We start from the raw sequence: 125,388 nt of genomic DNA, 5'->3' as shown, positions 1-125,388 counted from the left end.
GAGGGTGAAAAGAGGAGCTGCAGCACAGGCACTATGAGGAACATAAAGAGCTTTTTGAACATTAAAGCATGGAGACATGTCCCAGGAGAGGACTCTTTAAAGTAGAGACTCTACATACTGATATACACCTGAACATCAGCATGAGAGGACTCTTTAAAGTAGAGACACTACATACTGATATACACCTGAACATCAGCAGGAGAGGACTCTTTAAAGTAGAGACACTACATACTGATATACACCTGAACATCAGCAGGAGAGGACTCTTTAAAGTAGAGACACTACATACTGATATACACCTGAACATAAGCAGGAGAGGACTCTTTAAAGTAGAGACTCTACATACTGATATACACCTGAACATCAGCAGGAGAGGACTCTTTAAAGTAGAGACTCTACATACTGATATACACCTGAACATCAGCAGGAGAGGACTCTTTAAAGTAGAGACACTACATACTGATATACACCTGAACATCAGCAGGAGAGGACTCTTTAAAGTAGAGACTCTACATGCTGATATACACCTGAACATCAGCAGGAGAGGACTCTTTAAAGTAGAGACACTACATACTGATATACACCTGAACATCAGCAGGAGAGGACTCTTTAAAGTAGAGACACTACATACTGATATACACCTGAACATCAGCAGGAGAGGACTCTTTAAAGTAGAGACACTACATACTGATATACACCTGAACATCAGCAGGAGAGGACTCTTTAAAGTAGAGACTCTACATACTGATATACACCTGAACATCAGCAGGAGAGGACTCTTTAAAGTAGAGACAGGTGTGTCTTTTTTCCAAAAATTTGACTTCAGAATTACAGGCAGTATGAGAAACATAAGGCCCCTTTAAGTAAAACATTTAGGCTATGATATGCCTCTGAATAAATCACAACAAATCCAGTTAGCCCCAATTTCAGCACCTGTGAGAGTTTCTGCTGATAGTGAGGCGAGTAGTTTTGTGAAATAGGACGTTTGAAGCCATGGGGGGGTCTTTGTGAATCTGGATCAGCACCACACGGGCCGGGGTCAGCCTCACAGTGTGCCAAAGGGCCTCTAAAACCAGGATCAGTGTGTGGGAAAAGCAGCGGGTCCTCTTGTTATTGTGGGCCGCAGAGAGACTTCCAGTGGGTGATGTTGTAAAGGGAAGTTCTGAAATTCACATGTATTAAACACACAAGGGCATGCATTCGATCCTGGGTGTGTCCCCCTCCCCAGTTGTACTCAATGACAGATTGACTCATAGCTTGTGGTGCGGTGAGGCAACTCGCTCAATCGTGGAAACCAATAGCGCTCATTGTCATATTCACGGGTAATTTAGGCTGTAACAGGAAAGAGGACGTTACAAAATCAAGGATGAAAAAAATAATGTGCTGCATTATAACACACAGGTGAACACACAAAGTGGTTCAGCGGCGGTAAATCATTATCTCTAAAGGCTTGAATCTGTTTAGTATTAAAGGAGGAGTCGCACCTTTTCCCACATTAAAGTTAGTTTGTTGAAATGAACCTCGGAGATCTCACCAGGTCTATCTGAGTATTTTAGGTTTGCACTTTTTGTGGTGGGAGGTTACTAAGTAGATGTACTACTTGTATTTACTTGAGTATTTACATGTTATGCTACTTTGTACTTTTACTCCACTACATGTATTTAACACCTTTAGTTGCTAGGCAGATTAGGATTAATGATGGTAAATATAATCTCCCTTAAATCAGACTTTAGTTCCCCTGCAGTAAATCCAGCAGCTACCCTGCAGTATACAAAGCCATTCAAACTAGCTGCACCTTTACCAGCTCTGAGAACACTTTAATGATCAATCATTATAAAACATATCAGAGATATTATTCTGAAATGGACCAATCAGACAATGACTACTTTTACTGTCGCTACTTTAAGTACATTTAGAGGAGAGTACTTTCTACTTTCACTGGAGGAACATTTAGAATACTTTTACTGTGACAGAGTATTCTTACACTCTGGTACTTCTACTTTACTCAAGTACAAGATCTGAGTACTTCTACTTTACTCAAGTACAAGATCTGAGTACTTCTGCTTTACTCAAGTACAAGATCTGAGTACTTCTACTTTACTCAAGTACAAGACCTGAGTACTTCTACTTTACTCAAGAACAAGACCTGAGTACTTCTACATTACTCAAGTACAAGACCTGAGTACTTCTACTTTAACTCAAGTGCAAGATCTGACTACTTCTACTTTAACTCAAGCACAAGATCTGAGTACTTCTACTTTTACTCAAGTACAAGACCTGAGTACTTCTACTTTAACTCAAGTACAAGATCTGAGTACTTCTACTTTACTCAAGTACAAGATCTGAGTACTTCTGCTTTACTCAAGTACAAGATCTGAGTACTTCTACTTTACTCAAGTACAAGACCTGAGTACTTCTACTTTACTCAAGAACAAGACCTGAGTACTTCTACATTACTCAAGTACAAGACCTGAGTACTTCTACTTTAACTCAAGTGCAAGATCTGACTACTTCTACTTTAACTCAAGCACAAGATCTGAGTACTTCTACTTTTACTCAAGTACAAGACCTGAGTACTTCTACTTTAACTCAAGTACAAGATCTGAGTACTTCTACTTTTACTCAAGTACAAGACCTGAGTACTTCTACTTTAACTCAAGCACAAGATCTGAGTACTTCTACTTTAACTCAAGTACAAGATCTGAGTACTTCTATTTTAACTTGAGTACTTCTCCCACCTTCCAAAGTCCCCCTGTTTCTCTGAACAAAGCCTTTCATCGTTTTAATCCTCATTATTGTTTTGTGTGTTTTCCAGAGACGACTATATGATGATGGATGTTACCCAGGATGCTTTGCATATGAGGTGAGTGACCTAATTTGAATTCTTTTGCCCTTTTAAAACAATCATTATCAGGTACATATACACAGGTTTAGAGGCACCGAAGCCACCAACTCTAGTCTCAGATACCAACAGGTTTGAACGTTTGTTTCTGATATCTATTGAGCTTTTCCTTCATATTTACAAGATTCACACGGCTGAATGGACTGGTTTACTGCACTGAACCACTAGGCTCATCAAACTTATTTGAAGTTGAGTTTTAGCGGTTACGTTTAGTAGGAAATGGCTTTAGAAATGTCACCACATTCTATGATCATGAGTGAAGGAAGAGTTGGTTTTGAACTTGATGTTTCCAGAGTCGTATCAAAGGTCGAGAAACCCTCACAGAGTTTGACAACAAGAAAAGTGAAAGAGGAGAAGTGTGTGTGTGTGTGTGTGTGTGTGTGTGTGTGTGTGTGTGTGTGTGTGTGTGTGTGTGTGTGTGTGTGCGTGTGCGCGTGTGTGTGTGTGCATAAGTGAGACATCTTCGACGATTGCCTGTGAAACACAGCTGCTTCCACCAGCGTAATTTTTTCTCTCTCTCACACAGACACACACACACACACACACACACACACACACACACACACACACACACACACACACACACACACACACACACACACACACACCAAGACACACACTTTCACTTTTGTTTTCGGCTAGGCTCATTATCAAAGCTTATCATGTAAAGTACCTCCCTTTGTCTTTGTCTTGTCTTGAAGTTGGTTTTACTTTGTGCTTGGCCCTTTTTTCCAGTGAAGAGAAATCCTTTTATTTATATTCATTTTTAGAAATGATATGTGTACAGGGCATAGACAACAGTAAGAACTATAACACATACAATAACAACCAACAAATCAGAAATAGGAGGACAAAGAAAAGGATGAACATCCATTTCTAAGATTATTGTTGATTTTTATTTATGTACACTTTTACCATTTGCCTGTAATTTGAAACCTTATCGTGCATACTTTTAGACAACAGTTTGGGAAAGACCCTCTCTTGTTTCAGGGGGACAATACCCTGAACCCCGTGCACAAAGCATTGTCCGTATAGAACACATATTGCCTTGTTTTGTGAAAGAACTTGAGCTCTGACCCCAACAGATTTGGGGTGAACAGGAAGTGGAGTAAATGAAGATTTTTGTGGAAAGCCTCCCAAAAAATGCAGGTTGTTGTGTCACGTATGGGTGTAAGGGTCAGGGGGACAGGTGTAAATAAGCTTAATTAGCTCCCATAATGGTCAGGTGTCCATATACTTTTGGCCATATAGTGTATATTACTATTATATCCCAGAGTTGCGTGACTCATAAGACTCATTGTCTTCTGACCAACTTCCGTCTGCTTTTATTGTGAAAGTTCGGTGACTGAAAATCAATGGGTTTCTGTCAAAGTGCGTTGTAGCTGTAGTCTTTTCTTATTCTTCAAAACATTACGAGTAACAAAGAGATAAAGTTAGACTCAATCTGGTGTCCACATACTTGACTCATACTACAATGACTCATTGGCTTCTTACAAACTTCCACCTGCTTTTATTTTGAAAGTTTGGTGACTGTAAAAGCAATGGGTTTCTGTGAAAGTGCTTTGTAGATATTTATTGTGTGTATTCTGCATGATATAACAAGAGAAATGTAACACAGAGATAACATAGGACTCAATCAGGTGTTGACGCGCTTTGGGCCGTGCTACTAGTGTACGTTGCTATTAAATCACAGTCGGCCACAGATTACAAGCTTCAATCTGCTTTTATTTTGAAAGTTTGGTGACTGGGTTTCTGTCAAAGTGCTTTGTAGACTCTGTAGAAATGTAACAAAAACATAACGTAGGACTGAAGCAGGTGTTGACATGCTTTGTGCCACATATGTTACTGTTATTATATATCATTATTATTATTATATATGTCAGAAAGGCCAAAAGTGACCGTCAAATTATTAAATATCGAGGTACTTATTTCATATGAACTGCTAAGCCCTAAAAATGAGCACTGTGCAGAATGTGTCTTTCACCCAACAATCAGAATTGTAGTTTTCGATTTCTTTTATTACTATAAAAGCAATAAAAAGTGATTAAAAAGCATTACATTATTACATTTTAAAAGATTAAGGGTGTAATTAATCACATTTGAGTAGGAACTGACATGAAACAGTTCTGTCACAATGTGTAATGTGAGTCCAACATTTAAGAACAGCAGGTCATGTAAATCATTCAGTATCTGGAGGGAGGTTTGTTCTGCACATTGGCTAATAGGAGGGAGGAGTGTGTGTGTGTGTGTGTGTGTGTGTGTGTGTGTGTGTGTGTGTGTGTGTGTGTGTGTGTGTGTGTGTGTGTGTGTGTGTGTGTGTGTGTGTGTGTGTGTGTGTGTGTGTGTGTGTGTGGGAGGAGACAGGGAGGAGTGTGTGAGTGTGTGTGTGTCTCTTTGTGACGGGGGGAGGGGACAGAGAGAGAGAGGGAGAGGGAGAGAGAGAGAGGATTTGTGGCATGTAGTTTGTCAGCTGTCATTAGGCGCAGATGACACACACGAAGGTAATCTGGCAGAGAAAAGAAGGGAAATACAAAACGAGTGTGTGATTGAGTTCTGTGTGTGTGTGTTGTGAACTGCTGTGTTGACAGTGTGTGTGTGGTGTGAAATACAGAGCGTCCGCCTGGCCGGCATGGGATGGATGGTCGGCCGGCTCTGGGCTGGTTATGGACTGGTTTAACCAAAGCAGAAGTAAGTGACTTTTATTTTGAAAAACTGATTTAGAGGGCCGGTGCTATAAAAATGACAGCTCATACAGAAAGTCTTGGACTGAGTTTATACGTCAATATTTATGCGCCATACTGTTTACTAACAAAACTGATATGAAGCAACCTTAATTACATGATATAAGTGTGTGTTTAAACACCTGTCAGTCAATTTGGAAGTCATACAAGGATCCAACCATCTGAGATAGTGGGTTAATGTTTTGTTTACTTTTAAAAGAACGCCTTTTTTTTTACTATAAACTGTTCAAATGTTTTATGTGTATTTAATTTAAATATCACAATACATACATCTTAATATATTGATAGACATTTTATTAATTTTCTTATATTTATACTTATTTATTGACGTAGTTTGTCCATACATGTTCAAAAGTAAAACTTAAAACTGTAACATACAGTATAAATAAAACAGGGCAAAGCAACAGGCCTTACATTAACATCCTAAGTAGTAAAAATAAGTATTATATAATTAATTATTACCAGTAGGAGTTTGATGCTCACAGTATGCGAAACTGCCTTAGTCAGACTTGGACTTTGAGCTGTCATGTATTATTGTGGTTTTGACTCAATGCCTGTGTGTGTTTGTGTGTGTGGAGTGGTTGGGAGGAGTAGTTATGAGTGACTGGTCACACACACACACACACACATACACACATAGTGCACAGTCAGCAGGCCTGTTGCTGCTCTGTCACCTGAGGTCTAGCAGCCAACTGTTTACTCGGTTCTCTGCGCTTCAATAACAACTGTTGTTAGCACTCATTCAGAAAGCAACAGGTTCTCTACGTGTGCAGCGAACAATCTGAGGGAAATCCAAAGTAAACGGGCAAACTTTTCACAGCTTTACAAAGTCTGAGTTTCACAATGATGCTGTTTGCACTTATCAGAAGTAGGAGAATTATTTTATGTACCGACTTAGTGAGACAGTTGTTCTGTGTTATTCATTGTTTGCCTACAAGAGTATACACACCAAGAATGTGCTTATCCAGCATCTGACAGCATGACCCTCAAATTGTGTATCAGTATCCCTAATAACAGAGAGGATGGAGACTCTATTTTGGATCTCACTGGTATAAGATCTTTACTTTTACCACAGATAACAATGAACAGCAGACCACCTGTGCCAATTCCAGGAGTTAGCTTACTTTAGCCCTTGTTAGCTAGCCATGCTACTGTTAAACACATGTTAACTTAATAATATTTTGATATAACTGTGAAAACAGGAAGTTGAAGCAAACAACTCTCACTAACATAAAGAGTTGACTAACATTAGCCTTTGTTAGCTAGCTCTGCTATTGTTGTTATTGAATATGTAAACTTAAACTGATGATTTAGCTTAGAGTACTCATTGTAAGCTAGCTAATGTTGTAAGCAAAGGAACTTCAACTTAAGTTTAAAAGTGTGTGTGCTTTGGTCAAGGTGACCAAATTCTTTGTCAGTTTCCCTAATAACAGAGAGGATGGACACTCTATTTTGCATCTCACTGGTACAAGATCTTTATTCTTCCCACTGCAGGAACAGGACGTTTGTAAAGTGGTTCAGCTGTGACTGTATTTTAATTTTCACTCTGGCAGATAAGTAGATCAGGGAGTTGAAGGTGGAGTTTGACCCTGAGGCCAGTGGAACAATGTAAAACTCAGCAGTATTTTTGCTTTCGTTTTGTTTTTTAAAATGTTACTCATCATACCAGTAATTTTATCTCCCATTAGTTTAGTCAACATGTCTCATACAAGCTGTACTGGCATCTTAATTGTCGTTGTATAGGATGGGGAACTACAATTTGTAATGTTGCCCTATAAAATGTTGCGTAACGTTGTTTGATCATGGCTTCTGGTGTTGAGAAATCAAATCTAGATGTTCATTTTGAGTCTCAATACCACAGAACATCGTTATCTAACTCTCAACCAAAACTGTTTGTCAAAGTGTCATAACTGAACTGACAAGTTAGCTTAGGCCTACTGTTTTTTAAATCCAGGGGTTAAACCTGTTTACTTCCACTGACACATATTGTCCTCTAGTTTGCGTCACTTGATATGAAACTTAAGGGAAGAGGACTTGGTTGGAAATCACGCTCATGAGTTTGTGTCCATAGTTGGTCGCTGTTGAATGTTGTACGTAGCACATCACTTCAGCTGCGAGCCTGATGAGATAGTGTCCCTGACTATAAACAAAGCCGCCCCACGCCTTTCTATTTCTTTCTCTGGCTCTACAAGCTTAACTGTGACTGCCTGACTGCCACACACAAGCATGCTGCACAATGTGCTTCAGGAGTTTTTGTTTTGTGTTGTATTATAAAATACAGTAGAGTCTCTTGTCAAGTTCCTCAGACTGATGAACACAGTGATTTAGATGCTTGTTATACTGCTAGTTTGACTTGTGTTCATTGTGTATTTGCAACACAAACATACAGTACATTAATGAGTGTGTGTATAACAAAACAATACAATACAACCTACCTTTTTTATATTACTGTTACAGTAGGTACCAATGCACAGCAGACAACATGTAGTAATTCCTGGAGTTAGCTTATTTTAGCCCTTGTTAGCTAGTTATGCTACAGTTGTAAACACATGTTATCTTAATAATAATATTTTGATATAACTGTACAAATATTACAGGAGGTGGAAGCTAACAACTCCAACTAACATAATGAGCTAACTTACATTAGCCCCTGTTAGCTATCTCTGCTATTGTTGTTATCGAACACATGTAAACTTAACCTGATGATTTAGCTTAGAATAGTCATTGTAAGCTAGCTAAAGAAACTTGAACTCAAGTTAAAGAGTGTGTGTGCTTATAACACAATAACACTCATACAACCTAAATATTTAGATATAACTGTAAAAGTATTACAGGAGGTTACAGCAAACCACACTACCTAATGAGCTAGCTTATAAGCCCTTTAGCTAGCTATGCTACTGTTGTTAGCGAACACATGTAAACTTAACCTGATGATTTAGCTTAGAATAGTCATTGTAAGCTAGCTAAAGAAACTTGAACTCAAGTTAAAGAGTGTGTGTGCTTATAACACAATAACACTCATACAACCTAAATATTTAGATATAACTGTAAAAATATTACAGGAGGTGGAAGCAAACCACACTACCTAATGAGCTAGCTTATAAGCCCTTTAGCTAGCTATGCTACTGTTGTTAGCGAACACATGTAAACTTAAACTGATGATTTAAGCAAAGAAACATTAACTCATGATTGAACGATCACATAAAACGTTTCACTTTCGTCTCTGGTTGTTGTGCTGATGCTAACATTTGTTTACTAATGTCATTATCATAGCTAGCTAAGGTTAGCATATTAAGTAGTAACTAATATGAGTTTACTTTTTGAAGCTACATGTTCAGGTTGTATTATTTACCAGGGCATAATTTAAATGTATTATATATCCTCTCAGTACTTTATTAAGTGATGATTAGCATGATAAAACACATTACTTATTGATAAATAAACACACATGATTCTCCCTCTTAACACACGTGATGACACACGTGATAACACACATGATTTTCCACATTGGGTCTCAGGGCCGGAGATTGTCCCGGGCCTGGGGCTCTGCTGCGGGACACTATTGAGTCTGACATGTGCGAATTAGCACACGGGGAAATTGGATTTGGTGTTAGTTTTTCACATGGAAGAGTATCGAGGATGTGTTTCTTTTCATGTGTGTGTGTGTGTACACTAATTGACTTAGCATCTGGGCAGGCGTGTTCAATGTTATTGATTCCGGTCTATAATCGATCGGGCTGTCACATTATAGTCATGAAGCTGCACATGCACACAGAGCCTCCCGCAAACAAGCCATTCATGTGCAGTTTATATAAAGTTTAACATCTGTTTGTCTTTTGATTTAGCCACTAATCTTTGGTGCTGAAGTCATTGTTCTGGTTCCTGATTTTTTGGGGATTTTCTCTTGATCCAGTTATTTTAATTGGTGCTTTCTTGTTCTATTTTATAATTTTGCGAGGCAATTATGTACTTTTTTTGTGTGAGTTTAAACAAAAGTCTAATTAGAGTCATCATCCACACCATCTGGATCATTTCTACAGAATTGAATCAAGAAAACATGTTCTTTATTTCGCTGTAGCTTCAACAAATCAAAACATTTAAAAATAGAGAAAACTAGACATTTCTAAGTTATAAAGTGCTCATGTGACACTAAATCATTACCACTATTACTTTTCCTCCTATTCAAATACCAATTAGTCTTTATTTGTTGAGGCGAGGACGGATGGGGGGTAGCTGGTTTGCCAATAAAGGGAATTGGTTTAAGTAGGTCAATGTGTACAGCTTGAATTTTTACGGCGACTCACTTCACAGCACACAGAAAGGCGTTTGCTTTCCATTCCAGCACGCCGGTGTCAGGAGTCTCTGGAAGCTTTGACAGCAATTCAATAAAAAAAAAAGAAAAGACCAACGGGCTGCCAGGTGGCGAGAGAGACGCCCCGCCTTTGTTGTCATGATGACAGAATTGGGGATTTTAGGCACAAATTGGCCGATCAAATCTCGAACATTACAGTGGCATTAGAAGTGTCTCTAGAGAGAATAACTGCCAACTCATTTTGTCAGCCAAAATATCAGGTATCAGTTTCTCTATTGGGTTTTTAACTTAAGTTGAGGGGATTTTAATGACATCTTATATTGGAAATGTCTCTAGTTGTTGTTTTTGAAGTTACTGCCAAATCATTATTATTAGCTATGTTGGATTTAGACTTTATGAACGTCTCAGAGGAATAACTGCAACTTTGTCTTTGAAGTCTTACCTTATGTGTTGAGTTGAGGAGATTTCAAACATCTTAGAGGTCAGAATATTCTACTGTGACTCATTCTGGGTCCCACAAAAGCAACATGTCCCTTATTCATTGAGTTGTTCAACACCTAACGGCGCTTAACTTAATGTAAAACTGTGTCTGCTATCCAGTAATGACTTCCCCTGTTGACACACTGTGAGCAATACTTACTAGGGATGTTTTTTAGATGCTTAAAATGAATTGTCTGAGGTTTCACTTCTGGGAATGATTGTATAATACTGTAATTTACCTAGAGAGGTCACATTTCTACTGGGAAGAACAGAAAACAACTGCATTTATTTCGGTATAAACATGTCTAAAGCTTTTAATGCACCAAAAGAGATGTGTAGTAACCACACATGACAATACAACACAAAACCAATACATTTTAGCTTGAAAGAAGTGGGAAGAGAGTAACAAAGAAAAAGGCAATATTTAAATGGTGCTTCCACTGATAAATTCTGTATTTTCTGTAAATTAAACTCAAAGTTCAGCTCTTTTTGCAGACAACTGACTGAAGGCAGTAGTAAGTAATGTCTCCTTAGGCTGGACTTTACTGGGTGTTGGATGTTCGAAGTGATTATTGTAGGACACTACCAGGGAAATCCAATGTTATCGCAGCTTTTGTGCCATTGCAGCTCCATTTAAAGGAAGAAAAGCAACCCGAACCCTACCCAAAATGAGCCTCAGGGTGTCAAACACTGACATATTTTCATATATTTGTTTTGTGACGATACACTTTGTTCAAATACACTTTTAAAAGTTGTATTTACCTCAATGTATAATAGATGTTTTGGCTTCTAGAGGTGCAACCAAGAGATACCATGCAGGCTAGATCAACAAATACATGTTGTCCCTAGTAACCTGTAGTAAGCCACAGACCATAAATTCAGCGGCTCAGAGCATTATCAGTGTGGCTCCAAAGCAGAAGAGATGTACATAAAGAGATCTGGTTTGACCTGAACACACCATATGATGCAGGCCCATCAGAGTGGGAGAAGCCAGTGGTCTTAATCCAACTGCAGCAGGGTATTAAATCTACTTTATGTTGGTGTGTGTGTGAGTGTGTGTGTGATGGGAGGGTTTCCTGGCCTTGACAGAAGCTTAGACACCAAAGGGAGGAGGGCCCTAACTGTCAGTCACCGCTCTGAAACCAACCACTGTCATGTTTACATCCTCCAGGTGCTCTACATGATCCTCTTGATGGTTTGGACCACGGTTTGCTATTACAGGTGTTGGATGTTCTGTATTAAAACAGGTGTACGAGCCTATAGCACAACATGGTTTTTCCATTGGTTACGTCATGTTTCATATATCTACAGGCAGCTAATTCAGATTATCCCATGGCTATTAACGAAGGTGGTCATCCTGCATGAAGACAAAAAAGCTCTGGGTTTAGGATTAAAGCAAAACAGCCATATTGTCTCATGGTTTTCCAACTGCTCTCCAGACTTTTGGGCGTGTTAATGCTTAAAATATAGGCTTGTCCACTCTAGACCACGTGAAGCCTTTTCCTTTTCAGATTATTCCCATTGATATTAAGGAAGTTGGACATAGGAAAACTCTTAGCATTGGACTAGACATCACGGCAATATATGGACTCATGTTTTCCCATTCTTCCCCAAGTCATTTTGGCTTGGCAATCATAAAAAAAGGTTGTGGTAGTGACCGGTTTATTATTCCTTATCACACTTTTCCCATTGCCAACTGAGTATGTTTTTTTGTGGTGTGGTTTAGTTGGTTTCTTTATCTGTCAGGAAAACAGAAAAATACTGGTCATTTTTCCATGAAACTACATGAAATGGTGAAGCAATGGCCAAGGAATAACACATTACATTTTGGAGTATATATGAATCACAGGGTGGATACAGGCATTATTTTTTCACTTTGCGAGGTTTGAACTCTCCGAATTCCCCTTAAGTCACGTCCTAATACTTTTTAGATTCCCCTTATTTTGCATTAATTCACACTAAATGCTCCTTTTGTTTATTTGGTCCATCGTTTCCTATTAAAAGTTTGGTAAACCTATGTGAACATAGAGAAAACATGGAGTATTAGCCTTTAGCATAACAGCCATATACAGTGTAGTCTCATGGTTTTCCCAATAGTTTCGGACTTGCTCTATAACATTATTCCCATTAACAATGGAGTTTGTTTTGCCTGAGGATGACTGTAATAACAACCCCTTAGTGTGCAAGTTTTATTCAGTTTTTATTGTATTTTTTAAACATTTCTTTCTTCTTTTTGCAATTATTTTTATTATTTAAATTAACATTTATTTAGTTTTTGTTTATTTATTGAATTTTTTTCTTTTTTAATATTTATTTATTTACAGCTACTTATAATTAATGCTAAACATGTTTCATCACAATCCGTCTCTGTCTCTACACCTGACCACCGTCTGGCTGTAACCTGACACCTGCCTGCTCTCTGTCACCTGTAACATACCAGGAAGTAGATTTCCAGGAATATCCTTTGAAAGCCTCACACGCCTGTAGAGCAGTTTGTAGTTAAATAAACACATCTGCAGCCATGAGGATGAAGTTAAATTAATGTTAGTAGTTGTGGATGTTGCTTGGTTTGAAGGTAGTCCAATTCAAAAAGAAGTAAACAGAATAGGAACACACCTGTGAAAGCCTCACCCTGTCACTAAAACTTTTAAATAAAAGACAGTGACGATGACAAATGAAAACTGCTCTTTCTAAATGACTCTGTTGAACACACCTGTGAAAGCCTCACCCAGTCGCTGTAGTGGTTTTTCAGGAAGCCCCAAACAAAGAGATAGAGGAGCGACGGTTTCTATCGGAGACGGTCCTCTCGGGCAGCTGTGATCGATCCTGAGCCGGCTAATTCTTTAATGGCCGCTGCGACCTTCTGGCCCCGCCTCTCCTCTCGGCTCTAATTGTTTTCAAACGGCTTCACTTGGCTCCTCTGATTGCATTAGGGGCTTCTCTCTCAGCCTGCATTAGTGTTAATTCATCGTGTGTTTGTGAGGGAGGCCACATGTGGATCCACTTCAGACATTGATTGAAATATTAAATGGTGTGTGTGTGTGTGTGTGTGTGTGTGTGTGTGTGTGTGTGTGTGTGTGTGTGTGTGTGTGTGTGTGTGTGTGTGTGTGTGTGCCATCATGTTCTGAGGTCACTTTGATGGGCTCATCTCCCGTCAACATGATGTCACCTCAAATAAATAAATATCTATTCAACCAATAATAAAGTAAACGTACAATCTGCTGTCAACGGTCTATCAAATTTCCGGTGCCTTCCTCAAGGGAACCTGGTCAGGGCCCAGGAGGTGAACTGGGACATCTCCAAGTACCAGTCCACACTCTATATTTTAGGTCTGTTCGGGGAGTTGAACTGGCAACCCTACGATACCCAGTCCAAGTCTACTAGCACTAGTCTATATTGCGATTTTTCCATAGAATTTCCACTAATTGTGTAGCCCTTAATTAAGATCTAGGGAAATGTGTTATTTTGTTATCCCTACTCAATACAAACTCATTGATTGTGCAGCCTGAAAGTGTATTGCATGGTGACAGTAGCTCTGTTTTACTCCTATAATCAGATGGAAACACTACCAACAGCATCTGATTAAATCCCTACAATGATGATGCAGATCCAACTAATTAACCAACATGTTGAGTGATTATTTGGTTGCTAAAAAAGCTCAAATATTATCAAACATGCTGTCTGTTTACATGCAAAAAGCAAAGTAATGTAACACAGTGATCCAAATTGCATTAGCCTCTTTGAAAAATGTCAACAAATATGTTATAAACACTATCTTTGATCTTACATGCAAACCCTAACCCTAAAGAAACCGCATAAAACCTAAAAATGGAAGACATTTTCAATACTTTAACCTCAACACGACAACACAACTCATTCACGTGCTCGACAAAGACAAACAGCTCCTTCAAATCAGTCTGAGGATCAGCGATTGATTTTCACTGGCTGGCTCCAAAGACCAACACTGAGCAGCGACTTCCTCAGTAAACAAAACGAGCACTTAACAAACAGACTGAGTCTCTGACCGGTGGAAGAGCACCATATTCCATCCCCTGATCTCTGCAGGGCCCTGAAGGAGTGGACGTTGGATCGTGAGCATAGTGATCATATAGAGGACTTTCTGTGTGCATCTTCCCACCATGACAAGCCACACCCACTTTGTTTTACTGAGGAATATGTGATGCTCTACACAATCAAACCAGTTGTTGCTGTTGCATGTCATGGCTGTAGTGGTGGTTCATGTATTTTTGTGCAGGTTTAACCCTCCACAAAGAGTGTAAAGACATTGCTATCACCAAACATTGGCTCTTGCTGATCAGAAATGGAATCACTCCTCACTTTTCCATCCTTTTTGACCTAAATGGCAATGTTTCCTTCTTATCCTGCATCCATCTCTCCTCTCCTCTCCTCTTGTAATTAGGCCATATCCTCCTCCTCCTTCAGGCATTATTATTCAGAGCAACAGATGCCTCTCATCCCATTTTCTTCTGCCACCCCCCCATCCACACCCTTTTGTCTCATTTAGCGTAATTTGCCGACTGTACGTTTGCACCATCCTCTGCTCTGCCTTCCTTTTCTCCTTCTATTCCCTTTTCCTCTCCATTATTCTACCCTTTCCTCCCCTCTCTCTTTCATCTCCTTTCTCTCTTCTCTGTCCCTCCCTGTTGTTTCCCTCTCCATTATCCCTCTTTCCTGCCTTCATCTGCTCAGTGTCAGCTGTTGTGTAACAGTCAGGTGACGTGTTGGCCAGTGGAAGGCTTTAAAGGCCTAGCGCCCTGCTAACACTGAGCTTCATTAGTGTGTGATTTGTCACATTCTGCTTCAATCTGTACATGTGTTAGATATAATAAGATAAGATATACTTTATAAATCCACAATTAGGAAATGTTTGCATTGCAGCAGCATGTAAAACCAAGTCTTGCACATAATTAGGCATAAAAAGGTGTAGAAAATAAACAGTTATACATTACAAACATCTGAAAATAGATGATAAAACAGAACTAAAATATGAAAATATAATTTGAGTGAATAAAACACTATTGAAGGGCTAAATTATAGCTCACACTATATAAAAGTAGGATATTATTTGCATTTAGTGTGCAAGAATGGCAAATTAAATACAATTTAAATGTAGAATACAAATAAATCTGCCTTTTTGTCTCCTTTTTTTACTATTTAGTAACAAATTTAGTTGTGAAAATGATATTGCTTTACTCATATCTTCAAAATAAGATTACAAAATCTACTTCTTTTCTGTCTTTTTGCTCCGTTTGATGTATGAGTGTGTGATGGGGTTTGAAAGAGAAAGAATTTTCACATTTAGTTTTAAATACAAAATTAAATGTGTCATTTTTATTAAAGATAAGAAAGTATTTTTTCTTTCCTAAACTTTTATTTAGTGTCACAATTAGTTGAGAAATGCATCAACTTAAAGTCATTTCAGAAGAAAAAGATTACAGAAGTTTAAAATCAGCACAATTTGAGTAAATACTTAAGATATAAGAGTATAAGAGAATAGTATTTGGAGGGAAAAGTTCTGCTTGTGTTGATTTCAGTCTCGTTTGAATACTGAATACTTCTTAATATTTGTATCCAAGAAGAAGAAGAAGAAAAGGGATAAGTCAGTAGCCTAGCAAGCTAAACCCCTACAGCAAAAAGCTGTACCGGGGTCTAGTCTAGCTCGAAGGCAGTGTGGGCGGGATCAACGGTTGTCTGTCAAGTTGCCTCTGCACTCAACGCCACGCAATAGGATGGCGAACAACCAATCAGAGCTATGAAGAAGGATTACGTAGTCCGCGCGACGGGAAGTACATGGTGGAGTGTAGTCACTAGTAAACCGAACTTTGTGAAACATGGAACTGAGTGATTGTTGCCGTTTTTGCAAAAAAAACTTGAGAATATCTGGCGTGCTTTCAAATTCGGTAAATCAAACTTTTACCGTATCCAGTGGGCAAAACTCCGAAAACGTCCCTTTTCTCCAGAAAACACTTCAGTGCCGTTATCTGCTCGTCTCGCAAAGTAAATTGAATATTCAAATGTTCAAGAGTCGCTGCCAAAGCCAAATCGAAAGACGCTAGGAATTCGCTAGGATTAGCCATTGGGATCAGCCAGTTTACCTCTCTCTAAAACTACACACTGAAACGTCGCACCTCTGTCGTCACTAGGTAGCCCGGCCCCCGATCTCGCTCCTCATGATTTGATTGGTCCGAACCACCGTGGCCCGAGCAGCCTTGCTAACTGACGAGGGTTGACTAGACCGCCCCAGCAGCAAATTCAATTTGCGGTCGCTAGGGGCGTCTAGATTTCTAGGCTACCAGTTTACCTCTCTCTAAAACTACACACTGAAACGTCGCACCTCTGTCGTCACTAGGTAGCCCGGCCCCCGATCTCGCTCCTCACGATTTGATTGGTCCGAACCACCGTGGCCCGAGCAGCCTTGCTAACTGACGAGGGTTGACTAGACCGCCCCAGCAGCAAATTCAATTTGCGGTCGCTAGGGGCGTCTAGATTTCTAGGCTAATAAGTCAGTGGAACACCATCATACAAAAATGGCATAAAAATGGTCTTGAAGATAGTGAAATATGACAGATAATGGCAAAAAAACATTGCAAACTCAGGCGTTTCAGGTACTTTCAAGGCTTAAAACAGTTTCTTTTTGTCTTAAATCTAACAACGAGACCTGCACACATGCTGAAAGTGATCAAATAAAACTCCACACAGACAGAGCTGATTGTTGTCTGGCCAACAAGATGAGTCCAGTGTTTGGATGAAGGTCTAACAGCATGACCATATGGGGTAGCTTCTCCCTGCCAATATGTGCCTGAAGTTCTCTACCTATAATGTTCCTCTTTTCATTCGTAAGGAATAGCATCTTATAATATGTCCACAATTTGTCTGTGAACATTATCCCTCCTCTTCTTAATTGGCAGAAATGTTCATGTGATTGCTTACATGAATTAGCTTTAGTGCAGTAATTATTGACCCTCCCCCTGTATTCCCACTGGGCCGCCCCCACATATTGCCTGCAGGCCGGTCACAATGGTGCATTGTTTTCATGAGTCATGGGTTTGATTATGCATCCTTCACACAGGTTGTTTACATCTGCAGCGCATTAATTATAGTCTGTTAATCAAGCGGAGACGAGCGGAGAGAAGCGCTCTCTGCCGTGTCAGGGGTGAGCCTTTTAATTTACTAAATGCTCTGATGCCCGTCGTTCGACATGGAATTAATGCAGCCCATAATGGCATAGGCTTTACTGTTTTGCACATCAAAGAAGAGGCAGATTCAGACACATTATATATTCAAAAACAGACCATTTATATATCTTTGACATCGTGGAAACCAAGCATAAATTACCATTTAAATAACCAAGTATTGTGGAAGTAATTTTGCCTTGTACTGTACTATTACTGTGTAATTATAAATGATTGTGCATGTGGTTTAACATTAATTATTCTACATTTTAATAACTTTACGGGTAGTTTTTTCAACGTGGTTTAGATTAGAAACGTTTTGGCTACACCTTTCATTATAACTAATTTTGCGGGACAATATATTTTTCCTTTAAATAATTGCAATAATTAATATAATGGTCATTTTAAGACCAACATATGTCACTGATAAAATGATTATATAACATTTACATGTATATTAAGGATAGTACATTCTTTAAAAGAGCAATATTACTTTAAATCTTAAAAATATTCAGAAATAATTTGAATAGAAATGTAAAGGAATTATCAGTTTGATAATGGTAGGGGAGTATTTATGTAAAGACACAAACATGTAAACAAACAAACAAACATGCAAACACAGGGAGGAATATGGCTGTCTGCAAAAGTGCTTCGAGGGCCCGGTCCGCATGTACCAAAAGTCAATAACGTAATCACTGTGTCAGTTCTTGTTCTGACTCTGTCTTTCATTCTCTCCTCTTCTGTCTCTAGGTGCTGATATTCGCTGAAGATGAGTAGTGGGGGGGGGAAAACCCCGGAGCCCCCCTTAGGGGGAGAGTCTCTGAAGAGGAAGGACTGCCAGTCAGACCTCGTGGGGCCCAGGTGAGACCTTCACTGAAATGCCACTGAACATCAACACATGGATTATTGCTTATTAGTGCAGGAATGAGTCCTTAACCAGGGAATGAGTTAGCATTTTTTACCACTTTCGGGCATCCATGTCTCGTAGTCAACAGCTTTTCAAACATATTTTTTGTTAAATGTCTAAAATAAAGTCTGTATTTGAGTTCTATCCCGTAAAATACATCAGTGAGACTACTGGACGTCATAACGCTGAACGTTAGCGACCTTTAGCTTAGCGGTGGTGAGGTGAAGACATGTGACCGTGGTGTGGTTCCTTTATAGCCCAACATTAGCCACCTTTAGCTTAGTGGTGGTGACGTGAAGTCGTGTGAGCGTGATCACACATAATACACAAGTAATTTCTTTATCTGTGTCTTGTTAAGAAGTGAAATAATAAAAAGAGACTTCTGTAATTGAAAGTAGAAGGAGAGGGAGAGAGACAGGTTGGAGGAAATGATTCTATGCCCTCGAAGCTCGGTGAAGGAAAAAATGCTGCGGCAGCATTTTTAAGGACGAGACTTTATATAAATACAATCAAAAGTCATTGAATGAGGATAAATGAAGGTTGTAGAGACGTTGTATCGAGGTTATAATGAGGACATGGGGAGGATGTAGCTCTAGATTTTTTTAGGACTTTAACTTTAGGACGTCAGAGTGAGGACAAAATTGAAGCAAGGCGGGAAGTTCCGGAAATATAATAAAGCGTTGTATTCAAAATCAGAACAACGTCCTTTGTCTCACATTATTATGTTCTTGGTCTTTGTGTCCCTGCAGCCCTAAGAGGAGCACCGAGAGGAGGAACCGGGAGCAGGAGAACAAGTACATCGAGGAGTTGGCCGAGCTGATCTTCGCCAACATCAACGACATGGACGACCTCAACGTGAAGCCGGACAAATGTGCCATCCTCAAAGAGACGGTGAAGCAGATCCGGCAGATCAAGGAGCAAGGTGAGGAAACACCTCTTCACACTCCACACTGTAACCTCCTGCTAATGCTAACTAGATTTTTTAAAAGTTGTTTGCCCTACTGAACTGAGACAACAATAGTTAATGGGAACCATTAACCTCCATATTTAGAATAAAAGCATCTACAGAGTGGTGTAGTAATGAGGTCTTTTTGTAGGCCAACCTGCAAGTTAGCATTGCTCCGTACACAAAGCTAACGTTAGGCTATCGAGGAACTACAGCACAGTCACATGACTTCACGTCGCCACCGCTAAGCTAAAGGCGGCTAATGTCATGCTATAAAGGAACTACAGCACGGTCACATGACTTCACATCACCACCGCTAAGCTAAAGGTGGCTAATGTCGGGCTATAAAGGAACTACAGCACGGTCACATGACTTCAGGTCACCACCGCTAAGCTAAAGGCGGCTAATGTTGGGCTATAAAGGAACTACAGCACAGTCACATGACTTCACATCACCACCGCTAAGCTAAAGGTCTGCACATGGATAAAAACACGTAGCACAAAACACAAAAACAATATCAAAGCAACAAGACCAATGAAACAAATGCAGAAACAGAGTCTCATGCTGGGTTAAAAGCCAAGGAATAGAAATGGGTTTTAAGACGAGTTTTAAAACTGGGCAATGAAGGGGCTTGTCTAATGTGCAATGGGAGGTCATTCCACAGATTAGGAGCAGCAGCAGAAAATGCTCTATGAACTACAGTACGTCAAGGTTTTCAAGAAGTTGTTTTTCTTCTCCACTCTCACACTTTGGCATGATGGAAGAAAGTGTCTATTCATGTTCTCACAACCACAGGCCTGGAAATATTGCCCGAGGAGAAAGAGTGTGGTCTCTGTAATGTCTTTATGAAGCTAGATGCTGCAATCACATCAACTGAGCCACAAATTAAATGATATGCGAATAACTTTTTCTAGGGTCTTCACACGTGTTATTTTTGCGTATGCGTGTGAACACAGCTTGATTTTACAGTGTGAAACAAATCATAAAATGCAGCGGAATAAATAAAAAAGAATCCACTTCTCTTATGATTTCATTTTCTACACTTTCCTTTCTTCACATCTCCTCCATTTTTTTCCATTTCCTTTGTTCTTTTATCCTTCCTCAAATCCTTTCCTGCCCACTCCTTTCCTTTCCTTTCCTCCTTCTCTCCTGTTTGACTCCTTTTATTCTCCTCTTACTGTTTTCCTATCCATGTAAGATTCTTCCTTTAGCACATCTGTCCTTTCCGATCCTCTTATCATTCGGTCTGTTTCGTGTCTTCATATCAACATCCATCCTTTCCTCCTTTAACGTCTTTTAATTTTGACCTTCTCTCCCTCCTCCTTTTATTCTCCCACTTTCACCCTCCCACAAACCTTTAAAGTCTCCTTTGTCTCTTTTCCTTTTCATCAATTGTCCTACCTCCAAAATCCTTTCTCCTCTGTCCAGTCCTTTCCTTTCCTTCCTCTCTGCGTCTGCCTCATCTCCTCTTACTTTTTTTATGCATCTTAAATCCTTTCTTGACTACTTGTTTCCTTCCTCTCCTTTTTACTTTTGCCTTCCTCCCTCTTTCCCCTTCCTTATTCTTCAACAACTTCACTCATTAACTTTCTTTCCTTTCCCTCTTTCTTCTTCTATCCTTCCTCTCCTTCCTCCCCTCTCCTCTTTTTGTTCCTGTGGTCAGCTGGTCGGTGTCCATGTGTTTGTGTCTGAAAACAACAGCTGAATAAGCACATACACACACGTACACACACTCATAGTGAATACAAAAGTCACACAGCTGTCCGCTCGCCTTCAGAAACCCGACCATTGTCCTGCAGCCTTAGTGTTTGACAAATGAGGGATTGCATTGTCAAACACACGTCATATTTTAGTAAGTTTGCCTCCATTTCTGCTGACTCAACAGTTGTCTACATGCTTAATGTTGAACAAACAGTAAGCATGTTGTGTGTGTGTGTGTGTGTGAATGTAAGGAGTGTGTGTTGTGTATATAGCATATAGGAGTGTTACACAAGCTTCGAAAGAAAAGGGATCTGATTAAGTAGATTAGGAAATAAAGCACCGTACTCTTTAAGGGATATATAACAGCAATAAAGGTTGTGGTTGTTCTTTTTTTCAACCCAACTTGTTGTGAAATTGATGCAGCTGTGAACATACGGTACAGCGGCCTTAATGTGAGGCCAAAAGAGAGTCCACCAGAGATGGAAGCAGTACTCAGATCGTTAAACACTCAGTTACAGGTAGTACCAGAGTACCAAACCAAAGTTATCCTTTATCTCATATCTTATCAAAATATGCATATTGCTTATAATTAGTAATGCATTGATGTGTTCATCATTTATATTTTGCATTAAGTAAAGGTGGAGCTTTAATTACTTATTATAGTGTTTGGTATCGTCATCCATAATGGTACACATTATATTTTGTATCAGTAATAATTCATATTAAAATACTAAGATATTTAGCGTAAAAAAATAGCAGAAATGATATTATTTTATTGATATTATATTATTTTAAAAATATATATTTATTGATTTTATATTCAATAATATTATTTTATATTATATTAAATTATTTAAAATTAAATGATTTTATAATACTCTGTGTTTTTCTTATAATTAACGTTGTCCTTTTGCAAAGTGGCCCATATCAGAATAAAAACTATATTATTTCATATTATTATATAATTTAAATAATAAAATATATATAATTGTATTTTTCTCGGTAGCTTAATATCGTAAATTCTCACCCAGACATAAAATCCTATTTAAATAATATGTTATGTATTTGATGAACTTTTGTTGTGTTTTTAATATGTAAAGCCACGAGGAAAAAAAGTATTAAACTTATTTAGTGGGGATAATATTGTATTTCCCCCACAAAATCAAAGTCCTTAAGTTAAAAATACCTCAACATTGTACTTCCAATGTGACCTCTTACCTTCTTTGTTTCAATGGCCTCGAAACGGTGTCATATTTATTGATTTAATAAAATAAAAGCGTACTACCTCTTTAATGGGGGCCACTCCAGGCTGCAGTGACGGTTTAAGGGCCGATGACTCTGCACAGCTCGGGTCCCGCTGAAGGAATGTGAGCTATGTGGCCTAATGGGGCCATGGGAGGCTTAACAGTGCAGTGGTGCAGCCTGGGAGGAGAGGGGTCTCTAGTGTGACTCTACAGCTCAAATACTGAAGCGTATAAAGTAGTAAAACACCTTTTTTCTTGTATCCCGATCACGTCGTCTTGTTACTTGTACTGCCCGAGCCTGTGTGGTAGCGATACCTGCTCTGCATCACATTCCAGGTGCTCAACCCGCCTCACAATGATGGAGGTGGAGGGTGTGAGAGGGTGTGTGTTTGCCTGAGGGCGGCATCCTGACTAAAACATCACTGTTGTTGATTTCTGGGAAAAGGAGATACCCGTACGGAGAGAGTTCTCAGAGTTAGTCTATCTGCCTAAATGTGTTTCCCAGAAAACAATCACACTGTGGGGTAAACATACTGTCAGTTATTCCATTAGAGACCAGCCCGTCTTACAATGAAGTGCAACTATCAGTGTTCCTGCGATTCGACACACCTTTCCCTTTCAGAGTGCCAATTCACTTGTTCACTGCTGTTGTAAATATGCACCAGATATAATTATATCCATAAAATATGATCCAGTTTCACCTCAATCTGCCGTAAAGCCTGGCGCTCTCTCGTGGGAAATTCACTCACTTAATTAGAGAAATGGCGAACGGACACAGAGCGGGAATGTAGTGTTGCTTTCACTTTGGACACGCCAATAGAGAGCTGCAAGAAGTCCTGAAACCTGGAAATGAGTCAGCATTTCAGCACTTCCTGTTCCCTCATCTCAAAGTTAGCATTGTTTAAATGAAATAAGGTTAACACAAGCTGAAGAGATTTTAACCATTTGTTCCACCACATAAAATACCCCACTGCTGAAGTTAAAAACAGCGGATGCTCACAAGTGTCTAAATGAGATGACTAAACATCATCACGACCACCATTAGCCGTCTTTAGCTTGGCGGTGGTGAGGTGAGATCATGTGGCCGTGCTGTAGTTCCTTTATAGCCCAACATTAGCGACCTTTAGCTTAGCGGTGGTGACGTGAAGTCATGTGACCGTGCTGTAGTTCCTTTATAGCCCAACATTAGCGACCTTTAGCTTAGCGGTGGTGACGTGAAGTCATGTGACCGTGCTGTAGTTCCTTTATAGCCCAACATTAGCGACCTTTAGCTTAGCGGTGGAGACGTGAAGTCATGTGACCGTGCTGTAGTTCCTTTATAGCCCAACATTAGCCACCTTTAGCTTAGCGGTGGAGACGTGAAGTCATGTGACCTTGCTGTAGTTCTTCACCAAAGATCTATATTTTTTACTTTCTATCTCTTCACACAAAGACACTGATTTCAAAGAAAGTTCACAAACTCCTGAGACCTCTCTCTCTCTCTCTCTCTCTCTCTCTCTCTCTCTCTCTCTCTCTCTGTTATAAACCCATGTTTCTCCTTGTCTCGTACAGAGAAAGCTCCAGTGGCGGATGCTGAGGAGGTGCAGAAGGCTGACGTCTCGTCCACAGGACCGGGGGTCATTGATAAAGATGCTCTCGGGCCCATGATGCTGGAGGTAAGCTCCCCCCCCCCCCCCCCCCCCCTCGGTTATCATGCTATTAGGGGAACAGAGTTTAAAGGTCAAAGCGATAGTGACACAAAACAGTGACACCGGGACATGTTTGTACTCATGTAGAAATCACACCAGTTTGTATTAAATACAAGTGTGTGTGTGTGTGTGTGTGTGTGTGTGTGTGTGTGTGTGTGTGTGTGTGTGTGTGTGTGTGTGTGTGCGCGCAACAATTCTTTTCTTTTTTTTACTTTATCTCATCAACAAAAATCAATAATACTGAAATCTAAACTTAATATGTGGTGTAAAAGATGTTTGGAGTGATCTCATTCAGGAGGTATTACACTGGTCAAAATTAGAAAGCTAGACTAACATATTTCAAAGGTATATAAATGTTGAAATAGGTGGTAATGTCTAAGCAGAGGTAACAGGTTCTTGTCTTTATTATAGAACTATTTGCATATTTTTGGAAGATAAGGTTCTTTTTTAGTGGCTAAGGGAAGCTAACTGAGGTGAGGAGGTGTGCGTTGAAACATCAAGAGCTGTCTGTCCGTCCGTCGTACTCTAAATGGCGTTGCATTGTACAGTGGCGCAGAGAGATAAGAGTTCCACCGGCCAGCAGCAATGCCGTCATCTAGCCTACTCCAGTGTGTGTGTGTGTGTGTGTGGGTGTGTGTGTGCACGTTTGAAAGTGTGTGTGTGTGTGTGTGTGGTGACGTATAACATGGCACCCAATGAGGTTTAAATACCTCTCTGAAAAGCCAGATTAGAAAAGGGAGGGGTGGGGCTTGACCACACACACACACACACACACACACACATACACACACACACTATATATAGCTTGCACCAGTCGCAACATTGGCCGAACATTGGTGTCTGCTCGGAGATAAATATCTCTCTGTCCGCTCCCCACAGAGTGATATGTGATGTGATAAGCAGCCGTACAGTAGCAGCGTGTGCAGACATGCGGCTAAAGGACAAATCACACTCTGTTCATGTAGGTGGAAAACGCTGAGTAGACAGGAATGAAAGAATGGAAAAACACACACACGCACACACACACACACGCACACACACACACACACACACACACACACACACACACACACACACACACACACACACACACACACACACACACACACACACACACACACACACATACAGCTAGATAGGCTCCTGTAGACTTGCTTTAGTGCCTTGGGTTATAATAAGGAGTTGCTGCTGGGTGTTTTTGTTGACAAAATGAAGGTTTGGATTTTTCAATTTTGTTTAACATTTTCACAAAAAATCAACTCATATATATATATTTTTTAATCAGACAATTAAAGACGGAAAGAACATGTATTATTTTCATAATAAGCAGACAATTTAAAACACACTTTTGAGGCTCACACTGATGTAAAACTGTCACATTTGCTCCAAATAAATACCCGTTTATTGCATTTACAGTAGATAAATAATACAAATTTAAAAAATAAATGGGATAAACTGTATATGTTAAGGATAATAATTATATTATCCCCCCCCCTCAGGCTCTGGACGGCTTCTTCTTCGTGGTCAACATGGAGGGCAACATAGTGTTTGTGTCGGAGAACGTCAGCCAGTATCTGCGGTGCCAGCAGGACGAGCTGATGAACACCAGCGTCTACAGGGTGCTGCACGACGGCGACCACGCCGAGTTCGTCAAGAACCTCCTGCCCACCAGCCTGGGTAAGAACCGCAGGACGTCTACTGGTCTGATGGAGGAGCTAATGTGAGGTGTTTGAGGACGACCAAATTGGAGATCCTTCACTTTTTTACTGTCCTTTATTTCTGAAATACAGCTCTGCCTTTAGGGACGGCCAATTGATCCAACAGCTCGTTATTCGGACACCCTAATTGTCCAAAAACTGTCCCGTGTTATCCCAAAAAACAACGGCTATTGTTGTGCACCAACAAACAGAAGCACATGACTAAAAATATAAGAATGACGTCATAAGACAATCCACCTTCTGTTTTTACTATGACAGAGACTCAACACTTCTTTCTGTGCCTCTGATTGGCTAGTTCTTCTTAACTTTGTTCGTTGGCTTGGTTAAGTTTTGGCATGAGGCCTGTGATTGGCTAGGATTGGGATTATCCTATCACAGTAAGGCAATCGGAGTCTGGCAAGTCATGCCATTGTAACTGAGGAATTCCTATGTTGTCTTTGTGCATAATAACTAGAATCTGAAGAGGAAGACTTCATTCAGTTATTCGTCATTTTGTTGTCAAAACTGGACAGTGGGATGAAAGGCATGGCATCCTGAAATAATAATGATGGATGAGGAGTCTTGCTTTTGTAAAACTGCAGTAAAACTAATAGGGAAGAGCAAACCAGTTTAAAAATTCCTGTTTATTAGCTACAGTATGACACATGTGTAGCTCCAGGCTAAAGTAGCTAACGGTGTCCCGTCTGCAGTATTACCTGTTTTTCTAAATGAGCTTCTCTCCTGTCGGAAGCTAGTCACTATTGAGTCTCTGTGGAGTTTCAGCCTGACCTAAGTCACCTCAATACACCTGAATACAGACCGGTACAAAGCAGAGCAAATAATGCTAATATTATGTTCATTTTGTGTTGACACACTTCTGTCTGTACATCTTTATAAGGTCTGGAGAATTGGGATACATGTAGGTTAAAGATCGGTGTGAAAGAACAGAGATAGCTGCAGGAAACTACCAACCACAAATGACTTCCTAAACAATCCTAATATATTTTTGAGAGACCTTATTGACAAAGGTTTGGCTAAATCCTCCTGACAATGTGTGCAGCTTTTGGGTTTAATCCACATTGAAACTCCAAGAGATACGGGTTAGTTTGGTTGAGTAGTTTGGTGTTGCATTGCTGACTTTGAAGTAGAAACTACAATACTCACATTTTGATTTAACGTGCTTTATGTTGACCACCTTGTTGTCTCTCTCTATCCTCCAGTGAATAACCGCAGCAGTGACGCGTCGAACAGGAACAGCCACACGTTTAACTGCCGCATGTTGGTCAACCCTCACGCTGACGGTGAAACTCGGCCGGCGTCCGACCAGCAGGACGCGTCGGTGCAGAAGTACGAGACCATGCAGTGTTTCGCAGTCTCCGAACCCAAGTCGATCAAAGAAGAGGGGGAAGGTACTAGCCTCTGACGTCATGTTATCTTTTGATTGTCTTTCTGTTTTCTTTCCTAATCTGGGTTAGGGTTAGGATGACCTTAGGAGGAACTCTCTCTGGCGGAACTTCTAGAATTTTAGCCTTTGCAGACCATTTACATGCACTACAACATCCCCAAAAAGCACAATACAGCAATTTGTTTCGCTATTTGTTCCTCTTGTCTTCTTAAATCGCCTATCAACTCCTACATGTCCTCTCTCGCCAGCCTTTTCTAATTTTCTACAATTTTACCTCCTTTTTTTAAAAATCTCACCACCCTTGTCTTCACTTTCTCCATCCCCACTTCCCCCCGTCTCTTGAGTCCTGTCCTCCTTTCATCACCACCACACTTTTTTCCCCCATCCATCGAGAGACACTAATTAGTGTGTGTCACTTTGTCTTCTTCCCATCTTATCTTATCTCTCACACACACACACACACACACACACACTGGGGAAACAAATCTGTCTGGCACTCTAATTTGAGATGTCTGACAACCAGATTTTGGGCGTTGGTGGTTGAGATTAGGGAGTAGGCTGGCGTTAAAACTCAGTCTGCGTCTGGTGAGGCTCACTTTATGAGTTTGGTTTCGTTGCTGCAGTACTGCTAAGGTATTCTTCTGGTAGAAAATGTTATTTAGGTAATAAATTGAGTATAAAGCACATTTATGGTCCATCAGAGTAGTGTCATTAATGCTTAAATACTAAATGTAGAGTGGCATTTCCAGTCAAATCTGTTAGGAATAACCTTAAAGCGTCACCTCCCCGCTTTAACTTTCACAAAATGTGTTCACCAATGTTATTCTAAAGGTCCCACTCCTATGTTCCTTCTTCTGTGTACATGTTATATTCCATTACTTGATATGCATGCGTTAGTGTTTGTAAAGGATTATTTTAACAGATGTTATTTTTCAGATTTCCAGTCATGTCTGATCTGTGTGGCGAGAAGAGTCCCCGTCAAAGAGAGACCTGTGATGCCCACGTACGAGAGCTTCACCACGAGACAGGACCTCCAAGGTACAACACTTACTCACACAGAGTTATGTTTGGTTCTTGTAGGAAAGATAAGGTGTTTATGTCAGCGTTCACTCTGAAGGAAAAGTCTTTATACATTTAATGAAATGTGGACTATATCATCTATTGCTCGTACAAAACAATCCAGGTCTCATTTCCAGACTCCAGGGGTACTATTTCAAACACTCCTGCATAACTGAGTCACTCCTGCACAGATACGCTTCTCAACAGTGTGAGTCAGAGAAAGAGAAGTGTTTTGAATAGTAAGGTTTTTAAGAAAATGCACGTGTTAGTTTTCCTTTATTATGATCAATCAGTAATAGTGCATAGTGCCAATTTACAATGTTTGATAAGTAGGTTGTTTGTAAAGTTAATCTAAGGTCAGGAACAAATTCATAAAAGCTGCAGAGGTTTGGGTGAAGCGATGACCCTACAGCTCCATAAAAAACAACACCAGCAAACATCTGTAACATGGCAGTAATGAGTTAACATCAGGTGTTCTCCCTCCCCAGGTAAGATCACGTCTCTGGACACCAGTCTGCTGCGGGCCTCCATGAAGCCGGGCTGGGAGGATCTGGTGCGGCGGTGCATTCAGAGGTTCCACCTGCAGAACGACGGGGAGATGTCCTTCGCTAAGAAACACCAGCAGGAGGGTGAGGAGGAAACTGAGGGAGGCCTTAGCGTGCTTACTGTAATCCTGTTTTCATTTTATTTTATTCTGGTTTGAATGATATAGTTTTGCGAGTCTTGATGAATTTTTCCTCGGTCAATGTCGAGGGTTCGTTGAAGTTTAAATTCTCTGTTTTTTGTGCAACTTTCTTCACTAATTGTGACTTTTGTGTATTTTTAAAAAGCGCTCTATGAATTAAATGCATTATTATTATAATAACTATTAAATTATTTGATTAATAAATTGGCAGCCAATCAAAATCGACCTTATATCTAGTTTTCTGTCTATTTTCTTACAAATTTTTCGGACATAGCACCACATTGTTTGTACAAATATATGTGCTGCAAGATGTCTGGTTAAGTAATTGTCCTGTCAGGTTTCCATAAAGACCGTGGAGCCACTAGTGCTCTAATTTGCTGATGTTTTAATGAGTATCCTATTGGCCTTTTTTATATATCATAAATATAGTCTAGAGTAAATCATTTGAAAACAGATCGTATATACTCAGTCCCTCTCAGTGTCAGGTGTTGATGTTAAAGAGTGTTTCTCTGTCTCCCTGCAGTGTTGCGGATCGGCCATGCTCTCAGCCCTCTGTACAGATTCTCCCTGGCGGACGGCACCATCGTCTCCGCTCACACCAAGAGCAAACTGGTCCGCTCCCAGGCCAACGAGCCGCAGCTCTACATGTCCCTGCACATCCTGCAGAGGTACGGACACTCTTTCAACTCCTCTGCATCCACTGTGGTGTACCTGTACTCCTAAGCATTGTGTTAGTCTTGTAGTTTCAACAAAAAATATGCAACCTCAGGATGTTTCTGAGATTGCATATTTGAAATGTTGCACCAAAGTTTACCCTTGTTTCTGAATCCTGCAACCTTTTTTCTCCCGTCCTTTTTGGTCTAATTCTTTACCATTATGCTTGTACAGTTAAAATGTATACATATGTTTTTATTAATAGCCTCTTTTGACAACAGACTTCGAAATGAATGTCTTATTTCAGTCGAAAAACAAGGTTTAAGTCCCAAAAAAGGGATCCTTAACCTATCAACCTTCTTGATACACTTTTGGTTTTGTAGTCTATCTCACTAGGAGTAGTAGAGAATATAGTAAGAGCATTCCTTCTTCAACAGTAGGGAGTTAGTTTATTTGTAAAGGCTATTCAAATTGCTTTATATAGGCATTAATACAAAATAATAAGCAACAAAGCAAACCAAAGGACAATTAATAAAAGGGGTAACTGATTGGTTGCAGTTAAAAGTGCAATGATAAAGCACAGCTATAGGATCTCAGGATAGGCAGCGTTAAGGAGAACGGTTTTTAACCCTGATTTAGAAGAACCCAGGGAGTAAATCATCCCAAATAAACCCTGAAAAAGGACGTTTAAATAGACAAAGGATCAAACACTTTTACTAAAATGGGTACTATATGTTCTTGGCTTAGTTTAAAATGAATATCAAACTAAACTTCAAAAATGTTCCACAAATATTTTTGTAATTGTGCAAAAATGCAGAGAACTGGATTTTGGGTAGAAGTTAAGTCACTCTTCCAAACAGAGTAGTAACGAGGCTAAATCTGTGACAGTGTGAGAGCTTTAAATGTGAATCGGCTCGAGCCCCAACACTGAACACACAAAGCTCCCATTGTACCGCCGCGATAATTTCCAATGTGAAACTTGTGGAAGTAAAAAAAAAAAAAGGCCAAGTTCTCGCCATTGATCCCCGAAAAGCTCTGGGTAACAGCCCTGGCTTTGTGTCCCAACCACCGTCCAACTTCCACACTGTGACTGGTCATACTGGGGGGTGGATGCTGGAGGGGGGGGGAGGGGGGGAGGTGGTCGTGCCAGTGGTCTTTGTTTTTGATCCACATTTCTCAGCAGGAAACAAAAACACACAAAGACATCCTGCCAACAAAATCTATATTCTTATGATCTACTTTAAATGATTAGGTTTTGCCCCCCCCCCCCCGCTTGAAATGCCTCCATTAGACTCCTTTGTTCCCTTCTGGAACATAGTGACATCACTATGTAACACTCACGCTTCTGTTGGCTCGCACTCCAACACATTGAACGATGTTTTTACATTCTTAAAATTCCTCCGTCTTCTCCTCTTCTGATTCTCGTTTCTTCTTGACTTCCAGAGAGAACATGACTGTGGAGATACCAGGAGGGCAGGGACTCACCAAGCCAATGACCCCCACCAGCGTGAGTGGTCCCTCCCCCTCCCCGGATGCCAGCGTCTCCAGCAACACCCCGGTTCGTGGTTTTGGGGTCGCGTCGGGTCGGGCGTCCACGCCTCAGGGGAGCAGCCCTAAGGTGCTGAAGCTGGGCAGCCCCTCGGCCCAGGGCAGCCCCAGCGTATCCTCCGCCGCCCCGGGCACCATGATGTCCCCCCGCCACCGCCAGAGCCCCGGCATGGTGGCTAGCAGCAGCTGCGGCAGCCCTCACGTGCAACACCCCTCCGGTTCCTTCTCTCCTGCAGCCGGGCTCCACTCGCCGGCGTCGGTGTGCAGCAGCTCGGGGAACGGCCAGGGGTTCAGCTCCCTCGGCGCGCTGCAGGCCCTCAGCCAGGGCCACAGGGTCTCCCAGGGACTCTCCGAGGGGCAGCATGCCGAGTCACCTGACAGGAAGAGCCCTCAGAACAGCAAGAGCTTAGAGGCGGATTTACTGGGAACTTTTGGGGAGCAGCAGGAGCTGTTGTCCCCCCCGAACCAGGAGGAGGAGAAGGACAGCGACAGCTCCGAAGGTAACGGGGGTTCAGGGGAGGGGAATCGCCTGATGAACACAAAGGGCCACACTAAGCTTCTCCAGCTCCTCACCACCAAGCTAGAGCCCCTCGATCCGTGCTCCTCACCCCCTTCAGGCGACGACCAGAAGGACCAGATGGGGGTGCTGGCGGGTAACAACAACCACTCCACCTCGCTGAAGGAGAAACACAAGATCCTCCACCGGCTGCTGCAGAACAGCACCTCGCCCGTGGAGCTGGCCAAGCTGACGGCCGAGGCGACGGGGAAAGACCCCCTGGGGGGGGAATCGGCTTCAGGGGACAGTATGGCCGCCCTGGGTGAACTCAAACAGGAGCCCGGGAGCCCCAAGAAGAAGGACAATGCGTTGCTGCGCTACCTGTTGGACAGGGACGATAACGGCGTCCTGGATAAAGCCATCAAGATAGAGCCGGGCGAGGAGCCGCAGCTGGCCAACGTGAAGACAGAGAAACAGGACGTGGGATTCAACATGGCGGACCAGGTCAGTGATGTGGACTTTATGCAGGGTTAGTGGGGAAATTATTAGCTGATTCGATTACAATTTTAGTACATCTTCATGGAAAAATGCCTTTTGTGTTACTCTGAGTTTAGCATGGTTAGCATTACAATTACTTCTATTATCGGTTCATTTGACAACTACTTTCTTTATTAATCTATGGGTAAATGGGCAGAAACAACCAGCAGCAGTTGGGATTATTATTTTAGTAAATTAAAACGAAAAAATGCCAACTTGTTTGGTAGGGTTTCAATTATTTTGTATTGAATTATTTGTTAATATGAAAATATAAAGTCCCTAAATGAATCGTTTAATTTACAAGATGTATTATTATTATTATTATTTTGACTAAACCCTAAATAAATGTACTTTAAAATAACACGAAAAGCTATAAAAGCAGAAAATTCTACAAAACAAAACGCATTTTATTTTATTAGCTTTTTTTTACTGCTGGTGAAATAACCATGATCCTCACGTTCCAACCGCTCTGTCTTTTATGAGAGACATAATCAATATATCCACTTTAAGAAGCCGACATATGTGTGTGTTTAACAGCTCCTGTAAACACGTTGGAGTGAGAAGGTGTGTGTGTGTGTGTGTGTGTGTGTGTCGTGTTAACTTCCTGCAGGCAGCTGATGGCAGCCTGTCAGGAGTCAGTTAGTCCCTGAAACACAAGAAGCTCTGGCAGCACACACACTGACTCACACACCCTTTTTATGTGTGTGTGTGTGTGTGTGTGTGTGTGTGTGTGTGTGTGTGTGTGTGTGTGTGTGTGTGTGTGTGTGTGTGTGTGTGTGTGTGTGTGTGTGTGTGTGTGTGTGTGTGTGTGTGTGTGTGTGTGTGTGTGTGTGTGTAGCTGTAATAGAGATAGAAAGATGAGGGATGTCTCTGAGCTCTGTTTATGTGGTAAAGCATGCAGACTGTTTATCAGAATCTGAAAACTGTATCCCAGGGGGGAACTTGTTTTTGTGACAGTTGCTCCGATTAAAAAAAATAATACTGATATAAAAAGTGCAATAAAAATATATGAAATAAATAAAGATATTTATATAAAATAAGACATCAAAATAAATGATCATTAGATAAACTAGAATATAAAAATGTTATAGCAAGAATGTGTAATAAAGAGAGAAATATAAATAAAATAAATGAAAATCAAATGTCCAGTGAAAGATCACCTGAAATGGAATCAAATATATTTGATTGAACATAATATAAATGTTTACATTGTACTACAACATCTAACATACTGTATATACACTGATATATTAGCGTTCGTAGCATAAATGAATACTTAATTGCACAGTTTTCAGTCTGTTTTTGAAGTGAGACTCCGCCTGATGTTTGCAAATCTCGCAAAAAAGGGACGTTTTTGGCGCCAACTCCGACCAAAATGTCTACAGAGTAGATCTCCCCTCTTTTGAAAGTGCGGTGTTGCTTATTCGAGGTGCAGGTGCGCAGACAGAGTTGGAGTTAGCTTCAGGAAGAGGCCGAAGGAGGAAAGTCTTACTTCCTTTTTCCTCCGGAGAGCGGAGGCTGCTGCTTTCAGAGACTCTGATCCTGGAGGCTTGGTTTGTAGTTTGTAGAATAAGGTGATGCTTTTTCTGAGCCGGTCCTGATGGCGCCAGATCCTTTCATCTCAGGTTAAAGGAATACTTGGTCCATCAATTACTCACCCCGTGTTACTTTGAGGAAAGTCATGATGAATTAGAGGAAACAGCGGAAGCAAAAACAACAAAACTATATCAAAAAATGTCTCAGTTATGCAGGAATAAGCCCACTGTGTCCAAAACACGTGCATTTCAAACAATACCTCAGTATTTAAAACACGTTGCAGCCCCGAGGTGCAGCAAAACGATTTTATATGGTAAGGGTTTAATTGGAAATGCATGTGTTTTGAAAGTAGGACTATTGAAATGAGACATGGACTATACACACTGCCCAGGTCTGATGTATTTTATGGTCGTTAATCATATAGGATAGTAGTATGGTTGTGCAGCCTTTCTATACTTTAATCCGTTAAGGCTTTTCTCGATTTTGACATATTTTTGTTACACCTTGGAGGCTTGCAAGGAAAAACTAAGTCAAGAATTTAAAGTACCACAGAGCAATTTATAATTTGATCATATTGACGGGTGAAGTATTCCTCTGAGGCTGTTAGATGATGTTAGTCAGAGCAAAACTGGAGAAACAAAAGGTCAAATCAAAGGGCAGAGTAGATGATGAACAGTCAATAAGTGCAAGAAAGCCTGCATGGTTTCTCCTGTATATGCATAAATCAATTATAAAGCACATAAAAAAGTGCTTTATTTGAGTAATTATTAGATATTTTACAGGTTAAGGATAATAATGACACTAGAGGGGCAGTGTGTGCAAAGACCTGTGTGCAGAAGAGCAGTGTGTGTTGTGCATCCTGGTGTGTGTGTTTGTGCAAGACTGTGAACATACATTACACAGTGTGTGTGCATTTTATTTACAGTCTATTTTTGCCTGTGCGTTTCACTGTATGTGTGTGAGAAAGCCAACATCGAGCATACTCATATTCAAGTTGTATTCCTACTCCCTGCATTCAAAGGCATTTTTCAATGCATTTTACATTTAATACACTCTGCTAACCTGGATGCTACCTTAAAGACTAGACTGTAGAATATCTCAATTAACATGTCCTTAATTATCTCCAACTTCTGAAATGTTCTACCATATTTAAATTGTTTACATCCAAACCATTAAAAGAACCGCCAGTATGTTTAGGATTTATACCGACCTCTAGTGGCGGCTTTGGAGAACTACACAAGTATTTGTAATTCCTTTCGTCCCAAATTTCAGTTTTAAAAGCAAATTATAGGTTGTTTTTTTTTGCTTGGAAAGTCAAATGTGATACCTGAGCCTGCATATTAGAATCAAATACTATATTCATCACAAGGGAAATAGTTTTTTTAATGTGACAAAAGCTCCATTTTAGAATAATCTACAATAAAATGTAATATTTAAAAAAAAAAGAAGTTAAAATAGAATTTTCGATCAAATATTAAATAAAATAAAATAAAAATAAATACATTTAAATGTATATGTGCAAGGAAATGTAATATGAAATGTAATACATGTTGAAATAAATGCTAAAGGAGTTAAAAAGTGTTAATACTGTATGAACTCCGTTACCCCTTCTTCGGGCGAGCAGTAAAAACCCAAAGTCAGTGTCTTGATATTTAAAGTATGATCTACGTACATGATTTTATGCCCAGTATGAACAACAGACAGCTTTACCACACACACTGCAACAGACATGGGATGAATAAAAATACTGACTGGATAAACAGAGACGTTAGCTCCATATTTCAAGGTTACCGTCACCTGGATTATACAAGTTTGGGGGCGTGTCCTACCACATCCTCATTTAAAATGATGCCCTTGATATGAATTGTTCTGTGTGTGTGTGTGTGTGTGTGTGTGTGTGTGTGTGTGTGTGTGTGTTGTGTGATAGAGCAGTGACTGTGTGTCTCACTGTACATCACACATGACCTCATTAGTGCCGGCAGTTTATTTTTAGCTCCTCCTCTATTCATCAGCCAAATGGCCGCAGGACACCACTCCTGCCGGTGTGTGTGTGTGTGTGTGTGTGTGTGTGTGTGTGTGTGTGTGTGTGTGTGTGTGTGTGTGTGTGTGTGTGTGTGTGTGTGTGTGTGTGTGTGTGTGTGTGTGTGTGTGTGTGTGTGTGAAGGGTTACACTTCACTGTAATGAGGGGGGTTTCAGTTTCTTTGGAAGTTGTCGTCAAAAGTGAATCTCAGATTTGTTCTTTTCATTCTTTTCTATTTTAAATTGAATTAACTTTGGAAGAATAGAAATGTTTTCCAGTAGATTATTAGAGGCTCAGTAGATCCACTTTTCCAAATAATGATGATTTCTAACCACAGTCAGAGGAAGGTTCTGCATATGGTAAAAATATGCTTATATCTCGATTAATAAACAGATGTTGTTATTAGTTTTCTTTCTCTGCAGATTTCAGTATAAAATCCAGCAAATGAATTGTTGAATGAAGAACAGATAACATGTTTGATCATTTTGAAGCATATTGTATCTTTAAGTTCTTATTTAAATATAATACTTTATTCTATTCTATGTTCTATCATTTATTTTAATTAAACATCGTCTGACCCCGGTCTTCCCCCTGTGGCTGATCCCAGGCCAGTGAGCTGGAGGAGCTGCTGGAGGATCTGCAGAGCGGCAGCAGCAGCAGCAGCAGCAGCAGCTGTACCCAGGTCAGCCTCCGGTCAGGAGAGTCGCCCCCTCTTCCTCCTCCTCCTCCTCCTCCTCCCTGCCTCCTGCTCCCTCTGTGGACAAACAGAGCATCATCAGCGACATCCTGCAGATGACCGAGAGCAGCAGCAGCCCCCCCCACCAGACCAGAGGCTTCCCCCCCACCGGCCCTGCAGGTAGTGATGATGACTTCTGGGTCCTCCAGATGTTTAAACGATGCTACTTTAACCATATGATATTTATATCTCATCTTATGTAGCGCACAGAAATTGGGCTGGTTGTTTCCCGCTCTAGTATTTTCTGTTCCACTTTGTGCTTAATCTTTACTACAATTTATTGAGAAACATTGCAATTTTTACTTGACTTTATTTAAATTAAAGCTTAAGTTACTTTATGAAGTCTTTGTTTATAAAATATATTTTTTAAATATAAATATAACTGGCAAACGGTTTGTACAGGAGTAGGAAATTGAAATGTATTTCAATTGTTTTGTTTATCTTTATCTTTATCTTTATTGTTTTTTGTTATTTCTTTATTTGTATTTATTTTTAGATATTTTTAATTATTTTTCTGAAATAATTAATTTGGATTATTTGTACATTTTTTGTTTTTCCTTATTTGAATGAATTTGTATTATTTTGTTTGTATTTTTTCATTAATATTTCTCCATTATTATTTTTATTATTTAATTTGTTGAAATTATATGTTTTATTTTTATTGTTATTTTTAGATTTGTATTATTAATATTATTAAATTTGTATTTATGAACTTTTCCTTCTTTTGGTACTTTTTAATTTAACACTTTAAATACATTTTGCCGATAATACTTATGTATTATTATTGTTGTTGTTGTTGTTGTTGTTGTTGTTGTTATTGTTATTGTTACAGTGTGCTAATAGCACTTTCACTTCCTCCTACAGTTTGTTAATAACAGATATCATAAATAAAACCCTCTTCCTTCAGCAGCCTTTATCGGAGCCCGGCCGGTTCAGACGGGTCGCTGTGCTGCTCCGGTCCGCAGCTCGTCTCTGGACAGCAGTATGGGCCCAAACACCATCAGGCCCTTTCCTCCCCAGCACAGAAACACCGGCCCCTACTCCTTACTGCAGCAACAGCAACAGCAGCAGCAGCAGCAGCAGCAGCAAGGCATGATGGGAAGTCACGCAGGCATGGCCAACCAGGCTGCGATGGCGAATGCAGGTCAGGATGGAAAATAAATGATCTGTGGGTCTTTAGAAGATCTTCAGGCGGCAGATATTAAATATAACGGCTGTTTCTGCTCCCTCCGTATCAGGCATGCTGAGTAACGGTGCAATGAGGGGCTCCATGCAGCAGGGCTGGGGTCCCCAGGGGCCCATAGGGGGTACTGCGGGCCCGATGATGGGCCACGGGTCGTACAAGGTCGCATGGTGCCCACCCACGGTGCGCTGCCCAGCAGGGGCCCGCCTGGATCCAGGGCCATGGTCAACATGCAGATGATGGGCAGCGGTGAGAATGAAAAACGAGAATTAAAGAAATAAAGTCGCCTGAAAACGTGACGTTATTCTGACTTCTGGGGGCTTTTTCTTCCCTGCAGAGATGGAGATGGCAGCCCCTGCCTACCCTCATCAACAAGCACCGCCCAATCAGACGGCACCGTGGCCAAACCGAATGATAGCCATGGATCACTATGGAAACCAAAGCAGGTATGGCATTTATTTAATAAAACAATAGAAGAGTCAAACAATGAAATGATTTTATGGGCAGCAGCACCTTGGCTTTTAATTCACAGTATCTCCCTTCCGTTGTTTTTCACTTTTTTAATGTTTTATTAATTTGTTTGTTTTTATTTAATATTTTTTAATAATTTTTTTATTTAATTTTAATGTTTTAATTATTGAATTATTTTATTATTTAGTTATCTCCTGCTTTTTTCTTAAATAATAATAACAATATTACATTTTATTTAAGGGTGCCATTCATGACACAAGGACACCGTACCATTTGTTAAATATTATATATAATTAATATATATAAATCCCTTTGAGCTGCGTCCTGTATGTGAAAGTACTAACAACACTTTATATTATTATTATGAATAAATTATTATTTCATTTGACAATATTACCAATTCTCCTTCCAGGCCACCGTACGGCGTCCCCCAGGAGGACGGGATGCGGTGTTGCGGCTCGGGGCCCGAAGGCCAGCCGGATGAGAGGGCCCTGCTGAACCAGCTGTGCTCGGTGCTGAAGGACTACGAGGGTCTGGAGGAGATCGACAAGATGCTGGGGATCCCGACGCTGGCTGGACAGGTGAGCCCCTTCAACCTGATCCCAGAGCCTCAAAAAGGGTTTGAATGTAGTTTATATATAAATGGATATTCCCTATATTCAGCAATGATATATGTATGAGTACAAATGCACAGCTGAATATATTGGATTATTTCAATTTGTAATTATTTATTTTTTAATTAACTTTTATTTTACTTTTATTTTTTATATTTTATTTTAATACGTTATTATTTTAGTTTTAACTTTTATTTTAATTAATTTTTTATAAATATTGTATGTTTTTTATTTTGTTTATAATTGATTCACTTATTGTTATTTGTAATGCCAATTCATACATTTGTATTGATCTTATTTATTGTACAATGTGCAGATTTATTCATGCTTTAATTGCACATTTTATCTTAAACCTTTTTATATAAATATATTAAATATAAAATAAAATGGAGAAGTAAGACAGGAAACCCAATCCCCCCCCAGGGATAGAGACATTAACTATACATTGGAACTATTTAAAAGATTTTAATCATCTAGATTGTTGGTTCAATTAGATTCCCCTCACTCTTACTATCCTGTCTCCCCCCCTGCAGGGTCACATGTCAGAACAGGGCCAGTACCTGGGCTCCTCAGACCACGGGGTCAACATGAAGCCCCTCCATTACTCTCAGCACTACGGGGACCCCCCTGGTTACGGCACCATGAATCCTGATGGCAGTTACCACCCCTCTATGAGCGGACACATGGGGCCCCAGAGGATGCCGCCTGCCGGGTACCCCCCTATGATGAGGATGCCGGGTAGCGTGGGACCCCGTCCGGTAGGGATGAGGCCAGGGGGGCCCAATCCAGGGGGGCCTCAACCCAATAACCTGAGGCTCCAGCTGCAGCACCGCCTGCAGGCCCAGCTGGTGGGTGGCAGCAAACATTTTCCAACCTTTTCCTGATGTTTATTTGCTGAAATGGATACATTGTCTTTGCAGACCGTTTACATGCACTAAAACATATAAGACACACCACAGGAGAGGTATAACCCCCCAAAAGGCAGAATATAATCTCTTAAGTGCGTCATTTCTACAGAAAAACCTTCTCCTTCATGTTGAAAACAATCAAACAGTTTTTCCTGTAACTGTGATGCCAGCAGGGTTCACTGAGTTTACACAGCAGCCGCCAGAAAGGAACACACAGGCTTCAGCTTTCTGATTCATCAACAGCTCCCTGCTGCTCACACACACGCACACGCACACACACACACACACACACACACACACACACACACACACACACACACACACACACACACACACACACACACACACACACACACACACACACACACACACACTCACTCACGCATAACGTTGATTGCACCCTATGTTCCCATAATGTTCCTCTTGTGATTGCAGCTCCTTTCTGCTCTATTATTGTCTGCACGTGTTTCTGGATTATTGCATACATTTTGTTTCTGAGTTTTTTTAGTCAAGGACCCCCATAAATTTCCAAGGGGGTTATCACTCATTTTTGAAACATTACATTTGATCACCAAGGACTCACTTCTCAGTCCATGTTCACAGGTCTAGATCGCCACCTGGTGGAGAGGTAGGGGAACACAGCCTGTCTGTATGGACTAAGAATTGATGGCGATTGTTACTTAATGTCTTCTGTAATTCCCTTTGAGATCAATAAAGTTTTCTCTCTATCCTCCTGTAGAACCGTCAGCCCATGGTGAACCAGATGAGTGGAGTGTCCAACATGAATCTACCTCTAAGATCTAACGTACCAAACCAGGTCAGTGTGTGCTTGTGTGTATTTAAAGCTGTTATTTTTGTATGTAAACACACTTTGTAGCTCTGTTTGAAAGGTGCTGTATAAAAAGTTAGTGCAAAACCTTCTGCGGATTAAGTTAAATCACAAGGTTTTTAGGTTCAATCACACCTTATGCCATACAGTGTATTAGTAGCATTATCCCACAGCGCTGTCCTCTTGCAGGGCCAATGGTGCATTCACATGCTCCTCAGTTTGGTGTGTTCATGAGCATAAATATGTAATGCGGAAACACCGAAAGTTCCTGTCTGTTATTACTCATCATATTTAAAGAACGCATTGATATTTGATTATACATTTTCTGAGTTGGGGTGCCTAATTTGGCAACCGTAAAACATCATTGGTGTATTCACATTTGCTCCAAAATGTTATGGATCTTCCCTGGCTCGTGCCACACCCTTCCACCATAATAAAGGAAAATCAGGCAGGTAGTTTTTCTGTCAACGTGCAGAAAAATGGAGCTTAATACCCCATGAAATTGATCAAATGCAAAATGATGTAGACCTGACAGTTTTATAATTGGCTTAACTTGCTCCTCGGCGTCTTGTTTTGGGCTGTTTCATGTTTTTGAAGTTCCCCCTCCTCTGTGTCTCTCTGCAGGGAACCCTCAACGCCCAGATGCTGGCCCAGCGTCAGCGCGAGTACCTCAGCAACCACCTCCGGCAGCGGCAGCAGCAGCAGCAGCAGCAGCAGCAGCAGCAGCAGCAGCAGCAGCAGCAGCAGCAGCAGCAGCGGGCCATGATGATGCGCACTCAGGGCGTCAACATGCCCAGTGGGGGGGCCGCTCCCACGCCGATGCCCATAGGCGGCACCAACCCCCGGCTCCCTCAGGGAAACCCGCAGCAGTTCCCCTACCAGGCCTCCAGCTACGGTACCGGCCTGCCTTCTCCTCCTCCACCTCCTCCTCCTCATCCCGGCTCCTCCAGTCCCTTCTCCTCCTCCCCTCTCTCCCCCGGCCATCACCTGGCTAGCCAGGGAATGATGGGAAATGTAGGCGGACAGTACAGCGGGGTAATGAGCCCTCCGTCCCAGCACAGTGCCTACCAGTTCAGCAGCTCAGGTATTTCCTCAGAGCGCCGACTCAGCGGTGTGTGTGTTCAGGCGGCGTCACGTCGCTTCTGTCTGTTGTGGTGGAAATCAGATATAACCATCTTTGTTTTAGTCATTCGTCCTCTCTTGGGTCGATTGGTGTGGTTAGAGTTTGCAGGATCGAAATCCTTCCTTGAGCTGGATATGTTCCGTAACATTTTCTGCTTTTACACATTTCTTTGTTTATGGGTTTGACCCGTATCATAAACCATGCAGGGTCTACTCTGCATATCAGGAAGGGAATATTTCTAGTGGTGAAACTTGTTTTAGAGGGTGTTGTGCATGCCCTCTTCATCAAATTTGAATAACAAAAATGTGTAGTAGCTGAAGTCAGGATGGATAGAATCCTGACTTCAGCTACTACACATTTCAATGATATGATATGAGAATAGGAGAGTACCTTTCTAACTACAGATGGAAATCACAAGGTAGTTTGTCGATAACATCTTTGTCTCTTCAGCGTCTGACCCTTCTATCTGCTCCAATCTGCAGGAATGAGTCAGCAGCAGCAGCAGCGTCAGGATCCCGTGTCTGGTTTCCCGTGTGGCGCTGCGACCCCTCAGAGCCCCCTGCTGTCCCCCAGGATGGGGCCGGGGCAAAGTCCCATGATGCAGCAGAACCAGGGCCAGCCCCAAACCCAGCCGCAGGGTCCCAACCAGAGAGTCCCCGGGTACCAGCCCAGCAGCGGGTGGACCCAGTCTGCCAACGTCTCCACCAGCAACAGGTAGCAACATTAGCTCGTTAGCTTTAATGTCAGCAGTATAAAGTGGTTGGTGCAGCAGTAAATGATATATAAACACAACAACAACAACTTTTTGGTGGACATTCTACATATTTGACTGTGTTTGCCTCCTTGCAGTGTGTACCCGCAGCAGTCCCAGTCCCAGTACTCCACACAACCCAACGCAGGAATGTACAGCAACACCAACAACATGAACCTGGGAGTGATGGCAGGCGGCAGCGGGGGGGGAAACATGAACCAGATGTCAGGACAGATGAGCTCCATGAACACAGAGCAGGTGAGGGATTTTTAATTGCAATTTTAAGCAATTGTTCTGGTTTTCTGTCAGACAAAAGAAGTCATTCTCAGTCACCAGGCGTTATGATATCCATGTTTGTTGTTATTTTCCTGCTTCAGGTGGAGGACGGCAGTCTGATCCTGGAGCAGCTGGCCGGGATGGACATGTTGACGCAAGAGAGTGAAGCCAGTTCTGTAAGTTAAAGATTTGCACGCAATAACTTAGTGTCTCCTTTAGTCTGTAAGTCTGTAAACATACTATGAGTTCAGGTCGAATAAAATGTCATAGCTATGGGTAAACATAATGTCCTCCAACTAACAAAAGTGCCTTTTCATTAGATATATATACTTCCTTTTCAGAGTTTGCTTGAATAAATCCACCAATAGAACAAGCTTGGTAAGATTTCTTGAAATAAGATGGGATATTTAGATAAATGGGGAAACTTATTTTGAACTGAATCAGGAGATGTTGTGCTACCAAAATTAGCCAGAGATGCTCAAAAGTGTGTAGTTTTCTGATGTTGATTGGAGATTTTCCAAGAAAAATGAAAAGAAAATGTTGAATCTGAATGAAAAATAAGATGCATTGTCCAAAGACAAGACCTTACATCTCTGAGTTTTTAGCTCTTATGTCAAGTTTAAAGACATATTCTGACTCGATATTAGACAAATTTACTTGGCAATATTTCCAGTTCTTTCAGTGCAATCACACAACAGTATAGGAAATAGAAAAGGACACAATAATAATAATTAAACACCACTTTTAATTTCTAAAAAGCCATCAGAATACAGTCTAAAATCACAAAATAATGAATTGACTCCACTGGTGGTCCTGTTCTCCAACCACTGCGTGCTCATATGTCCTTTTACTACAACAACCTCGAGATTTTCTCTTTGTTTTCATTGATAATTAATGTGATTTTCTGTCTTTTGTAGAATTTCTGCTGACCCCGGCTGTGTTTAAGACAAGGTAACAAAGGAGCAAACGCACAGACGTGACTCTGCTCATGAAGGATTATCGAGGAGTTGAGGACACATGATGTAAATACTGCTCCCTCTGTCACACCGGCCAAATCTGAGGCAAAACAGGAGGAAGACAAAACTGTAAATGAGTGTACACATGTGTGTGTTTGAAACTGGAACAACAGTTTGAGAAGCGAGTGGTTAACGAGCATAAATGAAACCTCTGGATTTGATCTTTCTACGGTTCTAATTGAGACTGAAAAAACATCGAAGGTTTATGAAGAAATATTTTACAGGTATTTATAGTTTTGAAGAAGTTTTAGAGATTATTTGTATTTCATTATAAAAATCAAGGATATGTTTCTTTAAGAAAATCTCAGAATGGTACGTAATGATGTCGATTTTAAATTTTAATATATTTCAACTGCTGTAGTTACAGGGGAGCTGTATCCCTATTTAATGACTGTTTGAATGAAGGTGAATGTGTATAGATAGTGTACATACCTAGATTTTAAATACCCCTTTTCCTCTTATGTGGCATTGCGTAACAGCAGTTTGGAGTTTTAGTCCAATGTACATCTGTCGGGAGCAGAAATGCTTCTTTGGTTTGATGAAACCTCAGTGGGTAGAGCTAAACAAACACAAAACAACAACAAAAGGAGGTCAGTTCATCCGGCATAGTCTAATCAAGTCAAAACCTAAGCTAAATGTTTGACTACCATATACTTATTCTCCATTCTGTTTGGTCCACCTGTGTAACCTTGCCTGGTTATAGCTAGAAATCAGCGAGCTATAATTCTATTTAATTTAGCTAATTCAAATGTTGAAGTTCAGATAAACTAACTAGCGTAGTTAAGCTAGTTTGAGTTTAGCTTACTAGATAGCCCAATTAACCTTGTTTCAGCTAAGCTAGGGTGACCAGACGTCCTCTTTTGCCCGGACATGTCCTCTTTTTACGTCCTGTCCGGAGCGTCCGGGGGGTTTCATAAATTCATGAAAACGTCCGGTTTTCACTGTTGGGACCATTAAGCGTGTACTTAAATTGACTGGCGCTTCCCCCCACCCCCCAACAATCGCAAGTGTCCTCTTTTTCGCCACCTCAAATCTGGTCACCCTAGCTAAGCTAACTAGGCAAGGCAGGTTCAGTAAAAAATAGTGCAGTATAAACACATTATAAAAGGCATTGAAAAACAGTCATTTAAGAGCAAAGATAATGAAATAAACACAACAGGTATAACATAGATGAATAAAAGTCACAGTGCAGTGTTGGATCAGAGCAGCTCAATTAAAAGCAGCGGCAAAAAGAAATGTTTTCAGCCTGGATTTAAAAGTAGAACGAGTAGCAGCGGCTCTGCAGGGTTCTGGGAGTTAGTTCCAGATACTAGATAGCCTTCTTAACACGGCTTCATATAAGCGCACTACATAGCCCAATTAACCTTGTTTAAGCTAACTAGATTAACCTAGCCTACATTAAATGTCAGTCATTTGACGCCCTGGCTTTTAATCAACTCCAACATCTGGTCAAAACCGTAATTTGTCCAAAAACCTGCAAAACATGACATTGCCATCACCTTCATCAGTACTGCTTATTGTTTATTAGCAATAGCTAGCATCCTGACACCCTTAACTCAATGGTGAGAGTCTTAGCATGTTAGCAATGGCAGGGTATTTACATTTAGAGAATAACACCTGAGACCTGTTGAACATTAGATATCTGGAGACACGTTATGTTGACTTTCAGTTCCATTTTCAGACATAAATGGTTCGTGTGCTCGACTTACTGAGGTTTAACCAAAAGGAGTCATTTCTTCCTCTAAAGCAGCTTTGCCTCTAAAAGAAATCTGTGTACTAATGAAACTCCATGCTGCTGTGATTCTTTTCAAAACGGCCTGCAGGAGTTCACAGGATTCATATGAAGCTCTCTGTCATGCTAAAGGATAGTTATAAAGGTTGTACTTTGGGGAATTTTGTGGGTAAAGCTATGATCTTAACATGACAAGACAGTCTCTTACTCAATATACTGTTCATGAATACAAATGAAAACCAGGTCAGAGGGAGGCTAAAGGCAGAATGAGTAAGATTGTGCTTAAAAAAGGATGAACCGTAGCTATCGACAAAATCCTACTTGAGTTTAGGGTCAAAGATAAGGTCTGACATCAGCCATAAACAGATGATTAGTCCTGAGTCCAAACGTTATATTTAATATGGACGGTTAAGTGACCCAGCATTTTTAACATTACTGGACAATTTGGGAACAGGTGCTCTCTATATTCATCAGGTGCTGTCTTATATAAGCTTGTAAATGAACAAAAATGGAGAAGTGGATTTCTTGAATCCCTCTTTCTCTCCTTCACATGGTCCAAAAATCTGTTAATCATATACTGTAACCATAGTATGACTTTTATTTGGAGGTGAAAATGCAAAATGAAACACTGAAGTTAATTTTAAACCTTTCTGATTCTATTTTACATTGATTTCTCCTATATGTCCAGCTTTCAAATTGTAAAAATCCCAAATATATTACGTAAAAAAACCTCTTAAAGAAAATGTAAGCCATGGAAATGTCCTGAATGTGAAACTCTCTGCAAAGGCAATCAAGAGCGAAACTCATGTACAGTACTAACGATATTTGACTGACTGATGCAGTACACATATATATATATATTGAAGATTTTTAGATGAATATTTTATCAATTGCAAAATACTGTATTTCCTGTCAGTACCTTCAGATGATGCCTTAGATCTGTGATCTGTAACTGTAAGCTTTACAGGTGATTAATTCTGTCACATACTGCTGAGTGAGCGTTTCACCACTTCACACTTTAAGTGTAATAAAAAGGCAGCCAGGGTTTTTATATTTCTCCCCTAAAGCGTGTTTCAACTCGTGGAAATTACAATAATTCTGTGTTTGCAGTTTTGTTTTTGGTTGTAGTTAAACTGTACAGTTGCAGCTTGTGTGTGCACAGTGCATCCGGTAGATTCTGCTTCACTAACACGGTTTGTTCTTCTGTTAAAGGGCATTAAGTAATATTTGACTTTTGCTGATCCCTGTTGGTCCCCAGTATACTGTAGGAGTACTTTAAAATTCAAGCTACGGTGGCCTGTTAATGACATATTCAACCGTAAAGCAAAACTGTACTCCTGAGACAATTAGGGACTCATTTATGACATGAAATGCTTTAAAGTATCTATATTTTACACAACAATAAATGTACAATCAATGCGGACAAGGTCTCTATCACAGCTGAGGAGATTTCACATCGAAAGCAGTTTTCGATTTTCCATCTTTTATTTAGCAAAAACTGCAAAATTTTGCCGACGTTTAAGAAGTTTTTACCCAAATAAAGCCGGCAGATGTTGTCCAACTTCAATTATAGGTTAACCTAACAGAATGCATCTGAATGAACATCCATTATATTAAATCAAAGGTATGTAAGAACTAACGGAGAACTCTTAGTTTATTTTTCACATTTTCTTTTAAAGATTTGTTTTTATCAAAGCCTCTACAGTAGATCCTTTTTAATGAGTGTAGAGTCTTTAAAACACTCTTATGGTCTTATTGGTTTTAAGTGGTGCTGTCAAAACGCATTTTAGATTATTGATCTGCTTCCCTGGGTTGGGTACTTTTTGTTTTGACCATCAGATTGCATTAAAGTCTAAACTATATACAATAATTGATCTTCCTTCACTTAAAACAAACGTATATACCCACCATGTTTTAGAGTGCTTGACAGGGAGCCTTTTATAGCTGAAATGTTTTGCTATACTGACAGGAAGTTTTAATAAAACGCGTGCAGATCTCAGAAACTGTTGAAGTAATCATGAAGACGTTATTTTGTGATGTGATGAAGTCAAACACACTTATTGCCCTTTTTAGAATATCTTACAACCACACCTGATGTATGCCACTGTACAAGAGTTGTCTTTGTGATCAGCTGAAAGTGTTTTAGGGTCAAATACAAAATCACAGCGATGTGTGATGAAGATGTTCAGATTTTCCAACACACACACGGATCATCCAGAGTGTGTGTGTGTGTGTGTGTTTGTTTGTGTTTTATTATGCAAAAGTCCAGACGTTCACACCACTTTATGCAAGCTGTCGACTCTAATGTTGCTTTTGCCAATGCTGCTGTTAATTTATGATTCATGCCACTGTAAATAAATTATTTTTATTGAGCGGGACGGCCTCTGTCTTTTTGATTTCATCCACTTTAGAGAGTAAATCATCCCTCAAGTTACACCAGTTTATACAAGTATATTTCATACACAACAAAATATTACATATACATCACTTATACACAGAGGTGTAAAGTGATATAGTATATTTACTCAATTGCTGCACGTAAGTACATTTTTGAGGTACTTCTTACTCCACTACAATTCAGAGGTAAATGGTGTACTTCTACTACATGTATTAACACCTTTAGTTGCTAGGCAGATTAGGATGAATGATGGTAAATATAATCTCCCTTAAATCAGACTTTAGTTCACCTGCAGTAAATCCAGCAGCTACCCTGCAGTATACAAAGCCATTCAAACTAGCTGCACCTTTACCAGCTCTGAGAACACTTTAATGATCAATCATTATAAAACATATCAGAGATATTATTCTGAAATGGACCAATCAAACAATGACTACTTTTACTGTCGCTACTTTAAGTACATTTAGAGGAGAGTACTTTCTACTTTCACTGGAGGAACATTTAGAATACTTTTACTGTGACAGAGTATTCTTACACTCTGGTACTTCTACTTTACTCAAGTACAAGATCTGAGTACTTCTACTTTACTCAAGAACAAGATCTGAGTACTTCTACTTTACTCAAGTACAAGATCTGAGTACTTCTACTTTACTCAAGTACAAGATCTGAGTACTTCTACTTTACTCAAGTACAAGATCTGAGTACTTCTACTTTACTCAAGTACAAGACCTGAGTACTTCTACTTTACTCAAGTACAAGATCTGAGTACTTCTACTTTACTCAAGAACAAGATCTGAGTACTTCTACTTTACTCAAGTACAAGATCTGAGTACTTCTACTTTACTCAAGAACAAGATCTGAGTACTTCTACTTTTACTCACGTACAAGACCTGAGTACTTCTACTTTACTCAAGAACAAGATCTGAGTACTTCTACTTTTACTCACGTACAAGATCTGAGTACTTCTACTTTACTCAAGTACAAGACCTGAGTACTTCTCCCTTTCCGTGTAGGTCTCTCTGTGGAACAGCAGGGGGTGACATCCTTCAAGAATTTCAGATATGACCCTGCAGCATGTGTTGCATGAATTCTTGCATCGGTTCCCTCCTGAATGTTCTTAACATATTAATGTCATGTCACATTTTTCATCCTTAAGGCAATTCAAGCTACAAACAACAACAAAAAACCACAATAAAATGTAGGGACAATGATTGTTGTGGATTATAACCTTAATCAACCTTTTATTCTTGAACCTGTGTATGAATATGCTCCTAAGTGTATGTTTTAACACCTATATGCACATGCACATGCTTGAATACACGACACAGGAAATCAATAATACTTTGAATTGATGTGTGCAACTTCTAGCCGGGCCCAATCTCCCTATGCCCTTAATATTTCCTCTTGAATTGAGCTTTGAATAGCTTAAAAGTTGAGTCTATACCATATTAAACCACAGACATGTGTATTGTATTTGCTTGTATGCATGTATAAGTGCATATTGGAGATATATTACACTAACAATCACGTTACAATTACCATTAAATGACCTCTTCTTTATATTTTGGGACTTACTTCCCTCACATATTGATCCAAATAAGAACAACAGTTTGAATGACACACTCAGATTCATGTGGTACCCCAAAAGTCCCTTATATCAGATGTTAAACTTGTCCTATATGTCTAGAGAACTTACCACATCTACATATACAAGAGCACATGTGAGCCACAACAACAATGAGTCACGCGCAAACTCTTTTACTTTTCCTCTTCTTTGTGCAGAGGAACTTGAAACTGTTCCAGCACCGGACGTCGTCTGTGTGGTCCTCTCTATCCAATCACACAGCAGCAGCATGGTGTGCCAGGACTTACTCTCAGATAACCTTTTAGTCATGAATATACAACTATGAAATATGACCAAAAAGTACTTTAATTTGAAAGATACCATCATTGAATTAGAGCTTGCAGTGTGCATAAGACTGCTCAAGGTCAATGACTTCTTGAAGGTCAGAAAGTATTTTTACTTATAAAGGTAAGAAATAATGTTTAAGACTGATTGCATAAAGATATGTTAGCGTTGGGGTCTTTCATAGATAACAGACATTAGAGAGTGACTGATGAGTGGCCCAATAAACAGTTTAATAACATATGTGATATTTGTTTTTACATTCAGTCTTCGCTGCTACCATTACATATTTATCATTGTAATGGATGTCCTTTGTATGGCATCATTTCTACTTTAATGCTGTCAAATTACTCACTTGTTGTGTTTGACTCACAGAGAATATGTTACAGGAAGCGGATTATTTCCGGACAACACTCTGGGCTGCAATTTGTTGGAATTAGTTTCCGCAGTACGTGATCTTGACGCCCATTGGATAATGTACCTGTCAGTCAAACATTCTCATCTCTCATTGGCTCTCTGGCTTTGGCTCGGAATCCCTGATCGTGAGGACCAAAGAGGGCTAGAAAAAGTGAAGACGTCTCACTGTTGGTATTTACAGACCGTGAGACTATTGAGACTTTTCTAAGTTTTAAAGCATTATATTTTACTTTAAAAAAGCCAAACACATGTTATTCTTTCATATTCTAATTTCAATAATGCTAAGCTAACTTTTCTGTGTTCCCTAACTATTAATGAATTAAATAAATATATTACATCTTTTAATTGTTTTTTTGAAATTCATTTAACTTATAGCTTTTATAGGTTTAAATTTACATTATTTTGTATAGTTTTATTAGCAACATTACCTTTATTAAATAAAATAAATTGATCTTTTAATCTTTAATATCCTTTTGTATTTATTATTATTATATTTATGTTTTTCATTTATTTGTTTATTTGTTTTAATATTTTTATTTTATTTATTCCTTTTGTCTCATGTCTTGTTTATAATAATAATAATAATAATAATAATAATAATAATAGTAATAATAATAATAATAATAATAATAATAATAATAATAATAATAATAATAATAATAATAATAAAGCATGGAGTGGGTCTTCTTACTCATTTCACAATCTTTGGCAGGGGGTGTGTACGTGCAGTTAGAGGGCGGTAACCACTGCGGTCTAACAGCATCTTCACACACACACACACACACACAACATTTCTGTTTCAACTTTCCGCTGCAGGAAAAGGAGAGGGTGTTGAATTGTGCATTTTATTTACTCCTGGAGGAAAGCTCACAGGGACCGGGGACAGGCATGTCTGGCGCGGCTCCGAAGCGGCAGGACACCCGGAAATTCTTCGAGAATTTATCCGGGGCTGGGAAATGCATCGCGGTGCTGACTAGCGGAGGAGATGCCCAAGGTAGTTTCCATTATCGGACAGTTGTACTCATTTCATCACCACACACACTCTACTTAATGTGACCGTCAGAACAATATGTGTTACATTTCCTATGTTCACAAGGTTTTTTTGACAGCGCTGTCATTAAAAACCGTCCATATTCAATGAGAGAATTGATAGAAATACGTTAGCCTTACGACGTGTCCGATAATGAATGTATAGCCGCACACTTGTCCGATAAAGGAAGCGTTACATTATGGTCACTCTTTCCTGTGAAGTCAATGATGGTGCGGTAAAAAAACAAAGTAAAGTCTTAGTGTATAAAATAAATTAAAAAATGCTATGTTTTATAAGCATACATTTATATTTTTCAATGTGCTGCCACTGTATTTCACCTTATTATTTATTAAGAATGAATTTAATCCAAACGGTGCTTATGCAACAGCTGATCTCCCATTTGCACTCCTGTCTCACTTACTGTTCACACGGATGCTTGGATATCTATCACAAAGATAACCTTAAAGTGTTCTATTCTATTTTATTCTATTCTATTAATTACCCTGGACTGCTAACGTGAGTCCAGGTCGGTGTTTTTGGATCATTTGGGAAGCAGCACAAGCAACAAGTGATAGTGAGAGTCAAATAATGTAAAAGACATCTCCCTTTACACTGTGTCTCCACCCTTATCATGCATCCTGCACCATTTCTTTAGGATGGGGTGTGTTTGTCTGCATTAAAGGCACGTTTGTGTTTGTGCATGCATCTGTGACATTGTGCACAGGAAATGAAATTGGATTACTAACCCAAATGAATCATTATGATACAGTAGTATTCCCATAATTTTTTCAGTATACAACGGCAATATTTAGTGACTAAGACCTGCCTGGGAGTCATATTTCCTGTTGCATTACGTATCCCTATAATACAGTATCCTAAAATAAAAATACCAATGATTCAAAGTGAGTTAGAGTAGTAATAGTGGACTTCCCCTCAGAATAAGAGCTGATAAATCATAGTAAATGTGTGGAAACACGTGTCTTGCATCACTGAGGATGGGTCGTGAGAGGACCAGTGTGAAGTTAGACTTACAAAAACATCTACTTCCACGAAGACCTTTCAGAATAATATTCCACATGCACAATTTTGCTGCAGTGCTTTTCATTTGAAGGCGTTTTACGTTGCCTTCCGGTCTGGTTGGGGGATGTGAGTTGTAATGCCTACGTGAGAAACTGCTAGTACACAGTGTTCTGCAATGTGGTTGAGAAGAGACAAGAAATCTAACAAATGCAAATAAGATGAAATGTCATCCCTATAAATAATGTTTCAAATCCTCATTACTGTCTCAGCGTGTTCCTGAAACATCACCAGAACATGCATTTATACTTATAACCAGCTATATGTCCTTATATGGAGAATCTATACTGTCGATACTGTGGTGTGTGTTACCCACAGCTATTGTTAGCTTACAGGCTGTGATGTAAAGTGTGTGTCCTCAGTCAGTCATATGTAGTGTCTGTCACTGCAGTGTATCAGCTGATATTACAGTGTAGTATCACACACTTTCGTCCTGACAGCAGCTGCTTTTATTTGGATCTGTTGGCACCTGAGGATGAAGAGAGGCAGGCATGCGTTATCATGTCCTAATTTTCTTCCATTCATAACTACCGGCTCAGGGTCATAGGATGTCTCTGAACACATGGTTTTAGTTATTGAATTAATGTGATGTGAAAAAAAAAGAATATAGATAGTACTTCCTCCAGATGTTAAATAAAACTTCAGGTACAACATGTAAAAAAGCCATCATGCATTATCAGAAATCAAAGACTCTTTGTTCCTCCCACAGAGGAGAAATGTACATTCTTAAAAAGGACACAATTAATAAAGATAGTAGACCAAATACAGTATACATCTATGGTAAAACACAAGTAGCAGCATGATACAAAAAGGAAGTGGACATGATACAGTATCCGTTACTGTAATACATGTGTGCATTTCCCAGCATTATGAGCATGTTTACACCTAGAATTGACCTGGATTGATAACCAACATATAGTTTTACCAACCAATACATGCATTTGCCAAGTACAACATACAGAATAACCAATTATGAAAAGTACTGATGTCAGGATTTATAGGTATATTCACTTGCTATTAAATCCATCTGATTTAATATGTACTTTTAGAGTATAAGCTGCATTCCCAATCATAGAGGACATTTAAAAGTCAAATAAAACTATGTTGTATGGACAATTAAAGATACACACACACACACACACACACACACACACACACACACACACACACACACACACACACACACACACACACACACACACACACACACACACACACGGTGAGATGTGAAACAGGATGCATTAGTCACCGTTACACATCATCAGTGAATTAACCTCATTATTTTGCGGTTGCCTTTTTTGGTAAACCCATTCTCCAATTAAAACCCCTTTCACATGTTTGCACAGAACCCCTTTGACCAATCAGGGCTCTTCGGGGTCTCTTAGCAACTCTGCACAGCTTGCACACTTTGTTTCTGCTGTGAAGGAAACCTCTCTGTGTGCTTTAATCCTGCATCCTCCTAATTATGTGAGGTCACAGAGAGCAGGTCAAAGTTAAAGAAACAACTCACAGATTAGAAATGCAACGCCATCTGATTTTTAAAAATACCAAAAGATATTTGACTGTTTTTACTCATGACGGAAAATTAGAGACATCTTTTGGAAAAATTCCAGAAAAATGTCAAATATATTTGGGAAACATTTCAGAACTGTTAGATATTTTTAGGAAAAATGACAGAAAATTTGAGATATTTTTTTGGGGAAAACATACTGAAAATTGAAGACGTTTTCAGGACAAAATCTGATATATCCCTCCTGAAATACTTGATTAACGTTAAAGTCATTTTCTCTCACAAAAACACAAAAGCAGGCTGAATATCTTTTGGGTTTTGGCTGGAAATAATGAACAAATTGATCCATTAAACATCATAAATAATGGTGTGAAGCTGTAGTTCATTGTGCCATAGAGATCAGCTGTGTCTGCTCTTATGAAACCTTTTCCCTCATCCTAGCGCTAGGGGGAAATTTCCCAAATCCATGTCTTTAAATAAAGCTGTTCTTTAAATATTTTGTCAGATAATCCTTGGATAATGTTTCAGAGCTCTTAGCAGTTCTCCTGTGATCTTCTCAGTGAAATAAAGTGTACATGCAAGGCTGTCTTTTGCCTCAACAGAGCAAAAATGATCACATTGTCATCCAAGGAGTAGTCACATCCCATGCTCACCCTGCAGATAGTGAATGGGACGGTTGTTTACAGCCTGTGGTGTGGGAGGAAATCTGGCAGAAAACGCTCTGGTGGCAGATTGTGCCGCTGTGCTGCGTGTTGGCTGCACTCATGCAGCCTGAAATTATGAAGCAAAATCTTCCATAACTCCATAAAACCTCATTTCATATCGGAGAAGACTTCCTAATAATCCGAATGGGTTGTTCTGATGTCTTAAGACCCTTTTTGGTAGCAATTTGGTAACTCTAGCTTGACTTTGGAGAACTAATTAGATTTCTGTTGTGTACATTTATGACGTTTCGTAGATTAAACCATTAAAGAAAGTAATCGCGTCGTTACCGATTACAGAAAGGATCACACATTGCAGCGGTAATTCTGTTTTCAGCCTAAAGTCTTTTTAAAGGATCCTAAGTCTTTCACTTGCATGCACGATCAACAATACATCAAACCACGTCTACTTTTTATTTAATCCAGCAGCGTTTCAGCCTCAGTCTGCTGATGGAGACTTAAACAAATCAACATGTTGATCTCCGTCTCTCTGAGATTTACAGCCGGTCTACTTTCTAATTTCACTAAGTGCTCCGACAGACACTTTGAAATGTGGCCCAATATCCTCCTGTCCCCCCTCTCTGATGTCTGCTGCTCTGCCTGCCTCCTGACTCACTCTCTATTAAGCTCTTATGTTGAATAATTACCTCAGACGCGATCCGTTTTGACATTATTCATTTGTCCTTTATCCAAGGTTGAGTTAAAAAAGGAAGCTTTGGTTTCGCTTAGTGGAAAATTCAATTATGCATTACAGATGACAACCTTTTTCTGCTTGGAGATATACATATATACAGTTTTGTGGGGCGGTGGTGGCTAAGTGGTTAGAGACTTGGCCTGGGAACTGGAAGATTCAAGTCACCGAAAGACCAAGTGCTACGGTGGTGTTCCTGAGCAAAGCACCGTTCCCCGGGTGTCGTACATATGGCAGCCCACTGCTCCTAACACAAGGATGGGTCAAATGCAGAATTCTCGTATTCCCCCACGGAGATTAAGAAAAGTACATCTTCTTCTTTTTAATATAAATATAAATATTCATTTCTGATGGTTCTTTAATTATTTCAGATTCATTTTCATGCAAGAATGTTGGGAAAGTATTTTAAAGCTTCTAAACTAAAGAGATGTTCTGCTTTTCTCCGTTTTTTATCAAACTAAGGTGAATATCGTTGGGTTTCAGACTGACCAAACAAGTGATTTAAGTTAAAATCTTGGACTTTGAGGAACTGGGATCAACAGATTAGTTGCCGCTCTGTTGCTCTTTCCTCTTTCCTCTGTTGTTGCAGCTCTTCGAAAGATGATGGGCAACACAATGCACAAACACAATATTGGTATTTGAGTCCTACAAAGGTCTTTAATGCGTGCACGAGAGAGTGAGCACCTAAACGTCCGTTAGGCACAAGCTTTTTTTAGTACAAAATACAATTAGCATCCAACCAGAAAGTGCAAAGAGTAATAAAGCGCATTCCTTTTAAATGAACTGACACAACAGAACAAATATAAGGTGCAGGGTTTAGACATGTATAGATAAATACGGATGTGATAAAAAGTAAATAGAGACATTGTAAATGAGCCACAAGCAGTGCAATGACTCATGAGTGTGAGGCACTGCAACCCAGCACATTCAGAGGGGAGTGTGAGGGTTAGGGTTACAATAGAATTCTTGCAGGGCACACACACATCATATTGGCCAAAGCCTTACATAAAGCAACACACAAAAACCACACCATGCAACTGCTTCTCACCGGTAGAAGTCACAAATAGACCCAAGAGCCATTGGTTTCTTGTCTCCGTCTATTCCTGTAGCGCCATGCCTCCTGATCAATAGAGCACCTGTTGTCGGTTGATGGTGGAAACATCTTAGTTATTCGTGTCTTGTAAAGATGACCTTCTTAACTTGCGTTGGGCTTAATTTGTAGAATACGCATGCATTTAGTTAAGGACAGGCTGTCAGTGCATCTGCTGAGGTGACACGTGCATTACATTCTGAAGTTCTCCATTTGTTTTGTTGTCCTGCAATGCTTTAAATTATTCATGGAGTTGTTTCCATGTGTCTGCTATTTGCACACCATAGCAAACATCCATGTCGACCTCTAACCCTCCCCTCTGTCTCTCAACAGGGATGAACGCGGCGGTGCGGGCCGTCGTCAGGATGGGCATCTATGTGGGAGCAAAGGTCTACTTCATCCACGAGGTGAGGCATGACCCAGATCAGGTTACACACGTGTTCGTCACTGTGAGATACTGACCAGGAATGAGTCCTAAATCCAACATGAGTGAGCGTTTTGGAAGTGCCAAGTTCCTCTTCTTAGGTCAAAAGTTTTTTTTAATGGGTTTTTGGTGAGACGCCTGAAATAGGATCTGTAGTTAACGTTAGCTAAAGAGAGGTTAGGATCTGTGGTTAGCATTAGCTAAAGAGAGGTTAGGATCTGTGGTTAGCACTAGCTAAGGAGAGGTTAGGATCTGTGGTTAGCACTAGCTAAGAGAGGTTAGGATCTGTGGTTAGCACTAGCTAAGGAGAGGTTAGGATCTGTGGTTAGCACTAGCTAAGGAGAGGTTAGGATCTGTGGTTAGCACTAGCTAAGGAGAGGTTAGGATCTGTGGTTAGCACTAGCTAAGGAGAGGTTAGGATCTGTGGTTAGCACTAGCTAAGGAGAGGTTAGGATCTGTGGTTAGCACTAGCTAGTGAGAGAGGTTAGGATCTGTGGTTAGCACTAGCTAGTGAGAGAGGTTAGGATCTGTGGTTAGCACTAGCTAAAGAGAGGTTAGGATCTGTGGTTAGCATTAGCTAAAGAGAGGTTAGGATCTGTGGTTAGCATTAGCTTAAGAGAGGTTAGGATCTGTGGTTAGCACTAGTTAGCTCAAGGTTTTCTTACAAATACATCCCTGTTTCATTCTTATCTTGGAGTTGTTTGATATTGAGTGTCTGACAATACGTGCAGTGTCAATTGCGCTGACGCCACAGGTGGCAGATTGAGATGACACTCACTCATAATTGGCTTACCAGGGGCAGCATTCATCCTCCACTGGCTGCACTCGTCCTCATCAGCCTCGGATGACCGCAGGGCTGAGAGTAATGACAGCTGAGAGACATGATGGCTTTATTTTGGGTCGGACGCCGGCTGCTAATTTGGATCATTGTTCACAACATCAACATTGACTTAAAAATAAAAGTTCCCATGTCGGCACCGAGGGTGACAAGTGGTGCAGGTGTGATTTTTGGATGCCACTTCCCAGAGATGTAAACAGTGTGTGTTATCTGGTGGGGGGGAATTGGGTCTCTTAAGCTCGGGTTTGATTCCTGTAAAGGAAACTCACTTTAGGGTGGAGGTAGCTGAGCCTCTAGGATCATTTTTGGGAACATAAGGGTGTCCGGTTCAAGTCCCTGATGCCAGTTCCCCTCCTGGATCCTGCTCAGGAAATGAATCCCCAGGCTCTGTGTAGTAGCTTATTGCTATTGCCTGCCTTCTTCTGAACGTTGAATTTGTGTCTTTTTCTTTGGATGTTGCTCTTATTTCAGCGGCTTCATTGGCTGTCTTCATGCCTCTTTCTTTGCCTGTTCATCTATGATTGAAAAATAAACAAAAATCAACTTCCCTGCAGTCCAGTCTGGAAAACACAACACTAGATGTTTGTGGTCTTTTCCCCTGAAAGTCGCCAGACATACCCAGTTTTTAATGCTGCAATGCCAAGGCTTTCATTCGTCGGCTGTAGGCTCAATAACCTTTGTGTTACCAATTATCATTTGGCGATAAGTAGTAATTTAACACCAATTTGTTTAAACAAATCTTTGAGAATATTGTCTATAATCCAAGGATCTGCTGTTTTATGTAATAGTAAACTAAATATGTTCATGTTTCGGGCTGATTGGTAAAAGAAACTTGCAATCATAACACATTTTGTGGATTTCTTTGACATGTTATAGAATGAATGAGGATTTTAAATCAAATGATTGTTTCTATAGGAGTTATAAATCATCCAGTGAACATGTACGATGTGTTGTTTCTGCTCTCAGGGTTACCAGGGCATGGTGGACGGAGCAGAGAACATCAAAGAGGCGACGTGGGAAAGCGTCTCTAGCATGCTGCAAGTGGTGAGCCACACTTCCTGCTGCAGCTCACACAGACTCCAGATATTAATGCATGATGCTCCTTCATACAGCTATCGTTGAAGACACTGTACCCTGTATAGTCTGTAGATTCTAAGCTATCTGTAGCTGCTTTCTGGCAGTTTGTGCCGAGGCAACACTGCGCAATATCTGCTGTGCTGGTGGACTCTCTGACGATCATTGGAAGTGAGGCTTTCTAGCTGTGGGCAAAATGAGTCTGTGATTTCATTAGACCTTCCCACTGTTTGTCATTGTCAGCCTGACTGTGTAAAATGGATTACATGCAGAGCAACAGTGGAAAAAGATGGTGTGGATGAGCAATATTAGAAATAAGATTTATAGCTGCAAATCAGAGCGATGTAAGACACTGTGATGTCATGTTGTAATGTGTGTCTGTCTCCCCTCAGGGCGGCACGGTGATCGGCAGCGCACGCTGTAAGGAGTTCCGGAGCCACGAGGGCCGCCTGAAGGCCGCTCACAACCTGGTGCAGCACAGCATCACCAACCTGTGTGTGATCGGGGGGGACGGCAGCCTCACCGGGGCCAACCTGTTCAGAGAAGAGTGGAGCGGCCTGCTGGAGGAGCTGCAGCAGCAGGGTGAGGAGTGTTTCTATCTGCTGAGATTCACCAGACTTTAACCGGGAAAATCTGACAACTTAAAATCTGTACCCTGGAGGGCTAGCTTACTTATTTCAGATAATATTTGATCAAAGACATTGAAGTCTTCCCGGACACGTTGACCGGCACCTGTCCTAACAGAAGTGGCCGCTGGTGTCTGTTAGAAAGACAGGTGTAAAGAGTATTTATCCTCCCTCTCTTGCGTGTCAGGTCTGATCGATAAGGAGGCGGCGCTCAGTCACTCCGAGCTGCACATCGTCGGCATGGTCGGCTCCATCGACAATGACTTCTGCGGCACCGACATGACCATCGGCACCGACTCGGCCCTGCACCGGATCATCGAGGTGGTGGACGCCATCATGACCACGGCTCAGAGGTGAACACACCCTCACAGGAGACATTTTGTTACAGCAACATGTGATGAGATGTAGCAATACAAGACATGACACGACTATTTAACTTAATCAGTAAAAAATGTCTTGTTTTTCCCTCTTTCTTCAGCCACCAGAGGACCTTTGTGCTGGAGGTCATGGGCCGGCACTGCGGGTAAACTCCTCACCTGATATTAGAGTACATAACAGAGAGATAAATACACCAGACATATAAAAACTAACTCTATGTGTGTGTGTGTGTGTGTGTGTGTGTGTGTGTGTGTGTGTGTGTGTGTGTGTGTGTGTGTGTGTGCGTGTGCGTGTGCGTGTGCGTGTATACAGGTACCTGGCTCTGGTCAGTGCTCTGGCCTGCGGGGCGGACTGGGTGCTTATCCCTGAGATGCCCCCAGAGGACGGCTGGGAGGACAACATGTGTCAGAAACTGTCTGAGGTAACACAAACACACACACACACACACACACACACACACACACACACACACACACACACACACACACACACACACACGGTTTTCATTTAGAATTATGTTGATGTATAATATGTACTAAATGTGAGTACACAAACACTATATTAACTTTCGCTGCCCTTTATGAAAAGTTGTGAATATTTTTTGTTCATTTCGGGGCCAAATGAGCAACATATAATTAATTAAAATGATCAGAATATACAAAAGCTGTCATCATAACTGTTATATAATATATAATTAATGTATGTAATAGACGTTCACACTGTTTCAGTACACTTTAACCACCACGTGATACCTTGGCGTGTCTGCCTGAAAATCCCAAGTCGAAAAGAAAATAAGACCTCTTCTTGTACTTTATCTTTTGTTATTATAAAATGTGTGTATATAATATATATTTAAATAATAATAATACATTAAATAAAGAATGTGCAATATAAAATGTAATTATGTAATGTGCCACTGACGGACACCGGGGGCAGTAATGTGTATTTTAAGCGTCTGTGACTTGGCTTTGAAGAGGGAAAGAAGAAGAAGATTGCAAGCATAGCAAACAGGACATCCTTAGAGTTAGACAGTGGAGGGTTTAAAGTTTTCCAATGCTTCATGAAGATGAAAACACACATTTGGTGAAAAACTCTCAGACACTTTCCTGAATAAAAAAGGCTACCTAACTTAATAAGAAAGGTAAACATCACTTTATTAATCCCAGACTGGGAAATGTTTGTGATGCAGCAGCATAATACAATATAATGCATGTGTAGACACCTCAAAGAAGAAACAGAATTCAAAGTAAAAACAAACCGGCATTAGAGGAAAGATATATATGCATAAAAATAAATAATATATAAACTGTCAGACAAGTAAACACTATTGAAATTAACCAAATAAATATCCTGGTTTATTCATGATGTAAAGGTTTTCCTGTAAATGCATGTTTTTGTTTTGGAAATGCAAAATGTTTTCTGTCATGATTTCTAAAGCTTGTGTTTCTTCTGATCCCTGCAGAACCGTGCCGATAAGAAAAGGCTGAACATTATCATAGTAGCAGAGGGAGCCATAGACAGCCACAACAAGGCCATCACTCCAGACTATATCAAAGATGTGAGCAGACCAACACACTCTCAACACACTCTCCACACACTCTCAACACACTCTCAACACACTCTCCACACACTCTCCAACACATGCATGAGTTTATTACTTCATGGTTTGTTTCGTTGATGGTTCACACTATCTGATAGTTTAATGCAAATATTTCTTTACTAAAATACCCACTCCCTTATGTTTTCTTGACACCATATATCCCTATTTTTAGAATCCCATTATCTGTCCCTTTGATGTTTAATTTTTAATAAGCCAAGGTCACTTTTGCGTGCCCGATTTTTTGCATTCGCTCGCATGACGTTTGATTTTTCCTTTGGTTTTTTATGTTTTTATATTTGTATGGTCCCCATTTAATTCATGCATGCACGAAATGAAGGATATTAGATTGCTGAGTTGCGTTTTAATTTGATTAAACTTAAATAACAATTAAAGCTGTCATTTTATCAGTGAAACCCTTTAATAATTAAAACATGGAACAGCTTTTATTGTACAGCGTACAGGACACTACTGTATGTATTTCCTGTATGAAGCACTTCATCCTCACTATATGTCATTATCCGTCTCTCCCTCTGTATCCAGCTGGTAGTTCGCTGCTTGGGATTTGACACCAGGGTCACCATCCTGGGCCATGTGCAGAGAGGCGGGACCCCCTCGGCCTTCGACAGGATCCTGGTGAGTCATGAAAAAGCTGTTAAAGTAAACTTAATGTGAACATTTTTCGTACAGAAGTCCAAATTAAACGTTTTCAGTCCAAGTTTCAATCCTCGGAAAACGCCAGATGTTTTATTTACTAACATTAAAGACATGCTGCTTCTCAGTATTGACCTCTCAATGACCTCTGACCCCTGCAGGCCAGCCGCATGGGGGTGGAGGCGGTGCTGGCGCTGCTGGAGGCCTCGGCCACCACCCCGGCCTGCGTCGTGTCTCTGGTCGGAAACCAGGCAGTTCGACTCCCACTGATGGAGTGTGTGCAGATGGTAAGAGTGTGTGTGTGTGTGTACGTGTACGTAACACTAAGGTGTGCACTGTGTAGTACAGAAAAGACCTCTTCTTAGACTTTATGTTTTGTTATAATCAATCAGTCAGAATCAGAATACTTCATTTAACACTTTAGAAAAAAATAAAATTAAATCGACTTAAAAAATATATATATATTAATATAATAAAAAATAATAATATATTAATATAATAATAATAATAATAATAATAATAATAATAATAATAATAATAATATTATATATTATAATATATCCAAATATTTCTTTCAAAATAAGAAATTAAATAAAGAATGTGCAATATAAAATGTAATTAGATTGGAAAAAAACATGTACATTAACAGCAAAATGTCCAATAAATATAAGATAACATATGATAACTTCTATTGGTTAAAATATAGCTTTTGAAGCACTTTGGATCACAGCTCCATGTTAAAAACAGATATTTTAATCAGTGGGAAATAAAACAGCAGAGTCGTCGGGTAGAATAGTTCTCATGATCATTGGGTCAGGGTGCTCCCAGTTCGACAGCAACCCAGCCAACCATTTACCGACAGACAAGACAACAAACATTTCCGTTATGAAACAGATCCAGAAACTTGTCTCAACAGAGAAGCACATGTGGCAGATAAAGCAGATTCAGATGTGTGTGATGGAGAAACTCTGTTGTGTTTTGTCCTCAGACCCAGGAGGTGCAGAAGGCCATGGATGAGAAGAAGTTTGAAGAGGCTGTGAGACTGCGTGGCAGGTATGCTTCAAACTGGTTTTGATAAGATCATATATCAGATTAATTTGCTGACAAACAAGTTAGAAAATTAGACTAAACAGATGAGGCTTAAAACGAGCTAACGGAGCGCTAGCATCATTTACTGTGCAGATGTCTCTCTTTGTTCTTCTGCTTTCATCCTGTTTGAGAATTCTTGCACAGATTCCTGATTCGGTTTGCATTGATTTCTAACTGACTCTAAAGGCTTTGACACCATCAGTAACCGAGCTCACATGCATTGTGGGTTTTGCACATTGGCTAACCTTGTTTATTTATCTACCTGCAGGAGCTTTGAAAACAACCTGTCCACCTACAGACTCCTCTCGCACCGGAAAGCAGATTCTGAACTTCCAAATGTAAGCTCCCTCACAACCAAACCACAGCATTTGTTCACATATCTATCACAAGATAATCCCAGTGTTATTCATCCTAATGTATCTTTCCACCAGCGGCTCTTGAGACTTGAACGATAGCTTAAGGTACTTCCCGGTCAGGTGCATTCTGGGTGCTGTAGTCTTTTGTGTGCAGCAATTTTGAATTACATCCTAAAACGTTTCAAACTCCACTACCTGCTCGATTATTGGAGTTTGAATAGCAAGGATACTCGTGGATAGTGAGTAAAATGTTGCATTTTGCCGCCGTTATTTTTAGCCTCTGATGATAGGACAGCTGCTGCTCCTCTGCGTCTCAGGCGGCATGTTGCTTCCTGCATGCGAGCTGATCTTTGCCTGCTGCTGCTCTGAGGCAAAGTCTGCCTGGAGCCTCAGCAGTTAATGAGACATGGACTATGAGGCAGTGCAGATGGAGAACAGTAATTCTCCATTTGCAGACGAATCCTGTGGTGATAAAAGTCAAAAAGAAGAAGTTAGTTTTGCCTACTTCATGTCTGCAGAACTCAATGCTTGTCTCCAATGCCTGGAAATGAATCATAAAGCCTCTAACAGCTGCTGGTACACCATCTTCTGCAGCCCTATCCTCATGCTGTACATGGTGAATGTACAGTGAATGAAAGCCTCGCACCTGAGGAGGGAAGATGTGACAAAGCTTGGATGTTTTAACCTGAAGTCGTACTGTTTGGAGTGTGTAATGTGTGTGTGTGTGACTGCGGCCCTCTGTCCTCCGCAGAGCAACTTTAACGTGGCGGTGCTGAACGTCGGCGCTCCAGCTGCAGGGATGAACGCCGCCGTGCGCTCTGCCGTCAGAGTGGGAATCACTGAAGGACACAAAATGTTCGCCATCAACGACGGCTTCGAGGGATTCTACAAGGGACAGGTACGAGACGCTGAGAAACACAACTAGGTATTTATATACTAAACATATACTCAGCAAACTCTTAATATTTTTAGAAAAAAATAACACAAACAGATACTCCATTATGGAATATCTTGCAAAGCTCGGCTGTCAATATTGTGAGGACTCAAGAGAAGTTTCTTCAGGCTAGATAAATATCACCGTCACGCTGTGCTCACTGTGTTGCCACGCTACTCAGGTATCTGCAGAACAATAACCGCCTGAACTCGACACCGCTGACGAGAATATCTCAAAACCAGATCAGTCAGGCCTCTCCGCCTTCACTCTGAGTCCTTACCTCACCCTGCACCTCCAGCATAATCCACATTACATCTGGTGCCTTTGGCTCCTCAGCGATCCACTACAAGGTTGCACAATGAGGCAAAATGTAACCCAGATTGGACAAGTGCAATATTGAAACTGGAAGCACTACATTTGTACAAGGGAATATATGTATGAAAGTATTGAAAGTATGTTAGAGCTGCAGAGAAAAACTCAAATCATTTCATCTTCTGTATTTTTGTTAAAGCACGATGAGCTGCAGAATGATCCCTCAAACATCCTCCAGATTTCGAATCATGCATCTTTAGTTTTCCATGAATGCGTCCATACGTGCTTACGTTTATTCAAAGTAAACAATAGGGGTAAGCTCGATTACTCAGAGGTCATAGTGACTTTATCAGGGCAGTAGGAACGTGGCGGTGCTGTCGCTGAGATAAGATTCAAGCGTGCCCAGATAAACAGCGCTACTTACTGTAAGCCAATTACTCTGCTCCCACAGCATCACACACACACACAGTTCCTATGAACACACAGCACATCTTTTCCTCTGTGCAGACAGAGGCTGTTGAAAGAGAGGAGAGTTATCATCGTGTCTGGAGGATTACACTTGATTTGAAAAGTAAAGCCGTGATCCTCGGCTGAAAACCAGACTAAGCGCAGCGCTGATTGTATTCCAGAGCTGCCGGTTAGAGGAAGACACGCTGGCACAGAGAAAGAGCAACAGCACAGAGACGAGAAGGAATGCAGGGTACTAATACGTGAAACACACCTCTGAGAAAGGAGTTTTGAATCCTAACCATACTGGGAATTTTCCACGTTTAAGTGCTATGCAGAGATATGAGTCTGGACATCAGCGTCCCTGTTCGTCTAGACATTCCACATCACTCAAAGTAGTTTAAATAAAAAGGAATGACCTGTGATCAGAATCAGAATCAGAATTACAGCAGCAAAATACACTGTGAAGCAAAAGAAATAATTAGGAATAAAAATAAGAGATATACAGATAGACATAGTGGAATGGAATATCAAATCAAATATAAATGTACTGTTAAGTGTAAAGTGTGCATGTTGAGGTTAATGTGTTTTTACTACCAGATCAAGGAGATTAAATGGGGAGACGTCGGTGGTTGGACGGGCCAAGGAGGCTCCCTGCTCGGGACCAAGCGGTGAGTGTGGATGTGTAATTCAGACCTAAAGATCAGTCATAATTAAAGTGACGATATTAAAGGTGATTCAAAATCCTGTGTTCATTGATTGTTCCTTATGTCAAAACTCCTTTTCTTTCTCTCAAATATCTCAAAAGATCCAGTTTTTTTGCTTTAGACTCGTGATTTCTAACCGTAAAAATAACTATAGTGTAGAGTCAATAACAACATTTTGGTATTGAACCTCAATTAGCTTAATTACCCAATCTTAACACCCTTTAGACTTTGCTGTATTTCAACCGAAATTGATACATATTTTCTGTGAAATTGCACCGTTACGACACATTTTATAAACATCTTCTCAGTTTTCTGATTAAAAATCTAAACAAAATCCACATTTTAAGACCTCTGTCTTTTCCTTTGTGCTAGAACTCTCCCTGGCAAACATCTGGATGAGATCGCTGAGCAGATTAAGATCCACAACATCAACGCCCTGCTGGTCATCGGAGGATTTGAGGTACGTACTTTCACCTGATCCTTCAGCATAATGTTTTATTAGTCAGTCAATATTCGTATTTCCTTTATTTTTCAGTACTAATGTTTACTTCTAAGTGTGTTTAGTGTGAACTAGCTACTAGTAATTGTATAAAAGCTAATCTAAAAGAGTATTTTGATTCATTTATTGCTCATTCATTAGGTTGTTTTCAGTATTTTACAAGCACTATGTGTTGAGTTGTTTACATTGCTAATTCCACTGATTTGCTCTTTAAGAAATCTCAATATTCAACACATTTGTGGACTTCCTGTATAACCATATCCTCAGAAAACATTTAAAACACATCTAAATGTTGTCAGCTCTCTCCTCGTCTATCCTCATGTGGTTCTCACTTCGTGGCCAAGCTGCACAGCCAAAACCTTGGGTTGATTTGAATGTAAAATATCAAATTTAATCAGAAATATTTGGATGTTTGATGGATTTCTATTCATCCCAGCGCTAGTTTTATCCCTAATACTAAGAGAAAATACTGGAAAAAGGTATCTTCCATCACTAATCGACCCCTATTTTAAAATTCTGTATGAAAAGTAAATAAATTAGGATTAAAAACGATGTAAAAAAAAAGCTTGGCCATTAAATGATCACTGCCTCTTCCGTGTCTCTATAGCTACAGTACGTCTACTTCCTGTCTGTGTCTCATTCTCCACTGTGATTGGTCTGGCTCTCTCCTCTTGGCTCCTCCCACCACCACAGTCCTTCAGCCCTTTAATCTGTCGCTCCCTCCATGACTGTCTCTGATCTTACTACTACATATCTGGCACCAACAAGCCCCGCCCCCCTCAAGCGCCTTCTCTATAAGCCCCGCCCACCACAGGTCTGCGTCTTCAACACACCTAAACAAAATCCACATTTTTATGTTCATAGTTACTTCTGCAGAGTTCTCAGAGGAGTTTTGGTCTTTAGTGACTCATAGATGGGGAAATGCTTCTTTATGAACTTCGGCTGCACAATTATTCAACATTTGATTGAAAGTGCACTATCCAAATCGCAGTAAGAGCTTTCTTTGGTAAAAGCTAAATATGGGAAAATGTCTGACTGAATTATGGGCTCCTGCAGTAATGTCTCAGATCATCCTAAAAAAATCACAATTGGATTCTAATCCATACTTTTTCTATGATAATGTGAATACAGTTTCAGAAAGGATCGATCCTTCTAGTATTGGTAATCATTGTGCAACTATAATACCAATTAAAATAATTACAATGACTTATTTTATCCAAATTGAGCAGCCCTACAGTATGTTACACACTGGTATTCTACAACGCTATGCACACCATAGCAAATAGAAAAGCTACTTATTGCTAAATTTTAAACAAATACCGAAACAACTCAATGGAAATGCTCAAATAAATGTTCTTTTATATATAATTGGCCGTAGAACTCCAAAGTTTACCAAACTGATAATCATTTGTTCACTTTTTTGCATTTTTAAAAAACTTTTAAGACAAAATGCATGAACAACAATGTGTGAATTAGCATTATTTAATGTAGAAATGCTACAGATTCAAAGCTCCTACCATCATAACTTTGTTAAAAACTGTCCTCTGTCCTCACATCCATTGCACTTGTTTGGACCTCTCGGCCTCTTCACTCTTCTCCCCTTCCTCATCCCTGTGTTGCACATCCTCAAACACTAAGCTGTGGCTCTTGCTGTTCAGGCCTACGTGGGATTACTGGAGCTCTCAGCGGCGCGGAGCACACATAACGAGCTGTGTATTCCCATGGTTATGGTCCCCGCCACCGTCTCCAACAATATCCCGGGGTCAGACCTCAGCATTGGCTCAGACACGGCTCTGAACGCCATTACTGATGTAAGTGTGGCTGGATCAGGTGTGTGTGTGTGTGTGTGTGTGTGTGTGTGTGTGTGTGTGTGTGTGTGTGTGTGTGATTGGGATTTTAACACGCACCATCCAGCCTGTGACAGATGGGGCCTCCCTGATGGACACCTCGCATTCTCATAAAAACAATCAGGAGGTTTTTGATGAGTTACTGTCAGTGAACGACTTCACATAAACAAAACCATCAGAACAGTAATTATAAAATAGGGATAGATTACACTATTTAACGTCCTTATTTCTAATATTTCCAACAATCTATGTTGCAATGCGGACAGGGCCGGGGACTTTAGCTGTTGGTTTGGTTGCAGCTGCATGTCAAAGGAAAGAGTAGAAAGTCAACATCATACAGAAGGATCCCTTATTGCTGATTGTAGCAGGATGCGAACCGGTCAGCGGGGGCCCCAGGTAAGTGCATGCAGTGGAATGTTGTGGCATGTTTTCCCTGCGTGGCCCTTGCGTGTTTGTGCGGCTCCCTCCCATGTTTGTCGTGGAAACAGCAGATGATGGCGGGCGATGTGCTTCAGTGCAACAGGGACGCTGAAGCGGCATCCAAATGGCAAAGGGTCAGAGCGTGCAGAGAGTGTGTGTGCATGCTCTGTAGGCACGTTTAGAGAGTGTGTGTGCGTGCTCTGTAGGCAGGTAGGAGTCCTGCATCGCAGTCTGGATATTGTTTGTGTGAATTCACAGAGGTCTGTGCATTCTTTCTCATAAAAGGAAACGTCGCCCTCGTCCTCCGGAGAGCCGCCCTAATCTTTATCTTGTTGTTGTCGCGTCAACACCGCTTCAGCTCGGCCGAGGCCCAACCCCTCCCCCCTCCCAACACACTGCCCCCATCCCATCTCCTGTCAGCCAATGGGAAGCCAAAGCCCCCGTCCAATGGTCCAATGGAGAGAGCCAGCCAGCAGCACACACACTGCAGACCATCCACTCACACACACTTTACAGAGCTTCATGGTCTCAGTTTGAAGAACTCCTCCCTTTACTTGTGTCCTTCAACCCCGATGGACTAAAGGAATAAGTTCTGAATGGATAACATCTTTAAAATGAGAAATATTTCATGTTATTTTCAGGGTTTGGACAGCTCCTAAGATTATATTTAGATTCATTAAAAAAATCACCAAATATACGTATTTATTTGTGCAGAATTAGTTCCAGTGGTTCATATTCAGTGGTTGTTCTCTTAAACTGGGACATTTGAGCCAAAAACTCTTCATTAGAAATCGTTAGGAGGTCTTATGTGTTGTGTGGATACAAGATTTTGTAGATGTTGGCCCTTAACACAAGATAAATAGTGGAAAATGTAGTTTTTTTTTCATGCATAAATAGTATAATGAATGTGAAAATGCATTGCTAAAACATACCTTAAATATTCATTATGTACTAAGGAATTGGGACACACCTGAATATACAACCAATTTAATGTCAGCACTGAAGGAAACAGGTAAAGGGAGGCACTGAGCACCATGAAGCAGCCTCTGACACCTGTAGCCTCATCACAAACACACCTTGAGATATTCAGTGTGCCCCCTGCTGGTCTAACGCTGTATCACGGCCTTCAGGCCTTTGAGTCCCTGCTGGAGCTGTTCGAGGCCCGGGTCGACCACGAGGAGTTTTGCATCCCGATGTGCATGCTGCCTGCTACCATTAGTAACAATGTGCCCGGCACCGACCTCAGTATCGGCGCCGACACGTCGCTCAACGCCATCGTGGAGGTAAGGGCCAGAATAGAGATTAAAACAGCAGGAAAATCACAATTATGTAGAGAGTGAAATTGTTCTCCCAAGTTCAGTTTTTGTGGAAGAATCTGAATGTGAGAGCAGGAGTAAATCTGCAATCTGTGAGTACAAATATCCTGATGAACAGAACTCTAATTCCCATAATGCACCTGCATGTCAGTGACTGCTGTTATGTTGTGTTGATGATCTTTACCTGTGTCTTCCTGCCAGTGAAGTGTGTGATGCTGTGTGTTTCAAGAGTGCACCGTGACTTGTTTTTATTCTGGGTTGTAAAAAGTTTACCCGCTGCTCTGTTGATACTAGAAAGGTTAGACTTCTGTCTAACGAAGAGCCAGTATGCACAGGTTAACTCTGACATAAATACCAATGAACACACTTCAATTATGTTTTACAAGAAGGGAATCTTTACCCACATGTGTCCCATTTCTTTTGGCATCAAGAAAGTGAGACACATTCAATTAATCTATCTCCAAAAAAAAGAAAGAGAAGCTTTTATTTTGAGAATATTTGATGTTGCACACCTTTATGTCATTTTGACAGTTTGGTAAAGAGCGCATGCTGTCATTATTTTAAAGTAAATACAGAGACAGATGCTTAAAGTTTTTCATATCATCTTCCAACAACTGTTTTTGAGTTTTTCAAAATAAAATGTAGCTTTCAATTCAATAAGCAAGTGAACAGGGCATGTCTTAGTCTTCAATCTGTACTGAAGGCCAGTTATAAAATGTGAGTTATCTACATCACTATTCAAGCTCAGCATAGATGATGTTAGTATTTTGACTTTGCATAAAGGCGTTATGTTATTTTCTTCAGTAGTCAATACGGAGTTAACCTGTGCATCACTGAGACTCTGAGACTGCAAAAAGGTCATTAAATCTGCATGTTTACTCAGTTTACTTGCTAAAATAGAGCTGCAGCTGATCATATGCAACGTTTATTATTCTGATTATTTATGAGGTAGTTTATGGACATACATCCAAATTCCTATCAGATTTGTTTAGCTCAAAATTCTGATTAGCTACATCGACTGCCGAAAGCTATAAGTATTTTAAACCCTCACTATTTACTTACTAATTAAATGAAATGAATACTTTATTATGAGTGAGTCATTTCAGCTCTCCTTCAGTGAACAGCTCCCCGGTGTTTCTGGTAACAATGGTTTAATCTGCGTGTGATTCAGACCTGCGACCGCATCAAGCAGTCGGCCAGCGGCACCAAGCGGCGGGTCTTCATCATCGAGACCATGGGGGGGTACTGCGGGTACCTGGCCACCGTGGGGGGGCTGGCAGCCGGCGCCGACACCGTCTACATCTACGAGGAGCCGTTCGACATCCGGGACCTGCAGGTCAGAGAGAGGAGGCCAAAAGAACTCCTGGATTGAGGCAACGTAGAGTCTCTCTTCTGGTGGATTTAAGAGCAGTTCCTCTTCGTATTTCAGAGCCTTAATTTAACCTCAGTTGGATATATTTTGAGAGTCTCCTCCTGGCTCTGTTACTGCATGTTTCAGTGTGCAGGTGACCCAGATTATGAGCCTCTGCGTATGAGGAAACGTGGTATTAAATCTGCACTGCATCACTAACCCATTACAGACGGATCAGGTCATGTGACAGTTGTCTGGACTGTCACATTTAAACTCTGCTCAGTTAACCACAACTCTTTCACCTAACACACACATCTACTCTGGTTTTGTTCTACTCACTTTGGATCTACTGCAGTTGATTTACTGTCAGAATGAATTGATTTTAATGTGACTTTTACTTTATTCATTCTTACCTTTGTTAAGTGACTTTGAGCATCTGTAAAAGCGCTTACAAAATAAATGTTTTATTATAATGATTGTTTTTTATATGCAATCAAGTGGCGTTAGAAATAAACATGCACGTAAATGATATAACCTCACTCTTCTACAAAAACACTAATATATTTGTTTGAAGTCAATAGATTTTACTCCATATGAGAAACAAAAAGCTAAAGAATCTGTTGTATTAAGCCCACTGTAAACCAGCAGACATGGCGCCCCCTGGTGGTGTAACCCCCCCCCTGCACCCTCTCCACACTGCCACTTTTCCCGCTGCTCGTGCAGGTTGCAGCGCTCCGGTTTAACGCGGGACTTTTTTCTGTGTTTTTCAGGCCAACGTGGAGCATCTGACGCAGAAGATGAAGACGACCATCCAGAGAGGACTGGTGCTCAGGTGAGGCTGTTTCTTTTGCATTACCTGGCCACACACACTCTTCAGCCTTCTGGATTTTGCATGAAAGTGTGTGTGTGTGTGTGTAGAATTGAGTGGGAGATGGGACAAAATAAATATTTCTGACTATTTGTAATGGTAAATAATCGTTATTCCGTGATGCATTACTGTAAATAAACATTAGTTTTCATTCCAGTACACACCACCGATGTGTTTTGAAGGTCTCTGACAGCTAATCGACCTCACACACTTAACTTCCCGTCATCTATCGGGTCTATTTCGGTCCTCTGCACCATCACGCCGGGTAAAGTGCTCCCAGCAGGACGGAGCCGTGTGGAAATGGGACGAGTGTTATATTTTGGACGGTGTGTGTAGGTGACTTTGCGTGTCTGTGCTGAGGTTGCACCTGCACAGTTTCATACCTATAAGATTTAATTTAAGCACGCTGGTGCATTGCAAGAATCCCTGCAGGCGCAAAGCTGATCTGTCCTATATAATAACAGAGCAGTAAAGAAAAGGCCCAGGCTCAAGGGCACTTTAGCAAATTGGCAATGGATCATGGGTATCTGTTTCTTTGGTAGAAAGAAGTTCCAATAGTTTCTTTATTTATATTTACAAACCCTTTCACATATTGTGTTTGTAATGTGTGTGCTTTTTAGGAATGAGAACTCCAATGAGAACTTCACCACTGACTTCATCTACCAGCTGTACACCGAGGAGGGGAAAGGAGTGTTCGACTGCAGGAAGAACATCCTGGGTCACATGCAGCAGGTAAGACACACACACACACACACACACACACACACACACACACACACACACACACACACACACACACACACACACACACACACACACACACACACATATATACACTTTACTGCACACGCTTTATTTTTTGCAACCCGTTTAGGTACCTATGATTTAGGGACTCACTTCCATCCTGAAATTAAGAGATAAAATATCCACACCCTGGGAACCAAATAATAATTCAAAACTCTCACTTTGTTTTGTGAGTAACGTATATTTTATTTCTTTACAGAGAGCACACTCAACTCAATAAAAAATACAAAACATCTGTGAAAAACCTTTGTAAATAACCTCCTTAGGACTAGGTTTTAAGTCTCTCTACATAAATAACGTCTACAAAAACACATCATGCTCTTTCTTCAACAGTAATTCCTGTATTTATTTAAATCCGTCGCTTATCATCTTACATATTCCATAAGAGTATCCTTTTTTTGTCTGTTATATTCCCCATTCTTGTTTTAAATCTAACCCTATTCCCTGTCCCGTTCCCAGGGAGGAGCTCCGTCACCCTTTGACAGAAACTTCGGCACTAAAGTCGCCGCTAAAGCCGTCCAGTGGATCTCCCGGACGCTCAAGGACTCTTACAAAGGAGGTAACGCATTGAGACATCCAGCTCTTGGTTCCTTCACTTCTGGTCCGTGTATGAGAGGGTGCAGTTTGTCTTTTGTCCTAAACTCTGGCGCTTCTCTCCCTGCAGGGCAAGTGTTTGCTAACTCAGAGGACACGGCCTGCCTGCTGGGGATGCGTCGCAGAGCCATGGTGTTCCAGCCGGTCTCTCAGCTCCGAGACGAGACGGACTTTGTGTAAGACACACACTCTTAAATGTTATATCCTCACAGCTAGAGTGCATTGTGGCTCAACTGAGTATATGTACTATAATTTAATATGAAAACCCCTCTCGGTGTTTCTCCTCAGCCACAGGATCCCTAAGGAGCAGTGGTGGCTGAAGCTCCGCCCCCTGATGAAGATCTTAGCCAAGTACAAGACGAGTTACGACGTGTCCGACTCCGGTCAGCTGGAGCACGTGACCCGGGTCCGACCCAAAGAGAGCAAACCCTCCGTCTGAATAACCCACTCACTGCCAGGGGAGACAACCAATCAGCTTCACTGAAGCTCCACACTACGACTGAGCGACCGCTGATTGACTGCAAATTAATTAAAGATAGTTGGTCATTTTAAAACATTTTATCGTACGGTAAAGTCCTGGGATCTGTTTTAAAGATGAGGAAATTGAGCTGATAAATTTGAGGATACAGTATTTGGAACGGAGCTCTTTTGGTAGCTAGAGCTAACGTTGTTCTTCTCCTAGCTCCACAATGAAAGACGTTAAACGCTTTATTATCTATATAACCTCTCCTTGTTATGTACTGTGAGAGTTTTAGTCCTGAAACCGTAGCTGAGCGTAAATCATGTCACGTAAACGCTGCTTTTTAAGTCCAGATTTTGTCACTTTTATTATTGTCTCCTGCACTTTAAGCCCCGTGTTTAAGTTAATGTCCTCCAGCTGCTTCTAAAGAGATCTCTGCCACAAAGATCTCATGCTGTCCATGTAAAGCCTGCTAAAAGTGTCGACCATCATGAAAATCGGAAGTTTAGTGAGCCTAGCTGACGGTGTGTGTGTCCTATCACCTGCTAAGTGTGTGTGTGAGCTTGTGTGTGTGGTGTTCCTGTAGCCATGTGCTCCACTCTGGGCTTTGTATGTGGCCTCCTGCTGTGCTGTCTGTAACATCCTGCTGTCGATGTAGGAGAACGTCTGAAGCCTGTGTGTGTGTGTGTGTGTCCTGTCACAGAGTAATAAAACAGTTGTGTTGAAAGTGTCTCAGTGAGATCCATCTGTAACTCTGATTATAACGAGGGACGAAGAAAACGGTCAATTATTCCATATTTCTTAATATTTACCTTGAAGGTTATGATGCAAGGTCTTGATTGTGGTGAAATATATAATTAAAGGGGAAATAATTGATGTGCATTATGGGCTGTTGCAAGAGGTTTTGATAAATGCATGCAAATCTAATGAGTAAAAATCAATTAACAGTAACAAATAAAAGTGAAATAATTAGATATTAATTCAGAAGCTGATTAACAAGACCATTCATTCATCAAATGAATCTAATATTTGCACTGGTGGTTTGTGTAATTTAAAGGTTATATTCTCCCTGTTTGATTTAAATTAGGTTTACATAAAGGGTGGTTCTTATTTTATGGCTGAAAAATATGAAAAAAGTCACTATAGTACGTCGGGGGAAAAAGACATGTGTAAAGAAAAGTCCTGAATATGTCCCAAAAACAGTTCCTATTGAATTAGCATTAAAAAATATTATTAAAAAGGGAAAATAATTGACATTATGGGCTATTGCAAATAGCAGTATTAATTAGACTAAATCAATTAAATACTACAAATAAAAAGTAAATTAAATCTGAATTATTTTCTGTAGATTTGAGATATGAATTCAGATGCTTTTTAATAAAGAACATTCTGCATTTAAAATAAATCCAATATTGACACACCTTTATAACAGTGTTTGCATTGTGATTTGTGCTGATTGAAGTTAGTTTTATATAAAGGACATTCCTTATATTATTGCCGTAATAAAGTCATAGTTTGGTACGTCAGAAATTGGGGGAAAAAAGTCATGGTAAAGTATATATTTAAAAAAACAAGAAAGGTTATAATATTGTGTTGAAAATATCAGTTAAAAGTCACCGTGTTGTGAAAATACGCAAAATCAAAATAGAGTACGTCTGAAATGTGTAATAAAAGTCCTAAATATGTCCAAAAAACAAGTCATATTGAATTACGGACTACAACACATCTAAAAAGGCAAAGCATTATACGTCATAAAGACCATACAAAGTCAAAGTATAGTATAACCGTGGTAGAGACTTAGTTAAACACGTGTTAAATTACATTAAATCCAAGTTTGACACAACTTTAGAAGAGTGTTTGCACTGCTGATGTGTTGCTCCATCATCAGGTCCTCTTTAGCACGGACTACAGTCACTGAACGAATCCTAATCATAGGGAACAATGAGGAGACTCAGATTCCAATATTATACTGTTATTTAATAATCACATTTTCCTAAATATGTACATAACTGAATATATAAAAGAAGAGTAACTATCTGAAGAGTCAGATTTACTCAAAAAACGGATCCTCTGGTTTTGTGCGCTTCAGCTTTTTTGCCACCATTTAAAAAATAACCCTAACAGTAATAGATATTTGGGATTCTTCCACTATTCAGTCCAGCTTTAGTAACATCACATCTCCTGCAGATCGGATTATTTTACAATCCAGGACGGGTCTTTTTTAATCGTCTCGTTCTCTGGGCCCAGGATGGCCACACCACACGTCCTCTGACCCACACCCAGATATCTGTGGGGAGAACAGCACCAAAGAGACATGAACTATACTGCATTTCATCTCCTTTACCTGCAGGATTGTGAGTTTTCAAATGTCCGTTCTATCTGGGTTTCTCAACACGATTTGGATAAACGGTTTACCTCTCGGCCGCCTCCACCAGGCCTCTGTGAGAGACAGCGAAGAGCCTCTCTCTGTGACCCTGCATCATCTCATCTGAGACGCCACTCAGGAAACCACCCATTCCTGCAGCACACACACAGACACACACACCACGGAACAAGTGTCTGGTTACAAGCAGCACACCAAACACTGCTTCAATTTAAAAAGGTAATGCACCCAAATTAAGGCTCCAATTAACTTTTATCACGTTCATTATGAAGTTAAATAATTGTTTTCCTGATCAGGTAATTGTGATGGGGCATTTTCCGACACAAACTAAGTGGTTTCTTTAAAGTATCTGACCAAAAAACCTCAAATATTCACTTTTAAAGGACATAAAACACAAGAACTGAGTGGAGAAATACCACTTCGGCAAACGAAAGGTAAAAAATACATATAGTTCCTTAATTTTATCTTTGGCACAGTTCGACTGACTGTTGCCGGGCAGAAACACAGATTTTAAGAGGTCTAAAGATCTGACGTTGTGACACAGCAGATCTAATCCCTATCAAATCCTTTAAAATAAAAAATGTTGTTGCTCAGAAGCCTTGATCTGAGAAATGATCTTGTCCATTGCTAAATCCAGTTGTTTGAACCCAGTAGGGGGGGGTCTCACCTTTGCTGGCGGGGGCCACAGGTGAGTCCACGGCTGAGAAGACAGACAGCTTGGCTTCGTCGATGTCCTGCTGAGAGAACTGACCCGACTTGGCCCAGTCCACTCCTCTCCGGAACGCTGCCAGGGTCTGCATGGAGTTCGGGTCCCTGAGGAGAGAGGAGAGGAGACATGAGGTCAAAACCCACCGAGAAATCCTTATTTATGTATCCAACAAAACAAAGAGGGCAAAGAGAGGCAACACTTTTAAAATACAGAGTATTTCTCTTTGCAGGAGAGCAATTGTTGCTGCTGTTCATAAGTAAGGGCTAATGTGCAGCGAGGCGCTCATTATGGGGAAAGGATCACCTGACCCTTTGAAATAAGACCATTATCCCGCTTATTACACAGCCAGATACTAAACACACTCACGACTCGACTCCCAATATTAAGGGAAATTATTTGATTGACTTCAAAACAGTGCAGGCGCTAAGGGGGGGCATTCGAGGGCCGTGCCCCCCCTAGCGGTCATTGATGCCCCTCCTACCAGCTGTGAAGCATATTCTCGATCTGTCACAATCGACTATAATTGACGCTGAGTTCGAAGTTGCTAAAGAGTTTTTAATGTCACAAAAGCAAGCAAGCAAGCAAGCAAGCAAGCAAGCCCCCCCCCCCCCCCCCCCCGCCAATGACCCAATGCCCCTCCAGTAGATCTGCTCTGGCGCCGACTCTGCTTCAAAATGATCGTATTTCTTCAACTAAGAAAAACTCCGGCTGGAACTGCGACAACAACACCTTTAGGGCAGCACTGATGGAGGTTTTCTGTAACTGTTCACAGTTTCTGATCCACTAACCAGTCCTTAAACCCTGCAGAGCCCAGACCCTGTTCCTGTGAGTGTTCGCTTCCTGTCCGTCGTCTTCTGCGCTCCGTCTTTTAACCTCTTTCTCTTTGTTGATCCTCCGTAGCAACACAGCCGTCTGTACTCCTGTATTAACGACGTGTCACATGTTCGGAATTGACCAATCAGAACTGAGTATTCAACTAAGCCGCGTAATAACTGAGGTTAGCTATCATTGGGGGATTAAATTCATTGGTAAAGAACTATAGCTTTCAAGTGGAATACTGAACTAAATACATTTCTAAGAAAGTATGTTTGCACCCTGAAACCCACACACATTTTCCTTCAAAAACTGGACGTCTAACGGACGTAGAAGGTCCAGGGTTCTTGAAATATTGAAGTGTGATCAGTAAATGCTATGCTATAAGCTTTAGATAGTTTATAAACGGTGATCTGTCATTAATCATGCAGCGGTTTGCTTCTAAAATGTCCAAAACAAAGCTGAGTCCAGAGCTGGTTTCAGTGCGTCGATCGGCTCCCACCTGTACGAGTAAAAGGAGAAGAGGCCGCCTCCCATCCTGGCTCCGCCCCCGTAAGCCCCGCCCTTCTCCCGGATCTCTCCGTGGAGGAACTTGGACGTCATCATCCTCGCCAGGATGCACAGACTAGAGACAGAGGAGAGAGAGAGACGGTCAGAGGGAAAGTCCTGCTATCACTGCAGAAATACTCCTTACACTTTGATCTTTATTTGGGTTTATTTACCTGGCGTAATCCTCGTGGGCGAACGGGACCGTGCGGATGCTCTCGCTGACGAAGTTGATGGGGAACGGCATCTGGAAGAACGTCTTCATCTGACAGGGCTGGAAGTTAACCTCCTGGAAAATGAAAATATAGGAAAACACACACCGATTAATCCTGCTTCAGAAGGAAAGATCGACACACTGTCTTGGAAAAAGTCTCACAAAATAAAGACATTTCAGGTGTTCACATTCATTTAAATTAAAGCTGAAGCATCATTTATACAATATGTTGAAGGCAATATGTAAGAATAATAATAATAATAATAATAATATGTAATAATTATAATAATAACAACAACAACAACAACAACAACATTATGTAGTAATAATATTAATAATAATAATAATAACAAATAATATATTTTTGGTTCCTTTCGCAAATAAAAAATGTCCTTGTTTTTAATTCAAACTCTTTCAACGTTCCCTAAACCCCAGAAACTCCTGCTGTTTTTAGTTATCAAAGTACAAAATAAAGGCATACATATATAAATGATACACGGATGCTTAATTGGTTAATATTCAATTGATAATCAGAGATGAACTCACAGAGATGAGTTTCCTGCTCAGCCCGGATCCCTGTGGGTCGAGGGGTCTCTGCAATGAAGCAACACGTTAGTGATCAACATGCCACCATAACAGAAAATCTGACTGGTTTATTGGTCCAGTTTTCCTCTCCACGCCTCACCTCAATGATATTCGTTCTGACAGGTTTGCGCGTCTTTCTGTTTTCTGCCACGTCCTTCATGAAACTCTCCAGCTGAGCGGCGGAGTCGGGCATCTTCTGTGGAGTCGTGTTGATTGCACACCTAAAAGAATAAGGAACATGGACATAGATGGACTTTATTGATCCCTAATTGGGATTTTTTTGTCATTGCAGCATCATAAAAACAAGGCAATGTAATAAAATGAAATAGCATTTTTAAAATAAGTAAAAAATATACATTTGGGAGAAAAAATGTACAGAAAAATATAAACAAAAACAAAATATAAAGCAGTAAATAATATCTACGATAAGTGTGAAAGGTGAGGAATATTAAATAGAATAAATATAGAATGTACAAAGAATTTAAAGGAAACCAGCATCATATTCAGAGGATACAAAAGAACACAAACCTTAAAAATAATTTAGTTAAATTACAGAAATCTCAACAACATAAACAGCAGGAAAACTACTTTGAAAAATGGCTGAAAAACTGAAAAAAGTGCTTCTAATTCTGTTCATTTATCAGCAGGTGAACCCACCTCATGTTGTCGGGGTTCAGCAGATGCTTCTTGATCCTCGGTAGAGTCCGGATGACTTGACTGAGTTCCGACATCTCCGCTATCCTCTTCATAAACTTCACCTGACGTCCAAACACAACACAAAACAGCTGTTTCTCAAACTGCAGAAGCAACAGGTAGGAAAACAAACCCAACCGTCCGGCACCAATGAAATAACGAAGCCCTCCTTCTTGCCCAGGTTAATATCCTCTCAGGTAAAAGGGACCAATCATCGCACTGCATTTATGTGACAAACGATAAGATGTACGATAAAAGACTCCTGGAGCTCCATTAGCTTTCATTGAGATACACCTCTAAGTGTCCCTCACCTGTTCCATCCCTCCGAACGTCTCCTGCAGGTCTCCGGCTGGAGTCAGGTGTCTGCACGCTCGGGTCATGGCGTACATGTGACCGGAGTAAGCGATCCCATTGGCCAACTCCTGCGCCGACATCATCACCAGCACTCTCAGGCGCTCCTCGTCGTCAAAGTGGGGGCTGGAGGGAAAAAATAGAGCCGGCTCTGTTCATTGAAACCGTTAAAGTATCCCCTCTAGCTGCAGGTGATCTGAAGTGCTGGGAGGACGCACCTGTTGAACGTGTCACTCCACAGCTGAAACATGTGAGGGAGGTTCCTCTCCAGGCAGGAGGAGAACAGGAGGACTCCCTGAAGCAGAGAGACAATCAGAGACACAATGAGTCACTGCTCAGGTGTTGGAGGAGGCTCTCTCTTTTTGGTCATCTTTTGAGAAGCACGTGCCTCATTCCTTCCCTAATCTGATTAGTGTTTGGATGCAGCATCAACAGCAGCTTTCCTTTTATACTTTGCAGGCTTTAGTATGTTGTTGCAGCAGCAGAAGCACTGACCTGCTCGTACATGTCCAGCTGGGTGGAGTCAGAGGTGATGTGAGGGGACACGGACATCCCCCCCGTCCTCAGCTCCTTCTCCTGCGACTGCTGCCTGTAGTCCAGACCTCCGCAGCCCATCCTGAACACACACACACACACACACACACACACACACACACACACACACACACACACACACACACACACACACACACACACAGTATTTAAAATGCATGTTGGAAAGCATGTGCAGTCTGAGGATTGTTCTAAATATAGAAACAGTAACCTCAAATATTAATTACAGTTCACAGACCGAAAGGAAATCCTGATCAGCATAGATTTATTCGCAGAAATAAAAAAGGAAAAATGATGTTTAGCTGGATTAATGTTTCTTATTCTTTTATTCGACAAAATATTTTCAAGATATTTATTTAATTTGTTGTGTTTTTACTTCACATTTTTGCTTATTTTATTTAGTAATATTAATATTGTATTATTTTTGGGACATTTTACTATCACTTCTTGTGTCCGTATACATTTATTTATTTTACTTTATTTATTATTATTTAATTCCAATAGACCACACTGACAGATGCACTCACTTGGTGACGACGCTGCAGAAGAGCGGCACGTAGAGCCGGAGCTCCTCCGGCAGCGTGTTGAGGCTGCACACCGCTCTGAAGTAAACCAGGCCGTTGGTGGGCTGCTCACAGAGCTGCAGAGGGACCCCTCCTGAAGGGATTCAGAGGTGGGGGGGGGGGGGGTTGAGATCTTTATTAAAAACTCCTGACAGGGGTATCAAATGCAAAATAGCTACAGCTTAGTTAAGCAACGAAAGTCTAAAGTCCCAGGTTCCTCTGACATACATCATACTTAAGAAATACAAGGAAAAAATATATAAAAATTAAACTAAAATGATGTTAAATTAAAATGAGGAATAAATAAAAGTAAAATAGCTCAAAATTCATTTAAATTAAATTGAAAATTAATATAATATTAAATTAAAATGAAGCCAAAATAAAAGTATAATACTGCAAGAAGAATTTGAAATTTCAATCATTAAATAATATTAAATTACAATAATGTTTAATTAAAATAAAGCCCAAACTAAAAGTGTAATAGTGCACTACAAATGTAAAATTAAAATAACATTTAATTCAAATAATAATAAATTAAATGAAGCGAAAATAAAAGTAAAGTATTTTAAGTTCCCATTATTTCATTTTCATTTAAAATATTTAGATTGAACTTTTATTTTATTTATTTATAAGCCAAAAAAAAGCCAACAAAAAGTATGAAAAAGTGCAATAAAATGCAGAAATGAGTCATATACCTGCGGTGGTGATCTGAACAGGAGTGATGGGAATGGTCGCCTCAATGTCAGACACTTTGAGAGCAGGCAGACAGGAAGCATCCTGAGTTTTACTCTGAGCGGCCAGCAGCTCCAGACCTTAGACAAAAAAACACCAAACACTGTGATATCTCTCGAATTGAAAGACCCCTATATTACATGCTAGTTTAATCATGCACTTGCAGTATTTGCATCAGAAATCAGTTATTTTGTTCATCTCTCAGAGGCTAATTATAGTTATATCACACCAAGAGACTCAGTGATACGGACTATAAACTCCCACCCACACAGAAAGACAAAACCGAGGTTTTTGGAAACGCATTCCCTAAAGAAATGTCTTAAATATAATATTGTTCATTAGATAAGAGTGTGAACTGATTGAAACGTTTGTTACCTTTCTCATAGATCTCCTTCCTGTCGCTGTCGGACAGAGCCTGGATCTTCTTCTGCAGCTTCTCCTCCTCTGCCTTGGCCTGTTTCTCCAGGTACGCTTCATCTGGACTCATAGAGAGGGTCAGCCTGTGTGTGTTCTCCTGCATTTAAAGAAAAGAAACATGCGTTAGCTTTAAATCCTAAAGTCATCCAGAGAACAGAGATAAAGACTCAGTAAAGAGTGCATGCCCAACCTCCTCATTACCCTGCACAGAGACAGCTGCATGCCCCTTTAGTCCTCTGCCATCACCTTGCAACTATACAAACACGGTTCATTCACCTTGAAGTAGTGTTTGACTTTGTCCTGCAGGAAGCGAGGGTTTTCCTTCAGGGCCTTTCTGAACTGTGTGACGCTGTCGCTGATCTGCAGCAGCTCCACCGGGTTACCGTCATGATTCCAGGACGACGCTATGTACTAGAAACACACAAAAACATACAGGAATAAAAATAAATAAATAGAACAGTTTACTTTACGTCCATGAAGTGTCCTTGTGGTTGTAAAAACTAAATGAGGGTCACAGAGAAAGTGAACTCACCGAGGCCAGAGCGAGGCCGAAGTTTGTGGACTGGTGCTTCATCTGGATCTCGATCTTATGGAGGAGAGCCTCGATCCTTTCCTCCTCAAAGCCTTTCCTGTGATGGAAAAAAGGGATCATTTAAAAAAATAACAAATCTGCCTAAATTTGCAAGCTCAGACACAGAGCTGCGAGGCACACACTTCCAAATATAACTCCTCAAACGAAGCAGTACACATTTAACACGAAGCTCTGAAATAAGAACCAGAGCCCCAGATGTGGCTGGTACTCACTCTATGATGTCATCGATGGTTTTGCTGATGATTTGCTTCACCTTCTCCGTGTCCTCCTCGGCCATCCCCTGCAGTCCGATGCTGAACGACGCCTCTCTGGTGCTGCCATCGTATCTGCACACACAATAACACACTTCAACGTGCATGTAGTAAAATATGAAGTCAATAAGTAAGATCTCAAACTGAACCAGTAAGATCAAACTGGGACTGATCCCATTTAAGCATAACACAGCTGTTGTGATCTTAGTCACCCTGCGACGGAGGAGAAGTCAGTCCCTATGTTGGGTTCGATGAGAGCTTTGTAGAAAGGAGAGTTCGGCCCGGACATCATGAGAGAGGACAGCAGGCTGAGAGTGAATCCCTCAAACGTGTCCGTGATGCTGCAGAGGAACCAGGACAACAGATCACATGTTACAGAGCGAACTCAAAGCTTCATTTTTTAAAGAGAAGTGGCATAAAATATCTATTTGTACTGAGGTAGAAACCCCTAGAAAAGCTGCTAAAATGACTACATGTTGAGGCGTTTTAGCCCATTTCAAAACAAAAGCACTTTGTCCTTACTCTGGGTTTTGGTTTCTGACTCGCCTCAATTAGTTTCTTCACTGTTTTATTTTTCATTCATCAATAATGATTTGCTATCCATGCAGGCGTCAAACAAACAGAAATGATTGACATAAACCTGATTCATACAAAGATGTCACAAAAAGAGCTCACGGTCAAAGGAGTTCACTTATTCCTCACCCAACCTAGTCTCCCCATTGTCCTTGCTCTATAGGGACATCAATGATATATGTTGCATTATCACAGCCTCAGTGCATATTTAAGGACAGCAGAAGTATATAAAGATAGATAAATATAATCTAAAACATTAATAATCAAACAATAATACTTTGGTTAAAGTAAAAATGGCTCCAGCACGATTTCAGCCAATGTGGACAAGAAGAGGAGGAGAGACAGAGGAGGCATTGGCTTCAGAAAGTCATAAACGCTGTCCTATTGCAGAGAGTTTGAGCAACAGGAGGAGATAACGTGTCCTTACTCTCCCAGCAGGTAGCTCACACACAGCGTGTCCTGCCTCTTTGGATCTGGAGCCATGGCATCAAGGCCGCAGGTCACATGGTCTTCTCTCTGGGAGAAAAGCATGGAGAGTCACAGAAAAGTCACACAGTGCATTTCCAATTAGAAAGAACTATGCATGCACGTGATAATTTAACACATGATGGGTTTAAATGATTATCTGAACACTCTGATATGAGTGGATGATGGGCTTACCGGGCTGCTCCAGTGCGGCTGTGACGGGACCTCCGTGTTCGGGTTGATGCGCTCAAACTTGGACAGAGCTTCCTCTTCGATCTGCTGCAGATGCTGCTCCAGAGGCAAATCTCCGTATGTGAAGAACCTGGAAGACGTATTCAAAACTCTCTCAGAGGTGTCTCTGTGTGTGTTCTCGTTTCGCTCTTTTTAAGCCTAATGTACTTGCAGGATTTCTGCTGTTTGAGTTTGCATCGTCATGGTTGATGCATGTGTTGTTTTTATTATTAGTTAGAGTTTCATGGGAGCGTGTTATTACCCGCATGTAACATTTTGAAAGCTGCATAGATAGAATCGGAGGATGAAACCCTCTTTATTGTCACATACATGCACACAGCAGAGCACACACAGTGAATTGGTCCTCTGCATTTAACCATCCTAGTACTAGGAGCAGTGGGCAGCTATTGTGCAGCGCCCGGAGAGCAATGGGGAGGGGGGATTGGAGGTGTCCGGTGCCTTGCTCAAGGGCACCACAGCAGGGCCTAGGAGGTGAACTGGGACCTCTCCAAGTAGCAGTCCACTTTCCATATTTCAAGTCTGTTCGGGGACTTGAACCGGCGACCCTTCGATTCCCAGTCCAAGCCCCTACTGACTGAGCCACTGCTGGACAAATGGATGGATTCTGTCCTGAGTTTATGCGTAAGAAAGATAATAAATAGTAGTCTTCCTTTATATGATGGACGGTTAAGGGAATTGTTTGACGTTTTACTGCTGTGAACATCAAGGAGAATTTAAACTATCCTGCATCTACAGCAGGAAATGATTCATCACAACAACAAAAACCAGACTGAGCTGTGAGGATTATTCAACACGTGTTTCTGTTGTTTTCTAAGCAGTGAATGTGTGCGTGTGTGTGTACCTGGCGTTGCTGGGGTGGTAGTGTGTGGCGTGGAACTGCTTGAGTTGCTCCCAGGTGAGGTCGGGGATGGCGAGCGGCTCCCCTCCCGACACCACGGAGTACGTGTGGTCCGGGAACAGCTTGTTCTGGAGGTGCTGGGCGTACACACTCTCGTTTTCAGACTGCAGGAACACACAGAAATACACTCACACATCAGTGTGTCATACTCGTTGTTAGTTACTCACTCAGAGATGGATAGTGTAAACACTTGGTCTTGTGTTTAACACACAGTATTTCAACTTCAAGGGTTTATTGTATCCCGTGTCATCATCATCTACTGCTTTTTGGAGCTAATTTAGTTCAAGGAGAGCTCAATATTATTGTTTTTATTGACCTTCTTTAGAGGTCAGAGAGTGATTCATTATATTAAAGTTAAGATAAAGCCCCTGTGTGTATAAAAATGACATCATTATATGGAAGAGATTATTTCAATGCATTTAAAATGGGTACAGATTGACTCACGAAAGCGCCCTTCATCTCATTGAACACGACTCCTTTGAACACCAGAGGGGTGCTGAGATCTGTGGGGTCTTCGTGCTCCAGCCTCCAGCCCTCCTGCCTGCAGAATCAATCAGAGCAGTATGACTGTTACCAACCTGCAGAGTGGCTCTTTATTACAATCACAAGCAAGTCATTCAGGGTAACTTTGTCCACCTTTTCTACAAAAATAATACTGAGCAGTTTGAGCCTAGTGAACCACTCACCAGAAGTCCTGCTCTCGTAAACAAGGGAAGAAAACTGCATCCAGATACACCGACAGAAGGTTCTGGAAGTCCTTCCCATTTTGTGTTGAGAACGGATACATGGTGTAGTCACTGGCTGCAGGAAAATAACCAATAACTAAGCATGAAGTGGTTTTTCTCACATTTGAAGTAAAAAGAAGGTTCCTGTTTATTCAAATAATCAAAACTTTACATCCATTTTACAAGAATGCACAAAGTCAAACAATATAATCAATATCAGCAGGTGTAGCGTATGTGTAAACAGATGTTGTTTTACTGTACTTTTGCAGGCAACGATTTTAATAGTTAAATCCCTATAATAAAACATCAGGAAGTCCAAACATATAAGATACGACGTATAAAAAACTCAAAACCTTGGATAAGTACGCTTTCCTGACTCCTTTGCTCACACACTCAGAAGTCACTCCTTATTTTTGTGTACCTGTGAAGGCGTTCATGAAGGTGGACAGAGAGCGTGTGAGCATCTTGAAGAACGGGTCTCTGCAGGGATACTTTTCAGATCCACACAGCACCGTGTGCTCCAGGATGTGAGGGACGCCGGTGCTGTCCATCGGGGTCGTTCTGAACTGCACACTGAAGGAGGATAACAAGAGGAAGAAGCATCCAACGTACCCTGTTAAAGATCTGTTGTCGTGTATGAATATTTTGAACTGCTAAAACACAAACCTGAAGAGGTTGTTGGCGTCATCTCTGGCCGCATGCAGGTACTGAGCTCCAGTTTTATCATGAGTCAACTTCACTGCTGTGAGGAACAAGTCAGGGACGACCACAACCTGGGAGAACAGAAATTAGAAAATGACATTTTATCTTAAAGCAATCTACTCTTTTACGAAGGTCCAAGGTCGCGTCTCCGCCGACGAATCAAGCTTTTTACTAATTGTTGTTACTAGAAGGTCAATCAAATCATAATGAGACCCCTAAATCATACTACTCTGAGTGAAGCTGAGTTTACCTCTCTGACTGTAAAGCCGCTGATTTTCTGTCCTGCTTGGTACTGACAGGCCCTCTCTTGTGCTTTGGTGCTATTCAGCCTCCATGTGTGCTGCTGTCCATTGAAACTGCAAAGACAAAAGGGAATAATGCGATGAATAACACACCCATCTTTGCACAAACTCATTCAGATATCTCGATATAGTATAGCAATGAATATCCTGTGAATTGCATGACACATCCCCACAGAACGATGCAGCTTTGGAAAACAATTGTGCATCTTAAATAAAAAGTTGTCCTCTTCCAAAATGTGTCGGTACAAAATGTAGTGCAGCCACACAAGATCCATGTGGGTTAAAGACTTAAAGATACTAAAGAATAAACAAGCATGATGTGGATTTGACTCATCTTACATGGCAAACAATGCATTTCCAAAGTGTGCATTGATTTCAGACCATATGCAAAAACCCTCTACTGCATGGCATATCTTGTTTATTATTAACTTACACATTCCGACAGAAGGAGAACACTTTATAATAAAGGGTACGTTTAATTGGAAGCTTCCTAAATATTGCAAATGCCCATGTGGAGCTTAGATTTAAAGATGATGAAGATAAGAGATAAATGAATGGGAAGTTACCATGCACTTTGCTGCTATTGGTTTATCTCTTATTGCAGATAATGCATTCACAAAGTGTCTATTTCAGATAACATGCTAACATATACATTACTCCAATGCTATATATAAGGAAGGTCACATAAACAATGTGTGCATCATCAATATGGGCTCGGGTGAAACCGTTAGCAATATGTATTTCAATCCACAGTCAAACGTTTTTCTGAATTTTAAAACATATGAACTATAAACAGTAAGGTTAGTGACATAAACACTACGTGATGCGTTTTCATCTGTGGTTACATCAGCTGTTTCATCAGTTTAAACGCTAACCCTTGTCCCATTTCGGCAAATTCAGAGCCCTTTTTTTCCCTAAATATCACACGGTATCCAGTCATGTTGTCACAGGCAGTCAGTGAATGCTGTCGTGACACCAAAACGTCAACGACATACAAAAGTACCATTTCATTTATTAAAATACCAGGTTTGTGTAAGCTAGCTTGCTAACTTACCTCAGATATCGAAGTTTTTGGAGCACAGCCTTCGTTTGCCGAAACATGGCTTTGACAGTCACAAAATGATTGCTATCCAAATTTATTCGGCTTTAAAAACTACACTGTTTTAAATATTTTTCAATAATTGCACATTATTTCGTATCGCATCTCAGGTCATGCCGTGTCTAGTACCGTTCACACATTGGATTAGTTGCACACGTAAAACGTGGCCACAACAATTGCGCAGATCATAGATCTAACAGTCATGTTCTGTGCAGTTACACCCATCCCTATGTCATATAACTCTACACTCAGCAATTTTCGACACCGGTAAGCAGACCGTTCAACCTACAAACATGCTTGTATCTGATTGGTCCAGCAGGAATGAACAGCAGATATGATTGGCTAAACAAAATATCAGCACACCATGACCGGCGTATGGCGTTTTTGAAGGGCAGCGATATTTGTATACATATTTAACACCAGCATAACACTTTAACTTCCTCCAACTTCAGATGAAACGTAATTCATTTAAAAACGACCTAAGGATTTGATCACCCGTTATTTTTCTTAAATTGTAATTATGCTTCTTATCCAGCAGATGCTGCTAAAACATCATATTTGGCGAATAGATAACACTATTAGTTTGGTGAGTGTCTGGGGATGCTTTTTCCCTATTATTCCATACTCAGATCCCAAAATACGAGTGGGAAATACACATGTTAAAGTGCAAATGAACCATCTTTACTGTGCATTCTGTCCCCCACATTTATTTCTAGCTCATATTTTCCATCACATTTAAAGACACACGTATGAAGACTGTTCAGTGTTGCTAAGCAACTTTTACATTTGCCATTACATTACAAACTGCATAGAAGTGTAGACCTTGAAAACTGAATAAAGAATCTCCTTTTCAAAGCATTTATTTTACCTACTGGTGTCATTTGTTGGTACATTTCATAATTATTATGATTGGTTTGAAATGCTGAAGGTTTTTGCTCTTTATTATGAACAAAGCTGTCTGTTCGCTTAGACATCTATCCAGTATCATCTCTGTCACATACGTAAATCAAATAAATAAGGTGGTGCTTGTTTTCTGCTCATCTCAACCTTTTGTAAGGTAGCTCGTCTTTTGCATTCTGCATTTCAAGACCAGTAATGTCATGGGAGAGTGAGCCACCTTCCTCATATCCCATTATCAGTCACTGGCTTCTGTGAGGGAGCAGGTGGAGGGTGAATGCTCTGCAGAAATAGAGATGCAGATTTGATAAGCCTTTCATTCTTCCAGTTTGAGTTACTATGGCAAGCATGTCATTGACACTCGATAAATTCCAACAGAAATGCAATATTTTAAAAAGGTTATGCATATTTATTTATACAACTGCCCTTACTAGTCATAACTTCTATGGCGTACTCAAATTAATTCCTACTTTACGTTTGATTATTAAAGTGTCTATACTGGTTTATAGTTTATTGAAATATACTGTCTACAGTGTCTGTAACGTACTGCCTATATTTCCACTATCTATACAATGCACTTAACTCTCCCAGTATACTGCATGAAGTTGAAAACAATCTAATATAATCTAAATATAATGTATGATGGAGTCCCTGCCTATATTTCATAGAGATTTTGCAGGGATGAGTTAGATTGTGTGAAACTTCTTCCACCTTCTCTTCTGCAGAAATCACTCATCTTGTATTGACTGCAACAGCCGTCTGCCTTTTCTGTTGACTTATTTATTTATTTATCTTTTTGTAAATGTCTTTTGAGGCACCCACGGTCATCCCTTATGTTTCCACTGACAGCATGTGGGAGATTTTCCAGCAGCATGAATAGGAGGCCTTGGTGAGGAGGCATGGGGGCTTTTGACAGAGCGAGCGTCCTCCAACATGTGAGCCTGCTCCAGTCTGCCAGTGCATGTTCATTATCTGCAAAGACCTTGAAGACACAAAGCAGAGTGAAACAGCTGCAAATATATCCACCTTTGAATCCTGATTACATGCAAAGCAAAATGTGGCTGTGAGGTGATAGTATTTCAGTGGAATTTAACTTGAACTTCAAATTAAAATGGTTGGTTTCTGTGATTGCATAATTATTTATTGAAAAACCCGAGGGGGGAAATTGGTTTTTGTGACAGTTCCTTTCAAGGATGAATAAAATAGAAGAAATTAAAATAAATCAAAATCAATTACAAATAAATTACAACATTACAAAGTGCAATAAAATATCAAATAAGAACAAATATTTTCTAAAAAAGCTAAATTAAATTAATGAAACAAATAAAATAATTAAATTAATGAAACAAATAAAATAATTAAATTAATGAAACAAATAAAATAATTAAATTAATGAAACAAATAAAATAATTAAATTAATGAAACAAATAAAATAATTAAATTAATGAAACAAATAAAATAATTAAATTAATATGTGTCTTGAAGATATAATAAAATAAATTAAAATATGAAACCATAAAATAAACATTAAATACATTAAAAAAGTGCAATAAAATAAGATGAATAAACATAAGAATTAAATGAATATTTCTAATGAAGATAAAATATGTAAATAAAATCAAATACATTAAAAAGTGCAATAAAAGATCAAATAAGAACAATAAACACAATAATAAAATATATATTAATTTCACATGAGATTAGATATCATTTGCTCATCATAATTGGGATTTTTCTGTCACAGCTGAAGACGTAAAGACGTAGTTAAATGAATAATGAATTAGAATAAATGAACACATACTGTAAATAGTAATGTGCAAACCACATATCTTTAATCTACAGGAGGTGAAGGAGCGTGCATCTTGCCTCGTTAAATTAATGAAGTTGCAGCAGGACGTAATGCGAGGATTAAACGATCAATCGAAAGTTTTCACGAGATTTCAAAGAAATAAAAACAATTTTATTTCGACGCGTTCTGTAAAGCATACACTTCATGCTGTTTTACAGGAAGGGAAATGTTCTCTTGTTTTATGGATACAACAACTTTTTTTATTGTTTATTTTCATAGGATTATACTGCCATGTGAGAAATTAGCAAAACAACTGGAAAAAGTCATTTCATGGTGACTTTAAGGGCAACTGGAGGATTACATAAGCCTCTATGGAGGTTGCTCTTAAAGCCCTTATTTAAATAAAGCAATAAACACATAGCGGTCAAGCTGTAAACAAGGCGTCCTCAGCTGTGTTGTGCAGAAATAATGTCAGACACACACTTCATACGAGGGAAAATGACTTCCTCGTACAGTGTGGTGTTGTCAGGGATGCGAGTGGCTCTGTGTTGATGTGCTCCTTCCTCCGGGTAATCTTCAGGATTTTATAAAGGTCTGTACTGTCCAGACGCTGCTTCATCCAGGCTTAAGCTATCCATCAGTGTCAGATGGAAAACAAAACCCTGGCTTCTCACTTCTGTCTCTCATGGGTCTGTTATCCAGCGCTGGCAGCACACTCACCTGTTATGGATGTCTGGGTTTAATGGGTGTACACATAGCTCTGTCCATACACTCCATGATATACTCCCCTGCAGCTGCACAGTAGCGTGTTGCTAATGAATTAACACAATTCTTAGGGGAATTTTAATTGTCTAAAAGCATATTTTGTTGCAAATTGCATCTCTTAGATAATAGATTACATGTATGTGTATTTATTGTCACGTCTGCTGCTCATGGATGTTTATATGCAGATTGTTGCACTAGATGTCACCTCCTTTTTCCACAAAGGAGAAACAAACGCACACTCAGGATTCACCTTGTTTTCACCCTGGAACACATTTTTCCAGGTGACTTCAACCCTTAAATGATTTATTTATCCTGGGGGATATATTCATTCAACAGGCTGTGTGGATGTGTAAGGTGGCTGTAGGAGCTATATGTTCAAATGTATACATTGATGTAGTTTTTGCCCCCCCCCCCCCCCCCCCTTTGTTTTAAGCAAACAGTCAAACTTACCAGAAAAGTGTTTTTTTGTTGGAGTCAAGCTAATTGCTAAAATGTTGGCTAAGACGGAACTACAGTCGGTGTTACATACATGTAGTATGTGTGTAGTAACAGTGTAATATGGAGGGGTGTGTTAATGTGCAATACGGTGTAATAGGGGTGTGTTAATGTGTAATACGGTGTAATAGGGGTGTGTTAATGTGTAATACGGTGTAATAGGGGTGTGTTAATGTGTAATACGGTGTAATAGGGGTGTGTTAATGTGTAATACGGTGTAATAGGGGTGTGTTAATGTGTAATACGGTGTAATAGGGGTGTGTTAATGTGTAATACGGTGTAATAGGGGTGTGTTAATGTGTAATACGGTGTAATAGGCGTGTGTTAATGTGTAATACGGTGTAATAGGGGTGTGTTAATGTGTAATACGGTGTAATAGGGGTGTGTTAATGTGTAATATGGTGTAATAGGGGTGTGTTAATGTGTAATATGGTGTAATAGGGGTGTGTTAATGTGTAATATGGTGTAATAGGGGTGTATTAATGTGTAATATGGTGTAATAGGGGTGTGTTAATGTGTAATATGGTGTAATAGGGGTGTGTTAATGTGTAATATGGTGTAATAGGGGTGTGTTAATGTGTAATATGGTGTAATAGGGGTGTGTTAATGTGTAATATGGTGTAATAGGGGTGTATTAATGTGTAATATGGTGTAATAGGGGTGTGTTAATGTGTAATATGGTGTAATAGTGGTGTGTTAATATGTAATACGGTGTAATATGGTGTGACAGGGGTGTGTTAATGTGTAATATGTGTGTAATGTAGATAAGAGCAATATCAAATGCGATTAGGCTGTAGATGAAAGGCCAAACACATATAGAAAAAGTACTTTTGCACACTACTGCTGTTCTAGGCCTAAAACTATATCTATAACAACCACTTTTGCTAAGTAGCACTTAAGGCAGCGTAAAGCTAAGCCTGATGGGAAATGTAGTTGGTTGTACAATTACAGACACAAACACAGGACTACCTGCTTGCTGATGTAGTAAATATCAGTGAGTTATTGTGGGAAATAATCAACACTCTTTACATTTCTATCTTTGTTTGACATTATGAGTCATGCAGTACATACATTTCCTGCACGTGATGCAACTACAATCTTGCACGGTGGCATTTCTGCTTGCACTGGTCAGCCCGGTGCCGTATCAGAGCTAAAGTTTATCACACAACACCGTGCCCGTGTCTCTATCAGTCGCCAGCCACAAAGGGCAAATAAAGGTTGGGCGTTTGATAAAATAAATTATCATGGGTAATCTTTTGGGAGAGCAGAGCATTCTCCATCAAATTGCACAAAAGCTCTTTTCTCTGCACCTGGTGAGCAGGAGGTTTGCATATCAAATCTTGTGTTTCACTGAAGGGAACACGCTTTAATTTCGAGACGTTGAACAATATCTACAATTTAGTCTCTCTGAAATTGGATTGATTTGGGCAATGTGTTTTGGGAATGAATCGTTCTAGACTGTGTGACAAAATGTATTAAAGTGTGAAGCACTTTGATTCAAACCATTACTGCCATAGCTGCTTTTGTAAGAACAAATAAAGTATTGAGGCAGGAAAAAGCAACCAGGGGTGGCAAAACAGAAGTACCATATAGATATTATGATATGAGAATAGATTCCTGATGTTGTAATATCAGATCGTCTCTTTTCCTGGTTTTGTGACAACATTTCCAGAATGCACTGAGACTGTTTTAACTATTTTTATTATTTTCCTTTAACCCCTGAGTCATTATGTCCACACTACTGACTCAAATACCTCAACTGATATTGAGATATTTGATCAGAAATATTGTGATCGTGAAAACACCTCCATTGGACTCTTTGGTTTACTCCAGGAACATAGGGACATCACTACGTAAGACTTGCACTTCTATTGGCTAGCGCTCCAACACATTGAATGTGATAGGCTAAGGGGTGGGACATCTCTAAGTGGTTGACCAATCACAACAGAGCTAACCAATCAGAGCAGACTGGGCTCTGGTTTCAGACAGAGGGTGAAAATAAATGCTGCAGCACAGACAGTATGAGAAAAATAAAGAGCTTTCTGAACATTAAAGCATGGAGACATGTCCCAGGAGAGACACTACATACTGATATACACCTGAACATAAGCAGGAGAGGACTCTTTAAAGTAGAGACTCTACATACTGATATACACCTGAAGATCAGCAGGAGAGGACTCTTTAAAGTAGAGACTCTACATACTGATATACACCTGAACATCAGCAAGAGAGGACTCTTTAAAGTAGAGACACTACATACTGATATACACCTGAACATCAGCAAGAGAGGACTCTTTAAAGTAGAGACACTACATACTGATATACACCTGAACATCAGCAGGAGAGGACTCTTTAAAGTAGAGACACTACATACTGATATACACCTGAACATCAGCAGGAGAGGACTCTTTAAAGTAGAGACACTACATACTGATATACACCTGAACATCAGCAGGAGAGGACTCTTTAAAGTAGAGACACTACATACTGATATACACCTGAACATCAGCAGGAGAGGACTCTTTAAAGTAGAGACACTACATACTGATATACACCTGAACATCAGCAGGAGAGGACTCTTTAAAGTAGAGACACTACATACTGATATACACATGAACATCAGCAGGAGAGGACTCTTTAAAGTAGAGACTCTACATACTGATATACACCTGAACATCAGCAGGAGAGAACTCTTTAAAGTAGAGACACTACATATTGATATACACCTGAACATCAGCAGGAGAGGACTCTTTAAAGTAGAGACACTACATACTGATATACACCTGAACATCAGCAGGAGAGGACTCTTTAAAGTAGAGACTCTACATACTGATATACACCAGAACATCAGCAGGAGAGGACTCTTTAAAGTAGAGACACTACATACTGATATACACCTGAACATCAGCAGGAGAGGACTCTTTAAAGTAGAGACGCTACATACTGATATACACCTGAACATCAGCAGGAGAGGACTCTTTAAAGTAGAGACTCTACATACTGATATACACCTGAACATCAGCAGGAGAGGACTCTTTAAAGTAGAGACTCTACATACTGATATACACCTGAAGATGAGCAGAATATGTCCTCTTTAAGATGCGTCCTCATCACAGCTCATGTTTAAGACGGGATGAAGCAGGATGCAACAGAGGTCAAATTCTAGCCATATTTGAGATTAAAAGTGTGCATCTGTTATGCAGAGTCTAATTATTACCTACATGATATAACAGAGTCAGTTGCTTCCAGAGTGTGAGTCCCTCAGGGCTCTTTGCTCGGCCACTAGTCGATCTGACACGGCTTTGGTCTCTTTGCACAGAAATGTCAATTCCTCCCCAGACCGTTTCATTAGCGCACATTTTAGTTGGATAGTTGGCCCTCGGTCTACGGCCCCCACCCCTCCTATCCACTTTCCGCCTCACCTCTGGGGCCAATTAGGGCGCTGGAGCTGAAGATAAATGAAACGCAGTGGCAAAACAGCGTTTACTTCAAAACCTCGCACTTAATTTGAAGATCTCTCTCTGATCTGAAGTCGAATTAGCGGGGTGATATTCTCTTTGATCTCGCAGGTTTTTGCATTTGTTGCCAAGTTATTGAGTGGAGACTCCAGAGGAACAAGCAGCGCCGCTGACTCTGGGTGTGTTGATACGCAGGGTGCACACACACACACCACACACACACACACACACACACACACACATACACACACACACACACACACACACACACACACACACAATTGAAGTGCATGCACAGTGCAGACAGTCTCACACAGAAACAGAGAAAATGATGTCTTCTCATCTCCCTTTACTCAGAGACCAAAGCAAAACAATGTGCCCGACTAGACAATGCACCAAGTAGACAAACAACAAACACACACACTTCTACCTAGGACCTGCTTCCAACCTTTTTCTGATGTCCGATACCACACAGATAAGAACCATGTCATGCTTATTCTTCAATGGATAGCATTCTGTTGCATATAACTGAGACTCCATAGGTGTATTGAAGAGTATCGAGCAGTGAAGAGGAGGACTTCGCTGCAGGTAGGGTTCGTATGGATGTTTTTAAATGGACTATACAATGCAAAACTCACCTAGTGCTCATACAGTTGGATGTCTGGAGTGCCTACCAATCCTGACAAAAGACCCAGTCAGTTTTTATGGGCTGTCTGGGTCATTAAACACCGGATTCACCAACAAATTCAGATTTTTCTCACCCTCTACGGTACGACACATGCAGCCTCATTAGATTCATACCGAACTCCATCTGAGTTTCTCCACGGCACGAGAACAGCGCTTATTACTTTTCACCTTCAAGTAAATCATGGCGGACTGGAGCTGAAACAGAGGGACCAGACAGAGGGTCAATAAGCATGTTTACATGACGATCAAACAGAAGTACATCGTTTTCCCTTACAGTTCATATGCTTGCAAAGTGCAATCTCTTTAAACGGATCTCATTCGAAATGCATCAACTAAGTTAACGCCATGGGAACTGATGGATGCATTTTTAGATTTCTTCTACCAAGAATGACAAATGTCTTTTTAAATGTTTAAAAATCTCTAAAATAGTTAAATAATGGAATTAAAAATGTCATTATAGGATGTCATTAAGAGTTTAGTATGTTGCCAAACAAGTCTTAGACATTTTGGGGCTGGCAATCAAATGACCGACCCTCAGATTGGTATAATCGTGTCTTAAGAAACCCATTCGGCAACACATTTATTATAAGACTTTATTAAACATGCGTAACACTTGATTTACCGCCTTGTAGCTGTATTAAATATGGTGCAGATCCAACCTGCACCACTAGGGTTTCCAGAAATACTCTCAAGTAGTGTGAACAGTTCCTCCAGATTGGTTCTCTTGTGCAAATAAAACCCCAATTTCTCAAAGTGTACAATTCTCTTTGCTACTTTCAGAGCATTTCAGTACATTTCAATCCCTTTTCTAACAAATGATCCTTATGGAAAGTGCCGGGGAGCATTTCCCGAGCGTCCCCATGTGGGAACGACACCTTGTAAAGAAAACGCATTTATTCTGCTTTTGTTTGAAATGAATATAAACTCAACAATGTTTTCCAAGAAAAGTAATTATGGTCTCACTTCAAATACCTTTTTGGACTTTAGGACATCTACTGTGACTCTGTGTGAGTCGGTTAGTCATCAATGTTATCATGACCTTGGATATAGTTTGAAAATATTACCTCAGGGTCCACTTAGTTTATTCTGGGCTTTCATCAGCATTTCATGGTCTCCTTCAGTGGGTACAGTTTGCTCTCTCTATATCTCAGGAAGGAGACTGTACTATACAGTAAACCCTTTCATTTACACTTGATAATGTTACTGGCTGCTACTTCCAAACTGCTCATACTTTAACAGTTATATTGTACCTTGAATGTGTAGTCATTTGAATCTGATCACTGTGTTTTTGCCTCTTTATTTAACATCTACTAAGTTTCCCTCGCTGTGGTGCGAATAAAGGGTTCCTGATTTCTGAACTCTCAAAGTAAAAACACAGCAATACCATTTTCCAGAGTAAGAAAAACAACCTTGCTGCTCCTTAAGTTTGGACGCATTTCTTAGACAAACACCACAGACGGTCACCTGCGTCTCCCCCGTTAAATCCGGAGCGTGGATCGGTGTTTGACACTAATCCGGACAGATCGTCTGGACGGACGTTGGCTCTCGTACCTCGGCCTCTGCTGACACACAGCCTCGGGCTCTGCTGCTTGTTTTGCACGAGTAAAAATAAAAACAAAATACATAATGCATCCATCTGAGCTCCACACGTTGTATTGACTCTACAAGAACTGGACATCTTCTCAGAATATGTCTTTATGTCATGATCCGTGTTTCGTGTCTGTCATGTCTTTGTGTTTTATTTTTAAACGTTCCCCCTCTTGTGTCACTCGTTAAGCTTCACTTCCCGTCTGCGTTTCCCTCCTGTGCCTGATTGTGTCATTGTGTTCACCTGTTGCCCCTGTGTTTCTCCTCCCCCTTCCAGCTGTCTCTTGTCTTGTGATTACCCTTGTGTATTTAGTCCCTGTTCCCCTTTTGTCTGTTGTTCGGTCTTCGTCATTTCTTCCCTGATCTTGTCCATGTTACCTGTCTGTTCCTGTCGCCCTTCATGTCTGGAGCTAAGTGTTTTTCATGTCCTGTGTTCCGCTTGCTTCGTGTTGTCATCAACAGCTTTTGAATAATGCTCGCTTTTTGTTTTTGACCCTTACCTGCTTCCCCAGAATTTACTGCACTTGGGTCCTGTTTCTCCAACCCTGACACTTACACTTCATACAAGACATAACAACTTAGGAAGTAACAATGCAGTGAGATAAAGGGTCTTGTTTTTCCTTCAGATTCAACATTTTCTTTTCATTTTTATTGGAAAATCTCCAATCAACATCAGAAAACAGAAACTTTGAGCATTTCTGGCTTATTTTGGTAACACAACATCTCCTGATTCTGGTCAAATATATTTCAAAATAAGTTTTCCCATTTATCTAAATATCCCATCTTATTTCAAGAAATCTTTCACTTGTTCTGTCTGCAGATTAATTGGCTTTTTAAAGCAAAAACACCTTTTTTAAAATAATATTTTACCTGATTTATGAGCAGCATTTTTTCCAGTGTACATGGAAAAAAGGGGGATCGATAAGACGTGAGGCGGCTGGGTTCAGAACATCTTTTGCTCTGTTGTTCAGGTGTAGTGGTTCAGTATTGAGCTGCTAACTGTCATGCTAGAGTTCCTGTAAGGTAATGTTAAATGAGAAGAAATATTTGTAAGGTTGCAACTCACAGTCATCTGAAGTCTGTCTATTAAAGGAGAACAGAGTACTGAAGATATACTGCATTTTGTTTCTGTCTCCCAGGAGCCAGATTCTGCTGTTGTTTCAAATACTACAATAAAGTACGATGATGAATTATACAATACAACAGCTCGTATTTGTGCCTCCGTCATGCATTACACATCTGATGTTCATACAGTATGTCAGTGTCCTCTTACTCTTTGTGGAAGGCTAATATAAAACCATTGTCGACTAAGACACTAGTGAAGAGCTTTTAGGCTAAAAATGGTGCAATCTATGTACACTCGTTGTCAAAACTGGATATAATAATTAGATAATTGAGCAAAAAATGACGTGTTTTTCTCCATTACAATCCACAGCCCCGGAAAAAATGAAAAGACCCGTTCAGCATCATCATCTCCTCTTGCTATATTATTTACAGGTTTGTCTTTGAGTTAAATGGTTTTCGTTGTATTCTGTAAACTACTGACAATTCTTCTCTGTCTAGAAATTCAGTGACATCACTATGTAACACTTGTGCGTGTACCTACGTGATAGGTAAAGGGGCGGGACATCTATAAGCCATTGACCAATCACAATAGAGCCAGTCGGCTAACCAATCAGAGCAGACTGAATAAAAATGCAGAGCTTTTTGAACATTAAAGCATGGAGACAAGTCCCAGGAGAGACTCTACATACTGATATACACCTGAACATCAGCAGGAGAGGACTCTTTAAAGTAGAGACACTACATACTGATATACACCTGAACATCAGCAGGAGAGGACTCTTTAAAGTAGAGACACTACATACTGATATACACCTGAACATCAGCAGGAGAGGACTCTTTAAAGTAGAGACACTACATACTGATATACACCTGAACATCAGCAGGAGAGGACTCTTTAAAGTAGAGACACTACATACTGATATACACCTGAACATCAGCAGGAGAGGACTCTTTAAAGTAGAGACTCTACATACTGATATACACCTGAACATCAGCAGGAGAGGACTCTTTAAAGTAGAGACACTACATACTGATATATACCTGAACATCAGCAGGAGAGGACTCTTTAAAGTAGAGACACTACATACTGATATACACCTGAACATCAGCAGGAGAGGACTCTTTAAAGTAGAGACACTACATACTGATATACACCTGACCATCAGCAGGAGAGGACTCTTTAAAGTAGAGACACTACATACTGATATACACCTGAACATCAGCAGGAGAGGACTCTTTAAAGTAGAGACACTACATACTGATATACACCTGAACATCAGCAGGAGAGGACTCTTTAAAGTAGAGACACTACATACTGATATACACCTGAACATCAGCAGGAGAGGACTCTTTAAAGTAGAGACTCTACATACTGATATACACCTGAACATCAGCAGGAGAGGACTCTTTAAAGTAGAGACACTACATACTGATATACACCTGAACATCAAGCAGGAGAGGACTCTTTAAAGTAGAGACACTACATACTGATATACACCTGAACATCAGCAGGAGAGGACTCTTTAAAGTAGAGACTCTACATACTGATATACACCTGAACATCAGCAGGAGAGGACTCTTTAAAGTAGAGACACTACATACTGATATACACCTGAACATCAGCAGGAGAGGACTCTTTAAAGTAGAGACACTACATACTGATATACACCTGAACATCAGCAGGAGAGGACTCTTTAAAGTAGAGACACTACATACTGATATACACCTGAACATCAGCAGGAGAGGACTCTTTAAAGTAGAGACTCTACATACTGATATACACCTGAACATCAGCAGGAGAGGACTCTTTAAAGTAGAGACACTACATACTGATATACACCTGAACATCAGCAGGAGAGGACTCTTTAAAGTAGAGACTCTACATACTGATATACACCTGAACATCAGCAGGAGAGGACTCTTTAAAGTAGAGACACTACATACTGATATACACCTGAACATCAGCAGGAGAGGACTCTTTAAAGTAGAGACTCTACATACTGATATACACCTGAACATCGGCAGAAAATGGAGCTTTACTATAAACTGGCAGAGTTGAAATCTCACACAGATCTGTCTGTCTTTGCCCAGCCATCTCTCCATCTAGAGGACGTTTTCTCCGAGGTCTGGGGAATAAGTGAAGGCTCATACTCTGCTCTGTGGGTTCAGTGTGTGGGAGTTTCTCCTGCTTGAGAAGCCTTCCCAGCAGCCTCGGCATTGACCTCCACAGAGGACGGATAATAACTTCACGGCAATGGATGTTCAAAGTTAGTTGGCCCTCCACCCACAGCTGTATCTCCAATTTCTGCATTTGCTTTCAAGCTTGCACTCTACCGCTCCCTCAGACTCTCTCTCTCACACACAGTCTCTAAATCTGTGTGTGTGTGTGTGGATTCTCTCTGTGTCATTCCCCATATCTGTGTGTATAACATTGAGACTGTTCCTGCAGGAGTGTGGACATCTTTCTCTGCATCATTTCTCCGTTTTATTATCTGCCAGTTCCCCGAATAAGTCATCCTGTATAAATGAGTTTAGTTTTTTAAGTAATAGAGGACATAAATGTTGAAATGATGCAGTTAACTTAAGGTTTTTCCTCCTGTTTCAAACAAATCTCTGCCAGATTTTATTACCCGACAATGACCAAACACTATGCCTAATGTAAGATGAGCTATTTTACACCAAACCATGTAGAGCCTTTTTAGCCTCTTCTGTTTTCCTTTGCTTCAGTAACATTTCCTGTATGGTACACACACATTTCACTTCTGAGAGCTCACAACATTTTGATCTTTGTTTCGTCTCATAGGCTGCAACCGAGAGTGGAGGCCAGACAAGTTGAAGTGTCTGAAAAAGCATATTTATTTAGGATATAACTAAACCAAAGATAAGACAACATGAGGTAAGATCAGAGGTACTTTATTTGTTGCAGCAGCATAAAAACAAACCAAGGATCATAATTATAATGAAAAGAGTAGACATAAAGCAAAGGACTTAACAGACCTAATCAAACATGGGAGTCAGTTATCAGAGACCCCTAGTGGAGTGGAGGGGGTCGCAACAGTTTGCTTTCCGACGTCCCAACTCTCTGAAGCAGGATGATGTTCTCTACTTCTACTTCTTTTTAATGCTATATTTTTGTTGTTGAGGTGTTTACATTTTGAATCGTTTATTTTTGGTCTTTTAGTTTCTCTAATGTACAACGCCTTGTCTTTATGCTGCTGCAATGCAAACATTTTGTCAAATTGGGATCAATAACCTACCTGCCTACCCACCCGCCCGCCTGCCCACCTGCCCACCTGCCTGCCTGCCTGCCTACCTACCTGCCTGCCTGCCTGCCTACCTGCCTGCCTGCCTACAACCCCCCACCCGCCTGCCTACCTGCCTGCCTGCCTACCTGCCTGCCTGCCTACAACCCCCACCCCCGCCTGCCTACCTGCCTGCCTGCCTACCTGCCTGCCTGCCTACAACCCCCCACCCCGCCTGCCTACCTGCCTACCTACCTACCTACCTACCTACCTGCCTACCTACCTACCTACCTACCTACCTGCCTGCCTGCCTACCTACCTACCTGCCTACCTACCTACCTGCCTGCCTGCCTACCTGCCTACCTACCCACCCACACACCTACCTGCCTGCCTGCCTGCCTGCTTACCGGCCGCCCGCCCGCCCGCTCCCGCCGCCCGCCTGCCTGCCTGCCTGCCTGCCTACCTACCTACCTACCTACCTACCTACCTACCTGCCTGCCTGCCTGCCTACCTACCTACCTACCTACCTACCTACCTACCTGCCTACCTACCTACCTGCCTGCCTACCTGCCTACCTGCCTGCCCACACACCTACCTGCCTACCTACCCACCCACACACCTACCTGCCTACCCGCCCGCCCCGCCCGCCTGCCTGCCTGCCTGCCTACCTACCTACCTGCCTGCCTGCCTGCCTGCCTGCCTGCCTACCTGCCTACCTACCTGCCCGCCCGCCCACCTACCCACCCACATACCTACCTACCTACCTACCCACCCACATTCCCCCATTCTTTCCTGAGATTCAATCCCAATAAGTTTGCATCATTCCTTACATCTCCAAAATGTTTTCCTACTCGTTCTGCCAAAGTTTTCAGACGTGACGAAACACTGAGGACACTTTCAATTTCATGTTTGATACAGAGCCACATTATTATCCCGTCTGTCACTGTCACACTCCACACATGCACACACACATCGAGTGTTTGGGTTGCACCTGAGAGGATTGTTTTCCTGTTTGTTAAAATGCAGCCTACACCGTGCACTTGGCAGGATTTGTTCCCGAACAAATGTCACGGCGATAAAGTCATTGACGGGAATTAAACCCTATGAAACAAACCTGAGATTGAGAGCTGTTTGCCTCCACCTGCTGCATCCTCAGAGTAACCTTGCTTAATATTTCATATCTGCCTCTGTGTTTCTGTGTCACACTTTTGAAGTCGTGGCGTCGAATTTCACAGGGGTGACTTTATTTTTTCCGCAGATTGTTTTTTCTTTTATTGTTTTGCCTACGACTCCCCCCCCCCCACCACCACCACCACCACAATAGTGTCAATTTAGCATGCAACGCTCATCAAAAGCAACCTTGTGTGCCAGCTGCTGAACACAAACCTCCTCTTTCAGAACCCGGCTGTTGTCATACGTTTAAATTATTCATCCGAATTTTAATAGACAGGAATATGATTATATAGTTTGACAATGAAGAGGGGGGGGGGGGGGGGGGGGGGGGCAGAAGAGTGTGTGTATGGTGGAGGGTGGGTGGGGGGCTTTGAAATCCTCCAAAATTCATTTCAAACATTCATGCATATTTAATAGGCTGGGTGCCAAGACTTCACACAGCTGTATAATCCCAATATGCGGCGAGTCGTTATCGCTGTCATAGGCAATGTGCAATAATTCTGCCACTGTGCACCTCTTTGGAAGACCAAACAGCGTGGTGCTGGTGTTCAACAGCCCCCCCCCCCCCCCACCCCCCCGCCACAAAAAAAAATGGCTTCCACAGTTTCCCCTCAAACACACACACTTGCTTCACTTTGTACTCTAGTCTCCGTCTTCCTGATGGGGGTAAATGGGTGAAAAGATCCCATCTGGTGTCTAAATACACCTGAGGGTTTTTTCTACCCCTCCCTCCAACCTCTAGACAACCCAGCGCTTCGTAGAGAGAAGACAAACAAAATACAATTGACTTTTTCCCACTACTTTCCCCCCAAAACTCTTGAGACATTCATCAAAAAGCTCCAAACGCAGCATCGCTTCTTTTGGTGTGTTTTCCCCGTGTAGAAACATCTAATTGCAAGCGTCCCCAGATTGTGGAAGTGATCAGAAAATATGTCGGGGAAAGCGTTCAATAATGTAGTAGTGTCGGGAGAGCTGTTAAAATACAAACATATGAAGATAGGGAGGGAGAGGAGGGGTTGGTGGTATGATGTAAACCCTCATGGGCTTTCCCCAACGGGGCCACAAAACAAAAAACCTGTCATAAAAACAGAGTGCTGAAAAAAACTTCATTTGCATTCACACCTTCAAGAGGAGCATCTCTCCTGTGTGTGTGTGTGTGTGTGTGTGTGTGTGTGTGTGTGTGTGTGTGTGTGTGTGTGTGTGTGTGTGTGTGTGTGTGTGTGTGTGTGTGTGTGTGTGTGTGTGTGTGTGTGTGTGTGTGTGTGTGTGTGTGTAGGGGGGGTCATGTGTAGTGATATCGGCTTGTTGTGCCGGTGGTCCCGCTGCCGCTGAGCTCATAGATCATTCATTAGCCCGCGTCAGTCAACAGGTAACACACAGGTTACTGAGTGTGGAGAGATTTATGGCTCACACTGTGTCACACCTGCATCAATCACTCACTGTACAGGGAAAAGATAATAAACAGCAGGACTGACAAGAAGTCAGGGTTTCCACTGTCAGTGGTTGGTGAAATGCCACTGTTTAAACATGGGAAAGTCACTTATTGCAACCTATAAGACTCAATGGGATTTTTTGGTGAACGAATACGACTATATGTTAATTAAAAACCTTGTTTTCCACGACTAAGACAAGACGAGATGATGGCAATAAACTCTACCTGTAACAATTTAATGTACGATACATTTGCAGAAAAAGAAAATACTCAAATATCGTTTAAAAATAAATACACCCAGGACTTTTACTTTTAAAAAGGAGTATTTTTACTTTATTTTATTGGTACTTTTATCTAAAAGGGGACCTATTCTGCGTTTTGGGGTTTTACCATTCCTGTAGTGTGTTTTAGTGCATGTAAATGGTCTGCAAAGACTAAAATCCCAGTCTGAATCCATTGGACTCCTTTGTTTACTTCCAAAACAAAGCGACATCACTGTGGAACACTCACGCTTCTATTGGCTAGTGCTCCAACACATCGTAAGTAAGGGGCGGGACATCTCTAAGCAGTGGACCAATCACAAGAGAGCCGGCCAGCTAACCAATCAGAGCAGGCTGGGCTCTGTGCTCTGGGCAGTATGAGAAAAATAAAGACCTAAAATCAACCTCAACAAGATTTTGACATTTTTCTCAGAATTAAGACTGGGCTCTGGTTTCAGACAGAGGGTGAAAAGAGGTGCTGCAGCACAGGCAGTATGAGGAACATAAAGAGCTTTCTGAACATTAAAGCATGGAGACATGTCCCAGGAGAGACACTACGGAACCTGAAGATGAGAATATTATAGGCACCTTTATGTAAAGGATCTGAACACTGGTGACTAGAGTATCAACTAACAAATGACCATAAGCCTCACTGCAAATACACTTCCCACATACTTCAGTAAAAAATATGCTGCTGGTTTTCAAGTTGACTCCAATAAGCGTGAACGTTTAAAGCTCTGACATCGCTGATCTTTCTTTCCTTTATAGATTCTGCTGGGCAGGGAGGCTGGGAGCAGATCACACACCACTTTTTAAATAACAAGGCAGAAAATTACCCTTTTCATACTTCACTGAACAAAGTGATGGTGAAATCATGACATTCTCTCAGAGACTGTACCAACCAAGCTGGGGTGTAATATGAGAAAACTCCAAATTCATCCTGAACAAAGTCAGGAAGTACGAAGGACTTAAAACTCTGGGACACTTTAGTTTCTTTGCAGTCAATAAAGTCTAAGTTTCCCCAGCGTTCAACTCATTGATTCACTAAGACGTAATGGAGATGTGTGAAATGGGACACACCGCTTTAGATATGTTATCAATCTCATTTCATACCAGCAGACCTGCAGACCACACCGGGACATGTCGTGTTTTAGCCTTTATAAGATGCTTTTCCCCAGTGTTATACAGTATGTACGCAGGGGGGCATAAATAAAGGTCACAGTCTGTCGGTGAGTTTGTTTTTCTATCATCGATCATTGGTCGATTTAATGCCATTGTTTCCAAGTCGCTTATGTGGTTCAAACCCCATAACACTCAGACTGAAAACAGGGTTTTATTTTCTTGAACGGTCTTCATTTTATTTACTACTATGACTAAATGTGGGCGGATCCTTTTTACCATGACTTAGAAGACAAGCTGATGAAACGGCATGGACAGAAAGCTGTGAGTGCAAAGAGTAAAGATGAGACTTAGAGTTGGAAAAATATTCAAATCTCTCAAAATGTTTGGTCGCAAAAAATGGGTGGCAAAATTAAGGCCATTTTTTAAATGTACAAACACTGCACATGAATCGGTTGCACAACATCATATTTACTCTGCCTTTCTTATGTCAATGGCAGTATTTTCTTTAATGTTAAGGAATAAACTGGAAGCAGACTATGAGCACAATCAGTGCAAAGGAATATATTGTCTATTGGAAGCAAACGATCATTTTAAAATCAACATTGTGAGTCAGGTCGTTGGTAGATTTAGTATGTGGTTGGATACCGTCAACATCCTGCTTATGCCCAACCTGTTGGTGTTCTCTGTCCAATAATGGCCGGCTCGTCCCTCACATCACGTTTATTGGAAGTGTCATTTGGAGATTAAACTCCTGGTCGTAGTACCTGACCGTTCTCAAAATGCCGGCGGGTCGGAACAGGCCTCCCGTTACCTGTCGCAGGGTCCAGCGTCTGGCAGCCACCTGCTCCCCCACGAGCCTCTGGTGGGCTGTTGGCCTCCGTTCATAAATGTCGGGGAAATTACACATGTCGACTCTGACCTGCACGGCCATCTAATGGGCAGCACGCATAATTAACCCGGGGAACATTTATTAGCCCCGACGGCGCTGTGGGGAATGATGTATGTGTGTGTGTGTGTGTGTGTCTGTCTGTAACAATGAAAGGTTAGTGTGTGCAGGTGTGCTTCAGGGTCATGTGTGAGCCCTTGTAGTGCCTTCTTATAATCCTTGCACACTTGAACAAGAGTGCATCCTGTCCTTTTAAAGCAGGACTCATATACTTAATATATGAGGGACTCTTTTCCTCCCTTCTGTTTTGTGTTTCTGTCATGTTTAGGGTCCCAGATCTGGTGCCTATTCAGTCTTTGTTCCAAACTCGGTTCCGAAATATTTGAAACGAATATTGACGGCTTCTCGGATATGTCCTCCCACAATTTGTGGATAAGAGATCAGAAAACAAACAAAGCATCGTCTTTTAAAAACAATATCAATTGAAATTCTTCCTACTTAAGACAAAGGCACATTATATAACGTGTTGGTGGGTCACATTGGGATTTTTGTAAGTGCGAAAGGGTGTAGTTTGAGTCTTTGACCTAAGAAGTGAGGACATCGAAAAGAAGTCTGTCAAAAGCCAATACATTTTGTTGACTGAATGCTTACACCATCCAAAAGTAAGAAGAGCTGAGAAGGGAGAAACTTGGGGAAGTGGGGACAATCTGCACTTATCGTGAGGTGCATTGGAAAATGGAGGCAGCTAAATGAAGTTTAAGGTAATGTCATTCTGGAATGGGATTTTGAGATGTTGAAAAATAACTAAACTCTATGAAATGTGTTCGCTTTTTATCCATTACATCTCTGCATAGCAGCCACATTGCAAACCACCTGTCACTGGTTGTGAGACCACACATACAGTATAGACCAGTAGATATATTGTACTCTACTGGTTTTAAATATTCCGAAAGCTGTCAACATTTCTCTCACCTTGTTATCCCCCCAAAAAGCATTTTATATTTGAGTGTTGTATGTCTGTTAAAAAAAGGACCTCGAGTCTGTTCAGTAAAGCTGATTGATTGATTGAAATTAAATCTCTTTCTTGAAACAATATAATTAAACATCTCATAATGAAATATTGCTCATTGATATAAATTGTCTTCCAGTGCAAAAAGGTTTCATATGTTTCTGGAAAATCCATCACTCAATCAAAGTGTATTTATAAAGCCCAATATCACAATTTGTCTCTGTGGATTTTACAATATGAGCCCCTTCTGTCCTTGGACCCTGACATCGGACAAGGAAACACTCCCAAAGAAACCCCCCAGTTACCGAGGGACAATGGAAGAAACCTCGGGGAGAAACAGAGGAGAGATCCCTCCCCCAGGACGGACAGACGTGCAATGGAATGTTAAATCAAAAATGAGTATATTTGCAACAGAGGTAGTCCTGATGCTGGAGAATGCATATGTGTGTGTGTGTGTGTGTGTGTGTGTGTGTGTGTGTGTGTGTGTGTGTGTGTGTGTGTGTGTGAGTGAGTAAGAAGAATCTAGGGCGATATCACTCCTCTATCATGAATCAGCCGGTGTGTGTGTGTGTGTGTGTGTCTGCTGAGGGGATACAGGTTGAGTACAGTGTTCGACAAACACAATACCAGCCTCCATTCTGCGGTGAAGCCTCTCATTCAAATTCCCCATCACTCACGTCTCAGTTCCATCAATCACCCCCCCCCCCCCCCCCCTCTCTGCTCTGACACCAAAGTGAATCTCGTTTGGAAGAAAAACAATTACTCGGGCTGTGTCACAGATAGGTCTGCCTGGAGCCTGAGTTCCTGTGAAAGTATGCCAGGTTTTTGATGCGTCCCCCTCCTCTTCCTCCTCCTCTCCTCCTCCCCCTGCCACCTCACCCGTCTCATGGAAATGTTGGCCGGCTATCGCTGTTGGCCAGTCTCCCCCGACTGTTTGAGATGTGCTCCCCGTGCTTCAGTCTGCAGGGAAACGGTGACAGGCTTATCTCCCCCGACGCTCACTCACCTGGAAAAAAGGCAGCAAAAAGAAAGAGAGGCTGAGGAGGCTGCAGAGAAACCCACACTGTCCGTTTCAAGACTCTATTTCATCTGGAATTTAGTCTGTGGAGTAAGACGTGTTGGGAGAAGGGAGATATATTAAAGAATATCACAAACGTCTCTTTATTTTTAAGGGAATGTCCTTAAGGGGAGGACGTAGAGGGACATTTTGGCAGCTGAGTCCTTCCTCTCAAGACAGATCAGTTTACTTTCTTATCTAGTGACACTGTTACTGTTGAACCATACAGGAATAGAACTGATCAGACAAGACCCATCTGAGGCCATCTGTGTAGACTGATCACTGATTTTAAAAAGGCCCTGTGTCAACGAGCAGTAGTGTCTTTTCCTGGCAGAAAGGCGCTGGCACAGCCTCCTCAGAAAAGCACTTTCAGCTCAGTGTTATGTTTCAAAGACGATACCTGGATCAGGAGAGCCGAGCGAGAGGGGAGGACACAGCTTTACACAGCTAGCTCCGTCCCCTTGCCTTTTATCATCTATTTGTGCCGCTATAATGACACTGTTTTTGCACAATGAACCCTAACCTGAAGACTCCCACACTTCTCATGAATGATCTTCACCGTCGGACAGCTGTGGAGAGACGAGGACGCCTTCATCTCTCCACAGCAGGGTTATCATGTAATGACAGTTTCTGTATGGAAGACACGGGGATAAATAAGCTTCTCCTCCAAACTCTAAGAGTATTTTTGTACCCGAAGCGCTCGGAGTAGCTGCACAAAGACGATGGAGAGCTCAGAAAGAAGTGCATTTTGTCGAGGGGGCCACATGGGACATCATGCATCTCTTCTTATTCTTACAGCTCTTATTGCAAGTGAAAAGGACAGTGATGTGTCTCTGCGTTGAATCTCGGCATCACCACATGTCATGTCTCTTTTTCTATAAATTAGACACGAGTGAGTTTCTAAATCCACATTAAAAACCAAATGCACGAGATGTCTGCTCCTAGAGAAAGTCATATCAACTTTCCAAAGAGCAGCATCTGTCCTAAAGAGAGTAACTTAAGTTGTTATTAGTTACTGATATGCACAGGAGTGGTGTATGAGACCCCCCCCCCTATCCTGATATCCTAATTCTATCCCTACTTTTTATCTCCTGCACATACAACCGTGTGTTTTGCATCTGGTTAATACAGAGTGTCTCCACATCGCCGTGCAGCTGCAGGTACAGGTGAACATTTGGAGGCTCTCTCACAATCACAGAGTCTTTCATTAACACCTTGCCCTGCACGTTTCCATGGAAACAAGCTTGGCGACCGCACACATGTGAACGTGTTGGAGGAAGGAATGTCAGAGAGCATGTGTGTGAGAGCCAGATAGCATATGGCGGCGGCATGTGCATGACTGTGTCACCGAGTGTGTGTGGGACTACATTCTATACATGGCTGCATGTGGATGTTCAGCGATGCTCTCATGCATGTGCGGCACATGTTCGCTTCATGTGTCTGTCTGTGTGTGTGTGTGTGTGTGTGTGTGTGTGTGTGTGTGTGTGTGTGTGTGTTAGTGTGAGACACTGTATGGGTGACTTGCTCGATCATTTGCATGTGTGCATATTAAGTTCTGTTTATGCGAGTAAGCAAATGTACAAACTGCAGGAGTGTGTTTGTGTTTGTCTTTCCACACTTGTTTACATAAGTATGCATACATGTGGCTGTTTGCTGATGCATCACTGTGTGTGTGTGTGTGTGTGTGTGTGTGTGTGTGTGTATAGAAAGTGAAACAAAGAGTGCGATTGTAAAGTTTGGATATTTGTGGGTGCATGACATGTGTTTATTTGTGTGTGTTGCTAAAGGTGAGATCAAGAAAGTAACACTCACTTCCTGAAATGAAATTAGCAATTCAAAACACGATGAAATCCTCCAAGATCAAAGTCAAAGAAACTATTGTTAAAAAGCTCATAAAATAAATCTAAACTTGCCAGATTAAATTATGTTCTTCACAAGGACAACACTCCTTTAATCCCGGGGATAGAACACGTTTCATTTCAGGTAAAAGCTGTAAAATGACCAGAGATCTTTTTTTATATTCCCTGAGATTAAAGTTTTCTTTAACAAGAAAAGAAATCTGATTCAACGACTCGCATTTATTGGAAAAAAACCTCAGAGATAGCCGGGGTTTTTTTTGGGCAAATTATCACATTTTGCTTCACTTTGCAAGGTTGGATCAGCCTCCTCTCACATCAGACGCTGCCAGCAAACACACGATGCACATGTTAATGAGGACAGATATTCTTCAGCTCTCCTTTGCCTTGGAGCTCCTGATGCTATAACTCATCCAAATCACTAAAGTGTTTTCTTCCCAGTTCATGGCACGGACTGGAACTTCTAATAATACCGTGACTCTGGGATAAAGACATTCCTCATTGCCTTATTAGATTGCAGATCATCCATCATTGATCGGGTCATCCAGTGCAGGCACAGTACGCAGCATCTGTTGTGAGATGAGGTCGATCCAACCGTGCAAAGTGAGGTAATGCGGTTCCTTTTGTTCTCGTCAATGACTCACTTTACTCATAGAGTTATCTCTGTTAACCCTTACATGCATAAGTGGGTCAAAAATGATCCACACACTATGAAACCTATGGGAACCTTTGCATCTGATGTGGCCCTAAACATCTTCTTTGAAAAAGTCACACTTTTTGTCTCCTTTTTCTTTTCACATTTTCAGAAAAAGTCTGAGTTTTCTTCAAATTTCTGCAATCTTTTCTAAATGTCGACTTCGAAAAAAGGTCCGATTATTTCTTCAAAATGATCACTTTTTTCCTCAAGAAAACCGACTTCTTTTTTTTCTGTAGTTAAAGCGAACCTGGTGTTGCAACAAGCACATAATTTAGAATTTAAATTGGTCGTACCTTTATAGTTTGTGCTCTGACATTCTGATTTATTTTGCTATACAAAAGTGTGTGTGTGTGTGTGTGTGTGTGTGTGTGTGTGTGTGTGTGTGTGTGTGTGTGTGTGTGGATGGATAACATGCAAAGACAAAGCTTTTTAGAAGAAAGATGTCCGTCTGATTTTCTCCATAAAAGTCCCATATCACCTTCTGTCCTCATACATGCACATTTAGACACACATGTACACACACACACACACACACACACACACACACACACACACACACACACACACACACACACACACACACACACACACACACACACACACACCACCACCACGTCTGTATCTGGTACCCTGCAAGCATCTCATCTAACAGACTGAAATTAGCCTCCTCTGACATTTCAGTGCTTAACACGAAAAATCCATCTCACCAGATTGACCCGAACAAACCACACACACACACACACACACACACACACACACACACACACACACACACACACACACACACACACACACACACACACACACACACACACACACACACACACACACACACACACACACACAGCTTTTTTCTATCTCAAATTCCTTCCTTCATTAAGGATTTCACTTTTATTTTCCCTTCGTTTCGACTTCACTTTCTTTCTCTCTCTCTTTCCTCCTGTTTAATTCTCTCACCATGAAATCCCCTCAATTCTCTCTATCTATATTTTCCTAGTACAGACACTTGTTGTTCTCCTCTAGATATATATGTATGTATCATTTCTCAAAACCAGGAGAAGGTCTTAAAAGAATACTAAGGCATACAAAATGAGTGTATATGATTTCCTCTGGTTGCTTGAACTCAGATGAAAGGTGGAGGACAGGAAAGGAAGGTTTTTAAAGGAACAGGAAGTTGTAAAACTAAAGGGAAAGCTTAAATTTGACACAGCTGTAGAGAAAGAGGAGCTGGGAGGAAGTGAAAGGACCTGGAGGAGGATGACGGGTTCCTGAAAGTGTCTGACTTTGAGAAGCAGCAGTGGAGACATAAGGACGGAGTGGACATCGTCTGGCTTCTCCTCTCAGCTCAATGAGGCTCCTTCTTTAAAGAGCAGGGTGTTAATACTACTATATATAGTATGGTAAGCTTTGGAACAAACTCCCCTCTCTTGGGCAGAATCTCTAGCTTTCTTAACCATGATTTAGAATCAGCTTAACGTTGACAGAAAACAATAATTGTAGTAAAACTTTTTTTGTGTTTTTTGCAAATGGCTTCTTCTTTTTCAAAGCAGACCTTTATGAGCTTCTTTGCTTTTTCAACAGGACCTGAAAACATACAAAACTTTACAATGAAATGCTCACGTCTACTGTTTCCTAGACTAGACACGAGTATACGTATATGAATCTGAATGAAATGAACATGAAACATGTAAGTCGTAAAAGTTTGCACGGAACTATTTGTAGGCTTTGGTTTCATGAGGGACAAAAAAAGAGTGTTGCACATGATCAGGTAGGGCAGCTAATCTGGACCGACGCAGACTTCCTGTTGTTGAAGCAAATTTCCATAGTGGCCAAACGGTGGTACTACAACTACCATGTCATTCTGTGACGTCATCAGGTCCAAAGAGACTTTTTCCCATTGACTTACATTGGGAAAGGGACGTCTGTAAATCAGCTTATTTTTCTCACAAAATCAACTCCCCAGTATAAACTCTTTTATAGCCTATTGTTGAATAATTAGGGTCCACAAGTTGCAAAATGCACTAAAAGCCGAATCCAGAGTAATTTTCTCTCCATGAATTTGACTGAGCCAAGACTGGCTGTGACGCTGCTTATGGGAGGCGGGGCTCAACCAAAAATCAAGTGTGCACGCTATGGGTCTGAAATTCCTCCCTTCCTTAGGAATTTCCTCTTGATTCCTGCCCTCTTTAACACTTCATTAAACCTTTTGCTTTCCTTCTTCTTAATCCTCTCTTCTTTTGTCCCATGAAACACTTCACGTTCTCCTGTTTTGCTTCATATTTACATTATCTCTGTATACTGTCTCTAGGGAGTCAGGCCCCCAGAGACGAGTAAATGGTGTGATACTGGGCTCTATAAAACAACGCTGATCATTGACACCCATGCTCTGACTCCAGTATGGACGCTGATATTAAGAGTAGAAGTCTTGCCCTTAACTTGGTTTCTCTCTGATTCCCTGTCTATCAAGTTTATCTTTGGAGGTCTTTCTTTTCACTTTATTCCCTTTTAACTCTCCTTCACCTCCCCTACTCTTCCTCTTATATCAGACTCAATCTGACCATTTCTCTCTCACATTGAAACCTTTTTTAATGCTCTTACTGTACGTCCCTGGACACAGTCATTTCCATTCACTGTCCCTCTCCCCGGTCTCTCCTCTGCCTTTCATTTTCTCCTTTAGTACAATGGAGTCCGTCTGTCTTTTCATGTGATTGCTTGTTTCTCCATCGTCTCTCTTTCTCAGTCTTTGTGTCACTTTCTTCCTCTCCATATGCTTCACTTTTCCCAACTTTATCTTTGTGACTCAGTCTTTCCCTCTGTCTCTCTTTCCACGTCTGACTCACTCACTCTCTATTTTAATCTCCGTCTGCTCTCCCACTCTTTCTTTTTCTGTCTCGATGTCCAATTTCCTTATTTCATTCTTTCTCTTGCCTCTTATCCTCTCCGAACATCTTTTCCCCCTTTCAATAAAAGTCTCTCTCCTTCTCTCTGTACTCAGTATTCACACCAAATATGGGCGCAAAACCTCTCCAGCCTTTTCTGTCTATCATCCTTCTCCTCTGTATACAGCCAGAATGACTTGGCCCCCGCCCACCCCCCCCCACCCCCGCCTCCACAAACAAACGCTCCTCCGAAGCGCTCGCTCCACGCATATGTATCCGAATTAGCCCGGGTTGCCCGCGGCGACTTCCATCTTAATAAGTACGTTGTTTATGGGCCTATAAGCAAAATGTTGCCTGCACAGCTCATTACTGCTGAGTGGGGAGGGAAACTCCCAGGAGGGACACACACACACACACACACACACACACACACACACACACACACACACACACACACACACACACACACACACACACACACACACACACACACACACACACACACACACACACACACACACACACACACACACACACACACACACACACACACACACACACACACACACACACACACACACACACACACACACACTTCTGTATCCTTCATTTATTCTGCAGCAGTCCTGTGAGTAGCTCATCGCAAACGAGACGAGATTTGATGTTTTGCTTCCACTTTTTTTAATAAGGCTCCATTTAAAGTTTATTGGTGGTTACTGAAGTCTCGGCTTTGTGCATAACAGAAGCAATTAATGGCGACAACTTTTAGTTCCCCGGGGTTACTGGTTGGAGGGAAACGTCCACCAATTAACCTTTAGATATTGACCACCTGCGGAGCATCTGGACCAAACTACATGCTGATTGTTAAAGGGGCCCCTGTTATGTTTTGGTTCCCCCTTACCTGTAGAGTGTTATATAGGTCTGTGTGCATTTAAATGGTCTGCAAAGGCAAAAATCCCTGTGTTCCCTCCATACTGACATCACTGTGTGACACTCAAGCTTCTATTGGCTAGTGCACCAACACATTGTACGTGATAAGCTAAGGGGCGGGACATCCTTAAGCAGTTGAGCAATCACAACAGAGCTGTCACAATCTTTCATAATTTCACTATCTTTCATAATTTCCCTTTTTTTTAATAATTTCACTTTTTTTCCGTTATTTGACTTTTTTTTAAATTTTGACTTTTCTTCCAAAATTTCATTTTTTTCCGGATTTCGTTTTTTTTTCCACAATTACTTTTTCTCAGAACTTCACTTTTGGGCTCTGGCTCCAGACAGAGGTTGAAAATAGGCCCTATTATGCTAATGGGGTTTTTCGTTTCCTATGTCAAACTCGTGCTTACACATTATACGTGATAGGCTAAGGGGCGGGACATCTCTAAGCAGTTGACCAATCACAACAGAGCTAACCATTTAGAGCAGATTGGGCTCTGGTTTCAGACAGAGGGTGAAAAGAGGTGCTGCAGCACAGGCAGTATGAGAAACATAAAGAGCTTTCTGAACATTAACGCATGGAGACATGTCCCAGGAGAGACACAGAATACTGATATGAACGTGAACGCAAATTTAATTTCACTGCCTTCTTTGTAGTTTGACTTTTTCTCAGAATTAATTTAATTTATTTTTTCAACATTTGTTTTTATAATTCCACTTTTTTCTTAGATTTGGACTTTTCTTCAAAAATGTCTCTTTTTTTAATTGAATTTTTCCCAGATTTTCAATTGAATAATTTTTCGTTTTTTTCAGGATTCTTTTCTGAATGACTTTTTTTTCCCCCTCAGAATTAAGACATGGCTCTGGTTTCAGACAGAGGGTGAACAGAGGTGCTGCAGCGCAAACAGTATGAGTGTTAACATGATGAGATTGCCAATAATAATCACTAATGTCAATAAAATGGTCTGGAAAGTTCCGAAAACTTTACACCAAACACGTGAACAAAACTCCCGTACAACAATATCATGATTTAAGCCCTGTGCTGATGTTTGTCCTTTTCACGCAGTGACAGGGAGCCAGTAACTGCACTTCTGGGAATGTATGGGGAAACAATATCACTCCTGGTTGTCTCCAAAATATCACAGTTCATTTCTTGTTCAAATGACAAAGAAACCATGCCTCATTGGAACAAACCATAATGTATGTGGTTTCTAAAAATACACAATCCACTTAACTGAGATGAAACCAATGACTCAAACCCGTGGCACATTTCGACAGAAAATCTCCGAACATCTCATCCAGTTCATAACCAGAGCTTATTGTCACGTCTTCCCTGCTGCGTCCTACACAGACTGGGGGGGAGGGGGGTGGGGGGGAGACGTTGTGACTGCGGGAGCGACAGTTTGTGACACTTGAACACATGTCGACACTGGGAGTGAGTCGGGAAACAGATGGCGGTGCAGTGCAGCAGGAACGACTTAATGCCCGAACTGTGTGTGACACAAAACGTCTCACCCCCCCCCCCATCCCATCCAAGAAAGTGAGATCAGGCAAGCATCGAGAAACACACAAACAAGCACGCGGATAGAGTGCGACAGCTGCCACATCACGCTGGTTATTAGTCCCAGCGGAGCGACGCTGATGGAGCCGTGGTGCCAGGAGACGCGGGTCAAATGAGTCAAGAGATAAGATCCACGAAACACACACCATAATCTGGACGTTTTCTCTCTACCTCTTACATCCGGAAGTAGTGATTAGGTCCAAGTCAAGGATACAAGCAGTTGTTTGTTAAACGTTTAGAAACACTTTAGGGAGATATCAGATGTAAAGTCCTTTCTTGTTAAAAAACAACATATTTCCAATGACAGATATCCTCATTTAGGGTTAGAGTTAGGGTTAGGGTTTGTAGGATGCAATTCCACATCTTAAAACAGTGAAAGTGAAGCCTCTTCTTGCTGAACATGGTTTCCAAAGGCTAAATGTTCCCTCATCAGGTGTATTTACTGTATTTTTCATCTGCTTTCTAAGCCTACACGTCACACAATTTTGGAAAATCCTATAAAATAAGTGAGGAGATTTTTGTTGTGGCTTAACGAATGCTTTTGCCCCCCGGGACATTGGTTCAAAATCTCCTTTAGTGTTGACCTAACACACTAGCATGCAGTTGATTTGGGCCTCTGTAAGTCAAATGAAGTGTAAAACTACAGGAAAAACAAACATATTATTGACTTTTGAAGTTGTTACAGCGAACATTTATGCAATAGTCTTTACATATCTTGCAGAAACTGAGTCGCGTTCATTTGAGGTTTGTTTTTCTTTCAACCTGATGACTATTATCTCTGTTTTCCACCGACTCCTAAAGAAAATATGTTGCTCTGTAGCTGCTAGATGATAGCTTGTTGCTATATTTGTCTGCTGTGGATTTATGTGAGCTTTGTTGCTAAGGAAGCTGCTGAAAATGGAAAGAAATGCGAGTACTCTTGATTTTTCTCCCAATATATACTCATTTCATATCTCTGATTTCCTCTCTACCAACTCCCAAGAAAGACATCTAGCTTTTAAGCTGTTATATGTTGAAGGGAAACAACTTGATCAAGTGACGGACAATTTGGAAAAGAGAAATATTGAGGGTTAGGACGGATGTGAATGTGCGCTAAAACCAAAACAATGAGCTCAAAGAAGCTAGAAAGGTCTATACAGTTGAGCGGGACATGATGTGTCATCAGGAAGAAAGTGACTTCATTTCATCCAGACAAGAAGATGAGCTCCGTTTTAAGGTCTTAAGAATCTACACAAATGCCTCAAAAGTGGAAAAAAAACCATGATTACGTGACAGGCACAAACTAGGGCTTGGGTAATTCACTGTCAACAACATTTTCAACCCCATTTCCAATCTCTCCAGGCACACAGACACAGCAGCAGTGTAAGAGACGATGTTAAGGAATCTGTTCTTTGTCTAAACTCCCGGGAGACCAAAAATAATTACTTTTCCATGAAATCCACACATTGTGAATTTTGTTTTCTTCTGTAATTTTGTAGATAATTGAATTCAATCCCCCTAGAGGTACTATATTGCCTGGGAACAACACACACACACACACACACACACACACACACACACACTGGGAGGAATGTAGAAATTTGTCTCAGTGTTGACTTATTATATCTGTGCCATTAGACGACTTATCTGAATGCGCTTCGTGTCAGAGCGGATAATGTCGGATTGACTGACGTGGCTTTAAACCAAAATAATTGCCTTAAAAATAACACAAGCAATCTCTCACACACACACACCAAACACACACACACCAAACACACACACACACACACACACACACACACACACACACACACACACACACACACACACACACACACACACACACACACACACACACACACACACACACACACACACACACACACACACACACACACACACACACACACACACACACACACACACACACACACACACACACACCAAAGCCCTTCTGTATTTGCTTGTTGAGCGTTCATTAAGTGTGATGGAGGTGTGAAGGTTTCGTTTGATCGGGGTCTTATCCACACACCAATTACCCCAGCCTGTTAACCGCCAACGGGGGCGGACGGGGAAGCAGAGACAGCCTTGAAGTCCATCTGCCCCCCCCCCCCCCCCCCGCTAAACTTTTTTTATTTCAAATTAGGGTTTCTTTACAACTTTTTTTTAGCCCAATATGTATTTGTGTTTTTGGCTGCAGGGGGGAATCACCTCTTTATGGAGCTCCAGATGAAAGGGATGGCACATCTCTAGCGATCTGATCTCGGGTCAGATTTAAAGTACTAGTCAGAAAATGTAAATGTAAACAAATCAACAACATTGGTGTTTATAGTAAACAAAAGATTCAGATCCGAGCAAGAAGAGGTTGCCGTGTTCAGGGACGGTTTCGGACATACGCAGGTTCAAATGCTGCAGGGTTTGAGTCTCATGTTATTGTTTTATATGGAATACAAAGTTTGAGGCCATAATTTAACTTGTGACGAACATGGGGTTCATGTTTCAGGCCTATCACTGCTAGTGTTCAGTAGCAAACCGATAAAGTATACGCTATTCTGATGTCAGGTTAACCAGAGGTGGGAAGTACTTCTTTCTGGTGTCAGTACTTTACTCCACTACTGATTCTTACGTTTTCAAAACAGGCTCGTTATTTTAGTTTGACTCTGCGTTTGGTGACGTGATCATGGTTATTTAGAGACATCGTGTGCCTAATAACACGATCCATGTGTCCATCATTTCCTGGTCTTCTCTAAAGAAGAGGGACCATTGAGAACTCGGTTCTGAATGGTGGTTGTTGGTGCATTTACCAGGTACTCTATAAAACAGTTGGTGCTTTTTACTTCTCTACTTTTACTTGAGTTAAGAAGTTCAGTCAGTACTTCTACGAGTATTTTTAAACATGAGTATCTGTACTTTCACTTGAGTAAAGGATGTGTGTACTTTTACCATCTCTGGATTTAACAACATTTGGCAGCATATCCGGATTGGATGACATCACACTGACTGGTTTCTGATACTTGAATAAAGGCTGCTGATTAAACTAGCCTAGAGTTGAAGGTCAGATTGAATTAACTATGGATTTAGGATCATCATAACATGCAATGACATTAATAACCATAAGTGCAGCTGCTTTAAAATAATAATAATAATAATAATAATAATACACACTAATCCAGGGGTGTCCAACGTTTTTTCACCGAGGGCCACATACAGAAACATATACGGAGAGCTGGGCCACTTCTAGAGGTGAGTATTGCCTCATAAGTTAAGTTATAAGTTAGCAAAACAAATCAAATGTAGGAGAATAATGCGCGATACTTTCAGACAGCCTACATCCCGTCTGTCTTTAGGGCTTCATTTATTCTGTTGGCAGCTCATTCCTTAAAACAGAAGCCTCAGAGTGCTGATAATCAGAGTAAATATGAAGGTTACATTTAAAGCTGGTTATAGAAATAAGTTATTGGTTTTTTTTATCAACTAAGATTTGATAGAACATGTTTTAAATTCTAAATGACTGAATCTATTCTAAATTGGGCTCACTAATATATTTGAACATATATATTTGAGAAGTACAAAATAAGAGAAGCAGAAGTTTAATCTGTGAGCCATATTGCATTATACTTTCAGAATTTGCAGAGGGCCGATTCAAAATGGCCTGCGGGCCGCATTTGGCCCCTGGGCCGTAGTTTGGACTACCCCGCACTAAGCTAAAGACAGAAGGAGGATCATAACTCATAAGGACATCTACTGCAATTGCCTTAAACTTAAAAACAACAACTGTACATTCAGAGACTACAAACGTGTTATTGCGGATTGAAATTAAAGCCAAATGTATAAAATAAACACTCAAGCTTCAATAAGGAACTCCATTTAACAGCCTGACTGTTGCACACAAACTACCAACACACTTTCTCTATCGGCCATTGGTTCACACTGGTTGCTACAACTCTTCCACCTCCTCTCCTCTCCTCTCCTCTCCTCTCCTCTCCTCTCCTCTCCTCTCCTCTCCTCTCCTCTCCTCTCCTCTCCTGGGTCTTTTGCTTTTTCCACAGATATACTTGAGTTTTTCCTCTACTTTAATACTTTGTCCTTAACAATACCCTGTTTCTGATGACTGCCTGGTTATATTGCCCTCGGCACGACCATACATCAAGTAGGAAAATAAGGAAAAAGGTACAACATGTCCCTGGCGGACTGGTTTAATAACTGCAGCAAGTCATTCTACATTATATAACAACACGGGGAACCATGATATTGTACTAGGCTCAGCTGTAGGGAGGTCAGGTGTGCAATGCTATTGACCTCATTTACTATTCTGATCACACAAACACACACACACACGTGGCTGTGAATGCTCAGTCTGAAGTCTCCAGCCCGAGGCCACGTGGGAGTAAAGAGACAAGTGCTGGGACAAGAAGTGACACGACGCCGCACACGGGGAGGAGCAGTCCTCGCAGATACATGTTAATAATACTCGACCCACACATTTCCCATGATGCATTCCTACGATGCATGGCTGGACCTTCAATCACCCCCTTTGCTCTCATGCATCTGCCACCATATTGTGCACCACACTGCCTGCATTATGAATCAAATGTGTGAAAATAACAAGAAAAATGGAAATATTTTGTCCTTTTTTAAATCCGATTTCAGACGCATTTTGGTCCAAATTAATTGGGTTATAAAGGAATTAATATATACTACAGAAGTCAGGGTAACAGTCTACTTGCACTGAACTGATTCTGTATTTCTTTTAATATATATTTCAGTATTCTGTGTTTCTCTCAATGTAATCTTAATGGTGTTTATGGCTCACTTTAAATTGCCTTGCTGAAAGATGTTGCGCAAATAATCCTGCCCTGCTTTGACTCGCCTTCCGGCTGTTTTTCTGCTAAATATTTGCTCTCACTGAGCCATGTTTTTCCATCTACAGGCATCAAGGAATCACATAATCACATGTGTAAGAAGGCAATGACTAAAAAAAGGTGGAAATATGTCAGCTTTGCACACTGTATTTTTACCCTATTCTATGGGCTGTCATATGTTCAAGGTACATGTTTTATCTGTGACTTCACGTGTTTTGCTCCAAAGGAATTTATGTAATCTGCATGAAACGTGGGAAATTAATTTTCCATTGTGACATCACCACCCAGTTGACACAAAGACCACGGAAATAGTGCAGGGCGAATGCACAGATAAATGGAGACCCTTTAACATGTGGACATATCCAACTCGCCATTTTACTGTAAGAAAGCCAAGTAATTATAGAGACTCGACGTTCACAATCCTCAAGGAAAAACAAGATGTGTGGTTATGAATGCAGCTTTTAATTTTAGAAGAGCGAAGAGAGACGTTTAAACATCTTTAACACATTAATGTCTCCCCTGTGTGTTAAGAGATTCAGAAAGTTTCAACAAAAAAGGTTGTCTCTCGTTCCCTCCTGATCCAAGTATGAGAAAGCTGCTCAAAAAATGGGTGAGTTAGGTTTCGGTTCATACGGGATGTAAAACTCAACTTTAAAGTCATTTGTGGGTTGTACGGCATTAGCAACAACCAACCACGATAAGCCCCGCCCACCCTGTTACCTGAATCTGGTGGACATTGGGAAACGAGAGAGCCAGAACCACGTCCAAAAAGGGGCGTGGCCAGCAGCTGCTCATTAGCATTTAAAGCTACAGACACACAATCAGCACTTTTGGTACCGGGCTGAAACAGAGGGGTTTATGGGATGCTATAATGCATGATCATCATCTGAGAGCTATAATATATTGATGAAATAATGTATAATACATGACCTTTAAAGGTTTGTTTGAATAACAAGATGTCTCCAACATTCGTGCCGTTTATTGATCAACAAAACCCAAGAAAATGTTCCAATACAATCTAAAGGATTTTTCACTATCCTTTTGAGGGAAACAACAACACAACTTATTACGTATTTATGCAACAAATACTTCGTCTTTAATAAGAATGTGTGTTGAAGTTTTACTGATAAACAACTCACGGTTTAAAACACACGTTGGGAGTTGAAACTAAAATATGTGGTCAGGTTCGGGAAAAGACTTGGTTTGAGATTCAATTTGTCCATTTGTCAAACGTGAGTAGTAGTATGTTATGTACGTGGCATAACTTAAAACAAGTTCATGTTGACTTTTTTGCTTCATACAGGAGCTGTCCACCCTCCCCAACTTACTCCTGAATTGGATGTGCACCTGTAATACTTAATATGACCACTAGGTCTTTGCCTAATATTGACGTAAATACAGTATGTCTTTTTTTAATGTTCAAGTTGCTGGGATAAAATTAAACATGTAGAGGTTGTTTTTGTTGGTTTTCTTTATCCATCCATTCATCCAGTCCTCCTTCCTACAGCTACTTCCCAGACAATGATCACATATGTCACCAACCTAATGAAATATATAAAAACACGTTTTCTAAACATAACTGAGGATGAAGTTTTGTTGAATGGGACAACATTTTTTGGGAGACCAGGCTTTATTTATTTATTTGTGACTTATTCAGTCATTTGATCAGCACATCCTTTGGTAATGACCAAAGTGAGGTATAAAGTCAGCCATTACATGTTCAGTTTAATGTCTCTAGGTTTTGATGACCTTCATATCTGTTCCCAGTTTACCACGTTGCATAAAACCTTGTCAAAGCCTTGATCCACGGTACAAATGATAACCGCACTTTTCATGTCCATTGATCACCTTCCCACACGTATTTGAATGTGTCTAATTCAAAGCGGATGAAAGTTGATGCAACGCCTCGTTTTCTTCAGGAGTGAAAGTGTGAAGAGTCTCGTGTTGATGCGAGTCGGCTTCCACTGTTCACACGACTGACAGAAGAAGGGTTTTTGAGAAACGTCCTTAACTATTTTTCTCCGCATACACAAGAACGGGAGAAAAATCTCTCCTCGCAGCAAATCGAGGCTTGCGAACACAGACTGCGGTTTAATTGAAGCCTCAGTTATGAAAACGCCACCTCACGAAACAGAAATGAGGTTTCTGTGTACGTCCTGGCTTTGCTGTCGTCACAAAAGCAACTTCAGAGTCTTGATTCATTGTGTTAAAGCAATGAAATCATACTTTGTGGGGGTTTTGAAACAGCAAAGCAACCTCTGAAGATGGGTTTCTTGGTTGCCGGTTCTTCAGAAGTGTTAAGTCTTACTTTCATCATGCCTAATTATGTTGCGAAGAATCAATAACATCAAACAATTATGTCTTTTCTGCCTTAAAAGAACATTTCAGTTTGAAAAGTTTGCCTTCTTCCTCTCATCAGAAGCACCTTTCCCTTTGATACCGAGTACTTCCATCATCAGATCGTAAAACCAAGATAAAACGATCAAACTATTTGCTCCTACACCAACTGTACTTTCTCTACAGACTCTATAAAACAATCTACTCATTTTCTACAGTGACACACAGACTGTGCAGTTATTAAAGGTACTGGGAGAGCTACAGGGGGTGGACAAAATAAAAGAAACACCCTCTTGTACACTTGGAAACTGGAGAAAAAAGCCTCGTTATAAACCTCCAAATTGGATGATTCTTTGCATCGTTGGGTGTCTGTGGGCTGGAGGCTATTTCCATCGACTGTATTGCTAGATCTGCCATGTTCGCTGTCAGTCTGTATCTGTGATGTCTTTGTAAAAATGTAACTCAAGTTAAGAAATTACAGCTCGGGAGATCTGCTTTGATTGGTTTATAGAAACATGTATTTTATTTATACAACCACTCTGATCTCCTTCAGCATCCCTTACTTTATCCTTTCAGTCTGATGGACTAGTTCTATCTGCAGCCACTCCAGGTTTGAAACTTAAACTGGAACGTAAACATGTTATACATCGTTACCAGATCTCAGCAGAAAACATAATGAGAATTGGCCAAAACGACAGAAATAAAAACACGGGTACTAGCCTTCATCCTCTGCTTTTACGTCATGCTTTACCTGTTTTTACCAGACTGTCCCCTGTCTTTATAGATCGGCTTTTTACGAACTGTATTTATGCCAATGTTATGCGACGACCTCTAGTGGCCATAGTTATTATGACAGGAGCAAAGGAGAAGTTTAGGGGATGCAGTATAGAAAACCCAAAGTCCATATAAGGAGTGAGTTGATGGGTCCTGTATGAAACAAAAGTCAACATTATCTTGTTTTCATGATCTCTTCCATTCCAACGTAACGTTTAACACTGCAAGCGCTTTGTCCTTTAAGCATGAGGACTTCAGTAGATCTGCAACACAGAGTTATTGAAATCAAATCAAACTTTATCTGTATAGACCAATAGCACAGAACACGTTAGTCTCAGTGGGCTTTACAGATTAAAAACCAGC

At 40.8% G+C, this 125,388-nt stretch overlaps 4 protein-coding genes across 6 annotated transcripts; 3 read left to right on the top strand and 1 right to left on the bottom strand.

The window, feature by feature from the left end:
• Positions 1-5,381: 5,381 nt before the first annotated feature.
• Positions 5,382-47,764, top strand: LOC134865872 (nuclear receptor coactivator 2-like). The gene is given in 24 exon segments (XM_063885669.1): positions 5,382-5,590; positions 18,379-18,489; positions 19,285-19,457; positions 23,978-24,081; positions 25,614-25,791; positions 27,032-27,220; positions 28,153-28,254; positions 28,764-28,904; positions 29,484-29,628; positions 31,058-32,162; positions 36,360-36,404; positions 36,407-36,608; positions 37,396-37,632; positions 37,727-37,822; positions 37,825-37,920; positions 38,009-38,117; positions 38,555-38,723; positions 39,290-39,604; positions 40,404-40,481; positions 41,118-41,577; positions 42,099-42,330; positions 42,466-42,625; positions 42,745-42,819; positions 43,561-47,764. Coding segments are annotated over 23 exon segments (4,515 nt in total). The 5' UTR covers positions 5,382-5,590; positions 18,379-18,397; the 3' UTR covers positions 43,573-47,764.
• Positions 47,765-50,841: 3,077 nt separating this feature from the next.
• LOC134865920 (ATP-dependent 6-phosphofructokinase, platelet type-like) lies at positions 50,842-74,533 on the top strand. Of its 3 annotated transcripts, XM_063885757.1 has the most exons (23): positions 50,842-51,106; positions 56,545-56,618; positions 58,440-58,517; positions 58,940-59,129; positions 59,361-59,526; positions 59,652-59,696; positions 59,864-59,972; positions 61,014-61,109; positions 61,692-61,784; positions 61,964-62,089; positions 62,791-62,855; positions 63,160-63,229; positions 63,999-64,145; positions 65,541-65,611; positions 66,020-66,107; positions 67,805-67,957; positions 69,544-69,696; positions 70,901-71,065; positions 71,851-71,912; positions 72,569-72,680; positions 73,212-73,311; positions 73,417-73,522; positions 73,635-74,533. In XM_063885757.1, the coding sequence occupies exons 1-23, from the start codon at positions 51,001-51,003 to the stop codon at positions 73,783-73,785; spliced, it is 2,526 nt and encodes an 841-aa protein (XP_063741827.1). In that variant the 5' UTR covers positions 50,842-51,000; the 3' UTR covers positions 73,786-74,533. The 3 variants fall into 3 exon arrangements, with proteins under 3 accessions (XP_063741827.1, XP_063741830.1, XP_063741828.1); XM_063885760.1 differs by lacking the exon at positions 67,805-67,957; XM_063885758.1 differs by lacking the exon at positions 69,544-69,696.
• Positions 74,534-75,762: 1,229 nt separating this feature from the next.
• pitrm1 (pitrilysin metallopeptidase 1) lies at positions 75,763-88,409 on the bottom strand. The gene is made up of 27 exons (XM_063885103.1): positions 88,179-88,409; positions 87,073-87,178; positions 86,787-86,893; positions 86,542-86,693; positions 86,082-86,196; positions 85,840-85,936; positions 85,339-85,499; positions 84,441-84,567; positions 84,208-84,296; positions 83,420-83,548; positions 83,169-83,282; positions 82,897-82,993; positions 82,641-82,775; positions 82,323-82,461; positions 81,911-82,027; positions 81,180-81,309; positions 80,596-80,716; positions 80,319-80,395; positions 80,061-80,226; positions 79,714-79,814; positions 79,157-79,277; positions 79,018-79,065; positions 78,434-78,546; positions 78,214-78,336; positions 76,857-77,002; positions 76,222-76,324; positions 75,763-76,093 (listed from the first exon to the last, which is right to left on the bottom strand). The coding sequence occupies exons 1-27, from the start codon at positions 88,223-88,225 to the stop codon at positions 76,000-76,002; spliced, it is 3,075 nt and encodes a 1,024-aa protein (XP_063741173.1). The 5' UTR covers positions 88,226-88,409; the 3' UTR covers positions 75,763-75,999.
• A 13,777-nt stretch (positions 88,410-102,186) lies between these two features.
• On the top strand, positions 102,187-103,020 carry LOC134866548 (uncharacterized). Its single transcript, XM_063886764.1, has one exon. The coding sequence runs from the start codon at positions 102,187-102,189 to the stop codon at positions 103,018-103,020; it is 834 nt and encodes a 277-aa protein (XP_063742834.1).
• Positions 103,021-125,388: the final 22,368 nt, after the last annotated feature.

This window comes from Eleginops maclovinus, chromosome 6 (assembly GCF_036324505.1).
Source record: "Eleginops maclovinus isolate JMC-PN-2008 ecotype Puerto Natales chromosome 6, JC_Emac_rtc_rv5, whole genome shotgun sequence".
Classification (NCBI taxonomy): Eukaryota; Metazoa; Chordata; class Actinopteri; order Perciformes; family Eleginopidae; genus Eleginops; species Eleginops maclovinus.
Note: the sequence above shows the minus strand (reverse complement) of the source record. Positions and strands in the feature narration are given on the sequence as shown.

Excerpts from the sequence above, each read along its gene's own strand:
- LOC134866548 (XM_063886764.1), top strand. The coding sequence starts at position 102,187 with ATGCAAACATTTTGTCAAATTGGGATCAATAACCTACCTGCCTACCCA.
- LOC134865920 (XM_063885757.1), top strand. The coding sequence starts at position 51,001 with ATGTCTGGCGCGGCTCCGAAGCGGCAGGACACCCGGAAATTCTTCGAG. Across the intron at positions 61,110-61,691 it reads CTCCAGACTATATCAAAGAT|CTGGTAGTTCGCTGCTTGGG; the intron begins GTGAGCAGACCA and ends CTCTGTATCCAG. Across the intron at positions 61,785-61,963 it reads CGGCCTTCGACAGGATCCTG|GCCAGCCGCATGGGGGTGGA; the intron begins GTGAGTCATGAA and ends TGACCCCTGCAG.
- pitrm1 (XM_063885103.1), bottom strand. The coding sequence starts at position 88,225 with ATGTTTCGGCAAACGAAGGCTGTGCTCCAAAAACTTCGATATCTGAG. Across the intron at positions 86,197-86,541 it reads CTTCATGAACGCCTTCACAG|CCAGTGACTACACCATGTAT; the intron begins GTACACAAAAAT and ends ATTTTCCTGCAG. Across the intron at positions 77,003-78,213 it reads TTCTCCTTTTACTCGTACAG|GGACCCGAACTCCATGCAGA; the intron begins GTGGGAGCCGAT and ends CTCTCTCCTCAG.